The sequence below is a fragment of the Perca fluviatilis genome, chromosome 16, assembly GCF_010015445.1.
Source record: "Perca fluviatilis chromosome 16, GENO_Pfluv_1.0, whole genome shotgun sequence".
Taxonomy (NCBI): domain Eukaryota; kingdom Metazoa; phylum Chordata; class Actinopteri; order Perciformes; family Percidae; genus Perca; species Perca fluviatilis.
Window position 1 is genome coordinate 22050079 of NC_053127.1, and position 108256 is coordinate 22158334.

Consider the following 108256-nt stretch of genomic DNA (forward strand, 5'->3'; position numbering starts at 1 on the left):
CGAGTTTTAAGCACTTCACTTCTAATAGAGATATAAAGAGGGGAGAATGAGTAGCCAGCTTTATTTGATGCCCAATCCAGACTAGTTTAGGCAGGTAAACTTCAGATGAATATACACAATCAAACAAACAAGAAACAAACAATTTGTCTGATCAAATTGTCAGTTTATCCAATCCTGGCTTTCCTGGGCCCTAGAGCCAAATCTTTTCCCTAATCTTGTCTCTAAGGACTATTAACAAATGTACCCCCAAGAGGCAACACCCAGAGGCCTCTTGCAGCCAAAGACAATAGTAATCACCACATTTACATGGGGGGGGGGAATCGATACATCGCAATATTTTCAGTGACAATACTGTATCGATACACAGACGCCAAGTATCGATCTATTATTATATATGTGTTGGTCAGTTTGTCTGCTTGACAATCCCATTTTGCAGCGATAAAATTTAAGTGAGATGAACCAACAGAGAAACGTATCTTTTTAGATAAAACAGATGTTAACAAAGTTTCATTCAGTTGAAATTGCGGAAAAATTTGAAGTCGGAACAAAGATAATAAATTGCAATATATCGCAGAATATTGCTGAAATCTTTAAAATCGCAATAATATCTTATTGTGACATAAGTATCGTGATGATATCGTATTGTGAGGCCTCTGGTGATTCCCACTCCTAAATGGTACCAATCAAAGCAGCACCAAATCAAACTCAGATTTGACTGGCACTGAGAACTAAGGGACTGTTTCCTTTCAGTTTATCCTGCTGTTTTGTTTTTTTTAGATACATTTTTTATTATTTTGATATTTTTGAACATACAAACACAATTGAACAAAATCAGAAACCCTCTCCCATCCCCCACCCTCCATGGTCTCGAGGAAAAAAATTAAAATAAAATAAGCAAAAACAACAGAGATCCCACCTTGCCTAGTCCCTCTCCTCTAGTTCTTGTGATGCTGAGGTCATTAGGACTGGTTTTTGTGCTGCTGCGTTTTTCCATAGGTCTACAGTCGATGATTTGGCTTTGTTAATCCTTGCTGTAGAGAGCTCAAGCATAACTTATCCTGCTGCTTTGAGTGCTGTATGTGTCACTGCTCATTGGGTCACGTTTAAACATTTGTTAAATGAATTACACGTGGGACCGAAAATTTACATTACATTAAACCAGAAAGCAGGAGCCACCGTCTTTATGTATGTGCTTCATTAGCATTTGATGCTTTCTGTTGTTCACATTAATATGATGAGAGACATTTTTTGCATCTTACTGATAGAACAGTACAGACTTAAGATAAAGTCACAGTCTGTGGTAGACCAGGAGAATAGATCAATGTTGCAAAATAACTGTAATTGAAGATGTGAAGCTGATCTGTTATGCCCAGAGGCAACATAATGTTCATATTGTTTTATATCTTCCTCGTTGAATTGGGAATTTACATTCATCGACTACAATATTACGAGCTGGCAGCCACTGATTTAAAAAAAAATGGATAATTATACTCTGTTGCAATAATCAACTAGAATGTAGTTTTTTAGAGTGATGAAGTTTTGCAAAATGGATCAACATACTGGCACATGCAGCCTCATTAAAACAGTAAATGGTGTAGTACTACTTTCTAACCACAAGGTGGATATTTAAATAAATGAATTGGGCATCATTATCAGGTGTAAATGTTTCTTTATTATACAATCACTTCCTGGCTTCTTGTAATAGCTGTTTATTTAGAAACGTGCTATAATAAAATTTAAATTAAATAATAAATAATAGTAAGGGTCAGTGCAGTTCTTTTTACTTGTATAAGACATTCATATAATTGTATTTAAACTCTTTAAAATAAGTCTCTTAAATTATCACTTTTTTTTCGAAGATGTATTTTCTAGACTTATGGAATATACAACAAATATATTTAAGAGTCACACCCTCACACGGAATTGGAAGTTGACTACTGTACTTGCCTTCTTGCAATTAAAGCTCTTTCTTGAATCTTTGGCATGTACGATAATCTGTCAGTTAAAGTAAACCTCTGCTACTGGAGTCATGACTACAAATCCACTGCAGTTATTATATGGCTTATTTGTTAAGGCATGAAGCACCTGGCAAAAAGGCCTAGGTCAATATGTAAACCACGATACCTTATGTTGCCTGCACTAAACAGCTAATTTGGGGTTTCAGTCAGGTGGGATAAAATGCCTGTACATCTCACGGAAGGGATATGAACATTGCCAGCCACTCGACTCTTTTCTGATACAGACTCTCGACATGGTCTCAATTATGTGCTGTGACATTTACTGTTTATGTCTGACTGGGTTACAGTGGCACCAAAATATGTTTACTACAAGGACCAAGTCAGAGTACGTGTTAGTGTGAAATACATACAGGGCATGTGGGCTTCAAGGCTTTTCCTTTTCACAGTGTCATTCACCGTGTCTATATCTGTGCTAAATTCAGGCCTACAAGCCTGTACTCCCTTGATGAAGAAAAAAAATGAAAATGTCATAACATTTTTAAACCAGCAACCAATGGGACTGTATGTCCTTAGAGTCCGATTATGTTCACTCAGCATATGCTTCTCTAGTCTATTATAATAGCCAAAGTGATTTGTTATGTATGATAATAGTTTTATTTCCTGCACCATGACCAAAGTGGAGCTCTCTGTGAAGTCCACAATGAACAATCTTTTAAAACTGCCTGATAGTAGGTTAGGTTGACACATGCAGTCAGCTGATTAGAGTTGCATCTGTATTGTTTTTATGCATTTTAAATTAATGTATGGACATGAAGTAACACTTAATTGCATTTGGGCTATGAGATGATAACCTTCACTTCAACACATGCCATCATAGTGTCTTAGCCTATAACCTCAACAGGTTATTCATTTGTCACTGAAGCTCCTGACAGATTCCCTGACAGCAAGTTGCCCTTGTCCCCTCTTTGGGCCTAGGTGGCATAATAAAACGTGTAGCTCAAATCAAGCAATATGAATGGTTCACAGCTGTGATATAATAACCACGTGTAATGGCTATGATTCGAATTCCTCTGCACAATAAGTATCACTCCATGTCTGAGAAAAAAACCATTAAACTAACAAACTGATAGCTGGTGCCACGGAGGGAAGCCATTATCTACGCTCTCTTCAAAGCCACCAGACTCCATTGATATAAACAGCAATTTTACCTTGCAGAAAAAGGGAGTTGCTCTTCTACCGCTGCCTCGATTGGTTAGTTGATTGTCTACTGCTGTCTCGGTCGGTTAGTTAGTATTAGTGTGTGCCTTTCTTTAGTTAGCATTAAGCAAAATAAATAGTCTGTGCTAGCTGCTAGTGAAGGCTAACGTTACCTGCACTGCGCTCCATAGAAACCACCTCGGTATGTGCAGGCAGTCAGCCCAGGAGGGCCTATTTTATTGTGAACATGATTATTCTTTTAAATAAAAATCTATTTTAACTGGAATTTGACTATAACATTCATATTGCCATACTAGATGACCGTTTTTTATAAAAGCAATAGCTTACTTCAGTCCGTGATATGTTGTAATTATATAACAGCTAAGTGGCAAGAAGTCTATGAGTATTTCGCATTATACATGACCATTAAAATAATTACATGTCAACAGTTTTATTATCACAGGTAGAACCCCTGTCTGCAAGCCAGTGCTTTCAGTGTACATGGTATCTGTCATTCCGCATGTTTGTCCTTTTATTTTTGGTCAGAAAGGTTGCGTAGTGTTTTGAAGAGGCACATATATGATCAGGGGATTGAGCTGATAGACTAGATTTAGACAGTTATTGTGAATCTTGATTGAACACCAATATTATCGTAATTGAACACTAAAAATCAGTTTGAGCTACATCTTCAATTGCACAATTGTAATACATTTAAGACATGTAAACACAAGGTTAGTTTTTGGATCATATAAACAAATTGTAATAATAAACTAAACTGTTTCATACACAGATGACAGTCATGTATGCATGTGCCCTTTTATTCAAACAGGCCATTGAAAGTTGTAGTCCAAACAGCTGAATTCTTTTCATTGTTCCGCATTTATCAATGGTCCAATTTGTTGCCAGATCACAAATGTGCCGTTTCACAAATGCAGCTGATTTGGGGATGCTTTCACCAATGGGTGGTTGTGGTAAAATAATGTCTTCAAACCAGGAGGCTGTCAACTGAAGGCACATGGCCCACTGGAGATATAATGACATCAATGGACTGGAATGAAAGCGGGCTTTTTAAACAGGCCAGTGCAGGCTTACACTTGGTACACAGGTCAATTTCAGTGCGCTCATCTGAACATAACTCAGGTTGACACAATTTGACCTCAGCCGATACCCCTCTCTGCTGGCCTTTGTTTTCATGTTCTCTCCTGGGAATTGCATTTAATACTATCCCTACAGATTCTATAACAATTTCTAGTCTTCTAAGCTCTCATTTCTCAACATTTGCTTTTCTATTATTTCTCAGAACTGCTCTTCTTTTCAGAAATGGCTCTTTGTAGGCCTTTGCTGAGGCTGGGGGTCTGACAGAATTGTTTCTCTCGGCCTGGCCTTCAAAGAAAAAGCCTCTTTAGAGGTTTGAATTAAGAGGCTATTGTTGTTAGCTTAACTTAGATGTTTTTTTGAAATACAAACATTTAAAAACTGTATATTATTTAATCATTTTAAGTTGATTGTAAAACACAGGGCTGCAATTTTGCCACTTTTACTGAACTCGGAATGCCAGTAAACATTCCATGAGGCGGGTTTAATGATAAGCCTCACTCATTGGTCTTTAGAAACAGTGATTCCAAAGATTTCACAGTCAAATGAACAGCAAAAGATTAATATGTTTAATGCTGCTCAGCACAAAGGTAGTCTAATCTTTGCTTTCTTCTGTGGCTTTAACCTCAGCGTCAAGCAGTGGAGTGGAGTGTCTTAAACAACTGTTTTAAATAAAGCGCTGTCACCTGCTTGTCACACAGGTGTCCTCTCACTTAATTTTCTCCTCATATTTTTGCTTCATAGTTTGTATACAAATCAGGTTTGAGCTTGTAGGGAAGTTTGGTTTGATGATCAGATGGCATCAGAGTTTTGTTTGTTCGCACTACAGCCATAAATCAACAGAAATATTTCCATTATGATTAATTGTAGTTTTTTTTTTGTTTGCTTCCAATTTCCGATTATCTTTTGCATCGGTTGACTTCTAAATGTTTTTGTTTCTTTTGTAACGGAATACTTTATTCATAGCATACATAGATTACTTTCAAATATTAGACTTAAAGCATAATTATGCATTTATGTTATGTTCTTTATCAATTCCAAATTGTCTAGATGTAAATACATTGTAAGCTTTTAATTTGGTTATCAAAGCAACTTTGTAGTGAAGAGCATACAATAAAGAGTTTACACTGCCGAGTTTCTGTAGGCCGTCAAACACAACAATCCAGCACCCCAGTGGCCTGGCAGTGCTTTCTGTGTTGTTAGGCACAAAGTGCACATTTTTGAAAACCCATTTTAAATTCTTTTAGAAAGAATCTGAAAAAAAACTTCCATCATTTAGACGTAGCAGGTGGATGATTGTGCATGGTTGACCGATCAGAAATAAAACGATTCCCGAAAGAGCATTCAAGATGGGAAAGGCCTCATTTCCCAATTAGCGTTTGGATTCTGCTTCCTTGTGCAGCATCCCGCATTGTTGCAACAAACCAACAAAAAAGTTAAGCCACAAAACCTTCTGTATCTTTTCAGAGGAAAAGGTTCTTTATTGGGGGCCAATGCAGCCTGTGTTTATTTTCCAACAGTGAATGGGTGTGAGGTGTGAAGCTATGAATACTGTGAGGTCAACCCGCCATGATGCTGTAAATACTAACAGGGCCAGTTGGTAATGAGTGAGGCCATGGCCCAAGTCTCTATTCAACCATTTAACCAAAGAAACTGAACAGGGAGCAGTGTTGTTCCTGAACAATGATACACATAAAAAGAGATGCATTTACCACAGACAAAATGACCAACTAATTGCCATTGATCTCACATCAATCTTGTCTGTAACTTCAGCTGCTGTTGTGGGATTTTATAAGGGGTTTACGGTAATTTGACCATGATAAGCATCAGATGACTCAATCAAGATAATTAATAATGAATACATAAAAAATTATATTTGAATTGTTCACAGCTGACCCAATACATTTTCAATAGTCTCACATCTTCACAGCGCTGTGTCAGTGCTGGAGTATGTTCTGGCTATTGTGGCTACACCGCTTATTCATTATTCTGGGATAGTGGAATAAGCTCTGGCTTGTTTGTATTTCTTTAAACCGATCACAACCGTCCTGGGCGGCGCTAAGCCCTGGAAGCAGCGCCGGTGCCCTTGTAAAATGGATAGCGGAAGGGGAGGGACATTTGGCACGTTAGGGACGACTTGGTGTCACGACAAAGACTTGGTGTCATGGTTCATACATCGCAAGTCAGAGAAATAAACTGGTGCAAGACCATTAAGTGCTTCATAAACTAATAAAACAATGTCATAATCAGTATGCAAACTGAATGAAGACAGGCAACCATTGTAAAGACTTTAAAACTGTGTCTGTGTTCTCTTCCGCTGTTCCTAGTCAGCAGTTTTTAGTCCCCCTTACCATGATGAAAGACAGGTGCAAAGTGAGAACAAAAAAGGGGCAACAACATGATTGTTCCTTATTTCACAACTACAGCGTTGTCTTTCCTGTCTATCGAAACTGTAAACTACTACTATAAAGTGTATGACAGAAGATAGGGAATGACTGTCTTGTTTGGATGAGAAGAAAGAGTCCTGGGTGGTGCATTGATGATGGAGCACCGGGGTTTTCAGTTTGATGTGAGAAACCACAGGCAGCCTGTGGAGTTCTGCAGTACTAAAGTGTAAGGGTCATTATGTACAAATTCCTTCAAATGCTAATAAAGCATTAGTCTTGATTTTAGGATTAAAAAACAGCTATAGTTTTTAGCTGTAGGTATGCTTCAATACCAGGTATCTAAAGCATTCAACTTAAATGTAGTCGTGTCCCAGCTGAACCTCTCTGAGACCTTAGATGGTCATGCAGACAACAGGATTTAACCAGGAGGACATGCAGCTTAGTCTTGTCAAGACTGAGCTTAATGTAGCGAGTACACATTCAAAGAAGAGATTTCTACCCCAGTGTATTAATAATAATAACACACTTTAAAAAAAGACCAACAGTTTATTTTGAGTAAGTTTTCTAGAATGTATCTTTCTTCTTTTTTTTTTAAATCCTACAGCGCGATATGTTCGACAAAACACTGCATAGCTTTTTGTTACTCCAACATTGACTGAAGTGCAGTCAAAAACAACTCAGTCAGAAGTCTTTGCAGATGAAAACCGTGATTAATGAGGAGTTACCTTAATAGTTCCACATTCTCTCAGTAATCAGCTTTGTCACTAACTGCAGTTGCACTGTTTGCCCATAGGATGTCACTATATAGATGATTATCTTAAAACATCTTTTGGCATCTATGTCTGGCAAGTTTATGTATTGTTGATCAAACTTTATAGTTTCTCACTAAGTCATACTTAAGTTAAGTCTAATACAACTAGTGAGAAACATATTCACGTTCACATATTTAAATTTACAATGCTTTATGACACCCTCTCGTCTTAACTAAAAATTAATAAGAATTAATTAATAAGAAATAAATATCAATTCAGTAAAAAAATCTAAATAACCTCTATCACTAAGCACCATATTGTCTCAGTGGCACTTGAATAAATATTTCTGTGAAATCAATTACATAATGACAACAGCAGACAGCACTTGCATTAATTGCATCTACCCTTCGCGACCCATTTGTTAACTTAGCAAGAAAACAGCTGAGGAAATCAACAAATTCTCGAAACTTAAACTGGGGTTACTTACTGAACCTTCAGTTTAATGGTTTTCACTGGTGTGAGTGGACAAAAAGCTGGCACTGTAGATAGAGGATGCTATTACAATAGGAAGTGATTCTTTTTGTCAATTTAATATTTTGCTGATGACACTGTATGAGGTTTTGTGAAACATTTGATCATGGTGCAGGTTAGGTCATTCTCCTACCAGGTTAATACTCTTCATCTGAATAGTTTAGTTGTGCACCTGCATGTGTCATTGTTGTATCTGCTTTCTGCTGCTATGGAAAATGAAGCATTGCAGGGTGCAGTAAAATGGCATTGGTATATCTAAAAAACAAGGCTTTCACAAATAGTACCATCATTGCAAAGAAAATCTTAAACATTTGTGCTAAAATCCCACCTTTCTTGCTCCTTAGTTACACAGAGATTAATGAAAAGAAAAAATAATAACTTTCTCCTCTGATATTGTTTTAGCGAACACTGTAACCTTTAAATACCTATAGCTGTTTTTAATCCAAATAAAATCAACGCTAATGTTTCATTACCAGGTATTTTTACAGAATGATCCTCATGCTGCTGCTGTTAATTTTTTTATTACCGCAATTACCGAGCTCTTAGTGGACGGGGTCAGAGAGGTCTAATTACCCTGCGTCATGCTGGTAAATAGTTGGAGGTGTCTCTGAGCAGGTGGCCCTGGAGGTAAGAGGGAGACATGGGGCATACCGAGGCGGCAATTACTGGATGAATTTCACTTTAATAAATGTTGAGCTACATTTGGAAATTCAGATAACAGAGCTTTCTGCCTAATGGGTGCTGCACTGAGGCCACTTGAGCAAGAAAATGATCTGAAAGAGGGTTTAATTAACACAAGCTACATGATCCAGGGAGCGCGTAACAGAATGTTAAAGTGAGGGGGAGAGCGCACAGCACAGGGATAATATGAAAATTAGTGAGGAGGAGGGTGAGATGGGGAGGGAAGGGGGGTTGGGGTGCCAACTTTAATCTCACAGGTTTAAAGTCTAGAATTTGCTCCTGTTTTTGCACATTACTTCAGATGCAGGAGCATCTGTGTGTCACATCATCCAGCTAGAACCAGAATGCATTTGCAAATTGATTTTGAAAATATCAAACTGCATATTTATACCACATAATATAATATAATATTTGATTTGATGATGAAGTGGAATCAAATCGTAACCCTGTTTATTCCCCTCCAAAACAGCTCAGGAGCCGCCAATGACATTTCCAGCTGATTATTTATCTTTAGAGAATTTCAGATTCTGAACAAAACTGCAGAATCTCTCTGGTCTGATGATCAGACTGAATTACCATTTTGTTTCACGTCATTATACAGACAGTTAATATTTCTGTTAATCGTATAAATCAGACTGATCTCATGAAGTGGCGTATGTATGACACGCCAATTCGTATGCCATTTTGGCATGTTATCAAGACGCATAATCGCTTTTTAGCGTGTTTATCAACGCAGTTTGGCCGCCATTGACCTACGTTACGTGTGAATTTTTGCCGTAGCGAGTAGTATGAAGGGACGTAAGTCTGCGGAGGTAGGTTGGTCGGGGTGGTGCATGGGTAAAACACAGGGCTTTCACACAGGAGATCCGGCATCGCGTGTGGCGTTTTTCAGCTGTTTTTTTTTTTCCATTTATTGTTTTCCTAAGCGTGTGACGTTGGTCACCGTCGTGTTTTTGTCGTTTTATTGTGTTACTAAAGCCTTTCCCAATGTTCTTTTCCTAAACCCAACCTTTTTTTTTCTTTTTTTTTACACGCGTGTGACGTTCTCGCGATAACACGCAACATGGCGACGCCACGTGGTGTGTATGTTTACATCTGCTGTATACAGCTAGACATACACGTGGATAGCTCAAAATGCGTACAGATAACACGCCATTTGGCTTTAGGAAAGTGGCGTGTATGTTTACGCAAAGTCATGATGCCATGTTGGTATCAATCCTCGACAGTCGACCTGGACGCGGCAGCAGTCGCTATAGGAGGCTAACTTAAAGCGTAACTCTCGCCAAAATGCAACCTAGGGTCTTTTTGTAAATGTACCCGAGTCAAACTTTCATTTAAAAGCATATTTAGGACGGAAACGCCACTTTTAAGATTTACCGTATTTTCGTTTTTCGGTCAAATGGCCTTTTGAATGGGAGTGCTAGGGGCACTACTATGATAGCATCAAAATCACTGTTTTTAAAACAATAAGAAGGCTCGACAAAAAAGACCAACTTTGCTCGAAGTATCACCAGGGGCTCTACACATGAACTCCAGCGTTGAGAACATTGTTTCTGTACCCAGAGTTTACTAAAAGGAAAGGTTTTGAACAACTCATTGTAGCTGTTGTTTTTCCATCGCCGTCGATCTAGCCAGTCAAAAATAGTCAAGGGAGGAGAGTAAAGATGGAAAGCTCCTAAAGCTTAGTTCCATATAAATGCACGGATAATTTGTTGTTTTGTCGTTAGTGAAAAACAATATTGACCTTGTAGTTCAATTCAATTTTATTTATAGTATCAAATCATAACAAGAGTTATCTCGAGACAACAGAAGAAAGAAATCGGTGAAATGGGCAGTCTCTCCCTTTCGGTTTCCTGCAAATGTCACTTTCAGTAGGTAAGCCAAATATCCATATTCTGATGGGTGACAGATTAAAGGAAACATCTCTTATTGAAGTGTTGGGCCAACACGAGCGGCATTCTTGAAGTCTGTGGATCACAACTGGAGAGGATGAGCACTATTATTCCAAAAGAAACTCATTTGGTGTTTTAATGAGGGTGGCTGAGAGTGCTAACTAACACAGTGGGCAAAAACCATAGGTGTTAAGCCAGGTTGAGATCTGGAGACTGTGATGCCTATAGTATATGATTCACATAATTTCCATACTCCTCAAACCATTTCCTGACCCCTCATACCCTGTGTGGAAGCGTCTGCATTCGTTATTTTTCTCCACTCATTCATTCAGGTCTTTCCTCTCTGCGTTTTCTGTGGTTTCCATAAACTTGTGCAGGTTTGACATAGAGCTGGGCAATATATCAATATTATATCGATATTGTGATATGAAACTAGATATCGTCTTAGATTTTGGATATCGTAATATGGCATAAGTGTTGTCTTTTCCTGGTTTTAAAGGCTGCATTACAGTTATGTCATTTTCTCAACTTACCAGACTGTTGTAATTGTTCTGTTATTTGCCTTTACCCACTTAGTCATTATATCCCAGCCCAGTCTGTATACAGTGCCTTGCGAAAGTATTCGGCCCCCTTGAACTTTTCGACCTTTTGCCACATTTCAGGCTTCAAACATAAAGATATAAAACTGTAATTTTTTGTGAAGAATCAACAACAAGTGGGACACAATCATGAAGTGGAACGAAATTTATTGGATATTTCAAACTTTAACAAACAAAAAACTGAAAAATTGGGCGTGCAAAATTATTCAGCCCCCTTAAGTTAATACTTTGTAGCGCCACCTTTTGCTGCGATTACAGCTGTAAGTCGCTTGGGGTATGTCTCTATCAGTTTTGCACATCGAGAGACTGACATTTTTGCCCATTCCTCCTTGCAAAACAGCTCAAGCTCAGTGAGGTTGGATGGAGAGCGTTTGTGAACAGCAGTTTTCAGTTCTTTCCACAGATTCTCGATTGGATTCAGGTCTGGATTTTGACTTGGCCATTCTAACACCTGGATATGTTTATTTGTGAACCATTTAATTGTAGATTTTGCTTTATGTTCTGGATCATTGTCTTGTTGGAAGACAAATCTCCATCCCAGTCTCAGGTCTTTTGCAGACTCCATCAGGTTTTCTTCCAGAATGGTCCTGTATTTGGCTCCATCCATCTTCCCATCAATTTTAACCATCTTCCCTGTCCCTGCTGAAGAAAAGCAGGCCCAAACCATGATGCTGCCACCACCATGTTTGACAGTGGGGATGGTGTGTTCAGGGTGATGAGCTGTGTTGCTTTTACGCCAAACATAACGTTTTGCATTGTTGCCAAAAAGTTCGATTTTGGTTTCATCTGACCAGAGCACCTTCTTCCACATGTTTGGTGTGTCTCCCAGGTGGCTTGTGGCAAACTTTAAACAACACTTTTTATGCATATCTTTAAGAAATGGCTTTCTTCTTGCCACTCTTCCATAAAGGCCAGATTTGTGCAGTATACGACTGATTGTTGTCCTATGGACAGAGTCTCCCACCTCAGCTGTAGATCTCTGCAGTTCATCCAGAGTGATCATGGGCCTCTTGGCTGCATCTCTGATCAGTCTACTCCTTGTAATGAAGCTGAAAGTTTAGAGGGACGGCCAGGTCTTCGTAGATTTGCAGTGGTCTGATACTCCTTCCATTTCAATATTATCGCTTGCACAGTGCTCCTTGGGATGTTTAAAGCTTGGGAAATATTTTTGTATCAAAACCCCTTTATTTTTCCACAACAGTATCTTCGGACCAGCCTGGTGTGTTCCTTGTTCTTCATGATGCTTTCTGCGCTTTAAACGGACCTCTGAGACTATCACAGAGCAGGTGCATTTATACGGAGACTTGATTACACACAGGTGGATTCTATTTATCATCATTAGTCATTTAGGTCAACATTGGATCATTCAGAGATCCTCACTGAACTTCTGGAGAGAGTTTGCTGCACTGAAAGTAAAGGGGCTGAATAATTTTGCACGTCCAATTTTTCAGTTTTTTATTTGTTAAAAAAGTTTGAAATATCCAATATATTTCGTTCCACTTTATGATTGTGTCCCACTTGTTGTTGATTCTTCACAAAAAATTACTGTTTTATATCTTTATGTTTGAAGCCTGAAATGTGGCAAAAGGTCAAAAAGTTCAAGGGGGCCGAATACTTTCGCAAGGCACTGTATCCACATTACTGATGATTATTTATCAAAAATCTCATTGTGTAAATATTTAGTGAAAGCACCTATAGTCAACCCTACAATATCGTTGCAGTATCGATATTGAGGTATTTGGTCAAAAATATCGTGATATTTGATTTTCTCCATATCGCCCAGCCCTAGTTTGACGTGTTGACAGAGGAATCCATTAAAAACTTCCTTGACTTTTCACCTGCAGTTTGAAACCACTGCAGATGGCCAAAGCATTACTGCAACCTGATTATTAAGCTCTGAAATGAATCTTGTAGTTCCTAGCTGATGATGCAGAACACTTTTAAGTGGTACGCACTGTTGACCCTCTATACACCAACTGCAACCCCGCTACCTCAGCCGTCCACCCCCCCGCCCAAAACTCAGCAGGGTTATACAGTAAGCACTCTCAGCCATTTATAGCTGCTGGTTACTCAGATGGGATGTTGTTTAAAGGGAAACCTGAAAGAATGCATATGTACATGACATAATCACATGTTTGAAAAGTTGCACATAATATAGCGTTGCACCTGCATTATGTGTCACTGAAAGGACCGCGTTTTGGCCTGCAGCTCCTGTCACTTTTTATGTTTTTAGTATTTGTTGCACGAGCTGCACTAAAACTGCACCGTATAGGTCTGTGTTATGTGTATAGAGGACGTGGGGTTTTGTTTTTGTTTAAACAGTGTATATGTGTGGTTTTGTGCATGGAAGGTCCTCATGGCTTTACACACCGCGGTCTCCCTCCACTCTCCACTGGAGCTAAAAGCCCAGAAACAGAACAGTAATTGCCCAATTAGGGCCCTCGCTCTGTGGGCCGCAGAGCACTATGCGCCTCCACATGCTCACAGAGTCAGATAATTGAGCTGAAAGCAAATGAACGGATGGCAGACAAACAAGCTACTAGAAAATAATTACTTGGAGTGTTTCTTTTCAGTACCTGTACAGCGAATTTCATTATTGTCAATAGCCTCTAAAGCTGCTCGAAACGGTGGTATTTGTCATTTTCATAGAGACTTGATAATGACATTAATTTGTCTTAATGGGTTGGTTCTATTGTTAAAAATAGTAAAATGAGCAGAAATTGTCTTTCCTCAGCAGGTAGAGGGGACTTCACCACACTCCCGTCAGGCATGAGGAGATAATTTGGTGTGCTTGTCAAATTTCCAATAATTTGTTATATGGAACATGAGTAATGCTAATACCATTAATGTCCATTTTCTCTAAATTCATTACTGCCCTTTTTCCCTTTTATGTTTTTAATGCCTCTGCCATTTTTCTGCGCTTCGAGAGGTTATACCAGGACTGATTAAAAACATGCACATTTAGACTTTTGCCTTATATGCACATGCACACACATATAAACATCCATGTCATTTACAACATCTGTAAAATATGCCACTAAAGGGTCTGTTAAACCCAAAATATAATTTCAGTTGGTTAGAAAAAGGTTACATTCAAACAATAATTTAGACAGTATCAGTGTTAAATGACAAAATTGTAAATCTCTTTAAAAAATCAGGTTAATTTAACATTACTATGTTTGTCACCAGAGGATTGAATTTTGTTATTGACTAATTTGAATTTGTGTTCATTTACAGTATACTCTGTAAACCTGAGAAACCACATATTACTGTTTATATATAACTACAGCTGATTGCATCCAAATAAAATCCAGGTAATTTTAATACCGTTTATTTGATTCTGAATGAAAGAAAGTCTATATATTTTCTATATTTTTTTTTTCAAATAACTAACAATATAGATTTAAATGTTCACAACCTTGTGGAGATGACATGGAAGACAATCTTTGAAGATAAAACATTATTATAAAAAAGTATTGTTAGAAATGTACACACAACTCTAAAATATGTTTTCTGATTATTGGATTAATGGATAGTTAAATTTGTATTTTTCTTGATTTAAAACAGGTGAAAAAACACTATTTTAGGTGAGACATATTATAAAAAGAATAGAATGCATATTAATCAAATGTAATTATCAAAATCATCACAATAATTCCAGTGAAGATTGTAAAACAAGAACAGGTCAACAGTTGTTGAAGAAAGAAACTAATCAAAATGTAAGTGGAGTAAGTCAAATGTGTATGTTCTGCTTTATTTCTAAAAATTAGACATTAAAAATGGTGTAAATCCTGATGATTTATTTTTCCATCCCACAAAATGAATTAAAGACTGCCAAAAATGTTAATGAAACGAAAGTATTGAAACTTTGAGGAAAAAGCGACCGTTATAGCTGGAGGCAACAGGGGCAGCTGCTGGGAGGCGATACTAAATCTGCCTCTGTTGATGGCTCCCTGCCTTCATGTGACCCTCCGACATCACTGTGACAAAACACCAGCAAATATCCTGAACTTGTGAACACAGCTTACGTCCTGTGCGCCTGAAGCGGAGACCGCAAGATGAGCAAATACTCATCCCTTTACTCCATCATACCTTTAACCATCAGCAAAGCGTTGTGAAGTGGGAGCAAGAGGAGGATGACGGCACAATAAAAACAAAACTAATACAAGTCCAATGTGCAGATACAATTTAATGCTGAAGCATGCTCTCAACACCTCCTAAAAAAAAGACGTGGATTAAAAAAAGCAGTTATAAGTTGAAATGCTGTAATTGAGCTCCTACTGACACCAGGATGTGATCTAACAGCAGATTTATTCTTAGAGATGTTATTTGAGGAAATAAATCAATGCACAGAAGACAATTATTAGAAAAATGGAACTAATCTCATGACTCTGAGAATTTCATAAAATCTGAGAATGAGGATTTTTCTATTCGGGAGTTCTGATATAAAATGTTTTTTTCCCCGCAGAATCCATACTCTTAAACTTTGGATTTAAAAAGATTTTATTGTGGCCACAATAGTCTAAAATGCTTAGCCTGATGTCATATTAGCTATACCTCCCTCCACCGCTCTTACATTTTACATTTCTGCAGGATTAAAAATCTTTCTCTAAATGTTATCTTTAAGAAAACCCTTAATAAATGGCAGATAAAAAGTGAGTAGCTTACTTTTGTTAATTTGTTCAAAAATATAGAGGTGGCACTGTTCAGTGTGGAGTATGGTTGGCAAAACTCCCTCTGTGGTTTAACAGCCTGCAGAGGGCGCTGGTAAAAATACAATGAGATACTAATGAAGGTTAGAAAGTAGTATTGATCTATAATATGCTTAGTGTAGAGTAGATATGTTGTGCTGTGTTATCAGAAAATGAGTCAATAACTATATTAGTGTTAATTTGTTTTGTATTTTAAATTGATGGACTCAACTAAATAAATGTGATGGTATGGTTGTTAATTTCCTCCATTTAAAAAAGACGAGTGTATGAGGCTTTTCAAGTTCAAAATAAAACTAAATAAACGTATTCTGATAAACTGGATTTATCGTTTAAATTTAAATAAATGAATTTCTTCAAATGGAATTCTTTCACTTCCTCATAACCTTTCATAAATAAGTATGTACAACTAAGTAAGCCTACTTAGCATGAAACTCAAAGAACACTAAATCTTCCAATAAGGTTACTGCCTATAATATAATTATAATCAGATGAGACAAAACTTGTATGTGAATATACAGTACTTTCACATTATGAAAATGCCTTTTTAAAGAGTTATTTTTGTGAGTGTACCTACATCTCTTATGATGTCAGTCTGTACATTTACTTGCTGCACAACAACCTTAAATTCCACTTACCTCAACATTATAGAGAAGAGAATCATTAAGGTGATATCTTTATATGTTTGATCTGCAGCATTGGCCACTTCTCTGGAACACACGTGGGTGTGGTTTATGGACTTACAAGGCAATATGGGGCTGGCTTCTCTGTATCATGCTCCTCCCCTGACTGTGCAGTTTATTCATGGATAAACATATTTCTGCCTGTAAAAATGTACCACATCAGCCCTGTCACCAAATGGTATTTCCTTATTTTGTCTTGAACAATGCTTTTTTCCTTGGTGTGTGTGCAGTCACTTTTTATTTATTTTTTATTTTTTTTAGCATGCAAAAACATAAGGTGTGTTTAAGCTGTCTCCACTTTTGTATCAAAGAGGTGGAATAATGGTTCATATTACACCTGGACGTGGGGCTGCTATTTTTCATCCTAACATCCCAACAAACTTGTCAAAAAAACAGGGAGACACTTTTGATATGTAAGGCTACAATTTAATCAGCAACGACTGTAGCTTTTATAAACATCCATTTGATACTTTAAATGATGTACTGCTTCTCACCAAAGACTTGTCTTTTTTATTATTGAATTGTGGGTCATCAGCATGCAGGGCTCAAAATTAGCACCAGCCACCAGCCAGATGCTGGTAAAATATGCAAATGGATGGTAGATTTCCTTCACTCACCAGCCAAAAAAGTACTGTTACACTGAGTGGCTGGAACATTTTTAACATTCACTAGCCATTTGGCTGGTGGACAAAAAAAGTAATTTTTTGCATCTTGCAGAGTCGAGACCTTACTTTTTGCTCCAATTATCCAATTTCATGTTTGTTAAAAATGATCGATTGAGATGAGTCCTTTGCTTAGCAGGACTTCTTTTTCTCCTCAGCTGGACATCACTTCATGTCTTCATGTTCAACTGCATGAGATGTATTTAGAATATTCTGTGCCATGTATGCAAATGATGGTGGACAGAACATTAGAAACACCTTTCAATACTAATGACTTCACAAATAAGTAGGCTTGCTTACAATTGCTGCTATTAGTATTGACATTTCTGCATGTCCACACATAAAGCTGAGAGTCAAATGTGTTAATATTCGTCTAAGTGATGCTTCTGCTTGTATTTAGGTGTGTATGAGTCTTTTTAGATTGTGTAAAATGTCGTAAAGTGCTGTAAGTGCCAGAGAATCGTTGTTTGACATGGTGACTGAGTTGATGATTCATTTGCGAGGCCTGACTCCTGTTTGGAGCTTATGTAACTCTGTTGAATAATACTTTTTAAATAGAGACACTCTCGCTTTCCACAAGGCCACTGACGGGAAGTGATGTCTGAGTGTGAGGTATCTTGGGATGTTATGTTGCAAAAAGGAAAAAAAGATGAAAATAATGGGAATGGGTACAGAATACAAGTAAACAAAATGCACCATTATTTATAAGTACTGTATATTGGATACAGGTGATCAACTTTTAAGGTGAAATATGCCCTGATAAAACAGGAAGTGCTGCACTGGGTAGTAATGCATACGTATTTAAATACTGTGATTCTTTTGAAGGATGTGCAATGTTAAGCAGAAGGTTAAAAAAAATCCTTTAAGAACTGTCGAAAGTAACCGTGTTTGCTGGTATTGTCTGTAGTTAATTATTTGTTTTATTACACTGCAGTGCAGCTCATGATCCATATAGATGTCCAGTGGAAAAGTAAAAAAAAAAAAAGATGTGCTCACTGAAAATATAAAGCTCTGTCATGAGATGCAAAGTGGTGGTTTTATATAAACATGCAGTAATATAGGATTTTTCATGTAATGAGTTTTACTGCTGGTGCTGATTATAAAAAAAACAGTTGGACAGTTCTTGAATGGTTTCTATTTACCTGATCCTCACAGATATGCATATAGTAAATCTAAGTAAATCGTCACTCAGCAGGGTATTACACCAGTGGAAAGTACTGTGGCATGAGAGAAGGGCTGAAGATTCATCAGTGTTATAATTTATTGATTTTTAGCAGAATCATATCATGATAATATATCAGTTAGTCATTAATTTGGACAACAGAAGTGTATAGAAACATAATGTTGTTCTACACATTTTCAGTCCAAGACAAAGTTTCTGAACAAGCTGCAGTAAATTTTAATATATTATTAAATTATTTTTTTCCTTTATTGGAGAGCTAACAATAGACGGGCAATGAGGTAATGTTGTGATTCATGGTCAGCGCATAAACCCCCCAGGCCACATGGGTAACCCTATTATTATTAGTTTTACACATATGGAGAGTTCATTGCTTTTGCAGTTTTTTGTGTGAATTTGTAGATATTCACCACTATGTGACATAAATCAACAACATCAGAAAAATATCCTTATTATTGTGATGATGGTTTCGTTGACTCCACATAAAATAAGATAAGAAAGACTTTATTAATCCCGCACTGGGATTAATAAAGTCTATCTTATCTTATTCTATTTTTTTTAAATCTTATTTTACGTTAGTCTCATTGTGGGATAGTCTTATGTTATGTTATCTTATATTATCTTCATGCATATTGTCGGTCAGCCCAATGTGAGAGTCAACACTTTAGGATGGTCTCACAAAACACCAAATGATGGAATCAATGTTGTGCTGCTAGCGCATGCTGGTTTATTTGTACACATGAGTGAGATTTCACTGTGGGCCATCTTTTAGAAAGTGAGGTAATCTGCATGTTCACTATACAGTACATGTAGTCATTGTTAGTATTTATTTATCTCTTATTACTCTGATAATTATTACTCCGATAATTACAACGATCAATGTTTAAATGTTTGATTAAAAATGTAATACAGAGCAAAGAGCATGTATGATCCAATGTTTTTCCAATTTTTCTCACCTTTCTCTTATTTATTTTTCATTCTTTTTTAATTTATTATTATTAATATATAGTAGTAGTAGTATTTTCTATGCCACTATTATAACTCATTCAGGCTGAAACAGTATATCACCCTTGTGCATAAATGGCAATAGAGACCCACCAAACAACATTAACCAAGTATTTAAATTAAATTTAAAGGATATGCCCAGTGTCTCATTTGAATAATTCATTGATGTGTATCTCCACCTGCTTCTGCCTCTGTGCCAGTGTCTGAATTTGTGTGACGGAGGGGCTGAATGGTGATGTGTGACACACTCCTGATGAAAAATAACAGCGGCCCTCAGATCTGCACAACGGCTGATGAAGAATCACTGACTTTTATTGGTGCCGAATAAAAGGATGTGATGAAAGAGTCAAAGGCTGAGGGAGAGAAAGAGGGATTCAGAGGGAGGGGCAGAGGAGTGCAAAACAAGGCCCCATCCATCACACAAGTAGAGAAGACACATTCCAGTGCCCTTAGCAAGAGGATACATTCACTCAAAGTCACAATAGAGGGGGAATCTGGGAGAAGCTGGGAGGGGCACCCATCAATACACAACCTCACCCTTGGGCTCTCTGTGCGCACAAACTCAATGCCCCTTCCAGTCCAATTCAGTTCCCTCTATAGGCATGACAAATGTACATTTTGCTGCCGATGAATGCGTTCATACGCAAAAAAACAAAACAGGCGAAAAAACAAAATCACGGCATGGATGCTAATAGTTAAAATTCTTGATTTCTCTTTTCTTCCTCCCTCCCTTTCCCTACTTCTCTCTGTCAGTCTCTCTCTTTCTCTGTCTCTCATTAACCGGAGTTGGAGAAATTTGAGCTAGGGTTGTAGGATATCTCTGTCTGGCAGAGTTAGTGGGGATTTTAGGGTGGGGGGAGCAGGTGATGGCTTTCTGGAGTGCACTCATTTACACTCCTCCCTTTCTCTCGCTGAGCGGCGTGAAGAGGTGGGAAGAAATGAGGGGCCGCCTCCTCTCACTTCTGTGAGCTGCACCTGCCAGGGGTGAGAGGATCAATTGTGAACTCTGACCTTGTACCTTCCACAATGCCGAATTTCTACCCATACCATGTAATATATACATCATACATTAAGGATGGACAAGAAAATTACTTGTCTGACATTAAAACCACAGAGCTGTGCAGCTGCAGAAACTATTTTCACAAGTGGAGAGCAGATAGGATGTACTGTAAAACAAGGAAAGACACTGTTTTCTCCATGGGACAAGATAAATCTTGATTCAGATATTGCTAACTTCTGTAGTTTTTACTTGAATGCTTCACTCTCCATCAATGTCCAAGTGTGCGCTTTTTCAGTGGACTTGTACTATTGGGCCCAATTATTACCCGTATACAATGAATATAAAATTAAGGACAGACAGACAATTAAATTTTCTGCCGACTGCCATTAAACTCAAATAGTTATGCAGCTGCAGAAACACTTTGCACAAATAGAGAGCAAGGATGTAAATAAGGGCTCAGACCAGCAGAAAAAAAAATGAAACTGACTACAACTACACTTTTTTCCAGCATTAAGATTAACATTGGGCGTCCGGATAGCTCAGTTGGTAGAGCAGGCGCCCATATATAGAGGTTTACTCCTCGACGCAGCGGGCCCAGGTTCGTCTCAGACCTGCGGCCCTTTGCTGCATGTCATTCCCCCTCTCTTCCCTTTCATGTCTTCAGCTGTCCTGTCAAAATAAAGGCCTAAAATGGCCAAAAAATAATCTTAAAAAAAAGAAAGAGATGTCACCATACTATCACCAGCAGGCAGTTAGCTTAGCCTAGCACAGAGACTGGATCCGGCTAGTGCAGTTCTGCCAAGTAAGCGTTAGTCTCACATCGCCAGACCTATCTCCACAGTGCTGTGTCAGTGCTGGAGTATGGTCTGGCCACACTGCTTTTTATTCTGGAATTGGGGGAAAAAAACACTCTGGCTTGTTTGCATTTCTTTAAACCACTAATAACCGTCCTGGGCGGTTATTAGTTGAGATAGCGGAAGGAGAGGGACATCACGCACCAGATATTAGGCTTTAATCTAGCACTGTACATCCAGTAAGCCAGACTATTCAGCTATAACCTCCCATAAAACCAAAACTTGTCATTTTTACACTTACTTTTACACAGTTTTTGTACAAATTAAACAGACAAGATATAACATGCTAATTAGCTTTTCAGGTGTTGGTAAGTGGATCTTATTACCTTTGGACGGAGCCAGACAAGCTCTTTCCCCGTTTTCAGTCTTTATGCTAAACTGGTATCTATCTTCTTATTTAACCCTCGGCAAAAAAAGCAAATAAGTATATTTCCCAAAATGTCAAACTATTCCTTTTAGGTTTGACACAATTTTCTGCCACTTTACACAGTGGGAGAAACATCTTAATTTGACAACAACCTGCACAGCTCTTGGACAAGATAAACATGACTAAATACTGATAAACTGCTGTATTTGTTTTTACTTCTCTGCTTCACTCATATCAGTGCCCAAGTGTTTTTCCCGTCATCATTGTGTTCATTATAAAGTGTCCCAAAAAGGAGGCCCTCTTTATTTTTTGATGTCATAGCATTTTGCTGGAAGCTCATTCTGTCATTGAACTGGGTACAAATGGGTATTATTTAGAGCGCTGAGATCCATTTGGGGTTTTGTCAGGACTGAGAGTAGTGTGAAAGTTGGTGTCAGTGGACCCCTGGCCTAGTCCAGCTGAAAGCCAGTGTGTTAGTTTCTATGGTAATGGAGAAATAGTAACTACCTCCCAGCAGCGTCCCGCCGTGTGTCGCCTCCTGAATAGAGCGCATCTGCAGAAAACTGGGGGACTCTGTGAGATGGGCAGTGACCCGTCATCACACCGACTCTCACATATATGGTCATATATAGACATTGAATTAGCCTAAACCTCTTTTTCACACTTCTTACGTCATAACTCTTGAGAGAAAGTTGAGACTGAGCCATAGATTCCCCATTTAGTCAAAAGCAGTGTGTGAGACGGAGTAAAAAGCCGTCGCAGAGGTCATAGGATGAGGGGGGGGGGGGAGAGAGAAGTAAAATGCAACAACCACAAAGTGTGGGGAAAAAAATCAAACAAAAGCTGACTCCAAATCACAATGCCTGCAATAGAAATTTGAGAAGAAAAGGGGATATTGGGTTATGAAAATCATACAGGGGGTCGGCTCTTACTTATGCAAATGTCCCTACATTACTCATTCATTGCCCTGAAAGTGTTGCTCTCACCCTGGAAACAGACTCAACTCCATCCTTAACAGAGTGATTACAGTTTGATATGTTGAAAATGTAGCCTACCTCAACATTTAAAACAAAAACTTCTGAAATTATTCTTTTACTTTGTTTTTCTCTCATCAAATTGTATCGTGAAATGTCTCTACATCATGTGGCTGAAAAGTGGACAGAATGACATCGGTTTAGTTTTAAAAATGTCAAAATGTTAAAGTTTGTGTTGATGTTTAAACATTTGTATCCTAAAAAGTGAAAACAATCCCAAAACAATAGTGACCTCTGAAAGGAGGCTAATGTGAGATGAATGGAGAGGAAATGGGCCAAACCGCAGGAGGTCATTAATGAGAAAACCATAAACTTAAAGGAATCGCAGTGGTCTTTGAGTCGGCTTCCTTTAGGACTTTTTCCTGAAGCTCATACCCGTCCTGTTGTTTAGAGAAACACACTGGGAAAGGGGTAATAATGAACTGCTGAGCTGAAAATTAGTAAGTAATGGTTACATGAGTAGTTTTTGGAGTGTTGACCCCCCCGCCTCCCTCTCTCCTGCTCTAACTCTCTGACCTCCCTCCTCCCTAACCCTTACCCCCCTTGGTGGTTTCCCATGGGCCTCCAAATGATTCAATTAAGTGAACACACAAATACCATATGCTTAAAGATGTTTTTTTTCTCAACCAAGCACAAAACAAATTGGCAGCTGCATCAATGAAACATACTTGATCCTGATATTGAAATAGGAAATCCATCTTTTTTCTTTCTATTTCTCTGTTCCCTCTTCCTTTATTTCCAAATTAAACCTACTGGAAACATCAGAGCATCGAAAATGAAAACTCTGAGAGAAAGAAGGGACAATGAATGAAGGAGAAAGTGAATGACGGGAGGGAAAGAGGGGAGGATCAGAAAAGTAAAGCGGTGAAAAGGAGGGAGGAGTAGCGAGTCGCCATCAGAAGTTGTATTGCACCGTAATTCGGCTTTGTTTTCCCTACAATAAAATCTCCTGCATGTTGGCCTACAGCACAACATTGGGCAGAGAGAAATGAGGCAAACAGAACATTGCAAAAGACGCTTTGCATTCTTTCGCTTTTGTATGTGTGGGACTGTTGATGAAAGAGCAACAGACACAAAATAGGGAACAAAGGGGGCAGTGTGGATGAAGGCACTATCACTGACATCCCCAGCACTTTGAACAACTTGTCAGCACAGACACTGAAGCGACTGCATTCTGTCACATTTGTGTACAAACCCCTTGAAAGGGCTGGCTGACCTGCCCATATCCCTTTATTGGGGTTCAAATGGCAAGAGGCATTCATTGTGTCTGGGAGAGTTCATTAAATTCATTGGTTTGACCTGTTATTTCTAGGCCAAAAGTCTGCTGATTTGGAAAAATGTGAGTCAGCCATACGTAATAGCCTACTGACCTTCGCAGGGTAACACACCCTTTTGAAGAGCATTTCAAGGCTTTTATATGAATAGGGTCAAAGGGGAAGTTTGAGACATATCTATAGCAGAACCAATGGATTTACATCAAAAGGGAATTTGAAGTCATCCAAAGATATTTAGACTGCTAATGGCTCTGTGGAGTTTTTCTTATAATATTTTTAAGCAAAACCCAATTTCTGATTATTTTTTATTCATATGGAAAGTGTAAGGATTGATGAGTCTTGCATGTCAAAGGACACAGTTGGAGAATTCAGTAGTTTACAAATGCTTTGTATATTAGTATGACGGACATTGGTTGGTAAATGGTATTGTTTTGTAGTGTGTCTTCCCCTGAAGTTGAAAAAGTTCATAGAAGACATACTTGATTATTTCAGTTCCCATAAAATCATCACATTTAGATGTAAATGGGCTCATTAGAGAGGCCAAACTGTCAGGTTTGCATCTATTTCCCATTTATTCTTATCAAAAACAGGCCACAGCCCACAGCATGTGTTTTCCTGCTGAAGTATGAATGTAAAATTAGTTTAAACTGCCTTCTGTTTACCTTAAATACAGCAACTTCCAATTAATGAATCACAAATGCTAAAAAGGGAGTGCTAATAACAACTATAGTACTTTCTAGAGTCATAAAATGTACAAGCACAAATCCAAGATGTTGGAGGTAAATAGGTGTAAAGGTAATGTCAAGTATTTTCTTTTTCTAGAAAAAAGTGCCAAAATGATAACAATCGTATACAAAATGTCTGGAAAAAAACTTCTTTCCATTTACTGTTAAATTGGTCATATTATGCTGACTTCCAGGTTCATAATTGTATTTAGAGGTTATATCAGAATAGGTTTACATGGTTTAATTAAAAAAAAACACCATATATTTGTTGTTCTGCACATTGCTGCAGCTCCTCTTTTCACCCTGTGTGTTGAGCGCTCTGTTTTAGCTACAGAGTGAGACATCTCACTTCTGTACCATCTTTGTTGGGAGTCACACATGCGCAGTAAGTACTGTTAGCCAGTCAGAAGCAGAGTATGAGGCTGGCTATGCTTGCAGCTAGGTGAGCATTATAACGTGTGTTACGGAAGTAAAGCCTGGACTACAAAAGAGCTGTTTGGAGCAGTTTGTGAACAGTGTTTTCTCTGGAAGATGGTAAGTCCCTTTGGGACAAAAAGCCAAAAAGCATAATATGAGCACTTTAAGTAATTTTTTATTGCATCACATATGTTCACAATTACGAAATGCACTAATTTTACTCAATTACTGTTGGCATAAAGGTCAAGCACATTACTGTTTTATTCTGATATGTTTTTTTTGCCACTTTAATTTATGTCATACTTGACCTTTTTTGTGCCCATACATGTTTTCATGCTGTAGTGTAGACTGAGTTCAGTTTGGGTTTTTTCTTTTTTCATTGTGGCCCAGTTACACCAGCCTACTCCATGCTTTTTACTTGTGAGATTTCCTTAACTGTAGTGGATGCTATGCCAAGGGAAGACACAAAATGATGCATCTCAGTCCACTTAATCTACACATTCATGTACACAATTACCCTTTTCAAAATCCAATCACTTTGTAACTTTTAATTAGTATTATGTATACTGGTGTTTATATTGTTTATCTTAAAATATAGAAATTCTAGGTTCTGACAGTCAGTGAGGCCAAAAACTCATAGTAAGAGTCAACCTGTAGAATTGAAGAAGAGAAAAGAAGAAGAAATGCTTAAGATTTCTGTAATGTGAATTTTGCTGCTCAGTTTTACCAACTACCAGTACAATCTAGGGGGCAGGTAGTATAAATCACAACATAAACTTGTTTCGTTCGAGCAGTTCAAACTTGGTTTGGAGGCGTGGCGAGGAGACTGGGAGTGAGAGCATAGGCCAGAACACTCTAAACATTGAGTGAAAAAAGCATAACCACTGAACTGCATGACGCATCAGATCTGCATAGTAGCTCCCAATATTTGTTACTTGGCTACATTTTCTTCCTGGTCAACATATGACAACTTATGGTGAGCAAAAAAACAAACAAAAAAAAAAAAAAAAAAAAAAACATTTTTAAAAAAAAAAAAAAAAAAAAAAAACGGGGCCCCCAAAAACCCCTTTTCTCTGAGAGTATTAATTTTCAACATCCCTGATTGGATATCCATCAACAATGTAGCTCTTTGTCAGATATCTGTTTTTCTCTGATTATTAGTTATTTATTAACTATGCTCAGTCGTTCAGACCTGACAGCCTCACTCTGACCGTCAGTGCTGAGGCTGTCAGTGTGGCCAGCTGTGTAGAGGCAGCCATAGCTCTGAGGACGCACCTAGCAACAGCACTTGACCTGGACTCAAACACATCAGAGAGTCTCGACACGGCAGACTGAAGCATAAATTCAGCAACCAGAGTTACCGTCAGGGGAGACATGAAGAGAAAGACAAAGTATAAAATGCTAATCGTTGTAATAGTCGAAAATTTTAAGCATTTTAGTCACCCTCGATGCTTTCATTTACATTTTTTTATTGTTAGTCATTTCTCCTGATTAGGAATAGGGGTATAATGTGCAGATTTTTAATAGGCTTATGTACTGTATTCATGCTTGTATGTTTGCAATGAGCTTTCCAACTTGTGCAGTTCCATGATGCTTGAGTGTTTTATGAATTACATTTGCATAAAAATATGAAACAGTGGAAATTCGTTTTTTAAATTATTTTCATTTGAAACACTAAATTGAAGTACAATAGTAAGTAGTGAATTAGGATGCATGTCTTTCCATTTTGTTAAAGGTGAATTTTCTAACACTTTTGATTGCAAATGTTACTTTTCGATCCTTCTGCACTGTGGGACTTTGAGTTATACTCTATATAATAGACCTCCATGACAGAGGTTGCTAGGAGATTTTTACGAAGCACCTCAATGAACCGCAGCTCAGACTTGTGTCAGCATGATGTATGATGCGTTATTTGTCATATTCACCAGCGCCGGCCCGAGCCTTTTGGGGGCCCTAAGCAGAATTTGATTTGGGGGCCCCCCCTCCCAACATGCGGAGTCACCTGTGCTTGACAATTATTGACACAAATGTCACGCTATAATGTTACATTATAAATTAATACAGTGAGGTTATGTATTAATACAGTGACAGAGTATGAACTACTGTCCCCCTGGTCACAGATGCACTGGTGCATTTTTGGGATGGTCAGCTTGAGAAGGGCAATACCTAAATTTGTTCAGATTCATAGCCTTTTGCTTTTTGACTTAATAAGGTAGTGACTTCACACAACTACTTGGGATTCAGGGCCAAACAACACGTTCAATCCCACAGGACTTCATGTTCTCTATTTATCCTGATAGGGATGTATATTTAGATTTTTTGTCCTGACCGATAGCCCGCCCGTGTTAACCGCTTATTAACGGTTAACAATCAGCCGACTAAGTCCAAGTCCACCCTTCTGAGAGAGTTAGCAACCACATCAATTAGTTTAGCTGCATGGTTGTCACCTGTGGGTTTGCCGGACATACACTGTGTTAGTAGGAAGTAAGGCTGGGCGATATGCCCTCAAAAAAAATCCCTGATTTTTTTCACAAAAAATCTGATTCATGATTTAAATCGATTCTTCCCCCCTACTTAAAATCAATCTGCAGATGACAAATAAATGACAAGATCTCACACACACACACACACACACACACACACACGGGACATGTATACCATTATGATTATTCATGCAAATTTTATGCAAATTCATTTGAGTGTTTTCCCTACCATTGTATTGGGGGGGGGCGCCCTCCGTAAAAGAATGACAAAATGATATTATGCTATATATTCAATAAATTATATAATTATGCTATCAACAACAACTAAACGGATGCGTGAGATAAAGCTGTTTTCACACATACAGGTAATTCACTTCTCGTTACTCAGTAAAAGTTCAATTCATTTTGACTTTAGTTGTTTAGTAGTTTGACTTGCTCCTGTTTTCACCTGTTGCTGAGTAACGTACATTAACATGCCATGGTCTCATGAGTGTAGCATACCTGTAGCAAGCTCCTTCGTAGTAACTAGCGGGGAAAAAAAAAAAAAAAAAACCATTGAAGAGGAGCTCCGTGCTATAAAGCGGCGATTGCTAGTTGTTTAAGCCGCTACAGACCTCCGTCACAGCTCGGTCGTATCAGCGGCTTAATGGTGCGTTCTAGTAGATGTGTTGAGCTGCAACCGAGTTCCTCAACACCGGGTCTCAACAGCTGACGGTGCTCCATGGTGCTCCGTCCAATACTCGCTCCGTCAGGTCAGCGGTAGTTCGTGGTTCAGTTATTTGAGAATAGGTGACTTTGAGCCAGGTAAAGAGCACCATGTGCTTCTGGTCATTTCGGCAGAAATTACGGTTAAGTAAGTAATGAAACGATTAGTTAAGAAAATAACTAATATTAGCCGCTGTCGCTGCCATGTTGTTTGTGTATCTCCATGGCAAACGCGCGGGGGGAGGGCTGGGCCTATTCTGAACTACGGGAGCCCAGATGGGACCGTCGGCGAATGTTAAGGAGAAAAAACAACACTCGATTGGGTGCCCCCTGGTGGCCTGGGGGCCCCAAGCAGCCGCTTAGTTCGCTTATGCCTCGGGCCGGCGCTGATATTCACACACGCGGAGATGTTGATGAATTCAAAGTGCTTTACATAAAACATTAAAGAGCAGTTAAAAACGATTAAAAAATTAAAAACAGATAAAATACGAGAATAGAAGTTACAGTGCAGTATAAGAAATTAAACATTAAAGAGCAGTTAAAAACAATTAGAAATATAAAAGCAGATAAAATACGAGATTTTAGGCTGATAGTATGGGACAATGTATAAGCCGTTACTCTATACACGTAATCCATCCCAGAACGGGCCGGTCCCACCGGTCTTATTTTTTAATTCTCTTTATATGCTTATATAGATTGTCATACAGTTTCAACAATGCAACTTCATTATAAGAAATTAATAATTATTTAAAGAAAAGCAACATCAAAAAGAAAGGTCTTCAGCCTTGATTTAAAAGAACTGAGAGTTGTGGCAGACCTGCAGTTTTCTGGGAGCTTGTTCCAGATATGTGGAGCATAAAAACTGAACGCTGCTTCCCCCTGTTTAGTTCTGACTCTGGGGACAGAAAGCAGACCTGTCCCTGTCGACCTGAGAGGTCTGGGTGGTTCATAATGGCTGTATCTTTTAGTATTTTAAGATGTTGACTTGTAATATCAAACTGATGAAAATGATAGTAATAGTGCTCAGGTCACTGAGATACGATGAAGATTAGAGGGTTTATTGGGTGGTTCTGCTTTGTATTATTAATGGTGTAGCGAAAGTGGCCACAATTCATATCATCAGAAAGCACATAAATAACCACAGACCAAAAATAATAAAATAATAAAAGAAGGGACAGAGAGTTATGTTAAATTTCAAAGAAATTGTATTGTAATGTATTAAATGTATTAGCACTTTGCTGGCACCCATATCTTTGCTTTGAATTTGGCGGACTCAATATTATATATATATATACAAAGCCAATATTGTGCTTTCAGACATTTTTAACGTAATGAGTTTACTTTGTCCACCGCAGATTGGACTACTTCCTACACACTTATTATACCGCTTTCATTAGCCTAATCATCATCATTCCTAGACTGGACTAATATACACAAATTGAGTCAAAGAAAAACATCTCAAAAGCATCTAAAAACAGTTGCACTTGGATCTGAGGCTACTGTTGCCTGAATAATGATTTAACTAGAACTCAGGATATTTTAAGCTATTCCTGCAATTCCTGAAAAATATTTTAGCTAAAGTCAGTCACAACAAATCATGTTTGAGTGTCAAAAAAAACAAAGAATGGATCCAGTAGTCAGTACCAGGCTTTACATCTCAGAGACATAGAGTCACTCCTGTTACAGTAGCCCCTCGACAAACACTCTCTTTTTTGTGCACAAGCCTGAAACTGAAAAATACAAAACTAAATGTTTTTTGTTCTTAAAACCTTTCGAATATAGTTTTGATCCTGGTCTTTTCCCTGAATGGGACCTGTTTGGCGTTAACTATCAAAAAAGTCAGAATGAATCTAATAGTGAGCCAATTATCACAGCAGCGTAAACATAGTAAATATGTTATACTTTTCTCACCTACCTTTCTAATTCTGTTTTGTATTCCCTCCTTTTACAAAATAAGTAGTCTCAGATTGCCAGACCTATCTCCACAGTGCTGTGTCAGCCAGATGTCAGGCTTTATCCCAGCAATGTACATTAGTTGTGCCAGACTACAAAATAAAAAATTGGGAATGTAAAAAGTTAATAGAGCTAGAATTGTGATGTCTTGCACTTTCAAATGATGTATGTTCAAGTAAAGTGGGGGATCAACCAGATGTCAACCAACTTGGCACCAAATCCCACTTCAGGTTTGCATTTGGGCAGCTGCATGTTAAATTTAACAATTTAGCACTGAAGAAGGGAAACATGACACATTTTTGAGCCAATAAAAAACATATTTTCAAACATAATTCATAAAATAATGTGTTAAGAAATCACCTGACAACAATTTAGTATAAAGGTAAATGTTGATTTGCTGCATGTCTCAGTTAAAGTATACATCTTATTGATTAATTGTGAAGTCATGCTGAGTTAAGTGGTACTTTTTTAATTATCATCTTGAAATGGTCACTTAAATATCTTCTCTTCCAAAAATAATCACTGAAACATGAAACGCCTCTACTTTAGTTATGATCAGTCACACTCAGTTCAACATGATTAAACACAGTTGTTTTTTTATTTCCTTATATTCACCACAGCAACTAAAAAAACATTTAGTTTCCTCCAGTTCACTTAAGTCCATGTTCACCTGTAGAGCCTTATATCTGTCACATTGTGGTACCTCAACTGACTGCATCTCTTTGTCAGTCTCCCTCTCTCTTAAGGATTCATTAGTCCCTATAGACTCCTGCAGCCTCAACATATTGCACCATTCAGCTGGTACTTATGTGTCATCTGTTATCTATTGGACTGGTGTTTCTGGTGAGCATATGAATGATAATCAGGCCTTTGTGCGTCCATAGAGGTGCAGCAGGATCCGCAGTCTGTGATGTTGCCTCAGGGGGAGATTAGGAGGGGCAGCCGGCCCTCTGTGTCACGTCGACAGTCACAGCGCCCATCCACGGCTGGGCCAAACCCCACTGGGACCTTAAATCCTGTTACACTGTCTAAAACCATCATTTGTATTAGAGATGTGTGGGTGTTTAAGTGTGTGTACATATTAAGTGAGGGGGGATAGTGTCTTAAACTATGAATTATTCATACCAAAAAGAAAAGGAGATATTGACTACATCTCCATAAACAGACTGCTCTCTTTATGTCATCAGGCACGAGATCTTTGGGTATAATTGCATAAAAGCCCCTGAAAATGTGCTTCTCCAACGGCACAGCAGGCACTGGTCAGTGTTATCATCAGGGATGAATTTGAGTGATGGCAATTGTTCCAACTTAATATCTTATAAATAATTTACTATTTCAGAGGCATTGCTTTCCCCCTATCAAACATAAACGTTAAGAAGCTTTACCAACCCACATCTGTATTACTGAACATGAAGCTCATTGCTTTGTGGTGAAAACACAGGTATGGATGTGATGATGCATGAATGTTATCATAAGTGGCTATAAATGTATTTTTTTTAGCTTGGGACTAGTGCAAAAAAAATGTGATAGAGTTGTTATAATGTGAGTGGGCTATTTCCCTCGATTATTTATCTCAGTAACAAGTGATTATGGAGAATGAGATTCTTTGCACTTCTGGCCCGCGCCTCCAGAGGGAGGTCAAAACTATTTGTCAGTCTCCAGTTGGGATTGCAAATTAGGATGAGCCTCCCTGCGTGACGACCCATGAAACCTCTATTCCTATCCACGGGGTGACTGCTGTACATAATTTGAAAATTAGTGCCTTTGATAACATCTTTATGTTGAGCAATACATCAAGCTGCCACCACCATGCAGCCTGCCGCTGTAAAAAGCAGGATTTGAGGCATTATTCTTTTTAAATCTGCAGTGTTTAGGCCCAGGGCTGAATGCAATACACATTTTGCCTTCTAATTTTTGTATTTTAGTACATAATCGGGCACACTATTTATGAGAATAATAGTGCTTTTAACGGATGATGAATACACGTCATTAACGTATTACTTCATTAAGAGTCGGAATAAAAGCGATAGATTTGTATTTACAGGTTTCACAGAGTGCAACAAGATTGACAGACTAGTTAATGGCTAATTCCTGGCAGGAAATGAAAGGATAGACTAATAGAAAAGGGAAAATGGCTGTCATTCGTACAGATATTTTGTCTCTTTAAAGGGTTTAACTGCTCCTAATTTGTATCTACTTTAATGGCGCAGCGTAATTACAGCCTTAATGGAAGATTAGCGGTGTGAAGCTGAGCACATTAGGCCTCTTAAATGAGGAGAAAACAGATAGCATCACACCCTCATGTGGGTATGTTTTGGAGCTGAAGAGCTAATTCGCTGGACGTGACAATTGATGGGAAATATGCCTAAAACAGACGACATAGAAACCAGACAGACGTCAATATCCAAATAATTAAATAGGCTAACCTCAAGGCTACTACACAGAAAGCCAGGAAGCAAACAACAGGTTAAACTCTAGATATTCAACACATTAAATGTATTTGACTAGCTTGGCATCATCAAGCATAACGCCCCGAGGCACTGGGTTCTGCTTATGAATGCCATATGTATCCTTAATTGTAAGATATCAACAGATTTTCTGTGTTGAAAAAAGATGAAAACTCGGAGGAAGAGAAATCGCATTCCACTATTTACTCACACATTACGGGTCCCGTCCCTTTGAAGGTCTTGTTCAGAGAACCTTAAAGTGAAAGAAAATGTTTTCCTATTACTTAATTCAATCAGAGCGCGAGGCGGGGGCTTCACGCGCCGCGCATTGGGCTCCTCTATGACAGAGTCGCCTTTGTTGCGTCTATCCGCCGCTGTCACACACTTTAATTCGACTCTCTTTCTCTCTCATTGAAACCCCTCCACAATGACATTCAATAAGGGCCGCAGAGTGAAAACCTGGTTATTTTTACATATTCTTTCCCCCGACTCGGCAGGGGCCCGAGCAAAGGAATTAATCACTGCTCTTTAACAGCACTGCCTTCAGGCAATGACTTGTCCCTTTTTTTGTGCCCAGAAATGACACATTAACCTTAAAATGGATATGCGTAAACTTTACATTCAGCTGTTGCATTAATGTTTGCGCTCAACACTGTCAGAAAAGTTGCCACACAAGTGCAGAAGACCTGTCACACGAATAATTAACCACAGACATACATAAGCTACATACAGAAATTCAGAATGGTATGCGTTTATTCAGAAACATAACGTGGCGAAAATTAACACATACACATGCAGCTGATAATACATTTGACCTTCTCATAATCTTACCAAATACAGCACAATGGACTTTTAATCTTAAAGAAACGATGGAAAATGATTCTGTAATCTACCTACTGTTATTCAAATGTAGCCTAATAAATGAACAACAGTTGTAAATATTTCTGAAAGTTTCTCCTTCTCGCCCTGGTTTGCCTATACAGACACAAATAACTTGTACACATACATACCTAGGCTGCTTAATGTCTAGGACAAAACGTATATATAATACATATACTGGCTTTCCGAATGTGACAGGAACGTTTTCTCTCGCAAATTTAAGCTGTGCTCTATGATAAAATGAGAGTGATGATAAAAGGGAGAATGGGCAGTGCCGCCTCTTGCGGCGTGGGTGGGGCTGACAAGAATAGACTACATTATGCAGTTCATTTAGTTAACAAGTGAAATAATGGGGAAGCGTGCAGTGGGAATGCCGAGAGAAAGGCACAAAACCCTATTGAGAGCTCTTGGCCGCTTACAGCGTAACCGTCACATGGCCGAACCGAGTCCACGGCGGCTATTTAAGGAGCGGCGCTGCGCCTTCAGCACCACTTCGCTGTCCACCGTCCCGACGAGAGCACGCTGACACAACCACGCACCGGCTTCAACTTCAACCACACTGTCGAGCAACACGTTTGCAAATATGCCGAGGTCTTTTCTCGTGGATTCCTTGATTTTAAGGGAGGCCAACGACAAAGGGAACGAGAACAACCCACCTTTATTCCCGTACGCCGTGCACTCGCCGCACCACCCGCACGGGCTGCCGGGCTCCTGCCACTCAAGGAAAGCCGGGCTGCTGTGCTTCTGTCCGCTGTGCATGACCGCGTCCCAGCTCCACCCGTCACCACCGAGCCTGCCGCTCCTCAAGGCGTCTTTTTCTCCCTTCAGCTCACAGTACTGTCACTCAGCTCTGTCGAGGCAACACTCTTCATCCAACAGCCTCAGCCACGGACCGGGGATATACCAAGCTGCGTACTCAGTCCCAGACCCGCGACAGTTCCACTGCATCTCCATCGGTGAGTAAAGGCTCATATATAACGTTTGATCGAATTAACCAAGGCACATTTCACGTGTTTTCATGATTTCGCTGTAGCTGACAATCTCTATTTACTTTTCACAGAAAACAGCAACAGCAAACTTCAGAGCAGCAAGCGCATGCGCACGGCCTTCACCAGCACACAACTTTTGGAGCTGGAGCGAGAGTTCACCTCCAACATGTACCTCTCCAGACTGAGGCGCATCGAGATCGCCACATACCTGAACTTGTCCGAGAAACAGGTGAAAATCTGGTTCCAGAACCGCAGAGTGAAGCACAAAAAGGAGGGCAAGAGCAGCGGCCAAAGGACTGGATCACATAACTGCAAATGCTCGTCCCTGTCAACCGCGAGATGCTCGGAGGAAGAGGAGGATGACATTCCGATTTCTCCCTCCTCGTCCGAAAAGGAGGACGTGGACCTGTCCGTCTCCCCATGAACTCTCCCACTGCCTCCACTCTGAAATATTTTGGTCCTTATGATTTTGAATACAGCCAAAAAAAGACTGTTCCACTTGTGTTCAGTTGCCTGTACATAGAAAGAGAATATTTAATCAGGGGATTGCCCTGAATTATTGTATAGCTGTATACATGTTGTACGTTTTGTATGTAGTTTTTTTCTGAAAACGATCCATTTGTTGTTGCCAATCCGATGAGTATGGGTGGCATATTTGTAAAGGCAATCCCAAAAAAAACAATAGCAACATTGTTTATTAGTAATTTGGGGGAGACAGAATTTTGTATACATGGTGACTACTGGTTAGATTCATTCTATGTGGATGGAACTGTGACTTCAAATATGAAAAGCTGGAGGGAAATTCCCACAATGTCACATTGCTGAGATCACTCTGAAATTATATCTTCAGTGTAATTGAAAAAAATATTTATTTATTTAAAAATGTTGATACTTAAATAAAAATATTTCTGAGCGACAGACTACGTTGTGGTGTGAGTTAAATACTTTGGTCTTTGCGCACAACTGAGTGCGCACAGAGGCGCACGTAAACTCAAGGTTAATATCATCAGTTTGGACATTATATATACAGTATATATTTAACATGCTGTGAGAAGACAGGATCAGATCCTGTAAAATACTGTGTGATAGTCTTTGGTCAAAATAGTAACATGAATTACATCTCCACACATTTAAACTCTCCCTGGCTGCGCTGTATGTGGCAACATGGGCAGTGCGTTTTTTCAAACGTAAGACTCATTTTCTTTGCAATTAAAATTATTATTATTCATCTTTTACATGGAGGTACAGGTGCTTTGCATCAGGGGTGTTTGGTGTATGAGAAGAAGACTAAAAACCTATTTGACAAGGTTCAAGTTTTGCTCAGGGCCAAAAAGAAATTGGTAAGGAACCGAGCAATGTTGGTGTTGTTAAGATTCCCAGCCAGCACAGCACACTACAGACAAACAACATGCACTTCTAGAAGACGCTTATTAGGCAACATGAGCTGAACCTTGGGAGAGTAAATCAAATGCTCAATAATCTTTATCACTCAGAGGAGATAAAGACGTTTGTATGGGGTCCTTTTATGCGCTATCCCTGGGGGACACTCGACCCACATATCACTGCCTGGCCCTTTGGAGCTCTTTTCAAGTTTCATCCTAGCTGAAATGATCCGTCTCGTTTGACTGAGTTAATAATCGCTGTGGGTGTATAATGGTGCATCAGGAGTGTGCATATCTTAAGATATCGATCTAACATGAAAATAAATGAGGAAAGACACAGTTTGGTGCCCACGACCCATATTGTTCTTACTGTTAGCGCACCAGTGTGGTCAAGTTGATTGTCGCTTTTATGAGCTACAGGTGTGTTTAAGACTTAACACAAGGCTTTTCAACTCAGCCAATATGATCTTCAAATACAAAAACATAATTATTAATTAGCACATACTGTGATTTTGTTATGAAAACTCATTATATCCACAACATTAAATAATGTGCCAAGTCAAATAATACGCAGCATCCTCAAACATAAATTTTGTCTTTTAGGCCGAATTCCTCTGTTGGATAATCTGATAAAAAAATAGCTAAAAATGAATGTGTATATGTATATGTTGTACTAAAGTTAAAAATATGTCATCTGATCACTAAAACATATCCAAAAAGACCAAACCACGAGTTTAGCGTTTTGTTCGCCTAATTACGCACCGCTACAGCTGCTCTCTGACTGAAGCTTTGGTTCTCAAAATTATATTTATTATGTTGAACAGGCTTTAAATTATATTTGCTTCCTTGGAAACGTACGTCTATACTCTTTTAAAGGGAGTAAAAACTCTCAAATTGCGTACAACACATTATCTGCATCAGTGTGCCTTTTTGGGATGTGAAGTTTCAATTGTAAACTTTCACTTAATTGTTCACTTAACCATTTTAACAAAACTCCAATATTTGCATTTGTTAAGATATGGGATTAGACTATTTTGTTAATTGCACCATAGAGCCCCATTTTGCTCACAACGTCCTCTGCAAAGCGCCCTTTATCCATTCAATAGCCCGGGGGTATGCGCCCTGGGGGAGCTTATACGCTCGGTGCTCCAAATGCTCAATTTATTTATTCTTAATTTTGTGCCGATCAATTCATTGAAGCAAAAAGGACTACGGTGTCTTTTTAAAAAGAAGAAAAGGGAATTGTGGACGTAACCTTGACGGAGCTGAGGAGAGGGCTCCCCTGACGCTGGAGAGCCGCTTGAGTCAACAGGCGCCCATCTAGCAGACTCGCCCTTGTCTTTATTCTGGCTAATTTTTTATTTACGGCTTTTCTTTGACATGTCTCTTATCTATCAGATTAAAAGAACAGCTTGTAACAAATCAGTCTGCACGATTTACAACAGCATTAAAAGGGGACAAAGGGAGCAGGCAGTCAGTACCTGAGAGTCTGGTAGACGGCGCGGCGCTGCAGCTGATTCGATGGTTTGAAAATACGCACGAAACAAAATACTTGAATCCTGAAAAAGAGCCTTTGTACGTTTCTTTAGAAATCAAGCAATTCTGCATGACAAAGGACAATTAATAAGCCGTCTTTTCACGACCAGCAGCTGGTTTCCCCGTCAAGGAAAGTTGGAAAAAATTCAGACTGAATGCGCGCAAAAGCCCTTTGCGCGCAGACAGCAACCCAAGGTGACCCATTTGGCACAGTTAAAATAACCAAGCCGAGGTAAAAGCGAGGGAACTGTCAAAAACATTTAAGCTGAAATATCTTGAAATTGCAAATCCCTTTATGTGGAGGGACGCTGCCGATGTGGGTTAGTCGTACAAAGGAGGTGGTTAAGTTGGAGAGGCTTTGGAAACGGACACGTGGCTTCTCAATGAGAGCTCTTTTAGACCCGCGTGGCTTGCTGTGGCACTGCACATTCAACTACTTTAAACTTATCCAGCCTAATAAATATGTGTAGTAAACTTAACATGTTAACCTACCAACTTTAACAAAATAGTTTATAAACTTTTAAACACGTCAGCACATGTATAACGTGTTTGTTTACTCAAGTTTAAAGGACAAACACCTGCTGCTCCAGGCTTCCAACCTCGCTTGTAAATGTAAAGTACTGAGTTATTGTTGGAAGAGGGGAGGCTAGTTTCAAGAGGATGTTTTTTTAACAAGCATTTTATAGCTTAATGCACTTTAATCTTCACATTTCATGACTTTATGGTGTTTGGGGGCGTTTTTCTTATTTTGGATGCAGCTGTTTTTCGCCAATAATTTGGAAGAAAATAGATTACTGATATAACTGAGTATTTTTGTGGATGAATTGAAAATGGCAAAGGTTTTACTTTTGCATTAACATCGGAAAGGCAGCTAAAGATGAATTTAGTTTATAGTCTGTATAAAAAGGTATTTTTTTCTATATTTTGGCACAGCTTCATCCAAACAACTCGACCTGCACCGTTGGACTGGAAACGGTTTCAGTTCCTCCCGATGTTTGTTGTTTTTTTCTTTTAAAGTACTGTGTTTAAAGTGCATTGAACAGCAACATTCTTTATGGAGCTGTTAGTGGTGGCAATGTTGTGTTAAGCCTGCTGAAGTGGCACGGGAAGGAAACCGCTCGGCATCGCCTTGAACTCCCTGACTGTTGGGAGTTGCAACATTTGAACCCATTCAGCTGTACACAATCTGTTTAACAGCTAATCAGTAATGTAAGATGAAGGACTGGCACGCAGCTTCACTTTCCTCACATTCCCCCCTCTCTAATTGAATATTCAACGCGCGCACCGTGCTCTGCTTGCCTTTTTTTCAGTGTGCTTGAGAACACGCCTTTTTAATTCTCGGCCCATACACAAGTAGTGTCAAAGGTCGAGAAATAATGAACTGCAGAGACATGGAGGTAACATATGCAAGCACCACCGCTGAACTGAATGCGTATGAATGGAATGTTGATCAAAATATTTGATGGTATACATTTGGATAAAATTACAGTGGACTTTTTTCCACCATCGTTTCACCTCGTTTGTCACCTTCAGTCAGTCCATATGTGAACATGAATATTAGATTAGCCGAGACAACTCGGAGTGAGAGGCCTACCTGATCACTGAAGTAAATAAAAAAAATAAAAAAAAAACACAACAAAAATGAAATTAAAAACGTATTTAGACTGTAACCACTAATTTGAAAATAAGAACATGTCATGAAAAATGTATAGTTGTTACTCACCATGTCCTCTGTATTAGGCCTAGTGGTGTTTTTTTTAACACTTGTGCATCATGGCTCTTGAGTGCGTGTAACCTACTGCATTGCATTTTGTATCTGTATTATAGCAAATATGATTTATACAGTTGAATCTCTCCGTTGCTTGGCTATGACTAGACTTTATTCTGTCTATTCTGCCGTATTGAATCACGCAGTTTAATGTGAGGATTTATTTTGAAAAGTACGACAGAAAGGCATGAGCAAGTTCTTTGGCGAAGGAAAGCTAACTGTACACGCACGCACTCCCACACAAGCCACGCGTACACGCATACACACATAGACGCAAAACATATTGGGGCATTGTTCACAGAGTGACGGTGCTTTCATCTGTAGATAAAGACAGGGTAACAGTCCCTTCTCGGCCACAGTAGGCTATATGTGGAGCAATTGGAGCACTTTAACGTACCCGAAGCACGCAGACTTTCACTGTGTGTCTGTTTATCCTGCAGTTTAGTGGCTCGCTCAGATGTGCAGTGTGGAGCAGGAGCGTCATCTGGTGGCAAAGACCGGAGCTAGTTAGAACTTATGCTTTAACAAAAAGTTTGAACCCTCTCTTAATAATAGTTTACCTTACAATTTCACTACAGTATTATTTTATTTAAATAGCAGAATATCCCAGATAGGAACATAACAGCTGCTATATAGGTCCCAACCACACCACATCTAACTGGGTGCAGACACATCTGATCTCCAAAGGACTCCATCAGTTCGGGGGGGCCCCTTGAATACTCCTCATTCATACAGCAGCAGCACAGCCTCTTTTATATTTCCCCTCTCAGAGAGAAGCTTTCTGAAGGACTGAAGTTCTCAGGAACACTCAAAGCATTTCCATCTGTAAACTGTGAAATGTAGCATATTATAAATTGTCAGACAGTTATTAACAGTTGAACTAACAAACTGGTCAGTCACTCAATAGCACTATTTTGACGTCTTTGAACATGTATAACTTGTGAGATGATGTTTCCATATGTGTTGGCTAAAACACTTCAAAAGGAGAGAGAAGTGAAGCTCAAGTGCTAAGTGCTTGAGCAAAGATTTGAATAGAGGGAGTTGGAGGAAGAAAAGACAAATGTCCAGAGCAAAGTTTATAGCTTGAGTGTTTTCTATTGTACAGTATAGAGCCTGTTTCTCCATACATGCCAAACAAACAAACACACTGATGTGATAGTACAGTAATCTTTGATTCTGACTACAAGGACATTCAGGGATGCAATGGGTGTAATATTCATTTCACTTGACACTGATGATACCTGATACCTGTTGTTGTCATGAACGTCACCCAGTCCTTGTCCTCTCAGGTGGCTTTTAACCCCTGGGTAACACATACCCAGTAGTCCAACAAACTGCTAAACATCTGCTTGTCAAAGTGGAAACCTCAAGTAACATGAACAAAATAGATTCTCATTTTTAACTGACTTTGTTAGAATTTCACTGCTTGACACTGTATGTATTAATGAAAGCTATGTGTTAGCAGAACCACTGACTCGTGTGATTGCAGAACCTTTTATTCTCATAACTTTCGGTTGTAACAAAACTCATCAAATGTCTTATGTACATTATTTAGCAACCATCAGATAATTAAGGCAAAACCCTCATCTTAAAATTCTCAGTTCACTTGTTTTTCTGATGAATATATATGCTTAAGTCAATCATTTTCAGTATCAACAAGTATACAAAAGTTACAAAACAAATTCAAAAAACACACTAATATCTCATTTCTCAAACATTGTTTTGAATACAACACTGTAATCATTCATCCAGTCCATCCAACATACAGTTTAAAAAACACTGTGACCTCCATAACATCTGCATCTTTAGAAAATACACTGCAGCCTCCTTTAACATCCAAACTATGTTACGTTCATGGGCGCTAAAGCTGAATACATCAGATCCCGTGTTTGTTAAATGCCAAAAAAAAGAGACAGAAACCTGGAGGTACCATCATCTGAATTTGACTCAAACATGTGGAATACAGTCAGCGTGCACAAAGTCAAACCTCCAGTTTACTGTCAGCGGAGCAGCTCCAGGGTTTTACTTTTAATAACATCCCATACTCTTTTCTACAATGCTGGTTCTCATTATTGTCAAAAACATAATAATATACAAAGTAATTCAAATAAAGGTACACATGAATCAAAGTTCTTCTGTGGGTAAATACTATCAATTAAGTTTGCGATATATTTAAATCAGAAAAAGGAATTTCTTTTTAAATATTAGTTTAAAAAACTCACCTTGACATCAGCTTATGACGGAGCCGATAACCACATACAGTATATAAGTTTCAAGTTTCCTTCATATCATGTGTATGTTAATAAAGGAATAAATAAACACATCATCTACATGATCAAATTCATGGCTGTTAAAACCATTTCATTTAACAGTTACATTGTCGGTTCATCAGTTAAATTTTTTGTGAACTTTTAGTACACACTTCCTATAGTCAGAGCCCTGAATAGTGGATACATTTAGTTCAGACATTAATATTCATGTGAAGAGGTCGCAATCTGATACAATACAAACTCTGGCTGTTGATAGGTCATTAAATTCAATTAATCCAAGTATACGTCATACCATGGTTTACACACATGGGATGTGTTTGTTTAACATGACTTCATTCTGATTCTTCTAACAACTGAGGGTGCCATAGCAGAATCCAGTATATCAAAATACTGTAGACACATACAAAAATATGAAGCCCCTGAATTGACACAAGCAAGTTTGGACAAAAACTTTGTCCAGTTATTCTGACAATGACAGTTTTTTTTGTTGTTGTTCTTTTTAGAAAGAAACATGTTAAGAATGTATCCTTATCCAATTTGTTTTGAGAAAATAATTAGCAGATTAATGTATAATAAAAAAAAAAAAGATAAAATCATTAGTTGTAGCCCTAGATCTCAGTCAAGCTTAAATGGCTTTCACATACTTCATGGCTTCCTCAACTCTTTCTCAAATACTTCAGAATATTTACAAAGCCTTCACCCTTCAAGAAATGCTTTAATCATAGCACACAAAATGCTATGATTTACATTAGGCTATCATATCATGCTCCTTTCAGTTTCCTTGCATACTGTATATATTTACACACAGCCTGTCTCATTGTCAGTGACTGCACCTCCAGTCACTCAATCTGTCTGTGGCTCCTGCTGTCAAATATCATCGACCTCCTCTGCGGCTGGTAGAAGCAGCTGGTTGACGTTTCCAGCCTCTGTCCACTTTTTGGAATAGTCATTTTGTTTTGAAGAGCGATCCCCTCCGGCGTCCTGGAATTCTCCGTCACCTCTTTAGAAAAGACGTTCACTGCTGACGTGTCGTTCAGGCTCTTGATGGAAGAAAGGAGCCTGCTGTCGTCTCCTGGCGGAGGATAATCCATGATGGGAAAAGGAGGGCTAAGCAGGATGAGACTTTGAGGTCTCTGCCTGTTCCTAAAGGAAGGCCTTTGTAAGAGGTTCCCTCTGTTTGGTCTGGGGCAATCTACAAACACTTCCAGACTTGGCGGGTGTCTCCTTGTGATGACCGGTAGCTCTGGAGTAGATGTTGTCTTCATAGACTCAGCAACATGTGGGTGTTTTTGGTGTTTAGGGGCAGGCTCTTTATTCTCCAGCTCCTCCTTTAGATCTGACAACATCGGAGGAGGTGCAACATTGCTTTTCTCTGCACACGTTTTAGGATGTTCCTTTTCTTCTTCCTTCGCTGTGTCAAAATCCTTCTCATGTCTCAAGGGAGGTATCTGACTGTACTGCACCTTCGGAGGGACGACTGGCACAGCTTTGGCCTGGCATGTTTTTATCATGAAGGCTGTTCTCACCGATGAAACGCTGACTGGGGCTGAATTTCGACGAAGAGGCGCCTGCCGATCACTCAGAAACAACTCCAACTCTGAGGGCAGCCTGGTGTTTACAGATTCAGAGGAGGTCAGTAATCCTCTCTGACAAGAGGAGAACTCTGATGAATTACGGTTCTGCTGATTAGAAATGTCTCTGATGCATCGATGCCCCAGGTCTAAATTAAGTGAATAAGGTCTGTGTTTAGAGAAACAATTTTCCTCTCTTTTCTCTGCCTCATAAGACATCTGTCTGTAAAACCTCTGAGATGACACTGTATTCTTCTGTTTCGTTGTGCTGCATTTTGCTGTGTGAGGTTGTGTTGTGTTACTGCTGTTCACACTGACCCCTGACGGCAAATACATCCATTTCATTTCTGGTTTGCTGCTGGTAGTCTGAGGGATGTTTCCTGAGGAGTGTACAGTGCTCTTAATGAGAGACTGTTTGTTTTTATCAACTGAAAGAGATGAAATCTGAGTTTCCCCACAAGAGCCGAAAGGCGATAGCTGGTTAAACAACTCCTCCACGTCAGGTGAGTGGAGAGGACTGGTAACCCACTGCTTGTTGGAGCTAAAATCCTCCCAGGGTTCCACCAAGTCTAGCTCCTCTGAGTTTCCTCCACATCCTTCATCGTTGTCGAGGTTTGGCAGCTCCAAGGTGTGACTCCTCTCCTCCAAACACACTGACAGTCTCTGAATAACCTCCACCTCCGGAATCACATTCTTCATCGCTCCATCACAGGAGACGTTTTTGTCTCCTTGAGGAACTTCGCGTTTCTCATCTTTTTTGTCGGTATCATCTGCTCCTGAGAAGCTTTCAACAGTTGGAGTATCCTCTATCGTCAAATGATTCATAACTTTATCTAAACAGGTTTCCTTCAAAGGAAGTTGACCCTTTTTGGTGTCGTCTTTGTTTACCGGTGTGCTTTTTAGATGCAGCTTCTTTTCTTTCTTATCCACCATGTCAGCAGCAGCTGTGTTTTTGTGAAGAGAAGATGAGATGTCCGACTCTGAAGGCTGTTTCTTTGCATAGTCCGATCCAGTGGTGATTACGTGATCAGTCAGAGAGGTATTTGAAGAATGCTCCCTAAATAACAACGACAGAGACGGAGAGCTGCGGCTTCGTTTTGACTTAACATCCATCGTTAACCTCATGCCCTCGCAGGTGCTCTTCGTGCCGAAAACAGGTTTAAAAGTCTCATCCAGCAGGTCAATTTCAGGTTCAGTTATCTTCAGTTCTTGGTGGAGGTCAGACCACAGTTCTTTCCCAGTAGAAGATCCCTTGTCCTGAGAAAGTATAAAAACAGGAAGGATTAAATGTAACTGAAATGATTCCACTATTCATTTATAAACCCAACAAACAGAATCACCCCTATGTGATGGTTGGAGTAGTTTTAGTCTGTTTATCTTAAAAAAACACAAACTTAATTTGATTATTAAATCAGAAAACTTAAGCCCTAATGAAAGATAGCATCTGCAATTATGCTCAGGTGGAAGCACAACTACCTACATGATTTACCAGTTGCATAGTTATCTGCTGGTTGTGCACTTCTTTCCCAGGAGATGGCGCTGCATCTTTGCCTTCTCTTGCATTTGCAGGGGACGCTGGTTCCAGTTCAGAAGTAATCATCCCTCCTTGACATTCTTGCACCATTTCCTTGCTTGCATCTGAATACAAAAATTTGTTGTTTTTCATGACATTCTATTACACATATTTGACTTATGTAACATAACAAGCCATTTTAAAATGGGATAAAGTAAGATGTCCTTACCCTTTGGCGGGACTCTGGAAGTCGTCTCCTCTCTGTTTTTCTTCTCGGTTCCTTCCTGCTTCCTGGGTTCCAGTTGGGGGAAAGTGTTGCTCTTTCCACTGTTGCTGCTCTGCTCTGAGCTCTCTCTGCAGGGTTTTAGAGTAGCTGCTTTATCCTTGGCGTGCCCCCTGCATGGCGTGCTGTTGGAGCTGATAACAGCTGACACACGCAGCGGTACAGACACAGCAAAAGGCTCAGATATGTTGACGACTCTGCGCTGATGCCTTGGCGAGGACTCCAGCGGGAAGAAGCTTCCCGGGAAGGAGGGCCTAGAAGAGCTGTTGTGGGAGGAGCCCGAGTACAGCATCCTCCTGTTTTTCGGAGAGGTGGGCTTGTAGCCGCTGAGGTCATCACCTTTGAACACCTTCAGTTGCTCTGGCAGTGATTTTTGAGGGGGTGCAGAGGCACCTGGTGACCCCTTTTGGTCCATGCTAGAGCTCCAGCCACCTGTTGCCCCGTCACCTCTCGTCCCTTTAAACTCCCAGTTTTGGTTGTGTTCACTCAAATCATAGAGCGAGTCAGATCCCAGCGTTCTGGATTTTACATCTGGAGAGAAAACGCTGCCGGAACCACCAGCTGGACTGTTGTTTCCTGTTCTGTCATCATCTGCGTGGTCAAATAAGCGTTAGACTATCACGATAATTTAACTCTGTGTTTAAATTAAAGTATCTAAGATTTAGCCCCACCTGTTGGTAAAGAGCACAAGGACTCCATGCTCCTGGATGGGCGAAGAGCTGCTTTTTCTGTCAAAAAAACAATAATATTATCACACTTTGACAAAATATTTGAAGTGTCCGGAGGCTGCAAAAAATAAACAAATCTTGAAATTTGAATTAAAAATGTGTATATTCCGTTAACATTGTTAGCTCATTGTTAACTCTCCCGTTGGACAATTTACCTGTCCCTTGTGCTCTGATTAACACACTGCCGTTCCGGCTCAGTTTTCCCTTCGAGTCCACAGACCGTCCCAGGTTGAAGATGGACTTCCATTTCTTTGATTTGCCAGAGAACTTTCTCCTAACAGACAGACCGAGATGATTAGGCGCAGTGCTATCCCACAGCGTGTTCTGACAGTAATACATGCATAAATCGTACATGCATCAAACACTCTCAATGAACTGAATCAAAATCAGTCATACTTGCTGTCTGATATGTCTATGACGGTGTGGTAGAGCGTGGCAGTGCTGGTATCAGGCAGACTGTTCTCTCGCTGACGTTCTTTATGCACAGGATGGTTTGGACTTAAGGAACGAGCCTGGGCTTCTTCCAGGCTCATCAGTTTCATCGGCCCACACTGGCTACTGATCGGGAGTGTGGCATACTTCTCCACACACATCAAACTCGGTCCTGGAGAAGTATATTAAGTCAGTGTTTTTCTGTGGTGAATTAGCAAATCCTTTACAAATATGTTGGATGTAGTACCTTCTTTGGGTTTGATTTGCACAGAATCACTGAAGATCTCCTCTGTGTGGTTTAGAATAAACTCAACCACTGACTGTTGTATCCGCACCTGCTGGAAAGCCATGTCTCCATTACTACATGACGCCTCAATGTCTTTAGATCTGTCAAAATAAGAGACGACAATGAGAAATGCTTCTTTTTGTCTTATTTTTAATGTATGCACATTTTCCAAAAACAGTTACAGAAATCCATGACAGCATGAATACTTTGAAGTTGAAGGAGCAAAAAAGTAAACATTCTTTTTTTTTTTTGACAAAAAAGTATCACAGCATTTCCTATCTTTGCAAGTTTCTTTTAAATGGATCAAGTGTTTCAGGCACCTGTGAAGCTAAACTCACCTTAATAGATTTGGAGCCCAAACCAGGGCCAGGTTACGTGTATGCATGTTTGTCTGGGAGCTTAAGGTGGCAAGGTGGGCCAAGTGCTTAGTAAGGTACTCCAGAGTCCTATGGAGAGTTGACGGACACTTCTTGTCACATTTATTACAACATTATGTAAAACCTGGCAACCAAGACTGTCAATTGTACAATTGTCTTTACTGCTGAGAGTGAAAAGGGCTGAAGTTCACCTGAAGTGAGGAGTCGGCAGTTCTTTGACGACCCCCCGAATGCGTATAAGTCTCTCATGATCCCCCTGGACCAAGACTGTTTCCTGCATGTAAAACAGACAGATGTCCGTGTCAAAAACATTGTATGTTGTAACTGTAGGGTCAAGCTAGATCCCATACTGCATGGCCCTGCAGACTTCCATCAAGTCTCCAAACCCAGTTATCCCTGCTCAACAAATGTAAACAGACATGCTAGAGTGCATGCAGTCAAACTAATGTGATTGAGGCCCATACAGCTGAGCACGTTAGCTGCATTTGTCACGTGTGAGTTCGTCAACATATGTAGTTGTTAAAACGTGCTCTTGCTCAATCTTTTACCCTTATGTCTTATGGCCCGAAGCTTGAAGATTAACTTCAAAATGACCTTTTACATTCTATCAGTTAACATTATGCCAGATCAATCAGGTGTTTTAATCAATAATATACACAACATCAAGCACTCAATCAGATCCCGCTCAATACTCGTGCTGACAACTTGGCAAGAAAGGGAAACTGAGATTTCGTATGTTTTCATATTACACCATGTGAGGAATTTACTTTTCCTAAAACTCTGGAGTACTGCACTTTTCAGGCACAAGCAGCACAAGATGTATGAATGCCAAGGTATGCTAATGGCCCGTCAAGGTACACAGAAAGCTACACAGAAAGCATGAACCAGGTCTTCCAGTTTGGTATTCCTGCTGCTCTCTAAAGTCTCTTTCACAGCCAGAAAATGCTTCGCTCTGGTACTAAATGTGGAGATTGTGTCACCCCAGATTTGGCCACACAGATTGCCAGTTCAATTTTGAACTGATTTCAGGATCTCATTATACTTTGAATGTTTTTGTTCTTGCTTCATTAAACCTTAAACTCCCCCCTGTGATCCAAAAGGGCCAGAAACAAAATGTTTTAATCTTCAAATCCTGCAGTTATATAGTGCATCCGAACAAATTGTTATTTACCAGAAAGGCACTGGCAACAGGGCAGCCCACAAAAACACACACACATATAAAATAAAACCGATCATAATTCAGTCTCTTACAATCAGTTTTGTCATACAGTATATAGAGGGACATCTTTTTATGATTATGGGCAGCAAAACTACTTTTAATAACGAAGATGATGAATGATAATAAATCATACTTTTGTTTAATCACGTACTACAGTATGTTCGTTTCTTACAGTGTAGTTGACATCTGTAAATGGTACAGTATTCTCCAGAGAAGAGATGACAATAGCTGATCAATAGTGAGCCAGAGAGATGAGGTCACACTCACGAAAAATGGTAAAAAATAACGTCCTTATAGTGCTGACACAAATATACAGAGGGACCATGTGGAATAAATGCTACTCATTGATGTCCCTTTGTTGGGGTTGCCATTCTGTCTGTCACTAATTACGGTTTATAAAGCATGAATCTGCCATCAAATCACTTCTAGGGAACACAGGATTTTTTTTCCCCACTTAAGCAAAACTGTAAATGTGTGTACTTACAGTGAATTTGCTGTATAGCTCATATGTGAGCAGAGGATTGGGTAGCTCCCTGAAGAACAGCTTACATAAGGAACCCACACAGTGGATGTCCTGGAGGTACACTTCCTTTGTAAGGTCAGGGCACGCCTCGGAGCAGAATTCCTGCCTGCACACACACACACACACAACACACACAACACACACAACACACACACACACACACACACGCCACACACACACACACACACACACACACGCGCACACACACACACACACACACACACACACACACACACACACACACACACACACACACAGTTAGCTGAATGCTTCGATTGTTACCACCCCTTCTAACTACGGTTACAGTATTTGGCTTGTTAGATTGCAGTCGACTTAACATTGTTGTGGCAAAAAAACAATGCTAAACAAGCTCAATAGATTTTTGTAAATTAAAAATAACCATGACTATTTATTTGGCCTGCATGGGTAAAAAGAAGTAGCTGGACTATAGCTAATTGTATGGGCATGATTTGAGATAACTTGAGATAATTTGATTTTACTGAATAATTGGAGCACACAGGACTATGATGATGTCTGATATATTCTATGATGTGAGGTTTTTGATGCCTCATAAGCATTACTGTACGTGTTGCATGTGTACCTGAGACGCTGGATATTTGAGGTGACCCCCGACAGTCTGTAGATCCCGTCCACAATCCCATGCTCCTCAATAAACTCTGCGCATTTCTTCAGAACCTGAGGAACTGAAGTTAAGAAGTTATATTAGTCATATACTTTTAGTCATACTGGACTTTATGGTCACATTAAACCTTAAAAGCAGGAGAAGGAAACAACTGTATGCAGTGTTTTAGTGGTAACAATGCACATAAGGTAGACTTCATGGTATAGGGTTTGTTCCACCATGTCTGTTTTCTATTCCTTAGGGTCGCTGATTGTAGGTGGACTTTGACAGGAAGTTAAAAATGGTTTGTTTGTTTCAGAGGAAGGTTGACACACCCAGTCCTTGTAGCTGGTATTACTTACGACATTTCCTCTAATAGAAAACGGCTTTTGAAATCTTACCACTAACCAACACAGCTTTCTACTACAGTACATCACCTTGTGTGCAGGCTGCACTTTAAAAAAAAAGTCCCATGCTCTGATTCAGTCTGACCACAACTTCCCTTTAGCTAATACTGAAACTAGCAATTGACTGCAAATCAGCATAAAGTTGATCTGAACCTGAATGTGACGAATTTTTTATTGCATTTGGATTTCTTTTCAAATGCAGAGAATTAAGATCAGCAGTCTTCTAACTAGTTCTGTGTAGAGTGTGCATGAAGCAACATACTGGTACTTAAAAATACTAAAAATCAAATGTTGATTCATCCTGGCTCAGTATTAATGTTAATTAATCAATCAATGTTAATAAATCAATAGTTAATATGACATAACTGCCTTCACATAGATAAAAAATTATGTGTTACAATAAAGTTTCAGTTTCATATGCTGCCTTACATTTCTGAACCTTTTGGTTGTATGAATGAACATTATTTTATTCCATGATGTCCCAATAATTAGTCTTTCTATTACTTTTGTAGACTTTTACATTTTAACTACAATCTTGTTTCCATGTCTCTTGGTGTTAAGTACAAAATGTATCATCTTGCAAAAAATTCATCCTCCACAAAATGAAAGAATAATTTCGGCAATGGTTCATTTCTCAGTAATCGCTGCAGACACCAAGAATCTGCTATGTACATTCTCATCTATTTGACTTAATGGTACTTTCAGTGACATGTCTGTGGTCAAATAAACTCTGGAGTCTTCGTTTAGACTCGTTGAGTCTCTACACTGAGGGAAGATCTCTGATTGAGCTACAGTTTGAACTGAATTTTAGAGATACTTTATGACATAAAGTTAAATCAATGCATGGTGGTGAGGAAAATTGAATTCAGAATATGACTCAGTCCCAACACAGAGTCAACAGATGTACGTTATTTGTTTCTGTAGTAATGTTAATGTTCCATTAAACGTTGAACATGTAGCTGCTGCTCAGTGGTTGGTACTACAAAAACCCTTAACAGCCCTGCAGTGTTTCTTTTGGTCAGGTTTTATCAACATATTTTATGGTAACGTTGTAGGTTGACTTAAAAGGTTTGGGGCCAGATTAAGTAAAAAGCAAAAAGATTAAGTTTGTGTATTTCCTCTTCCAGATGACTCATGTTTGGGTATCAGCAGATTTGGAGTTGCTTTTCAGAAATTATTGTAGTTTTACATTGTCAACACAAAATACATGTTATAAACAACTTAACATAATCACGATTGCTTTTGTCTGTGTGAGACAGGAGCTGTGAGTTGCATGCCCTTTTTACGTGCAACGCAGAATTTGTATTGATCACTCTCTATTGCTCATTTTTATTTGAGATCTTTCAATGTTAATCTTACAAACGTTAAGGATCAAGAGTATTTTCTCTTTTTAAAGACTTCTCTCACAAATAACAAGAGATTGTATATATATATATATGTATATATATAATATATCAGTGTGCAACTTTGCATTGTTGTCGTTTGTGCAGGTTGGATAATAACATTGTGCTGGATTTTTTGGGGTCTATATTTCAACACGTGGGCATCAGGTACACTTTAATACCATGCTAACAGATTCATTTGGTGGCGGTCACGATATCTAAATTTAACATCTACTTTGTGTCTCTGTTAGTTTGTCGGGAGATTCCGGTTGTTTCCAAAAGCAGTAACAAAGTAATGCACTAACAATATAAAAACACAATATGTCTGCTGGACATCCATGACTGAGGGGTCCGACCCAAACCTCCTCCCTCTCTTCCTGCACTGAATGCCCCGCCTTCTACAGAGCGTCCACTCTATCAGGTCTTCCTTAAAGGTAACCTTAACACAGCTATTCATACGCCTATGCACGTGGGATACATGTCTTTTATGACATATCATGGTGCTCCGGAATAAAGAAATCCCAGATGATGGTTGTACCAAACAAACATACAGTACGATCAGAACGAAAAAATAGGGATACAATATTATAACCTTCTCAAACAAATGACCGCATATTTGAATATTTGAGGATACATTTTGTTTCTCTTCTGTCTTTTTCTTGACTCATTATTTTCTCTCATCCATAGGCAGCAGCACCGCCCAGTCTTTTGTCAGAAACAAAACCATAGGAACTATAGTCACCATAGGAAAATTGACACAAAAAATGTTAGAGCCACACCCAAAGTCACAAATGACCATTTAATGCAGCCAATGTGTGAATGAATGGCCTTGCTCCAGTAAATGTAACACACATGTATACCTACCAGTCATGTAATCTTTGAACAAACGTATTTTGTTATATAAAGACACTTTTTTTGTCTTTTCTGTCTGTCTTTTACCACAGGATATATAAAAACGGTTATAATAGCTATAATAATCTAGGAAATGACTAATAAACCTCAATTTCCATTATAAATGGTATCTTTTACATACGAGTCAAGTAATAAATGAAGGACATTGTGTGTAGTTTGATCATAGCTGCTTGTGAAAAAGTGTTTCCAAGAAAGCTACATAAAACGTTTACCATCTTGTCCTGAATTCTGGAGATGTTCAATCAGGTCACAGCCGAACGCATTTTCACTTCCTTTCTTTTTGGACTTCTGCTTAGTCCCTTTATTCTTCATGTGGCTCCAGTTAGTAGTCCCGATGATTAACACAAACAGATCCTTGGACGCACAGCGATCGATCCATATGACCCTGAGAGAGGTTGAGTTTGTAGGTCAAAAAAGCAGCCACATAGAAATCCCAGATATCAGCTCCCAAAACTCTGCATCCGCTCACATTCTGACTAACCACACTGTTGGAGGCTGAGAGCAGAAGTGACGTCACATTTTGAACTTTAAGTCCTTTTAGAGTGTCATAACTTGAAGTGATGATCAAAGAAAAGTCATGGTGTGAGTGTTGCTTGGCTGGGACGTGGCAGTCTGCGGTTTTATCTCTGAAGGATTTGCAGAAACAGCATTAGAATCGGTTGGTTTCCTGTTGTTTTTTCACCCCCAGCCAGTCTCTCTCTGCTCCTTTTTTTTATCTCCTCCTCCTTTCCTTCATTCCACACACTCTCCCCTTTTCACTGGCTTCTCTGTAGCTGAGGAAGCATATCAAGAGAGGCAAATCCCCTCAAGAACATTAGTTTTTTATTTTTTATTTGATTTCCACTTTGAGATTTTTCAAATATTTTTATGTTTAGGAATGGACTCGTGGCAGTGGTGTGGCAGGGATTTTTGAAATGTTGAGACTGTGTAAAGGGGAGGGAAGTGAAGTGAGGGGAGGAGAACAGCTGACTTCTGTTTCTCTCCTGGTTTAGGAATTACTGACCTCCTCTATCCATTTTTTTTTTCATGTGCCCAAACTTGGAGCTAACGGGAAAGCTGCTCTCTGCCTTCCTGAATGCTCCCAATGTATACAATTTCCTGTGCAAAGAGCCCGGGCTCGAAAACAAAAACAGACGGGTTCTGAAGGAAGAGGGAAGTGGGAGGTGACTGAAGTGAGGGCCTGAAGGGCACAGATGGGAAATGGGGGGGGGGGGTTGGAGGGTGTTGGGGTGAGGAGATGGACGACACACATGGTTCTCGTTACTAACTGCTACGCGTTTCATGTTTTTCTTTTTTTTTCTGGACTGCAAAGACAATGAATGCATTAAATGTATAGCATAGATGTTAGTCTCGTAAAGCAAATTATGTTTTCATCTAGTACTCTATGTATCTTTGTTACTTCCTGTCTTGAGTAAATGTAATCCAATTACATCTCTGCACTCCCTTAAGAAAGATCATAACAAACTTCCTGGGTGGTGATGATATAGTCCTCATATTTGTAACAGTTTCACATGGAAAATTACAGATCCTAAAACCTAGATTCCATAAATCGAGGACTGATATTTTACAGCTGTAAAATACTGAACTTTCCCTGGGTGATAATTTAAAACCTAATCACTAATTGCAGTATATCTGTTCTATGTTAACCCCTGTTGGACCACTGTCAAACCACCACTGACTGCAGCGATTTACTGCACTGGAGACTTTTTTCAAAATTTGACACAAGAACTGAAGGCAGAAAAGTGCCTCTATGTTTGGCTGGGTTTGGTTGGATGGGTTGACATCCACACTGTCTAGTCTTACTAGCCTCATAACTACGCAACAACTATGGTTTCCAAGTCACATTTTAGCTTTAAGAGCATATGAAAGCTTAGTATACAGCAATAATTTGGGGGCAGTGGGAACAAGCTGTAAAACAACACAGCCAAATGATCCCCTTTAAAGTTTATATGGCATACTAGTTTGCTAACTGGCCTACTTACACATCCAGCAGAGAGACGCATCATGTGTACATTTCTTTTTATGTAGAAATCTCTGTTGTTGTTGTTGTTGTTGTTACAGGGGTTGGATTTTACCACAGAGTGAAACCGTTTTCTTGGCACTGTTTTGAATGGTTTAATAAACCAGTTAATATGAGAACTTTACTCTTGTCTCCGAATCGCAGTGGAAACTTACATTGAGCATGTGTATACAGAACTGTGAATAAATTGATCGCCGAATTTACACAGCGCACTTGACATTGGTTTATCTTTAGCCAAGAAAACGCATTCAAAACAAGTTGAAGGGCGGACACATGAATCTGTCATTATAGATATGACTACATTATTTTGACCATGTGTAAAAAGTATGAATATTGTGTCAGAATGTGTGCGTGTGTTTCTATGTGTTGCTTAGCTGTGTGTGGTGTATTTGGCTTTCTGCATGACTCTAAATATGAGCCACTGTATGAGAGGTTCTTGTGGGTACTATGAAATAGAATCCTTCCAGCGCCCCTGATGTTCACCAGCTATCCGCTAACATTGTCCCATGTTTAATGCCAGGCAGTAGTGTACAGTGGGTTTATCAGAGATTTTTTTTTGTTGCTAAAAACAGCTAACAGCGGCCTAAAACGACACTGATGAGAGCGATGTGAGAGAACCAAAACGATAAACTTGCAGGCCAGAAAACCAAAACAACAAGCTAACAGACCGAAAACTACAGTCAGGTGATAGTTCTATGTGGATTCTTCACTACTGACTCCTTTCACATACAAGTAGTCATTTTATCATTTGTTTGTATAAAAATGTTCATTAAAGCAGTTTTAAAGCTATAGTGCGTAGATTCTGTCGCCCCCATGAGGAATTCTAAGTAATAACAACAAAACTGTCAGCGCGTCCACATGATTCAAGCCTTCGGTGATTTAACTTTGGGAGAAAAGTGGAGTACTATGGAGTTATTTTCACCCAGAGGAAACGTAAATTCCACACAGAAAGGACGCTGAACCTTCGTGCTGTACAGAGGTACCACTGAGCTGTCCTGAAATACAGCAATTAAATAATTTGACATGGTCAGGCATTATTAATTTAAAAAAATAGTTTACTAATACTAAAATAGTTTAAAAATACTTTCCATCCAATAGTTAAATCTTTTAAGAACACATATGAAGTAATCCAAGTTTAAAGCACAGATATATTGCTTTTCCACTTATGCCACTGGTGAATTCCTACACAGGAACAATATATTACACATTGTAGGACCTGAGGAAGAACAGAATTTAGCTTATGCTGAAGCTAATGGGGATCCAAATAAAACAAACGAACACATTGTAGGCACCGCTGGCAGTTTAACATATTAGGACTATTTTGTAGAGTAGATCATAGTGTTCTGACTTGCAGAGTTGATATTGTTGTGCTTGAATGTCACATGTGATCTAGATGACTGGGCCTGGCCGTAACAAGACAAAGCTTTCTTTCTGCACCATAGGAAGAGGAGATGACATCATTTTGTCCATACAAAGCCTCAGACATCCCGCTCTTTCTTTGCACGGTTTAAAAAAAAAAAGAAAAGAAAAAAAAAGGTCTATGCTGAGAAGACATTTCATTGTATCTATAATAAGGGGTAATTCTTTACTTTTTAGTACATGTTCTTCATGTCCTCAGAGGGATGCAATGTGGAATTTCTGCAACATAATTTAGCTTCTGCTTAATACCAGAGAGTAGAAATCACAACATGATGTTTGGGATGCCATAGTCTATATTCACACTCAGTATCTCTCCTCTCGCTAATAATAAGTCCCAGAGGGACTAAACTGCTTTTTAAGGGAGTGTGTGTTTGTTGTTGTTGATTTTAGGTCAAACAGTTTAATGAGGAAAAAATGTGTTTCAATTTGTCATTTATGTATTTTATATTTTGAAAATTTGCTTTCTTTAGCGTACATATGGTTTATGGTCCATGCTTGTGCTGTGGGTGACATCTTCCCACATTTAAACCAATAGACTTAATTGGGTTGTTATTTTGTTATCGTGATGAATTCAGGCTACTGCTGTGCAAATTGCCTGGCAATAAAAGCAATCTTTCCATAGTCAACAAGGACAAGTTTTCTAATACTGGATAGTGTGCTCTCAAGGCCCTCCACTGGTCAGATATATGTACTGCAGGCTGTTGCCATCTTGGTGCCCATTATATGCAATACACTGTTCCATCATAAAGTAACATTAATTCCATATAATATTAATACAGTGCTATTATTTATGGTACTTTACATAAGCACAAAGAAGCTTTTTATAGGGTTTTGTTTTATCCTAAAACTATCCACAGAAAGGCATATATACAGTGGGGAAAATAAATATTGAACGCGTCAACATTTTTCTCAGTAAATATATTTCCGATGGGGCTATTGGAATGAAATTTTCACCAGATGTCAGTAACAACCCAAGTAATCCACACATAAATACAGAAATCAAAACATGTATGTCCATGACAAAAGTTATGTGTAATAAAGTGGAATGATAATGGGAATAAATATTGAAAACATGAAGAAAAAGGGGTGTAAAAAGGCATGGGAAGCCAATGAACCAGATGAAATCTGTCAGTATTTAGGAAGCAATCCTGCCCCTATTAGTGCAAATTAATATCAGCTGGATTAGTTCTAATTGATGGCCTATAAAAACGTTTCTCGTTAACGAGGTGTCACTCAAGAAGCATTTCATGAAGGGTAAAGGAAAGAGCTGTCCCAAGACCTTCGAAAGCTTATTGTAGAAAAACATACGGATTGCATTGGTTACAGACGAATATCTAAACTTCTGAAAGTTCCAGTGAGCGCTGTTGGGGCCATTATCCGGAAGTGGAAAGAACATCATTTCACCATTAACCGGCCACGACCAGGTGCTCCTCGCAAGATTTCTGACAGAGGAGTCCATAGAATATTTAGAAGAGTTGTCGAAGAACCAAGGACCACTCTAAAAGATCTTCAGAAAGACCTGGAAGAAGCAGGTACAGTTGTTTCAAAGAAAACAATTAGTAATGCACTCAACCGCCATGGCCTCTATGCACCCACACCACGCAACACACTACTGCTCAAGAAAAGGCATGTAGAAGCTCGCTTAAAGTTTGCTTCACAACATCTGGACAAGCCAATGACATACTGGGAGAATATAATCAGGTCAGATGAGACCAAAATTGAACTCTTTGGCTGTCATAGCATACACCAGGTTTGGAGGAGAAATGGCACTGCACATCACCCTAAAAACACCATACAAACAGTGAAGTTTGGAGGTGGGAGCATCATGGTGTGGGGCTGTTTTTCAGCATCTGGCACTGGCAGACTTCATATAATTGAAGGAAGGATGAATGGAGAAATGTACCGTGACATTCTTGATAAGAATCTGCTGCCATCCACCAGGATGCTAAAGATGAAACGAGGGTGGGTGGACATTTCAGCAAGACAATGATCCCAAACACACAGCCAAGGAAACTCTCAATTGGTTTCAGAGAAAGAAAATCAAGCTGTTGGAATGGCCCAGTCAATCACCCGACTTGAATCCAATTGAAAACCTCTGGAAAGAAGAGGTTCATACAAGATGCCCCCGGGAACCTTCAAGATTTGAAGAGTTTGTGTGGAAGAATGGGCAAAAATCACAGCTGAGCAATGTGTGCGACTAGTTTCTTCATAGAGGAGGAGTCTTGAAGCTGTCAAAGGCTTTTCTACTAAGTATTAAATAAATTCCAGCAAGTGTGTTCAATACTTTTTCCCTGTGTCATTTCACACAACTTAATTTATGGACTTATTTATTTCGATATCTTTGTATGTGTGGATTACTTGGGATGTTACTGACATCTGGTGAAAATGTCATGCCGATAGCCCCATCAGAAATATCTTTACTGAGAAAAATGTTGATGCGTTCAATACTTATTTTCCCCGCTGTATATACTGTATACTGCCATATTTAAGTGCATATCTTATTAGATAAACCAGAATTGTAGTGCCAAAACTGTAGATTCTTGCCCTTTAACACAAAACCATGAGACTATTCATAATAAAAATACTATTTATTGTGTTTTAAAGAGAAAATAATCATATTAAAAGTGAAATGCATAATCTCCTTCTCTGACATGAGCTGGGTTATCCCATCAACACAAAACATGACAAATCCTTCCAAAATCAACATACAAACATTCAAAACAAATCAACTAAATGACACCCTCTGCTTCACTTTGTTATGCAATGATTCATATTAAGTACAAATACAAATAAAAAATGTCAGTAAAATGTTTGATGCTACAATATTACCACAATTTTCTTTGTTGATCATTTTACAAAATCTTACAGGTGTAGTTTAACAATATTTTTACATGTAAAGGTTTTCAACCCAGAGTAGAAAAACAACCCCTAAAACATTCATTTGTTTGAGATGCGACCATGAATGTATCTCCCAAGAGCTTTAAAATGGCTACAGCATACTGCAGATTTAAAAGTGATCAGTTCATCAACAAGGTGACATTTAGAGCAACCTGTAGTTATTATGAAGCTCTAGTCTAACAGTTATGAATATGAAAATATAAAGGAGGAGTGGCATTGTAGTTAGTAATATTGCTCAGTCTTGAAAGATGTAAGATTTGCTGGTCAAATAAATAAAGAAAAAAGTTGTAACATATCGGCAGCTACACTACCCTTAAAATATAAATTAAGTAAAACAATAATTATTAATAATTTTTAAACAAATGTGATATTAGTGTATCTGACGATTTCTAGGAGGGATGCAATAATCAAAAGCATAAGTATGCAGATTCTTCTAGACCGACATTTCTTCACATATGATAACAGAAGAAGTTATACTGATCGGTCTCAAAAGACTACCATTATCCTAAATATGTTAAGGTAATAAATAAGAGTCCACCACCCATTAATTCCAGTTTACAAACCAAGTATGTAAGGGCCTATATATATATATATATATAAAAAGTATAATAATAATAATAATATATCATTATTATGGCTCATAAAACTACTTTAGACAAAACCCCTGTTCATCCAAAGATGGCCAAGGTTATTAAGTTCTGGAAATAAAGCCATTTGGCACAGGGCAGCACAAGCCTTTTCTTTAGTGTAATACTAAATATACTAATACTAATGTAGGTACAGTAGATTCAAGAGCAGATGTTTACCATGCCTACCAAATCCTAAGAGCAGAAAAAGGAACTTCTAATAGTTGACCAATATCAATATGATAGATTTTCACAATAACATATTTCAATTGAATATTACTTGATATGATCAGCCCTACATATATTATTATTGCTTTCCCTTCAGTTTTTCCACCTTCTGCACACAAAGTTCCTCTGTTATGTGCTGTATAGTCTATATCAACGGCGTTCCACTTCCAGGATTGCTCCGTTGCTGCCGGAAAATCCGCCGGATTTCAATCATTTAGGCCGGATATCCCTTCCCTTGGGCCTTCTTTGTGATGGCATTTTAAACTCTTGTCGATTTATGGGGACTATGGTTACACGTTTTCTCAGATCTCTGGAAGGTAAATCAAGACAGCTAGCTAGACTATCTGTCCAATCTGAGTTTTCTGTTGCACGACTAAAACAACTTTTAAACATACACGTTACGCCAAAACAAAGTACTTCCAAGCCTATTTTGCAGCGGCACCGCAGCTTTTCTCCGGTGCCTAGCACCGCACAAGACGATTGTGATTGGTTTAAAAAATTGCCAATAAACCAGAGCACGTTTTCCTCCCATCCCCGAATGCTATGTGGAGTAGCCAGACTCTCCTCCAGCGTGCTTTGGAGGAGGGTCTGGCAAAGCGAGACTATGTGCTGTATGACTGATGCAAAACTATATTGTCCTTCTATACTCAAAGTAATTATGTTTGCTTTTTTTTAATGCACTCACTTTATAACACAGAGCAGTAATATTACTGGCAAGTTTTAGATGAGAAGACCTCCGAAAATGAGCAATTTAAGATTACTAGGATTTAATTAATATTATTTACATTGTCCTCCATCAACAAACACGAGAAACCGCAGATGCTTTATATTGTCGGCTTTATGTCTGTGGTCGTCTCGTTAAAAAAACTGACCGTAAATAGATGCATTTGACCTAAAAAAAAAAATGGATGTTAAAATTTTTTTTATTGATCTGTGTCTAAAATAAACTAATTACATCTACTGTAAAACAATAAACCATGACAAGTCTAAAGGGGATTATACTTTTTTTTTTTTATAAATATAGGTACTGTAATGGGTAGGCATTAGTTTGCTATAAACTTATAAGCTAATAGTATTTCAAGGCTCTGTTGCTGTTAGTTTGTTTTGTCCTTGTCCTGCCATCTACTAATCCAAAATCAATTACTGCATCTTTAATGCACATTACTCTGATGAACGGATCTACTTAAATCAGATCTTCTACTTCTACGTTTGTGATATGAACATGTCAGTGTCAATGAAACACGTCTAGTAAGCTATCAAACATTTCATTGCCTTGAATCAAACCTAAACATTAACTTAATCTTCAAGGCTCTGCACACCGAAGGGGTGTTCTCAGTTATCGCCTATCTGATTAGAATTCTGGGAAATATTTGAGGTCTCTACATGCTACGTGCTACTAGAAATATTAAAAACGTCCCGCCCTGCTTGTGTGTAGGGGCTAAAGAAAAAGTAATTGCAACAGAATGAAGCACACAAAATACACATTGTCAATGTGTGCATGTTTTTTTATATAATATTGGCATGTTTTATGCTGTACCATATAATGTAGGCCAAATAATGAGGCATATGCATAAATTAATTGAAGTCTGGCAGCTGGATGTCAGCAACTTATTTATTTGACCAAGGCCAATCATTACTTGAAAGAAAAAACGGTTTAATTTTTGTACAGGCTGGTCACAATATGAAGAAATTAAGGCAGAAAGTATGCAAAAATGTGCAAAGATGTAGTTGCCATCTTAAGTCTGATATGTAAACTAATCAAAACAATGTGCATTTGTGTGCTTAATATGGTGTCTTTTACACACCACATAGTAGCTTTTCTGCACTCAATGGCCTAAACATACTATATAAAAATATTTTGTAGTCACAGCAAGGCTTACGGTTTAAAATCTCAACTCTATGGCTTACCAATGTCCACAGTCACATTCACATAAAGAGGGAGCCTCTCTACCAACATAGTCTTATATGAGCAGCTGTTCAGTCCATCCTTTCTCCATACCTGCGGTGTTCGTCCTAACAATCTCATCCTGGGAAACAAAAAAAAGAATTATTGAAGAGATTACATTTGCAGCACGACTCTGGATGCATACATTTAATTAACCAATAATGTGCTAAAACACAATATCCCTGTCTCTGCATTTACTGACCTGTCTTTGTTTATTTCATTGCCACTGTCCCGTTTGTGAAACACCATGGTGTAGCGAGCTACATCAGCGGGTGGCCGCACAATCTTCATTTTCTGCAGCTCAACTCTGCGCGAGACAACAGACCCACATGTATCAGTGAATCAATTAAGGAATATACTAAATCTGCTCCAGATGTGATCAAAACAATCACTTGATACTGTTTTCACTTGCATCTCACCTGATGCGAAGGTCATCATCTTCTCCGCCCCAACCCCAGTAAGTGTTTGAGAATCCATTCACTTGAAGAAACTGCTCTTTGGTCATAGCTGTGACTCCGCCAAAGTAGCCTTTGTAACGCAGCCTGAAAGTGGAAGAATATGAAGAAAGATTACAGTTCTTTCTTTATAACAGAGCTTTCACGATAATGTCAGGCCTGAGGAGACTGCTATCCATTAATATTGTGTTGTTTATTCACAAGGGTAATATACTGTAAAGTGCAACTGCTGACTCATGACTTACAGTAAGTTTACTCTAAGTCATATGCTTACTTGTATCCTGTGGCGTTCCGGCCAACCACCAAGTGTTTGGGCTGCTTGTCACAGACATATAAGTTGTGATCGTTTTCAGGAACCAGGTCCACATCATGGAAGATGAAGCACTCCCAACTGTAGTCCTTCAGTGCCTCCAAATACCCGACATTGAGTAACTTGGCACGGTTAAACGTTGCATCACCAGCCTTTAAAAAACAAAAAACACAATAAAAATTACAATTTGCTGTTGTCAGTTCAAAGTTCAGTGAAGAAGTCAGTGTTCGTATGTCTCATAATGCTTTATCCATTGAAAAAAATACATCTATTGAAAAAAATGTAATATGTAGGAGGGTCAGAGCACAGGGTCACCTACCAAACAGCTGCAGCTCAGAAAATTATTCAATGCTGCTTGTGAGCCAGTTAATTAATAACTTTCATTGTAGCAGTGGCGTAATAACATTCACACTATTATAGGCAAATAGACTGCTTAGCAGGTACATTTAAAAGGAGTTTAACGTGATTTATTCCTGTTGATTTTTTACAAGTAACCACCATGAAAACCAGACACTACCTCAGTATGGAACCAGATGATCACATAGGAACGGCAACATTATAAAGCATTTCATACCAAAAACTAATAAACTATTCTGGATAAATATTTTGCTTTATATTTTGGACACACAAGTCCAAACACTGCATTCAAATTATAAGATAATTTAACCAGAGCTTCTGACACACTTTTGATTTGCATGAATCTATTTTAGCACATTGGTATAACCTTCTGCCTTGGAGTTACTGATAATGATCCTTTCTTTTTCAGAGTACTGAGAACATTATTTGGTTGCAGATGATTTGCCTTTGGTATGTGAAAATGTTTTGCCTTACTAGTTTCTTCTTGTTTTTCAGCAGCAGTGTAGTTTGTGCATCACTGAACATGAGTGGTTGCTTTAACAAACTCTTTAAAGAATACTGCTGACTGAAACGGATTTCAGTTATTTAGAGTGAAACATTGAGCAACTAGCCAGTTGTTTGGTTTTCCTTGCCAGTTGTAAGGGTAACTGTGCATAATGTGGAGCGTGTATACCTGCTGGATGACATAAATGGCGTAGTGTAGCTGCTGCCTCTGCAGAAAGGGGTGCAGGTGGTGCAACAGGTACAGGAGGTGTCTCTCTCTGCTGCGATGAGGGATGAGGATTGCTACACTCTGCCTCGCTGTGCAGTCTGAGGGCTCGTACTCGCCTTCAGTCACTCCTTTGTTGTCACTCACCACATCCTTCAGTTTCAGAGAGGATTCAAAGGACAGCTTCAGAGCTCCCTCTGTGGAAGTTCACAAATTCAAACAGAAATCTGAGTGTGATTCATAACACAATAAATGTCACATTTTCAAACTATTTAATTTTGCTCCCTTTTTGAAACCTATACAGGACAGACAACATGTAGCACATACAAACACAATTCACAAGTTTGTCCTTTGTAATCACTATCTGTTCAAGGTGACATCGCAGATTAATGATTGGCACTAACTCTTGTCTGGTTCGCTACATACAGTGGCAGTTCAGTTATCTACTCTGCCTTTCTTTCATGTACGCGGTCACGAAGTCAGTGGGAAAGTGCAGAACTTACAGGAAGGAAAAAAATAAAAGACCAAACAAATCAATGCGATTTAGCAAGAGCTCGGGCACCATAAGCAGATAGATTTTACATTAATCCTGAGAAACCCGGCTAAATCAAAAACATATACACATTAAGTTGGTCACCTCTTTAAACTGCACTTTGATGTATACTTACTCAGCAACGGTGACTCCTGAGGGCATTCTACTTTCGGGGGTGGAGTATTCAAGAGATCGGGTGCCTCTGTCCAAGTGTTGAGTTTATCCCTCAGACTGTCTCCTTTGACAAGAGTTTGTGGTGTGGCGGAGAAAACCCGGCCAGGTTTCACTGTTTCGCCTGAAAAAGTTGCGATCCATGCGAGCACTGAGAGCAAAAGAAGGAGTAGTACAAAATATTTCCCCCTCCGCAAAATCTTGCACAGAGGCGATAAGAAGCCCATGGCTGTGTAACTGCGCTGATATGAAACAGTTGTTGCAACTGTAGGTGCTATCACTTAGTAAGATATTTCCACCCTGCAGGACATTTCAGCAAAATTACTGACAGCCACAGTTCCACTAACCGGTCATCCCATGGCGATGAAACATGCTGCAGAACTATACAGTGAATCAAGTATATGAACACTGTAAAGTAAGGTTAAAGTTATTGGTGAAAATCCATCGCTGAACCCTCAAAATCCAGTTTCAGGAGGTGAGGCCAAAACTTCCTCTGTTCTCCAACAACTGTAGATTGATTTTGAGAGAAAATATGTTACTGCCAAGAACGGTTGTCATTTTTGCATCATAATCACTTATCTTCTCATGCCAAACTACACCCTGACAGGGCAGGTTCTAGTTTTTAAGAGATATCTCCATTACTTTCCACACAACAAAAAACAAATGATGAGGTGTTAGTTCCTCGTTTCCTTGATTCTGTTACACCACTGAAAGAGCTTCCTGAATGGTGAAACCGAAACCACTCAGGAAGCTCTTTCATTCGTATACACCTGACTTTTTCTGTTCCTCAGACAAAGTTTAGTATCACATTGCAAACCCTCGCCTTTCTCCTGACTTTTACTATTAATCTATCAACTATCCAACGCTTATTTTAACTATTGATTAATATTTCGATTACTTGTTTTGTCCGATCAGCAGTTCAAACCAAGATATTCAGTTTACAATAATGAAACAAAATCTACGTTATTGGCCGTGCATTTCCACACTGTAACAAATACGACAAATATAATACATCATATCAATATAAAATAGCAAGGCAACGCTCCCCAGGTAAAACAGAGAAATGTAAACACCATGAGCAAATAACGTTAATGCATTAAACTAACGTTAGTATAGTATTCATTGTCAAGTATTGGCTGTTGGAAAACGTATTAAAGAGTACAACTTTGGCAATTTTAGCTTTTTTTCCCCACTACGATTGACAGTGACAAACTATCAGCTCTGAGCAACACCATGATATCTAGCTAACAACGTTAGCGTTACTCACGTAAAGACGCATGACTCTGTTTACATCGCTGACAACTCCGCCTGATTACTGGCCATGTTTTATAACAGTAAAAGATCACATTTGTTTCAAGATCTGGCTGCAGCTGTGCCCAGATGAGCAGAGTTAGCGTAGCTAGCTGTTAGCTACCTGACGAATGCGGAGAGTTACGGCAAATTGGTGTACAAGTTACATTTTAGCATTAGGCTGACAGTCGCACAGCGTCGAGCCCAAACAAAATATGGCCTTATTTCAGTGAAACGCAAGCGAGTAGCTACTTTCCTTTCCTGATTTTAGAGATAAGAGTGGTTTGGCCATCTTACCTAGCTAGTAGACACACCATCCCAGGAGCAAACGACAACACTGTATCAAACAAACATAAAATACATAATACTTCTGCTGGATGTATTTCACAATAAAAGCTTTCGCACTGAACTGTGGGAAAATGCATGCAGAGAAAACGGATTTCAGTAAAAGTAATTTCTTCCCATCAAGTAGCAAGTGTATCTTTGTTTTGCAGTTTTGCAAGTGATTCATTAAGCTCATTAAGCTGACAACTGTGATATATGGGTATAACATCCTCAAAATAATATTCAAAAGATTTTCAAAAATGTGTGCCGTATTCAGCAGATAGCTAGGCTACCTCAAAATGTCTGTGCATATCTATTTAATTCTACTGAAACTGTGAGATTCACAAACAGCAGCAGCCCCTTGATTTTGAAGGCAGCATCAACAAACAGGATGTCATTGCTTTTTATGCGTGGCTTGATGAAGCTCAAAGCATGGTACATGTTTTGTATGGATACTTCTGTTGTGTTGTTTAGAAAAAAAAATAAAAATAATAATAATAATAAAAGGCACCACAGGCTTAACATTGATTTCCATATTTTCCAACTATTTTGCCCCAACTTTATATATTATAATTACAAAATAAAGTTGGTATACACTACTGGTCAAAAGTTTTAGAACACCCCAATTTTTCCAGGTTTTTATTGAAATTCATGCAGTTCAATGTCTTATTGTACTCTGAAATGAAAGAATAGAACAAATGAACAATTTAAGTTAAAAAAGAAATCATGGAATCAATTTATAAACCAAAATGTATTCTAAATTTTTGACTCCTCAAAGTAGCCCCCTTTGGCAGATATAACAGCTGAACACACTCATGGCATTCTTTCTACAATGGAAATCAAATATTCTTCAGAAAGTTCTTCCCAACTCTGTTGCAGAAGTTCCCATAAATGTGTGGCACTTGTAGGTTGCTTTGCTTTCACTTTTCTGTCCAGTTCATCTCAAACCAGCTCAATGGGGTTTAAGTCTGGTGACTGTGCTGGCCACTCCATGTTTTTAAGCTTACCATCTTGTTCTTTTTTGCTAAGGTAGTTCTGGCATAGCTTGGACTTATGTTTTGGGTCATTATCTTGCTGTAGGATGAAACCCTGACCAACTAGGTGCATACCAGAGGGTACTGCATGGCGCTGCAAAATGCTGTGGTAGCCGTTTTGGTTCAGGGTGCCTTTCACTCTGTACAAATCACCGACCCTGGATCCAGCAAAACAGCCCCAGACCATCACGCTTCCTCTTCCATGTTTGACAGTTGATGTCACACACTGAGGAACCATCCTTTTGCCTACTTGACGGCGTACAAAAATCCTGTGTGATGAACCAAAGATTTCAATTCAAGATTTTCAATTTTTGATTCATCAGTCCATAGCACCTTCTGCCAGTCTTCAGTAGTCCATTGACGATGTTTCTTGGCCCAGGCAAGCCTCTTTTTCTTATTCTGACGTCTTAGCAATGGCTTTCTTGCTGCAACTCGACCTATCAAACCTGCAGCTCGAAGTCTTCTCTTTACAGTTGAAACTGAGACTGGCTTATTACGACCACTATTAAGCTGTGCTTGAAGCTGTTGTCCTGTGAGCCGCCTATCACGCAAGCTGTTGACTCTCAGAAACTTGTCTTCTGATTCTGTTGTGGCTTTGGGTCTGCCAGACCTCTTCCTGTCAGAATTTCCCCCAGTTTCTAAGTGCCTTTTGATGGTGAAGAATACTGTACTCACTGACACCTTGACTTTCTTTGCAATTTCTCTGTAGGAAAGACCAACATTCTTAGGTGTTATGATGGTCTGTCTCCCTTCCATTGTTAATTGCCTTTTTCCCGCCATTTTTATAGCAACACACTACTTTCTGCAGTAAAATACTGTTCAAATAATGCTCACGAGGGTATGGTACCAGAGTGTGTTCCAACAATAATTTGTATACAAACAGAGGGGGTTGTAAGTAATCCAGACAAGTTGGAACACCTGTGGGAATTGGTAGCACCAACTTTCAAAGCTTGATCAACCTCCATTGCTGCAGAACAGCTTTACATTGTTTACCCATTTCTTGTTCCCTGAAAAAGGCCTTTTTGTAAAATACTAAAATGTACATTATTTTTCAGTTTTGGGTAACCTTACTTTCTTTTTTTAACCTCAGGCAGTTCATCACTTACTTTTGTACCATTTCAAGCTATTCATTGGACTTGAACTGCTAAAATTTCAATAAAAAACAAAAAAAATTGGGGTGTTCTAAAACTTTTGACCAGTAGTGTATATATATATATATATGTTCTTTATTTATAGTTACATGACAGTATCTTGACAATAACTAGAATATATATATATATATATATTAATTTGCTTCATGCAACTGGAAAACCTTTAATCAATGGCAGGGCTAAGCACATGCTGTAAATGGCTGAGTAGGGAAACAAAATATGGCATAGCTACAATATTTTAACAGTGCTATTCACATAAATAACAAGGCCATGTATCTGACTTCAGCAATATCTAAATTATATAGATTGATAAGCCTATGTTGAACTGAAATGTGACGTCCTGTTGCAAATCCATAGAATTAGAGCAGTCTTTGAAAACAGCTGCAAAACACAATGCAGGCTCAAATAGTCTTTCTTCAATTTTGTTAAATATAGCTTTCTCTTTAATACTAGAATAGATAATGAAAGCAATGCCTTCTTGCAAATAATGATGATTGTTAAGTTAAATGAGTTGGAGGAATTTTAAATTTAGTTGTGTAATATTTGTGTATGCAGTTGTGTGTCCTCTTCTCTTGGCCAGGACCACGACTGTGACAAACACTCCCATCATGCAATGCTTCCTGGTCATTTTGTCCAATATATTTCTCATCCCACCCTGCAGATCAAACATAGACAGCATACTGGGCTACACTGGCTCTGAGGATAAAGGTCCTGTCCTCCTGCCAACAGAGGAGGCGGTTGTCCAGCTGCTCCTCAGCCTGCTTCAGGTCAGCCATGATACTGGATGTCGCAGCATGTCATCATCCTGTTGAGCGATGTGGGAGGTCCTGCACTCTTCAATGCCTTTTCATCTACTTTTTTCTTGTGCCTTCTACTGCTGAGAGTATCCCTTTAGGAAAGGTCCTTAGTAAAACATAGAAACAGCAGGATGCATTGACTTTCTGTTGCTTTTCCCTGACATTAAATCACTCTTTATTGAGTTAATTTGATTATTGGTATCTTTTATTTTTGAATTACTATTGTGATGTTCTGCTTTTTATTTCACTCAAGATTAGTTTCCTTTTGGTTTTCTGTAATTCTATTGTATTTTGTAGTTTGACTGTTGGGCTGAGGCTTAAGACTTAACTCTGTATCACTGGCTTTGTGGTGGATTTTGCTGCAGATTTTTCCTAAGGAATATTTTCTTGGGTGCAATTCCGAAGATGGCGTTGTCGAGCTATAAATGTTTAAGCCTTAACTAGTCCTTACTCACATTCATATATTTAACCTTACAAGTTCTCAAATGCCTTAGGGAATATTTTTTTGAGCATGGAAAAGAGGTGGTTTAATAGCGCAGTTGATATGACACATGCCTTTGTTGTGAGTGATCTGGGTTCAATTCCCACTGCGATACATCAACCAATGTGTCCTTGAGCAAGACTCTTAACCCCTAGTTGCTCCAGAGACATGTGACTCTGAAATATAGAAATTGTAAGTTGCCTCTGGATAAAAGCATCAGTTTAAATGACATAATGTAATGTAATGAAAAACTCTATTAATAAGTATTGCTCTCCCATTACTAGAGCCTTTAATTGGTAATTATGTGAAAGAAAAAAATCTCAAATCCTTACAGTAAGTAAAAGTAAAAATATTATAACAACTAAAAGTACTGTGTTTAAAATTAGAATTTAATTTCAATACACAAGTAGCCAATCATTAAAATATACTTAACATATGCAGAAGGGCCCCTTTCATATTGTTATAATAAATATGCATATTATTTTATTGTTCTATTATTACTTCATAGTTCAAGAGTCTTTTCTGCTCAGGAAATAGTTACAACTATTCCTCCCTCATTTCTATACCTCCTCCATTCAGTAAGGACATGACTGTGTGGTGTAGGCCTATTGCGAGAATGACATTAACATGTGAGATAGGCCTGCACTGTTTGCAGTTGTCACAGACTTGTGATAAGCAAGCTGCAAGTTCTCTGAAAGATCTACACCAAAATGTCCCGTAGACTTCCATCAATGTTCTGTTTCGATCAGGGTTTTTTCTTTTATTCAGATCTATTTTTCTGAGAGAATCTGTGTTATTTACTGTGTACTGGCACAGCGTTTCATGTTTATGATAGTTACTGTATTACAATGTGAATGGTTCAAAGTAATTCAAGTAATTGTACGTTTTACGAGCTCCACAGTTTTGCCTTTTGAGGTTATATTGAATTTGTAATTTTTAAACTTTTGATCAGATCTTTTTCTAGAGAGGGGATCAGAATGGATGGATGATAGATAGATAGATATATAGATAGATAGATAGATAGACAGATACAGTAGATAGATAGAAAAATAGACAGATACGGTAGATAGATAGATAGATAGATAGATAGATAAAATAAAAGTTCACTAATCTAAATAAGATAACGTCTCCAAAGAAAAAAACGTAAGAATCTAACGTAACGTTTTTAATTGTACAAAATCTTGTATTATTATTATTAATAGGCTTAGTGTACTTCAGGTTATGCTGAAAATATTAAGATTCTCAGGATTCAGGTAGTACAGTATATTAGTTAGACTGATCATCTGTCTGACAAAATGTTAAGAAAATGAGAAGATGAAAAGTTCTATGTGTAAATAAATTTCTAAATAAAGTCCAAAAGTACAGCCTAATAATGAGATTGACGAAGCTGATGTTTGACACATCCACATTATGCTATTACATTAGAGAACTCCTCCTCGGCTCATCGAAACTCAAGGACAGAGTAACTGTTCCACTGCCAAAGCTCACTCTTGGCTTATTCCTTCCTGAAGTCGAGTTGCAGTCATTGCTGTTGGTCTTGAGGCTAATGGATGAGGACGGAGTTGAGGCAGAAGATTCACCAATGCTGCCAGACCTTTTTCTTGCAGCTGTATTATGTTTCAGTGTAGCTTTGGCAGCCACTTTGAAAGCGTGGGCTGCGGTGCTGCATCGGACTTCCTCAATGGTGTTCCTGGAGGGTTTGAAGAGGATGATGTAGACCTTGTTGAAGAAGATACAGGCCAGCAACCCAAAGCTAGATGCCAGTATAGCAATGACCTCCACAGCTGAAACAAACTTTCCGTATGTACTAAAGTACGCAGGGATGAAAGAGATCCAAACAATAAAGAATATGAGCATACTGAAAGTGATAAATTTGGCCTCTGTGAAGTTTTCTGGAAGTTTCCGTGATTTGAATGCAAAGAAGAAACATATAGCTGCCAGGAGGCATGTGTAGCCAATAAGAAACCCAAGAGCCATCACAGAGCCCTCATTGCAGGTGATAAAAATGATCTCATCAATGTCATGATTCCTGTAGCTGGAAGGAGGGGCGTTGTAAAGCCAGACCACACATATCATGACCTGGACAAATGTGCACAGAAACACCAACAGAAACTGCAGGTTTAATCCCCACCATTTACGATGGAGACTTGTGGGGATCTTGGCTTCAAATACCAAAAGCACTCTGTTGGTTTTCACGAGGATGCAGGAGATACAGAGAACAAAACTGATCCCAAAGGCAGGTTGGCGTAAACGGCATGTCCAATCCTGTGGCTCTCCGATGAAGACGAGTGAGCTGGAGAAGCAACAGATGAGTGAGAACAGGAGGACATAGGACAGTTCTCGGTTTGTGGCTTTTACTATTGGGGTGTTGCAAAATCGGACAAAGACTCCCATCACAAAAGCTGTCAAGACAACACCCAGCACTGCGCATATGGCCAAAGCTATCCCGAATGGTTCTGTCCATGAGAGAAACTCAATTTCCTTCAGGAAGCAGAATGTGTGGTTCCCATTGGACCAAGAGTTATTTGGACACTTGGTGCAAACACTGGCATCTGTATATATACATAAAAAAATCAGTGTTAGAAGTGCAACATTAGCCAGGTGTAACATTAGTAGATATGAGATTGTGAATATTTGGCATCTTGGTACCTTTATGGTTACTGTACTCTCCATCTGAGCACTCAGTGCATTCAAAGCAACATGTGGGCATACTGTCTATGATCCCCTTTCTTGTACCAGGTTCACAGTCTTCACTGCAATTAGAAAATGGCACCTATGAGATAGAAACAGACAAAACAGTTGCATGAGAAAGAGAATGACATTTTATAGTTATAATATAATATGTTCAAATGTAATTGGTGTAGGGTTTTATTAATTAAAAAATAGTGAGTTTGGAAAAGGGTGAACTATTTTAGGGGCATTTTATGCTTTTAATACCAAGTCAACAGTAGAGAAACAACCGGAAGTCAGGAGCAAGATGGGTAATGATATTCTAACAAAGAATGACCGTCAGATTTACACCAGGGACCTTGGTGTTCATAGTTGGCACCTTAAGTCCAAGACTACAAGGGCTTCTCCTGAACTCGGTGTCTTATGTACTCACATGCTGAATTATAAATACAGCAGAAGTCTATGAGAATGAAGTGGAACGTTTAAATATTCACCAACATTTAAAATGTAGAGATACAACTCTGAAATTAAACAATGTATTGTTTATAGTAGAAATTGTATTTAGAAAACACCAGTTCTATACAAACTGCACTTTTGAAAGTTAGGACATATTTGTACTATAGCTACATATTGTGCTAAGACACTGTCACTGTGGCCTCAGTTCTTGACATATTTCAAAACCTTTACAACATTTAATCTCCAGATCAACAATCAATGAATAAGTGTTGGTAGTACATGAACAAATCTTTAAGGAGTTTTTGGAGTTAATTGATTATGCAAATTTTGAAAAATGTAGAGTGATGGACTTCGTAATGACCATTGTTGCAGTGAAGCAAAGCACCTTCTGGTGATTTTTTCAGCTGCTTCTGGGACATAACGATACATCATGTACTCTTAATATATTTATATATACATTTATTAGAAGAAGAACAAAAATCCAATAAATTGCAAGATGATTAATACAACAGGGCATTTCCAGGGCATTTCCTAAAAGCAAATTAAAGCCGCACTAATCAATTTTCTTCATGAACCATTGGTCAAATCACCATGTGTAATGCAAAGGCAGTCACGTATTAGTGGTGACAAACCCACAGAGAATTTTCAGACAACTCTGCTATTCCCTTCCTCAGCTCTACAAAGTGTTTTAGCATCTTTCTTCTCATTGTTTTAGTTTTATGGCCCTCACACTTACTGTTTGGTTCACTCTCACTACTCTTATCAACTTGTTTACAGCTGTTATAAAACCACTATATTTATACCTGCCAAGACAGCCAAAGTTAGCGACTAGCAAATAATATAAGCCAATATTTGCTAACATGTTTGCCATAACAATTTGACGAAGTGATAATACAGTATGTCAATGTTGTATTTACAGCTAGTTCTGCTGCCCCCAAGTGGACAAAACAATCCAGTTGATGCAGCTTTAATGCAAATATACGTTTAATTGTAAGCCCAAGGGCTAAATCATTTTAGCCATAAGTTTAAAGGGAAATTGGGCCCTGCAGGGATTGTAATAATGTACATTTCCTTCCTTGCAAGGCTTACCTGCTTATAAGTAGATTGTGCCAGGAAAATAAAATATACATTAAATAACAGAGGAAAAAACTGAAAACATTAATGGTAACATCCTCTACAGAACAGGTTTGACTGACCTCAGAACTGTATCCATTCCACAAAATCTTTGTCTTGTCAATAAACAGTTTGGCTCCTCTCTTGATGTGCATGTTGTAGTATCCGACCTCCTCAAACACCACAGAGCCATGCTCAGCAGACCTGTGCCAGTTTATAATAGTGTAGTTTGCTGCCATGTCTGCGTTCTCATCAAAGTGCATCTTTTCCCCCATACTGTTGGTGTAGTTCAAATGTCTGAGCTGCTTCAGGACCTGCGACACAGAAACACACATTTGGTTGATTCAAACTAGCAAATGATTAGATATTTAATTACTTTGCTTTGGGGTAAATGTGCAACATTTTACCTGCCATGCTTCCATTTTCTTTATATCTGCACAGGAATTGTTGGCAAAGAGTCCATGTCCGGGTGTGCAGGTGAGTATGTCCTGCAGAGCCTGTGCAATGGAATAAACTGCAACATACGCATTATAGGATATACGAAGGTGTGTGTAGTCCAGGTACGGGGTCTCAACACTCGTGATGTCTTCCTCACCAGTACACAAAGGCCTGAAACTAGTGCTGCCATTCTCACTTTCTCGCTGTCTCGGGCTGTCTTCCAGATAACAGTTAAAGGTTTCTTCCCAAAACTCCCTGACAAATTCATTATGACTGTCTCTCTTTGGTTGGACCTTTTGTAGGAACTCTCTAAAGCCAGATATACGCCCTGCCTTCAAAGCGACGCCAATTGTACCCGCCACAACATCAAGATATTCTGGTTTTGCAATAAGAGAGGAGCTAGCCCACGCTTCACTGGCTAACCAGATACGATCTGTGATGTTTCTCCTCACCATCTCTTTGATTAAAGGCTCGATATCAGGGCCACTGGCAAATACAACAATGACTTTAGCTGTTGAGTTCTCAATTCTGTCAGCCAGCGCTTGGATTTCATGATCCTCAAAGTACTGAGAAATAAGCTCATTAAGGTGAATGCAGATGTCTCGCTCCTCTATCTCCTTCTCAAACTTTTCGATTCCTGGGCGCCCATAGTCGTCATCTGAGGCCACAGCAATGACCCAGTTCCACTCAAAGTACTCAATGATGTCTGCCATGGCTGTGGCCTGGTACTCATCGGTTGGAATGGTTCTCATGAAGGACTTGTACTGTTTCTTGTTGCTCAGTAGGCGACTAGAAGAGGCATAGCTGATCTGAAACGGTAAAGATTTCAGGTAATCTATCAGGTTTTCATTGTGTCTTGCTTTATTATCTTTATTTAATATAACGTTTTTTTCATTTTGTTGATAAAATACATCATTCAGGTGGCATTACCTGTAAATGTGTTCCACTGCAAATTAATTTTGGGTGCACATCATTTTTAGGATACAGGGTTTCCATGTGACATTTGCTCAGTTGTAAGGCCACGAGTATTGATGTGGTACCGATACTGTTCAGTTACTCACCTGAGGAATATAAAAAAGACCCAGTAGATTTGCGACTGCTGTGGAGACTGCAGATCCAGCTGCTCCTACGACTGCAATGGTTGCTGGGATGTGATCAGTGCAATTACAAAATTCATCTAAATTCAGGGAGTCAATCTTATTTTGGGCAACAAAACTAAGTGTAGCTTCCAGGGCTTTTGACACTGTGTTGCATGTGTCAAAGATTCTGTAGCCAAGGGTGATGTTGGGCAGGAGAGTACTGCTGTTGTTTATCTCATCAATTGCAAAAATCATGGCCTGTAGCCAACGGAAACCTCGGAAATTGAACCTGTAAATGCAAACAAGGCAGTGATTTAGACAAGTTGAGCACACTCATTCAATCAAATCATATAAACCAGTCTCAAAATGTTACCTGACACACTGTGTGGATTCGGGCCGAGCTGCGAGGTCTTGGTCTTTGGATGCAACACCAAAGTGTATTGGGAAAAGACCTCCAAGCAAAATATCACCAGTCATCTGTGCTAACTGATGGGGCCCATAAGTTGAAATCACAACACTGGACCCCAACACTATCAGGTAATACAGAACCAGTTTCATCTTTCTCATCTTTCTAATGGATAGGATTATTCTTTACAATTCCCCAGAGTGAAGGTATTCTCAGTAGTATCTTCTCCCAGCGAACTGGCTACTGCGCTGTTTTGTGTTATTCATGTTTGCACTGAGAAGATTCTCTGACTCTAGAAAAAAAGGAAAAAAAAAGATTATGCTTTTGAAGCCAAATGGGCCAAAATCATATCCCATATTCAATATAATTTTATTAAAAATAAACATGTATAAAGGGAAACTTTGTTTTAGTGGAAAATTAATCAGCAGCAGTGAGATACATTTTCTTGATAATTCAACAACATATAAACATCATTTGTTGTGCTTTGTGAAAAGCTCACTTTCCCACATACACAGGGACAAAGGGCGAGAATGGTATTAAAAACCAACATGACCTAAGGCTATTATTACCTACTCTAGCAGCAGGACTACGCAGTTACATACGTTTTTAAGAGTTTGGATAAGTTTGTTGCCTGCTCTAGTAATGTTTCTAAGAAGAGATGATTTTTAACATTCTACACCTCAGTAACACTGCAGTCATGCTGCTTGAAACATCCATCTGAACCGAAATAGATTCTGGATTTATATGGGTGAAGTCACACTCTAATGACCCTCCTTCCTGCGAGTGATCGGCCTCATGCTGTGGCCAGTGAACCAGGTCGCCATGGAGAGAAGCCTACTGCAACTGGCTATTACTGCTGGAAAAATGCTGGGGCAGAGCTGTGATAATGAAGTAACAAATGGCTTTAAGAGCCACTGTTTGCCATATTAACCAATTATTACTTCCAACAAAAGTATTTTAGAATATAATCATGTAATTATCCAATGTACAATGTTAGTATCCCATGTCTCCCAAGTCTTCTTTTTGTAAATAATAATTTACAAAAGCCAAAATTACAATTGAAGTGATAAAAATAGATTAATAGCCCATTGATGTTTTCTAGAAAAGCGTAATCAGCAAAGTAATTGATCGTAATATCATCTGTTTAACTGATTAATCCTTTAAAAAAAGTAAGCGTACTCTGGCTGAATTCCGTAAAACAGTTTTTTGGTGCTTTTTAACTCCAAAAGTAAAACAATTAAAACATCACACAAGGAAAACAACACAGAATCAAACTTACCGCCTGAACTTCTGAGTGTGTGATTTAAATACGCTTGAAACAGTTAATTTGCAGGTATACGCAGCTTTTAAGGCCTTTTGCCAAAAATATCCAAGGTGCTGAATGTTCTCACTGGACAATGGTGTGAGCTTCTGAACCTCTTTATGCAGATCAATCATTAACAGGGAGAGGGGCAGTCCATTTCCTTCAGCTAATGAAGTCTACTTACTGTTCACTCCTCCTGAACTAAAACCTGGCAGATTTAAAAAAATGATCTACTATTAGCACGCCATTAAAAAAAATGTGAACGTTATACATTCATAAAATTTATTTTGGGAATACGTAAGAAGGTTATTTTTGTCTACAGCCTCCATTAACATGCATTTCAAGTTGTGTAACTGGATATTTGTATCTGTATTACTACACATATTATAAATAAATATAATTTATTTTTCAAGCAAAACATGTTTTGAAGGTATATTTAAAAAAATAAATTAAAAAAGACATCTCAAATTAGGTCCAAAGTGCAATTTTATTCATGTTCATTTTCTTAATGGAAAAACTAATATGCAAACATGTTTCTCAATACTATTGGCACCTTCACATTCAAATTACATCCTCATGTAATTGATATTAAGTGATCAGTTTTCTAGGCAGATTTAATCTTTTATTGCATTTTCCAGAAGAGCTGCAGCATGAACCCCTAGAAGCAGTGGATTGCACAATTATGGTCCTCAAACAATTAGCTGCTTCCTTATGCTCTGATAAACAGGTCTTCAATTTGTTGCTAAGCATATGTCTCCGGTAAAAACTATTTCAGTTTACAACATGTTGACTTATCTGTGACACAGCCCAACGCTGTTTCCATGAGACATCGGGCACATCGGGATAAAAGTCTGTACTCTAAAGTTACTTCATAGTTTCTTATTTGTTTTAATCAGCTTTACAGCTGGAAGAAAGTCATCTCCCTCTCCAGCAGTGATTAAATAAAGAAAAGCAAATTTGGACAATAACATACAGACTTCAACACAGCAGGAGATTCAGAAATACTATAACGTTTTCAGAAAATGCATTAGCAGAGCTGGACACACTGCCCTCATGTGGAGGATGAGGCCAATGATCAAACACAAGTAATGACTTGAGAGGCTCTTGTGATTACACCAACGCCAAATTGGTCCAGGGGCGTAAAGGGGGACAAGGTCCTCCTCACTACTTTCTACCCCCTTTCATCCGGCGCCCTAGCTCGGACCACACCCATCTTCAAACTCTGCCTTAATTTTGATCTCAACCTATGATCTCAACACACCTGTTTCATGAATTCATCTTGCAGGGTTGTAAAGCTATATTGGTGACAAAACACGGCCACAGACAGACAGACAGAAATATAAACACCTGGAAAAGTAGTTTCCGCCACACTGTCTCCAGTATCACATTTTGCCATGATGATGTACACACACACACACACACACACACACACACACACACACACACACACACACACACACACACACACACACACACACACACACACACAAAGGGCCCTATCTTGCACCTGGCGCAGCGCAAAGCCCGACGCAAGTGTCTTTTAAGACCGACGCAGTTGTCAATTTCCCGTCCAGCGCCCATGTCGTTTAAATAGCAAATGTCCCTGCGCCCATCTTTGCGCCCATGGACGTGCTGGTCTTACAGGGAGGTGTGTTCAGGTGAATTCTTGGCGTACTGCTATCTTGAGGCAGCGGGAAGTGATCACCGCCATTGACCAATAAAAACCTGGTCTAAAGTCAATTATTTTAACAGCGAATTAGTAAAATGCTCGTGCACAGCGCGCGCACACTATACTTGTTACACACACACACACACACAGGGAAGCGCAGCGGCACACAAACGATTAAAAAGATTACAAATAAAAATATTACGGTGTAAATCCGCCATCATAACAGCAATGCACCAAGGGAGCCTACAAACGCGTCTGGCTTTTAAAGGGAATGGGAGATGAACCTCTGATTGGTTTATTGCATGTTACGCCCAAAACACACCTATGAATTAATGAAGACACACAAGTACAACCCTTTTGACCCTTTTTTCCGCCGTCAAACTAGCAAAAGTGGATTTGGACATGCCCTAAACGCACCTGCGCCATGCGCTTCACACCGTGAAGGTGAAAACAATATCAGCGTTGCTGTCGCGGCTGGTCATAACTAGAGACCATCTTGCGATGCGTTCACACCAGCCGCCACGCCAAATCCCCTTCCCTACTTCCTAACCCCCCCCCCCACTTCCAGTCCCATTTGCTCAGAAGTAGCATTCTGTTCTGTCTTTTTCAGAAATCGCACATACTTCTGAAATGTAACATAATGTGTCAAAAATGTTGAGCAGCGAAGAGTTCACAGTGAATGGATTTATCCTCACGAGTAGAACAGATCAAAACACAGTCACACTGCACCATTCCACTGAAAAGGTAAGGATGTCTTTCTAATAACAATGAATATATAATCTTCTGATATGATCTATGTGTTAGATAATATAATAAACAAATATAATAATTTTGAAATGTAATGTTATTACCTGATTCCTTATCTAGTCAGTGATGAATCATCTATACATCATGTAAACAGTAAAAAAAAAGTAAAGTTATGAAGCTACCTACTTACATTTCTTCCTGTTTCATAAACACAGGCCTATACAGTAAATAACCCATCGATAACATACAAATTGATTACCATCAATAATGACTGTGTCTGACAATGACCAGTAAAACTTGGTACTTGTATTCAACAATATTATTTTATTTTCACAGTGTGAGTACATGACGTAGTGTGGGTGTTAGGTGATTATTTCTTAGTAATTGCTGAAAGACTTCCTGCGTTACAGCAATTCAACAGCACAAACAGTAAAATCATATTGTGTTGCTGGGAAAATGTAATCATGGAAATGTTATACATTGTGTGTCTCTAAAACATTTACAGTTTCAAACTATTTGTTGAACTCAGACTCACGATTTCTGCAATGCAGTTCTGAAAAAAATGGATTATAATGGGATTAATGCTGCAGATTTGAATAACGTTTAACTTATAAATTAGTTTATTTGTGTCCAGTATTTTGAATTGGAGCATTTCTTTTGGAAATGTACTTACATTTAATATTTTCTAGAGAAAATGTTATTGATGTTGTGTGTTATTTTTAAGATAGCATACTGTATACTAAATGTTTATTTAAAATCACAAACCGCTATTTTTAAACCACTGTCTGCAGCTGTGTCAGCTATTTTTGTGTTGCTTTGGTTTGAGAAATCAATGAAACAAAATGTCTTGATTAATAGGATGTCTGGTGCAAAGATACTGCTATTCCTGCAGAGCCTGTCACGTAGGAAACCTCTGGAGCCTGAAGGAGAGGTGTCCAACTTTCGGCGATGCCTGACCACCCTCGACCTGTTGGCCCTGGGGGTCGGCAGCACACTGGGGGCCGGTGTGTACGTGCTGTCGGGAGAAGTAGCCAGAGCCGTGGCCGGGCCGAGTATCATGATCGCCTTCCTGATAGCAGCAGTGGCCTCCATCTTTGCCGGACTTTGCTATGCTGAATTTGGAGCTCGAGTTCCTAAGACTGGCTCTGCCTACCTCTACAGCTATGTGACTGTGGGAGAGATATGGGCTTTTATCACTGGCTGGAACTTGTTGCTGTCTTATGTCATAGGTAAAGATAGTGCCACACTGAATACATTTACTGTGTGCCATGGGTGTTTAGAAGTCCTCTTGGAAAAAATATCTTTAGTGAATACTTCTGTTCAAATGTGTCTTTGTTTTGAATCAAAATCTCAAATAAAACATAGGTTGGAAAACAACATTGGATGTTTATGGTTGCTCATAACACTGGTGACCCTACCATTTAGCATTCTACCATTTTATGAGTTTCTGTTAATCTACCCATGCTTACCCATCCTTTTTTTATGTTTTACTGTTTAAAGGGACGTCAAGTGTTGCCAGAGCATGGAGTGGGACCTTCGATGATCTCATTGGAAATGTCATTGCCAACTCTCTGGGCAAACAGGCTGCGATGAACTTACCTGGCTTAGCTCCATACCCAGACTTCTTTGCAGCTGGCCTCATAATGCTCTTGGCAGGCAAGTTTCACAATCTAAATCCCTGTGACTTGTTACCAAATGTAAGAATGTGTTATCGTTATTCATGTGTGGAAAAATTTAGCAAAGAAACAGTAGATAATCACAATTAATAGTATAGTCCAATGCTAATTGAATTTCTTTTTTATAACCAAGGTTCCATTGCATTCATAGTCATGATCAACTTTATATTTTCTATCTGTTTCCTTTCTAGGGATTCTTGCATTTGGTGTTAAAGAGTCAGCTATTGTAAATAAGGTTTTTACAGCAGTTAACATCCTGGTGTTGCTGTTTGTTATCCTCTCTGGAGTCATTAAGGGGGACATCAACAACTGGTACATTGGTGACGATTTTCTCCTAGATGGATATGAGTATGGGTACTTGTTTTTTTATATAATGAAGAAAAAAAAAAGTCTTTCCACACCATACCACACCAACATGTAATGTCTCAATTGAAATAGTATTACTAATGTTGTTCTTTGCTGTGTTTAATAACAGTATTGCACATTAAGTTAGGCTGCTATTGTTGACCTTTCTTGCTAAATGTAGGTTTGAAATATGTAGTTATCATTCAGTTTGTCAATTGTTGTTGCATGACAAAGCATCAACGTGTATACTCTTTACAGAAACTACACATCGCTGAATGACACCACCATATATGGCAGTGGAGGATTTTTCCCTTTTGGCTTTGAGGGAACATTAGCAGGAGCAGCCACATGCTTTTATGCATTTGTTGGATTTGACTGCATTGCCACAACAGGTAAATTAATTTACACAGATGCAGTATTTATAGCATGATATAAAAGACAATATGTCAGTATACAATAATAATGTGTTTTTGTCAGGAGAGGAGGTTCAAAACCCTCAGAAGTCGATCCCACTCGGCATTGTGGCTTCCCTCCTCATCTGCTTCCTGGCTTACTTCGGTGTGTCTGCAGCCCTGACTCTTATGATGCCGTACTATTTGCTCAGTGTTAACAGCCCATTGCCTGTGGCCTTTACATACATCGGTTGGGGCCCTGCAAAGTATGTAGTGGCTGTGGGATCCCTCTGTGCACTGTCAACAAGGTATGAAACGCAGTGTTCCATTTACAAACCCAAGTCAACTCTGCAAATCAAAGCCCAATCAAGCATTACTTGGATTTACCTTAGTTTCATTTTCAATTTCTAGGATAGTTTAATTCTCATTGTCCTTGACTAACATGTAGAGTACAGTACATCCTGTAAATGAAGATAATTGGAATCACTGTAACAGATTAAAACAGAAGTAAATAACATGAATAACGAAATGGTTATTGATGAGTTATTTGAGTTTTTTCCCACAGCCTTCTAGGATCAATGTTCCCGATGCCCCGTGTCCTCTTTGCCATGGCCAGGGATGGACTTCTCTTCAGACCTCTCAGTAAAATGAGTGACAGACAAAGTCCCGTTACAGCGACCCTGGCTTCAGGGGTTGTAGCAGGTAAAACTGCCAGTAGTTTATAGTCATAATAGTTTAAAGTCTTTTCTCTGTATTTTTCTGGAAGCTTTTAGTTAGTTCATGTTTTTCTTTTGACCTTAGGTGTTCATGTTTTTGTCTAAATGTATTTATTAAAATATAGGCCTATGGGGTTTATGTAAATTAACCTTGTCATTATTATTCATGTTTTTTCAGCTATCATGGCGTTATTGTTTGACCTGAAGGCGCTGGTTGACATGATGTCAATTGGAACCCTCTTTGCTTACACACTAGTTGCCATATGTATCCTCATATTAAGGTATGATTCATCAGAAGTACTTACAACAGGAAAATGTGTATAGTATTATTACTCTAATCTTTGTAATTTTGTAAAAACATAGTAACTATGTGGGTGGAAAATGGTTCATGAGCTAATATACTTTGATCAACTGTCATTGTAACAGTTGGCTGATACTGTGCAGTTTCAACATTAAGAATTCATTTTTTTCTTCCATTCACTGATAATGACAAAAGATCATTAAATTAGATGACATTGGCCGAATGTCTGTTAATAATATAAACGGTATTACAAACAGGGATTCAAATAAATTGATGTGAACCAGAAAAGACAGAGCAGCAAGAATAAAACTGAACACTGTTTAAGTCACAGCTATATCAATATCACGCTTGGGTGTATTTATTTACATTTCCTCACTTTCACAGGTACCAACTAGACCTCAGCGAGGATCCAAGTTTCAGCAAACCAGAACCCTTTACAATTGCTGGAGTAGTATTTCCTTCTTCACAGGCAAATTCAAGGACATCAAAAAATGTGTCTGTTTTAACAGTTTGCCTTAGTAAGTGATCAACTTCATTCCTAAATATAATACTGCATATAGATAATTTCCATTGTTAGTAATCATTGGACTTAAATTGTTCTCCTCAGTCTTTTTAGCTATCATCTTAAGCCTCATCATATCTGGGGCTTTAGGCTCACTGCAGGCCCTCGAGTGGTGGAGTTTACTTTGTGTCTCTATCATCGTACTGATGCTGGTCCTCATTACCCTGATCATCTGGAGACAACCACAGAATACAACCAAAGCTGCTTTCATGGTATGCCTTATCTATCTTAAATGCACATGTAATGATATCCTTTTTGATATCATTAATTGGGCAAGTGAAGCATCATCACTGAAGTAATACGCTTTGATTACTATTTTTTCATATCTTTGATATTAGTGTCATAATGTTTCTGATCTTTCATATGCAGGTTCCTTTAGTGCCATTACTTCCTATTTTCAGCACCTTTGTCAATGTCTATCTTATGGTTCAACTTGGATCAGACACATGGATCCGCTATGCAGTGTGGATGGCAGTAGGTATGTGAAAGATATCACTATAAAATACACATTTTCCTTTAAGCAAAATGTACAAAAGCATCAAATAGACAAACAAAATGACAATGGGAGATGTAACTTTTCTTTAAACAGGTTTAATCATCTACTTCTCTTATGGTGTTCAGCACAGTGTGCAGAAACAAAGGCTCCAAAATTCACACAACCACGTCAGTATTCACAGCTTCACCACCACCACCATGGAGCAAAACTTTGAACCTGGACAAGATGGCTAAACAATGTGAAATGATAAGCATTCAGTGGGCAAATCATCAAGCAAAGCTAAATGCTTTTATTTCAATAAAGCCAGTGTCCAGTGTGCATTACAACATTACAACAGTCACAACCTCTGACATCTTTTTGTATTGTTTTCTGTGAAATTAAATGTCTGGGAAGGTTTTTTGTTGCATTTTTTGGGGGGTGGGAGTATTTAGATTTATTTTGTTTTAATTGAAATTTTCTAATAAATAAGAAATTGCAGTGAACCACACAAATCACACTGGTATTATCCCTGCATGAGGCTTCATGCAATATTGTGTTTTCATTTTACAGTTTCAGTTATTGATAATGATACATCACAGACTAGAGTGTAAGATTTTACAAAGAACATAGCAATACTATATCGATGGTTGTGTCAATATTCAAGCATCTCTTTTATAGTCAGGACTTTGTGCCAAAATACATCTTTTGTGATGTATAATTCATCATTTTGTAATCTATATACCACATGTCATTACTCACAATTACTTTACATTTATGCAGTTTAGCTGTTTCATATTTTTCCATTTATAATGTATATTATAGTGGCAGAGATTTGAATGTTTGTCCACTTCACACAACTCCTAATGTAGCCTAATGATCTGTTGTTAAACCAGTGTTCAATTTATTTGTATCACTTTCTATTATCATGTAAAATCTAAAAAATTTTGTGTGCATGTGAAATAAACATGACATTTTTAATGTTGGGATAAGCAACACTCGCCTTCCTGCCTCCTGTCTCTTCTACTTTCCATACAAAATAATAACTCTCCTTCCACTCCCGTTGACCAAATTATGTCATCCTTCTTTCTTTTAAGCCATATGTATTTTAATCCCTTTTGAGAACCTTTCCTTTGTTCAAACTTTATTAAACAACAATATTTAACAAAAAATACTGACATTAGTAATTGACAAGGCAACTTCTCATCTCATTGCATTTCTACAAGTATTGACAACAATATTCAACATCCACAGCGCTAAATCTTCATAATAATAATAGCAGCCATAAAATAAATGTACTAATGTTTCAGTGTCACTATCGCAAAAGTTACATTTGGCATCAATATCTGTATTTTGATATGTGAAAATTGGATGAATAGCCCTTTATAATGATGCAAGACTTCAACGTGTATATTTACTCTGTTATTTATATGGGCAAAGCCAAGCATTTTCCCATTGCACCTCTGAAAGTAAATAATAATAAAAAATCCCTCTTGGTGTAATCCTTTTGTTCTGAAATATTTCTCTGATATTTTTGTTTTTACATTTAAGACTTTCAAAGCCATGCCTTCGGCTGTGAGAGGTCGACGCTGTGTTGCGTAGGATGCTTCGAGCGTTAGCTACGTCACTAGCTTTAGCCAATCAGTGACTCGCTCTGCAGGGGAAGCGCATTGTTCAAAAACCAAACGCAGTCGGGGAAAATAACTCAGCTGAGCCTGCTTCGAAATCGGAATGAAGCAATAGTTTCAGTTAACTTTGATACAGATTTAACTCAGTATCTTCGTTTTTTTCAATTACTTGAGTTTTGGCGATCTACTCAGTGAGTTAAATTTAGTTAACCAGGCGCTCATCGCACTTTTGAGGTAAGTTAACTTAGCTAATGCTTGGACCCTTCGATGCTACCAACAATAAATCACGACACATTTATTATGTGTTATTATAGCTAAATGTTTACCTAATGTAGCTAAGCTAATACAAAGGTTCGTGTTAGTTTGGTGGGAGTGACCACAAGATTTACAAAATGTTCAACACCGCTTCTCGTGCACGTTCAAACCTTAACTTACGTAATGTTAACGTTAAACTTGTACTCTCACGCACTCATCTCGTGTTGAAACCGGGCTGCTAAATTCAGGTTTGCTAATATTAACGATAATGAGCTGTCTTTGTAAAGTTGACCTAAGCTGTGATAACCTGCACTGTCAGGATAGTTGAATAATCTCTATGTATAATCATAACGTTACGTTTCCTGGAGCTGAGGCACAAGTAACTTAGCTAGCTAACGTTAACGTTAAGCCAGGTAACGTTGCGTAAGAGTAACGTTAGCTAAGTTAGTTTAGTGAGTTATGCATAAACGTTATCATTGTTGGCGTTAACTGTTACTTCAAAAACGTGCAACGTCTTAGCTAGCTATATCATTTGTAAAAAACGTGTGTACACGCCATGCGACATGCCATTTAAAAAAAACATGCCAAAAAAAAAAATAGTTCGGTGTGTTTCTGTAGGTGATTAATTTCAGTGATGTCATTCTTCTGCACCAATACTAGCTAAACGTTTCAGGACAGGCGATACCCTTGGAAAACATTTCCTGTTTGACTAGCTAGTGTTGGAGTTGGACTATTTGGCTTGAAGGGCAAAGTAGGCTTCAACCAGTTTCTGTGTATTTACTCACCTTGTCTCACGACACACCCTTATTTTAACTAATCCTATCATAACAGTGAGGTGTTGAGTATTCTATAGTCGTGGCCTAATTCTAGGCACATCGTTGAAAAAGCGTGAGAGTAGTTGAGACAGGTGTTATTGAGCACTAAAATCTGTTTATTTATTCATTTCTCTATGTTGAATCCTGATAACATCCTGATCCCTGCACCTACTGTGTATATATACAAAAGTACATTATACAGGGTGGCTTTTACATGCAATTCCTGGCAAATAGTGAAGGAAAAACTCCAGGTTTGAAATGTGTTGCAATTATTTCATACTTGGAATTACTTCATACTCATTACAATTTGTCTTCTTGTAACAGGTAAGCATGGCGCTGTCTTTGTCCTCCCCGTCTGTATGCCCCTATGATGAGGATGAGGAAGTGGCTGTGTTTGAGTCTACGGCAGCAGAGCATGGAGGCCTGTCCAGACCACGTCTGCCTGAGATCTCTGTCATTTCCCCCGGCCTGGACACCCGGCCATCCATTACAGAACCGGTGAGAGTTGATACGAGTGTGCTATTTATGTGTTGCAACATAGCCTGTGGAGTTTATATGATAAACAAATGAGGTTTACGTTTAACGTGTTTCACCAAAACAAAGTATCTAAGATATAACAAAAACATTTGCAAAGCCTTTTATTAAATGTTTTGAAACCTATTTCGACTTGTCTTCTCCTTCATGATTTAAATTATTCTATGTCGGCAACAAAACATTAAAGATGCTTTTTAATTTGTGTCTCTAGAAACTAGCAGTGAAACCTGCAGCTGTGAGACAAGGTAGCCGTGATGAAGGGAACACAGAGAGGGTGAAGGTTTTTCTGCGCATCCGGCCACTTACTGAGATGGAGAATGTTAGGGGAGAAGAACAGGTAAGACTTTAATTCTGTGGGTAGGTTTTTTGCATTTATTGCTTTTAGTGCACCTGTACTCTGTGCTCAAGGTTCACTCTTCTTTTAGGGTTGTGTGGCTGTCCAAAATGAAGAGACTCTGCTGCTCAAAGCTCCAAAAGAATCTCAGAACATGAGGACCGCAGAGAGGGGCATCACCCAGAGCATGCACAAGTTCAGTTTCTCGAAGGTAGGAGGGCAAACACGTGCATCGTGTTAAATAACATTTTTTATTTTACGATGGCTGAAAATATTGCTGGTTAATACGGGCTAATGAGTGTGCATAGCAACAAATGCCAGCATAAACAAGGATGATCCTTGAGTAAAACATTTGTTAATATTTCTTTTTTTAAAGAAAGCCACATACTGATGTTTTCTCATTACCCATCTTTCATAGATTTTGGGGCCAGAGACCACACAGCAACAGTTTTATGAGTGCACGATGAAAAAGATGGTGAAAGACGTGCTTCAAGGAGAAAACCGTCTCCTCTACACTTACGGTGTCACCAATTCTGGAAAGACTTACACTATTCAGGGTGAGATTAGACATATTGGTATAAATCCTAAATTTGATTGTGATGATAGTGTTTGCAGCTCTGTAGACTGGTTGTTGATGCTGATGTAGCATTCACCGCTTGTATGTGGTCAGTTAAATGCTTAAAATGTGAATCCTTAAGTCTCAAACTTTGACCTGCAGGCACTGGTCGAGAGGCAGGCCTCATTCCCCGGGCTTTAGCTTCTCTGTTCAGGAAACTGCAGGGCCGTCTCTATAGTGCCATGGACCTGAAGCCTATGATGTATCAGGATGTGAGACAGCTTGACTCCGGAGAGGTCAGGGTGGAGGAAATCCGCAGAAACTCTCTGCTCAAAGAGGTAAACATAAAAAAAAATCATTTTTTTTTTTAAAGGTGGTATGGAATTAAAAATTTAATTTCCTTGCTACATTGTGTCTATTGCTTCCACGTATTTGTCAATAATGCACTTTTGTATATTTATTTTTAATATCTTACTCATCCTGAAAGTATGGCATAGACAATAATTCTATCTATCGCATTCTTTTTGTTTGATACAGGATGAGAATCAGACTTCTCGTCGAGGGGGCACCACTACAGTCTGGGACAGCGGCATTGGAGGACTCTCCTCTACAAGTAACCTTGCCACCCAGCTTGATGGTGAGGAGGACATCAGTATATTCCAAATGGAGACAAAATTGGCAAAATGTTTAAAGGATGGATGTATGCATGTTTGTTCCTGGACAAATGCTATTGCTCGGACTGGAGGTATGTTTAATGGCATACAGCAGGAAATGTGTATATGGTATTGTTGGCCTGCAAAAAATGGTAACGGGCAGTGTTTCAACCCGCGCCCCGCCGCCAAATGTTGTACATATGAAACGGAACTGGCACTTTGCTGCAACACAAACTAATATATTTATTCACCTCTATTCACACACAATGAGGCATATTTTCAATTGTGATTGAACTGTATTTTTTGAAGAACTATAGGGCACTTAACATCTACAACAGGTCTACACTTAGAACGGACCCACCGCGTTGACGTTTTTAGTGGAGCGGTTTGTTTAATAGTTGACTCGGAAGAAAGCAAACGTTTTGACAATAAACTACATCAACACAACAATATGTGGAGTTAAACTGTACGGGCCCAATAACCTCTGAATAGTTCTACTGAAAGGCAACTACATTTTTACTGTACTACATTTTTTTTGTACAGCCTTATTTCTGATAACGTGGTGGCAGAAATTTTGCCATGGTGGGCCGCCACTATAAAGTCACCATAGAGGAAACGCTGACAGGGTTGCTATTTTACTTGTGTGAACATACAAAATTAATTTCCATTTGTCCAGTTCATACTTGCTAAATTTAACCCTGCTGCCGTTTTACATTAAAATCATGAAAGAAGACATACATTGATCTCTCTCTGTCTCTCTCTGTGTGCGCATGCAGACACCAACAGTGTTTGCCTGGAGCCTGACAGCCTTTCACACAGTGGAGGAGATGATCTGGAGGAAGGGGTGCAGTTTTCTATCTGGGTGTCCTTCTACGAGATCTACAATGAGTTCCTGTATGACCTACTGGATGCTTCGCCCTCCCTGCAGCCCAGAAAAAGGGTTACACTGCGGCTTAGTGACGACAAGCAGGGCAACCCATATGTGAAAGGTAACACTTACTCATGCACAGAAATAACGTTTATATAACTTTTAAAGTGTTTAACTAGTATAGTATGTATCAATTCAAAGCTCAATCCCAGGATGCAGCTTCTCTCATCTGATGTACAGTATGTTACACTTAATTAGGCAGGAAATGGTGTTTAAAAACAGCTTTTTTCATTTTCTCCCTACTCCTTCTGCACTTTACCTGCAGTCTTTTCATGTGCTAATTTGATGTGAGTGCAACACCACATGAAATTATGAAAATAAGTATGTTTGCTTTGTTATAATATTGTCATAGATACCTTTTTTTAAAATCTGTTCCGTAGGACATAAAACATGTGTTGTACTTTTTTGTGGCTGCTTCTCATGTTGCAGTATCTTTTATTATTTTTTGCTTCTTCCTCTTGTCATATCAGACCTCGCCTGGATCCAGGTCCGCAGTGCAGAGGAAGCTTGGAAGATTCTGAGGGCTGGACGTCGTAACCAGAGCTTCGCCAGCACTCACCTCAACCAAAACTCCAGCCGCAGGTAGGAGCACATTCAACTTTTGCCATATTTTTTGATTTATTTTTAACATGCGTGTTTGACGCTCACTTTTTCTCACTTTTCTCTCTGATTAATTTTTCTCTATTAATTCCTGATCCATCCAATCTAAATTTTCAGTTTGGTTTATTTTGATTATTTTCATATGTCAATAAAAACAGTACCGTGTCTTGCACTTTCTCCTTTTTTAGACTGACTGTGTGTGATCTTGCTGGGTCTGAACGCTGTAAAGAGCAGCGTAATGGTGAGAGGATGAAGGAGGCCAACAACATCAACACCTCGCTTTTAACACTGGGACGCTGTATTGCTGCTTTGAGGCACAACCAGAACAACAAGTATGTGTTTAACTATAACTTTGAAAGAAGGTACACTACTGATGATCACTCAGTTTGATGTGGTAGTAGTGGTGTAGTAAATTAGAAAAACGTACATAACTCCTTTTTTAGGAATTGGATCTTTTTTCTGTTCTCCAATATTAATATTGTTCCATATCATATGAGGCAGGGTTACCAAGTGCTTCACATATAAGACGTATATTTTCTTATAAGATATTGGAATGAGCTGTTTGAGAAAGAAATATGTTTAACAAAAACAAAACCACTTTCTAACACCTCCACAGATCGCGACCCCCTCAAGTGGTGCCCTTCAGGGACAGTAAACTAACCCGGGTCCTGCAGGGTTTCTTCTGTGGCCAAGGAACCTCCAGCATGGTGGTCAACATCAACCCGTGTGCCTCCATCTATGACGAGACCCTCCAAGTCCTCAAATTCTCAGCTATTGCTACTCAAGTAAAAAGAAAATACACACCCTTGTGCTGTGTAACCTCTGTGATTTGTAGAGGCAGATTTAGTCTTGCATGTAGGGATCAGACCAAAGGGAAATAAAACCTCCTTCATGTAATTTCAGCTGGTCCATGGCCCGTCCACAAAGACCAGAGTGGCCTACATCCTGTCCCTACTGCGCGAGCCAACAGCAAACGGTAACGAAAGCACAGTGACTGAAGACGAAGAGGATGAGAGTGATATTGAAGACGGAGATATCACCATGTTAAATACTGAGGTAACAGCCCATGCTATTATATGCAAGAGTTAAATATTTATTTCATAACCACTTCATTACCAATTTTCTTTACTTTACAAAACATGCTCATTTATAAAGCCACCATAAAATGTTGCCATTAAGGCTTTCAACTGGAGTGCATATTTAGATGAACGCATTAATAACTAAAACCAATTTATTTATTTTATTTTTTACAAGTATTTGAAATGCCTCCAAAAAACGGACGCTTGCCCAGTGTTCCTAACAGCTGACTGTGCTTTATTAAGGCTTTGCTGCAGGCCATTGATGTCCTGAAGAGAGAGGTCCAGCGCCAGCGGGAAGAGAAAGAGGTCCTTGAGGCAAATGTGAGAGAGCAGGTGGTCTCTGAGATGATGGAGGTCATCTCTGGGATGCAAGATGGCTTCAGGTGTGTCTGCTTTGTTTGGATCAAATGTTTCTAATATGCCTTTTTAATACTTTTTGGTTTTTTTTTACGGGAAGATGTAACATTTAAAATGACGAGGAATTTAAAATGAATACAGTGTTGTCTTCCTCCCTACAGTGAGACCTTGGAGGCAGAAAGAGCTCTAATCGAAGAGAGATACGAAGACAAGATAACCAACTTGCAAAAACATTTGAAGAAATTCTACAGCCAGGAGCTGAAGGTGAGAGCTAAATCATCGGCCTTAAGTTTGCACTATTTTAGGCAGTGTCTGTCCCCAGTCAGTCCATGTCTGTGGTTTCAATACACACATAATCTGTGAAAATCTGCACTTCAGTTAAATATGATCTTTTCCCAAATGCAGTGAATATTCACAGTGTATTTATATTTGCAATCCTGTTGCTGTATCAGTATATCAATATTTTTCACTAACTATTATCTTTCCATGCTTTCTTTTAGGAGCGTGATCAGGAGATTGAAGCTTTGGCCGCTGCCCTGGAAAAAAACAAGGCAGGTGATTCGGTCCTACATGGAGACTCTGACGGGCCTCGCCGGTCTCAGCGCCTCGCTACTCAGGCAGAATTTGGCAGTCTGCAAGTGGAGCTCAACCAGTGTCGCGCTGAGCTGCTCACCAAGACACAAGGTGACTGAAACTCTGCTCTAAAGATGTGTTAATGTTAGGATATTGTTGATGGTATTTGACTGTCTTGTTCTGCTTGCCTGTGCAGAGCTGACAAAGCTGAAGATGCAGCTGGAAGTCCCGGGTCCAACAGGCACCCACACTGGTGCTGTTGACCGCAAGCTGGAGGACGGCCAACGGGTCAGTTACCACTGTACCGTATTGTTTTTGCTGCATGTGAGTCTCTTTGCCCTCAGAAAGAGATTCAAATTCAGATATTTTTTTCTTTATTTTTTTTTTCTAACAGAACCTGCGCCAGCTGCGCCTGGATTTGCAGAGGCTCGGTGTGGACCTGCAGTCTGGTGAACGAGCCTGCTGTCGCAACACGGGAGGGGAGAGGCTGCGGCAGGCACTAACAGCTGCAGATGAGAAACTAGCCAAACAGGTACAACCACAGATATGTATAGTATAATATTATGCAATTCATATTGTTTAATAAACTGAGATTTTCTGTAAACTTCTATGTTCAGTGAAAATGCATCCAAAAACATTCAACTAAGACAATTGGTGTAAAATTCTGCACCAGCAATAAATGTCATTGTATAGAAACCTCATTAATTTAAATGATGCAGCTCTGAAGTTAAGCTTTTTTATTTTGTTGGTGATAGTTTTGTCAGTGTATGTAATAAAGTTACTGCAGTTATCAACTAAATGTATCCAATAAAGGTTTAATTTATCATTTGTAGTTGGAAGACCAGTTTCAAATTGCAAACCACTAAATGTTTTGCTCTCTACCACAGCTGCTGAAGCTCAGCTGAAAAAGTACTGAACCAAATCAAGACTTTAAAATACTGTTATCCCTGCAAGCACCTCTGCATGTACAATTTCAGTTAGGAATGATATAACCCTCTTCTCACTTTGAGGCTGATTATGGATTCTGTAACTTTTTGGAGAAGCAGTTATTATTATTATTATTATTTATTATTATTTTTCTCTCAAAGCAGGATCTGTTTAAAGTGCAATTCCTAATTTAAAATACTTTGTTTTTCTTTCCTTCCACTCTCTTCACTAACTATCTTGATGCACAGCCAGCTTTTAAACTAAATCTAGGTTTCTAACATCTGCACCAGGTGATTACTGTGCAAAAGCATGTTCAAGAGTTTCATTTTGGCTCACATTTTTCTCTCTTACACCGAAAACACACCAAGCAGCTGCGAAGTGCAGCGAGCTGCCATGCAATGTCTTGTTTTCAGTAGTATATTATTGTGGCACACATAAGGACCGAAATGAAAGGACACGGGCCACAGACAAATGTAATTATTGCGATGAGCCACAGTTTGGTGTGTTTTTGGCAATAACCTCCCTCCTTATCCTTCACTTCCCCCTTCCTTGGTCTTGTCTAACCCTGTTGACTGACTTCTTCTTAGGACCAGATCCTATTGGACCTCCAGAATGGCCTGATGCTTGTAAAGGCTGACTTAAGGCGGAAAGCGGAGACCCTGGCCCAGACACAGGCCTTCCAGCCCCAGCTTCCCCCCTCAGGCTCTGTTGCCTCCGGCACACCAGGCTCCTGCAAGAAAAGGGGCTGTGGGGCCGCTGCACCAAGCGACACAGAGAACCGCCCTCCAAATAAACGGCCCTTTTTCCCATCTCTGTTCCCGACGCGTACGCCAACACGTAAAAACATTCGCGAAGAAGCAAATGTTACCCCTTACTCACGGATCTTGCGGTCTCGCCAGCAGTCTCCACCTCCCAGCCCTGTCCCCACCCCACGTAGTCTCAGGGGGAAGTACTGAGCTTTTTGGAGCGTGTCTCCTCTTCAATATTATGCACAAAAAAAGGTTTTATTTGCCGGTAACTTTATAGTATTTTTATATTGCTTTGTATATATTCACTTTTTTTTTTTTGCAGTGCAATTAACTCACTGTTGTCATGCCAAATACATGTATGATGTTCATGCCTGTAAAACTGTTATGCTTTAAAGGGTAGTTGACTACTAAGGGCATTGAGGTGATCTTGAGCAGTAACGTAATCAGTGGCTAATAGCTATGGTCTGTATGGGAAGAATAGTGCATGTGTGTGTATACACCCTTCTCTTCTGCTGTAAATACTTTTCTACAATAAAATCCATAGAAACATTGGTTTGAGTAGTCTAAGCACTACAGCAAAATTTTCAAGTACTGTACACCATGAAAGTAATTTAACAAGTATGCTTTAAACTATTTAAATTTACAGGCATAACTGCAAGTCAAAACATGTCTGTGTGCTGTCTTTGTTCTACCCTTGTGCAGTTCAAGGTGTACCTTCTTTACTCTGATGGAGCTGTGTGTTTTTGTTCCACTGTTAAACTAGCCTTGAATTATACCAAATCTGCATGTGTATTAAATCTATTTAAAAACCTTATGTAATCTGTTCACTAAGGTATGTACATCAGGCTAACCATCCCCAGCACTTATTGCCATGCTTTGATTATTTTTTACATTTGCGGCATAGAACTGTCTTATCCTGGACAAAAATGATTGCAAATTTTACAAACATGTTACTTTAATGTCATTAACAAATCTATGCGTCGACAAGTAAATCCTTCCAACACTTCGGCAAACCACCAAGCGGCTGGATACACAAATTGTCCATTTTAAAGCCAGTGAGTGTCAGGGTGTAAAGGAGATGAGGTTCAGTGGAGACACCCTCCTGACGGGAGTGTTGTTGTTTGAGAGCGGAGCAAACAGATCTGCTGATGGTGTCTCAATCTGATCTCTGACCTGTGAAATCTGCCTCAACAGAGCCTTCCCCTCTTCGCGAGCCTACGAGCAGAGTGACGATCGACACCAGTTAGTATGTTACTACTTACACAGCAACTAGAACACAGTGCTCACATTATGCAGTAGGGCTGCACGAATATATATATTTTTGTTATCGCAATATCAACTGGCACAATATACACATTGTGAAAAGCTGCGACATATAACTTTTTTTTTTGGTATTGACAGAATATCAGTAAAAAACTACAGTTTGAAAAGACTCACTTTTTTAGTGGTGCTTTGTATATATGTCTTATATTCAATTCAGTGTTAAATTTGTTCAATAAAATGTTGGAAAACATTTCCTTTGTTTTTATTCAACAAGCATTTTTTTTGTATTATCGGAATACTGAAAGCAGCAGAACTCTGTACACTTTAATATCTGTTTATTTATCACAAGAAATATCGTTGTCGCGATATTCAACAACCTTATCACATATTTTCCTTATACCGTGCAGCCCTATTATGCAGGCACACTTACATCATTGTAGTCACAACAGCGCTGTGCGCAGAGGGATGCCTCATCGTAGAGCTTGTTCTTGAAATAGTACTGACCCAGGTACCGCAGGGCTGTGCTCACCTCTGCATGCTCCAGCTGTTCCTGTGATGATGAAATTTTATTAGAAATGGATTTCTTCCAAACAAATACATGGACAAAAGCATGTGGCCACATCAATATATTGTTTTTGATTGTTGAACAGCTTATTTTAAAACCACAGGCTTTAATATGCTACTGTAACTGCCTCCACTCCTGGGAGGAATTTAGTGATGGCTGGTTCATCACAAAGGTCTTGTATGGGGTTGAGGTCAGGGCACTGTGCAGGCGGCCAGTTAAGTTCTTCCACAAGAAACAAAACCATAGCTTTGTGCACAGTGGGATTGTCATTTTGAAACAGGAAAGGGCCAAACACAAATGGCTGCCACAACGTATAATTGTATGCTGTTGTATAACATTCCCTTAATTGTAACTGGGCCTAGCCCAAATATCAAATACAGCCCTACACCAAACTAAACATACGTTTGTGGACAGGAGTGTTAAAAATGTGCGCATGTATTCACATACTTTAAAATACTTACCCCACAAGAGAAAATGTCTTGGATGTAAAGCATGTAACACTGGGCAGCATCATCAGACTCATTCAGCTGTTCATGGAGCCTGAGAAAAAGCAAATTTCACATTTAGCCCCTATTTCTGGGTCATACAATTAACATGTTAACATAGGACGACAGAAAAAAAAAAAGACAGTGTGACGTTAACTACTCTGTTTTTAGACCACAAGACCGGTTTTATTGGTGTCTTTCAGTTGTATTGTCTCAGGATACAGTGTTAGAAAACTTACTTTGCCAACTTGAGTAGAGCCATTTTCTCTACATCTCCAACAGAGTATGCCCTCCAGTAACACTAGAAAAAAAAACTAAATATGTCAAAAACAAGCCAGAAACCTAAGCGAACTTATTACGCAAACCAAGACTCGCTGACAGTTGTAATATGTACCTTCTTGGCTTCCAGTTGCTGTGACAGTTTTTCGTAGCTTTCACCCAGTGCGACCAACATGCGTGAGTCATTGGGCCTACACAAATACAGAATTGTATTTCAAAACGAACAATGAGCATTACATATTTAAACAATTTTTCTTTCTAAATAGTTTTTCATTCTTAGCAATACCTGCATAAAACCCTTTTTTTGGGGTCAAAATCCATACCTGAGCTGGTGAGCCTTTCGATAATAGTACAAACAGTAAAAGGGCATCTTGAGGATCTCATACGTCTGACCTAGGCCATACCAGGCACGGTAGTCCCGCTTGTTCACTTCAATGGCATGCCTGATAGGAAAAACACGAGTACAAACAAGTAAACAAGCCGCAAAAACAATATAGCTGGAATGACTCCTCCATACTGCTGTGAAAGGTCTGGCAATAATTAAAAACTCCATTGTTTACACATTGAACAAGACGTTGATATATCCACCAAAATAAGGGCCGTCTATGCTCTACTACATCTTCAGTCTGACCTGTAGGCCTGGATGGCAGCCGAAGTGTTCTTCATTTCCATGTATTCATGGCCCATGAGGGTCCAGGCACCGAGGCATCGAGGGTTCAGTTTGAGGGCCCGCTGAAAGTACAAAGCTGCCTTCTCATGCTGAGAGCGTAAGCTATAATAGTTACCTGTGAATGAGTGCATAACTTATTACACAAAATACCATGATTCAAAATTATGTCTTAAACATGTTTTTCTGACCAGCTGACAAATCTTTAGAGTATATAAAGTAAAAAAAAAAAAAAGCCAGCTGTGAAGCTGCACAAGTCAATATTTTTTGTACTTCAATTGCTAATTTACAAAGTATTGATGACAAGTTACAATACAATTTATGCATTTGTCTACTAATTGTTCCATCACTGAAAAACTGTGCTTGAGAATTAAACAGTGGCATTAGTGTTGATCAATTGGCTCAACACTTACCGATAACACAGCAAGTCTCCACTCTGTACTTGTCGATCTCCACCAGGTTGTGGGCCAAGTAGCTCAACTCTGGCTTCATGCTCTGTGTAAGCAGTCATTACCATCAGCAACAGAAAAAAAAAATAATATATATAGTTTGGACTTATTAACAGGTCTTTACAAAAAAAAAAAATCAATCTGTTCTACAGCAACTATTTTTTCACTTAGATCCTATGCTGAAAACTTGACTCACAGAGGTCAAATATAAGCACCAAGATAAGACCCTTCATCCCTACTGGCTGATATTACTTAGACCTCTAACATTCCTGTGAAAACACACTTATTCTATGCTAATCAATAAGGCATCACAAGTAGTGAACTCACTTTGACATAGAGCAGGTTAGAGAATGTGTCCATGTTGTCGATGCGATACGGATCCTGCTCCCTCAACTCATTGAAGAGAGCCAAAGCTTGGTCAATATCTGAAATAAATATAGAGACAAGAATTATGTAAGACTAAACCTTGTCCCCTTAACATTCTTCTGACAGGCAAAATTCTTATTGAAAAGGTAGAAAATAAACCTCTGATGTTGTGGTAGGCGACGGCAATCTGTGAGATGATGTACGTGCTCTTAGAAAAGCCGGCCTCAATGAGGTTCTGGTATTTCTGCAACGCTTCTTTGATCATCTGCAGCTCTGTGTACATGTGGGCCATGAAGAAGTCTTTAATCCAGCAGTCTGGCAGAGACAGTGACTTCAGCTGGGGAGAAAGACCAAGAGACCCAGTTAGATGGAATCATTTCCGTCCATATAAGTACCTGAGATGGAGCTTTTTTTTCCTCTTTGAATTGATTGAATATGAGATGTTTTGTTTTCTGTTTGTTCTGAGAAAAAAAGTTTAGTTTAAAAGTCATGAGGCTGCGTTGTGAGGATTGAGTTTGAGTAAAATGGTTACTGTGGACCTGGGCACATTAAGTTAATGATGCAATGCTAGCTACAATTTGTGTACGTGTAAACACAAAGCTAGTTACCATTTCAATGTTGGTGACAAGGTTACTAAGCTCCAGCCAGGCTCCCCAGTGAAGAGGAAGTGTGTGTATTGCCTCAACAAAAACCTCCACCGCCTCCTTCAGCAGGTCCAGCTTTCGTAGCACCACCCCATACCTGTGTTCCCACATCGAGAAACGTATACAGTTTATAAAGAGTCGACTCTATTCCTCTGCATTATCTGAGGAAAGTGTGTACACTTTGGAGGAAAAGTTCTTACAGGTACAGGGTGAACCCGTCCAACTCTCCTGCAGTGTGCTTCTTACTGAGCTCAACCCTCAGTTCTCGCAAGGCTTCATTGCGTACCTGCCCCTTCTCCAGAGGACCTAGTACCACACAGAAAAAAACCCACAAAAAAGTGAAGTGTTAAAAGGGTAACAAAAGTATTTCCAGTACTCTTTTAAAATCCAAACAGACAAGTCCTCACCCAGGCTGTCCACGGTCTCATCGTCCTTCTTTTTCTCACCTGACTGAAGACAAAGGAGGACACTTTCAAAATGGTTTGCAAGCATTACAATCAAAGTGAAAGCAGTCTTGTCATGAAATGAAATCAAAGCTCAAAGGATGCAGGCATGCCAGATATATACAGAATCTTACCAGATAGCGAGAATACATATAGAGGAAATAAGCCTTCTGACTGCAGCAGCCTTTCAGAAAGTAAGCAGCACGGTCATACTCTTTCAGGTCAAAGTAGGATTTGGCCAGTGTAAGTGCATCCAGGTCTTGTGCATCTTCCTGTGTTTGGAAAAGACAATGAACAAGAAAAGTCACCTTAATCATCATAATCAAGTCAACTTCACTTCTTCAAACAAAAACAAAAAGTTTAATCTCATTAAAAACAAAAGGGCTTTCATAAAGTAGTAACCATACGGGCCACTTCTGAACACATGACTAACAGACAATTTTGCTTTCTACATAAAATCTATCACCAGGGGGCAGTATAACCTTTGCCTTCCAGAGGGGAGAACACAATTGTTTATCTTGTATCGTTTATTTCTTCCTTGTGTAAGACAGTTGACTCTAAGTTTTGAATGTTCAAAAGCATGTCTTTGTGTGTTTGCTTCTTTATTTTTTTGTCAACAAAACCATGAAAAGACCAAACCTAACAATGAATGGATCCTACAAAGTATCGACCCTGTAGCCAAATCCCGATCTAGCTTATTCCTGTGCCACAGACAATCATTGTTAACAAAAAAAAAAATAAATCATCAATGATTCCACCATTCCACCGGTTGACATGTTCCTTTATTACAATGAACATTGTACTTTACTGTAGTTTATTTTGAGGTGATCCAACATACACTGTCCTTGTGGCTGAAAACAGTTTAAATCCCCAACAAATTCACTATTTACTCCTGTTTGAGTAAATTTAGCTAAAAACTACATTTACTACAGCTATTGTATGGAATTAATTAGCCATTGAGAAATGAAACTACATATTTGTTACCTGTTTTTAAAGACTTAAATCTTCAGTAGGAAGCAATGGTGTTGGGGGCCCATTGGTGGGGGTTAGGCTTTCGAGCAAATGTGTATAATACAGTATTTTATTAGTATTATAAGTATCTAGTATGTTCCCATTTGAGGAAATGATAATGCAATGGAACATGGAACATAGATTCTTAAATATTTCACTCAGTGTCAGCATCGTACAGCTTCAATGAAGAGCTGGAACAAGCAGATAAAGAATATACTTTATGATGCTGATAGCCAGCATGACATATAATGATTTTTAAACCATAAAGCTACTTCAACGGGATGGTAGGTAGTTAAAAATGATATAACGAAAACTAACTAAACCCAGAAAAATAATATGACGAAAACTAACTAAACCCAGAAAAGGCTTGGGCCTGGCAGTATACAAACCTCAGTAAAAGGAGGTGACGGGGGTAATTCATTCTTGGGAAGAGGGTCCAAAGCAAATGCCAATTCAGAAGCCCTGAAATGTAAACACACGATGTGAGATAACTTTGCCATTGATTACAGTCATTTTTTTCACACCCAATGTATTCTTGCAGCAAGCAAAAACACCACGAAGTTACCTTTGTCCAGTGACGTTAACGTTATTTATGTTGCTAATCGACAGCAATTAACAAGTACAGCCCAGTAATGGTTAATGGTTAAGGAATAACATTAACGTTACACGTCATGTAGCTAGCGTTAACACATTGACAGCTTGTAGTGACTTGTTGACGCAAGTAATCATTTAACGACTCTCTTAACGAGCTAAAATGCAACATTAGCTAATAGTGTATAATTAATGTATTAATCAGCGTTAGCTAGCTACATTGTTATAGCTAATGAGACTTGTCAACAGCACTGCTAACGTTGCTAACTGACTGGTAACTAACGCTAGCTAGCTTTAAAGCTTAGTTACTACGGTACCAGAGCAGAAAGACAGTCAGTTAATGTCACATTTGTCACGGTCAGTCTCACCACTTCGCGCTGTGTAAAAGTCCTCTTTCTTTACAAAGCGATATCACCGATATTAGCTGTTTTTTGATCTGTACCAGGTCCCCAAACTCACTACAGAGAGCCGCCATTTTCATATTTTGCCAAGCAAGTATGCTATTGGTGGAAGTTACAAAGAGGTAGTTCCGCCCACCCAGAATGACATCATTTCTGTTTCCTCCTTGCCTCCAAAATAAAGAAACCGTTGTTAATATTTTGTCTTGTCACAAATACACAGCATTTGCAATTCTGACCATAACGTTACATATTAAACCATGTTATTTACATATATATATATATATATGTATATATATATATATATACAAAAAACATAGATATGAATCTGTTTGTCTGCACATGGAGAGGTGGGGGGGCTTACCTCAGGGAGCAGCCCATCACTCTGACATCTCTCCATTAGTGCATGTAGGCTATAGGTCCTGAGCATGTGTGTGGATTTCAGGCCTGTGTGTAATGTGGGTAATAACTGTACCAAGCAGAGTGAAAAATGTGAATTTCCCCTTGTGGTTTAAATAAAAGCTTGTTTTCTTCTTCTTTTTCTACTTTTTTATATCACACCCAAATGTAGCCTACCCAGCCTGATAATACTCAATGCAAGTTGTGTATGTTTCAGAATATTTCATATAACAGCCATTAAACATTATCAAGCAAAGGCTATAATGAATAACAAGATCAAGGGCAGCATTTTTCAGCGACATAGAAACAACAACAAAAATGTCTCAGAATATGTATTGTGTTGTGCAAATTGATATGTTTCACTATATGATAAGTCACAGTAACACACAAGGTAAACAGAACCTTAAAATCCAAGCAGATTACAAGATGAGCATCAGCCTACAAGTACTATAAGTGTAACACAGTTGTTGTTGTTGTTGTTGTTGTTGTTGTTGTTTTCTGAAAAGAAACTTGTGCTCATCATTCTAAACTATTTCAGCTCATCATAGTCCCTGCAACATCTCTTGGACAAACTTTTCAGCACTGTTGCAGACACAATGAATCTTTTTTATTCATTATTCTTTTGTTAATCAGTTATTTCTCTCTCTGACAGTTTTGTGTCACTCGGATGGATGCTGCAATATCATGTAAAAGAAGTGATGCAGTTTAAATTACATGGGGCCTAACAACAAATGCATGTATTGGGTATTGTGTATCATTAGCATGCACACCGGTCTTTAAATCTAACATTATGTGTTGTATCCATTTAGAATAAGAACAGTACTGCTTAGTTTTCTTGCAATCATACACTGGATAAAGACATCACAACATCATAAGGACTTCACTCTATATTTAGCCTTTGGCTCTGACCTCTGTATAGCCCAGTTAAGCCCTGAGCTTACAGTCATTGCACACTCAAAACTTCAATTGTGGGATATCCTCACCCTAAGCCCAGATCTTAACCCTGCTTCAGAGCAGGGTTGTCCCTGCCTTTCCGATGTTATACCCAAAAGATCATGGTTAAAATAATTGATTTGAAGTTAGATCAGAGCAACAGGCTGTTCACTGTCTAATCAAATGATTATGATGTGGACACAGTGTCAAGCGCTTTCAGTATTCTGAAGATGTGGACCCTGGACTCTGATGTGTACCTGGGGGGCTTACCTAGCTTTATCATGTCACCCTGGAAGTATACGCCATTTGCACATGACTTCCAGTTTTCAAATGCTTGCTGATTACCCCTATACTTTTACTGATGCAACAGCAAAAAAAACTATTCTAACCTGCAGTCTATTTTCAGACCTGATCTTGATCTTGTGCTGCTGAATAATTAGATCACAAACCTGCCTCCATGGCTCTTTAAAGAGCAAGGTGGATTTGATCTCACTTTGATCTATTGACTTTTCAGATAATAATAATAATAATAATAATAATAATAATAATAATAATCCTAACTACTGTAATTAGGAGCAGAGGACAGCCATAGTCTGGCACCTGGGGACCAACCAGTACTCAGCAGTGCTAACCACTAAGCCATCATCATATTTGAGATACAAAATGTTACATAAAAGAAATTAAAAAAACAATTATCTGCATTGCCACATATCATTTAGACATCCACTTCCAACAGAATTTCAAAAGCATTGCCATAACATTTCATCAGTTCCTGTTATAACCTCCTGCATTTCTTAGTACAACAGAATACACCATTCTGGTTCAAGTATTCCATAACTATCCAACCTTCTGAATGTCTATTTATAACTAAATAAATAACTAAAGCTTTGCTGATAATGTGAGCCTGCAATGCACATTAACCGTTGTCAAAGGGTTCAATCACTTTTTACAACTTTAGAAAGACTATTTTATGCTCTGCTAAATCCCACTTCTACTCTGTCAGTATGCATTTGCTTTCATTGAAACAACCGTTACTTATTTAATCAATATCTAATTCTAAGTAGTGAGTTTTGAAAGAGCAGCAATATTATAACTCTTTCTTGTGCCAATAACGTCTTGTCTTGTCATTGGGCTCTGTGCTTAGCCATGCTTCACTGGTGCAGAGCTGACATGGCTCATCATGTTCTTATCCGTCAAAATCAGCAGCATCACTGGCTTTGGGATTTCCACCACACTGTACAGAAGCACACGCACAGTTTCTTTATTGAAATTCTTACTTTTATCACATTTTAGATAAAGTAACGTAGACCCTCATTAAATGAAAATGGAGTAAGGTTTGCTTTGGAGTTTTCAACCATATGTTCAATGACATTAAGGCAGATTTGACCAACCATGGACAAACCACTAACATCTCCAACTGATGCAGAATTTCAAAAGGGAAAGAACTTCTAAATCCACCCTTTCCTAAGGCTCAAAGGACCAGAATGCGCCCTTGAAACAGTAGACCAACAGGTGTTCACATACTGGGTTGCCACTAAAACCCACATGACAACTGCCAACTGAACTTTGATCATGGAGAAAGCTTGTTCTTTAGTATCTAAGTATTTTTGACCAAGAGGTTCTCTTGCAAAGTTTGTTAAAAAAAAATAATTGTGTCTTTAATGTGCACAGGGACTACAGACAGCGCACAGTGTTGTTTGATCACAGACAGAACCCGATTTGTTCAGTTCCTACACCCTGACCAATCGGCAATCCTAACCTTAACTACTCGAGGTCAATGCCTAACCTCAACCAATCGGGTTGCTTCGTAGGGCCGGTCTTGCATAGAACTGCAGTGGGTTCCATAATTGCGTGTCTAGGGTTGCCTTATCCATCAATAGTGATGAGCAAAATGAATTTAAGTGGGCGATGCAAGATCAATAAACTCTCATCTCATCTATTAAGCCTGAATAGGCAGATTATTTGGGTTTGGTACTTGTATTTATGAAAGGCCATTCAGTGAAAGTAGGCTAATGTACAGCATAAATCACAGACACATGAACTTGGAACCATTTGAGAAGAAAAAGCATACATGTTTGAATGCATAGCCTATTATTAATTTTAAAAAACTACAGTGGACATTGGACAGACCACTAACATCTCCAGCTGATGCAAAATTTCAAAATTTGTAAGGGAGAGAACTTCTAAATCCACCCTTTCCTAAGGCTCAAAGGACCAGAATGCGCCCTTGAAACAGTAGACCAACAGGTGTTCACATACTGAGCTGCCACTAAAACCCACACGACAACTGCCAACTGCACTTTGATCATGGAGAAAGCTTGTTCTTTAGTATCTAAGTATTTTTGACCAAGAGGTTCTCTTGCAAAGTTTGTTAAAAAAACGATTTGTGTCTTTAATGCACACAGGGACCACAGACAGCGGACAGTGTTGTTTGATCACAGACAGAACCCGATTTGTTCAGGTCCTACCCCCTGACCAATCAGCAATCCTAACCTTAACTACTCAAGGTCAATGCCTAACCTCAACCAATCGGGTTGCTTAATAGGGCAGGTCTTGCATAGAACTGCAGTGGGTTCCATAATTGCGTGTCTAGGGTTGCCTTATCCATCAATAGTGATGAGCAAAATTAATTTAAGTGGGCGATGCATGAGCAATACACTCTCATCTTATCTATTAAAGGTCCCATGGCATGAAAATTTCACTTTATGAGGTTTTTTAACATTAATATGCGTTCCCCCAGCCTGCCTATGGTCCCCCAGTGGCTAGAAATGGCGATAGGTGTAAACCGAGCCCTGGGTATCCTGCTCTGCCTTTGAGAAAATGAAAGCTCAAATGGGCCGACCTGATGAGGTCATAAGGAGGAAGGTTACCTCCCCTTTCTCTGCTTTGCCTGCCCAGAGAATTTGGCCCACCCATGAGAGAGAGACATCATGGCTTTCAAATGAGCAAAGTGGTAGTTGGTCAAGGCCCCACCCCCACTCTCCACCTTGCCCCTCCCTCTCTCCTCCTCAATAGCTACAGACACAGAAATGGCACATCCTAAGGAAAGCTCATTGTGGGACTGCTCTAGTGGCTGTAATTCTGCACCAAGGCTGAATTTTGGGAAAGAGACTTCAGATACAGTATTAGGGGACCACTAAGGTCTATATAAAAGCATCCAAAGAGCACCATCTCATGGGACCTTTAAGCCTGCATAGGCAAATTATTTGGGTTTGGTATTTGTATTTATGAAAGGCCATTCAGTGAAAGTAGGCTAATGTACAGCATAAAACACGGACACATGAACTTGGTACCATTTGAGAAGAAAAAGCATGCACGTTTGAATGCATAACCTATTATTAATTTAAAAAAACTACAGTTATCTATTGGTTGAGGTTTTATAAGATCTGTTCTTGAATGAAACATAAAAGGCTTTGAATAAATTAATAGGATTACCGTAAACAAATGGGTATAGCAACTGTTCCATTCATTCAAATAAATAAGACAATCTCCTTCAGTGAATGTAGTGTGTGACCTTACTAAGTATCCATGTTATTAAGTATATAAATCCTCCTATCATAACTGTATCAAGGGTGCAGACACTATATATAATGCTGGGGTTATTCTGTACAAATTAAACAATAGGTGTCATGGATGTTTTTTGTTGCTTTTTTGTGCTCTATTGATGTACATCACATATCAATTGTGTATGTTTGTGACTTTCATAATTAATTTTTTCACAGCCGGTGTCACTGAAGTTATTTATGCAAAATGTACTTTGTTGTGCATTAAATATGAACGTTAACCTGTGAGTGAGCAGAAGGCATATGCAGTAAGCAGACATTTGGCAGATGGGGATGAACTGTATTAAGAAGTGCGCACCTAATTTTGCCAAGGGGTGGCACTGTCTAACCGAATTCACCTCGGGTTGGAGGAACAAAATGTCCAATCCAATGTGTATTACAGTAAAACTGTTTTTTTGGGTTTTTTTTTACTTGCAAACGTGTAGATCAAATCATGCAAGCATTATATGTTTCATTTTGAGTATGTGTTTTCCATGAAATTGCTGGGCTAAAATGATCTGCCAGGATCAACATCATTTATCTACAAACCTGACAATGAAGTTGACCATCCACATCCTTCTTTCCCGCTCCTTTGAAGGTAATTTATTAGTGTCTTTGAATTTAATCCAAAAGAACTGAACTAGGACTTTGGAAAAATAAATAAATTGTGTCTGGTCCCTTAGGTCTCCTTAAGGAGGCGTGAGGATGAATAGTTTTTAAAGTACTCAGCAGAGGGAGAATGGGCATGATACTGAGGTTCTGGTTGTTTGGTTTGAAAAAATTGACAGGGCCGATGACACTACATCATTCACTCACAAAACAGCAGAACATAATTTCCCTTCATTTGGATGCAGCGTCTCCTCTCACCTCCCTGCGCTTCCTTCTCTCTGTTGGACATCCTCTGTTGAACATGTCTCTCTAGTTTCTCCACAGAGCAAAAGGCACTTTAGAAGACTGACAAAGTAATCAAGTAGCACTGCAGTTTACAAGGCCGAGCAAATGGCTCACTGAGCAGGTTGAAAGAGGTGCAGGGACGAACCATATATAGTCCATCCCTTTCACTCAGCATTTCCTCAATTCCCTGTTTTCATCTCTCATTCTCTTACACATACACATACACAGTCACACACACACACACACACACACACACACACACACACACACACACACACACGCGCACGCACGCACGCCACACACACACGTCTTTATTCTACTTGCCTCTATAGTACTTCCCCCACACACACACACACACACACACAGACACAAACACATAAACACACACACACACACACACACACAACACACACACAGACAAACACATAAACACAACACACACACACACACACACACACACACACACACACACACACACACACACACACACACACACACACACACACACACACACACACACACACATATATATCATGCAGGTATAGGGCAGTGGAGTGCATGATGGAGCTGCTGAGACAGAAATTTGAGACAGCTGTGTAATTGAAAGTGAAAATATGCCAACATTGTGCTTGATAATTTGTGTGTGTGTATGTTTACTAGTGTGTATACGCTTTCACCTTCAAACTCAAAACTGTTTATAAAAATCCATATAATGCATACTTATTTAACCTAGTATATGTCGTTTTGATTTGCTGTTTTTTTGTATTACAAAAGTCACTTTTTAGACCACTTTTTTGATTCTGTAAATCATAAAAGTGAATACTGCTTGTAGCTCTTCAAAGGCAGAGATCAAAGGTTCAAATTAGTTTAAATAGATAATTTTGGGTCTGTTCCAAACCAGAAGTACATAAAAAGAAGACTTGTTGCCTTTTTTTTTTCTCTTTTTTTCTCTTTGCAGCTGTATGTCAAAGCTTTTGATGGTGGAGTTAGATTTGCCTCCACTGATATGGCTAGTGGAGATCGTAACAAAATACTTTAAAATAACGAGGCGAAATGTCTGAGGCAATAAAAAAAAATCATATTTCCAAGCAACAACAAAACAAAAGCAATATTTCCCCCTTAAAGCAAAACATTTCTGTACATCTGTTACATTTGTGTAAGTAAGCGTGAAAAGCGGCTTTACAGGCATGCTCAGTCCCTGTGGTTTTGATCTTCAGGGCCCGGTGCAGGACCCTGTGATTGGCTGTTGATGATGTTGTTTAGTTGGACTGAGGACAGCCAACAGCTATGTCTCATCAGGGCAGCCACCACCTGAGCACTGGGCACTGCACCACACTGCCTTCACAGGGACACAGTCACGCACTGGTCTGCACCGGATCGTGTTTATGGTCTTAGTGGGATTTCTTTTTGTATCATCATGTAAAGTACTAATTTTGCAGTCAAATGTACCCTGTGACTGATTATAATTATTATATATGACATTATTAGATGGGTAATATTATTAAGTAAGCAGCATTTAGTGGAGCTGCTAACCCCTCATAGACATCTAAAATGTAACAAGGAGCCACAAATACAAATTGTTTTACGGTAAGATGTCAAAAAAGTTGGGAAAACAAATTAATTAATCTTTACCAATGTGTTGTATTTTATAAGCTTATCGTATTATTCTTTATGCAACATCTTAGTCTGTTAAGTAACCACCAACTCCAGCTGTCAGATGAACGCAGTGGAGTAAAATTAACAATATTCCCCTCTGAAATGTGATAGAGAAAAAGTATAAATTAGAAGAAATAACACAAGTGAAGTACCTCTACCTCAATATTGGAATTAGGTACAGTACTTGAGTAAATGCACTTGGTTTCCACCACTGATTTATACATAAATCCACCTAAGAGGCAGGGTTCATGATAGTGAGGCAATTTCAAGATCTTCAATTTCTTTCCTTTCCACCTTATGTCTGTTGTCTATTCTTTACCATGGATATAGTGTTTTGATTGAGGTTATATGAGGAAAGAAGCGAGAAAGAGAGGGAGGTGGATTCTTCTTCTTAAAACAAAAACACTTCACATATAAGCTGTTCTCTCTGTCAGTCAGGCAGATTGCTGCAGTAACCACATCCTTCATGTGTGATGTGTCCCAGAAACATGTCAGGTTATGGATAATGGCCTGAGACAGCTGTGTCCGATGTGGGAGAGAGGGATATGTTTTGGGTATGGGATTAATTTGCCTTTTGGGACAGGGGCTGAGAGGAGCGGGAGCAGCCACAATAAATCTAATGTTACGTACCTCCCCCATCCAACTGCACATGACACTGGGAACATGTAACCGCCTGATTCATATGGAAAATCTCTGTCAGCAATATGCTTTTACACCCATGTTATTATTTCCTGTAATGCGATACCCTTTTTACGCTTGGTCTTCTTTGAGCGATATGGATTTTGGCTCGTCGCACTCATGTAACCAGCTGGTGACAACAGATAATACCAAGTCAGTCTGCGTCACCCTTGATTTAAACCAGACATTACATCACATTTTAAATGAAACAGGAAAAAAACATGAGTACAGATTTTTAATAAAT

The 108256-nt window shown here is 39.0% G+C and overlaps 7 protein-coding genes across 9 annotated transcripts; 3 read left to right on the forward strand and 4 right to left on the reverse strand.

Moving 5' to 3' along the window:
* Positions 1–33889: 33889 nt before the first annotated feature.
* On the forward strand, positions 33890–35379 carry gsx1 (GS homeobox 1). Its single transcript, XM_039777949.1, has 2 exons — positions 33890–34425; positions 34530–35379. The coding sequence occupies exons 1-2, from the start codon at positions 34053–34055 to the stop codon at positions 34880–34882; spliced, it is 726 nt and encodes a 241-aa protein (XP_039633883.1). The 5' UTR covers positions 33890–34052; the 3' UTR covers positions 34883–35379.
* A 5243-nt stretch (positions 35380–40622) lies between these two features.
* arhgap31 (Rho GTPase activating protein 31) lies at positions 40623–52502 on the reverse strand. 2 transcript variants are annotated; one of them, XM_039778185.1, is made up of 12 exons: positions 51882–52502; positions 48948–49050; positions 48308–48452; positions 46796–46878; positions 46566–46673; positions 46189–46328; positions 45906–46113; positions 45665–45783; positions 45453–45509; positions 44728–45372; positions 44475–44623; positions 40623–44242 (listed from the first exon to the last, which is right to left on the reverse strand). In XM_039778185.1, the coding sequence occupies exons 1-12, from the start codon at positions 51979–51981 to the stop codon at positions 42254–42256; spliced, it is 3846 nt and encodes a 1281-aa protein (XP_039634119.1). In that variant the 5' UTR covers positions 51982–52502; the 3' UTR covers positions 40623–42253. The 2 variants fall into 2 exon arrangements, with proteins under 2 accessions (XP_039634119.1, XP_039634118.1); XM_039778184.1 differs by having other exon boundaries at positions 44466–44623.
* A 5175-nt stretch (positions 52503–57677) lies between these two features.
* b4galt4 (UDP-Gal:betaGlcNAc beta 1,4- galactosyltransferase, polypeptide 4) lies at positions 57678–65002 on the reverse strand. Of its 2 annotated transcripts, XM_039778131.1 has the most exons (8): positions 64927–65001; positions 63687–63846; positions 63305–63490; positions 62601–62833; positions 61535–61722; positions 61225–61347; positions 61008–61112; positions 57678–60887 (listed from the first exon to the last, which is right to left on the reverse strand). In XM_039778131.1, the coding sequence occupies exons 2-8, from the start codon at positions 63709–63711 to the stop codon at positions 60758–60760; spliced, it is 990 nt and encodes a 329-aa protein (XP_039634065.1). In that variant the 5' UTR covers positions 63712–63846; positions 64927–65001; the 3' UTR covers positions 57678–60757. The 2 variants fall into 2 exon arrangements, with proteins under 2 accessions (XP_039634065.1, XP_039634064.1); XM_039778130.1 differs by having other exon boundaries at positions 63305–63846; positions 64927–65002.
* Positions 65003–69603: 4601 nt separating this feature from the next.
* Positions 69604–75961, reverse strand: casr (calcium-sensing receptor). The gene is made up of 7 exons (XM_039776640.1): positions 75858–75961; positions 74546–74870; positions 74155–74461; positions 73063–73902; positions 72739–72969; positions 71066–71189; positions 69604–70968 (listed from the first exon to the last, which is right to left on the reverse strand). Exons 2-7 carry the CDS (start codon positions 74737–74739, stop codon positions 69833–69835), a joined length of 2832 nt encoding a protein of 943 aa, XP_039632574.1. The 5' UTR covers positions 74740–74870; positions 75858–75961; the 3' UTR covers positions 69604–69832.
* Positions 75962–78171: 2210 nt separating this feature from the next.
* Positions 78172–83741, forward strand: zgc:175280 (cationic amino acid transporter 2 family protein). Its single transcript, XM_039776641.1, has 12 exons — positions 78172–78294; positions 79156–79526; positions 79798–79953; positions 80165–80327; positions 80577–80710; positions 80796–81018; positions 81276–81412; positions 81605–81707; positions 82112–82245; positions 82335–82501; positions 82659–82767; positions 82879–83741. Exons 1-12 carry the CDS (start codon positions 78230–78232, stop codon positions 83016–83018), a joined length of 1902 nt encoding a protein of 633 aa, XP_039632575.1. The 5' UTR covers positions 78172–78229; the 3' UTR covers positions 83019–83741.
* A 687-nt stretch (positions 83742–84428) lies between these two features.
* kif20a (kinesin family member 20A) lies at positions 84429–93563 on the forward strand. Its single transcript, XM_039778259.1, is given in 18 exon segments — positions 84429–84623; positions 85784–85957; positions 86205–86330; positions 86419–86538; positions 86746–86884; positions 87046–87221; positions 87421–87520; positions 88313–88525; positions 88935–89067; positions 89223–89396; positions 89681–89849; positions 89968–90120; positions 90387–90526; positions 90662–90764; positions 91001–91184; positions 91270–91361; positions 91468–91605; positions 92588–93563. Coding segments are annotated over 17 exon segments (2697 nt in total). The 5' UTR covers positions 84429–84623; positions 85784–85789; the 3' UTR covers positions 92957–93563.
* A 123-nt stretch (positions 93564–93686) lies between these two features.
* cdc23 (CDC23 (cell division cycle 23, yeast, homolog)) lies at positions 93687–100017 on the reverse strand. Its single transcript, XM_039778258.1, has 16 exons — positions 99881–100017; positions 99311–99383; positions 98045–98182; positions 97875–97917; positions 97668–97773; positions 97432–97564; positions 96983–97160; positions 96785–96882; positions 96422–96503; positions 95973–96126; positions 95665–95784; positions 95457–95532; positions 95302–95363; positions 95039–95117; positions 94443–94562; positions 93687–93964 (listed from the first exon to the last, which is right to left on the reverse strand). Exons 1-16 carry the CDS (start codon positions 99991–99993, stop codon positions 93812–93814), a joined length of 1728 nt encoding a protein of 575 aa, XP_039634192.1. The 5' UTR covers positions 99994–100017; the 3' UTR covers positions 93687–93811.
* Positions 100018–108256: the final 8239 nt, after the last annotated feature.

What these genes read in the sequence shown, in the direction of transcription:
- gsx1 (XM_039777949.1), top strand. Translation starts at nt 34,053, where the DNA reads ATGCCGAGGTCTTTTCTCGTGGATTCCTTGATTTTAAGGGAGGCCAAC. An exon ending in GTTCCACTGCATCTCCATCG is followed by an intron (nt 34,426 to 34,529) that starts GTGAGTAAAGGC and finishes TACTTTTCACAG; the next exon opens with AAAACAGCAACAGCAAACTT.
- arhgap31 (XM_039778184.1), bottom strand. Translation starts at nt 51,981, where the DNA reads ATGAAGAATAAAGGGACTAAGCAGAAGTCCAAAAAGAAAGGAAGTGAA. An exon ending in TTCCAGAGTCCCGCCAAAGG is followed by an intron (nt 44,624 to 44,727) that starts GTAAGGACATCT and finishes TTTTGTATTCAG; the next exon opens with ATGCAAGCAAGGAAATGGTG. An exon ending in CTATGCAACTGGTAAATCAT is followed by an intron (nt 44,243 to 44,465) that starts GTAGGTAGTTGT and finishes ATACTTTCTCAG; the next exon opens with GACAAGGGATCTTCTACTGG.
- b4galt4 (XM_039778130.1), bottom strand. Translation starts at nt 63,566, where the DNA reads ATGGGCTTCTTATCGCCTCTGTGCAAGATTTTGCGGAGGGGGAAATAT. An exon ending in TCAGGAGTCACCGTTGCTGA is followed by an intron (nt 62,834 to 63,304) that starts GTAAGTATACAT and finishes GAACTTCCACAG; the next exon opens with AGGGAGCTCTGAAGCTGTCC. An exon ending in GATGATGACCTTCGCATCAG is followed by an intron (nt 61,113 to 61,224) that starts GTGAGATGCAAG and finishes TGTCTCGCGCAG; the next exon opens with AGTTGAGCTGCAGAAAATGA.
- casr (XM_039776640.1), bottom strand. Translation starts at nt 74,739, where the DNA reads ATGAGAAAGATGAAACTGGTTCTGTATTACCTGATAGTGTTGGGGTCC. An exon ending in AGAAAATGGAAGCATGGCAG is followed by an intron (nt 72,970 to 73,062) that starts GTAAAATGTTGC and finishes TCTGTGTCGCAG; the next exon opens with GTCCTGAAGCAGCTCAGACA. An exon ending in GGAATGGATACAGTTCTGAG is followed by an intron (nt 71,190 to 72,738) that starts GTCAGTCAAACC and finishes TCTATCTCATAG; the next exon opens with GTGCCATTTTCTAATTGCAG.
- zgc:175280 (XM_039776641.1), top strand. Translation starts at nt 78,230, where the DNA reads ATGGATTTATCCTCACGAGTAGAACAGATCAAAACACAGTCACACTGC. An exon ending in TGACTGCATTGCCACAACAG is followed by an intron (nt 80,711 to 80,795) that starts GTAAATTAATTT and finishes TGTTTTTGTCAG; the next exon opens with GAGAGGAGGTTCAAAACCCT. An exon ending in GGCTTCAGGGGTTGTAGCAG is followed by an intron (nt 81,413 to 81,604) that starts GTAAAACTGCCA and finishes ATGTTTTTTCAG; the next exon opens with CTATCATGGCGTTATTGTTT.
- cdc23 (XM_039778258.1), bottom strand. Translation starts at nt 99,993, where the DNA reads ATGAAAATGGCGGCTCTCTGTAGTGAGTTTGGGGACCTGGTACAGATC. An exon ending in AGCAACTGGAAGCCAAGAAG is followed by an intron (nt 95,364 to 95,456) that starts GTACATATTACA and finishes TTTTTTTTCTAG; the next exon opens with TGTTACTGGAGGGCATACTC. An exon ending in GCTCTACTCAAGTTGGCAAA is followed by an intron (nt 95,118 to 95,301) that starts GTAAGTTTTCTA and finishes GCTTTTTCTCAG; the next exon opens with GCTCCATGAACAGCTGAATG.